A 105,005-nucleotide genomic window follows, 5' to 3' on the forward strand; every position below is an offset into this window, starting at 1 on the left:
GTGCTCATTTTTATTTATTTCTTAGATTTATATACTGCCCTTCATCAAAAGATTCACAAGCTAAAACACACAGAGGTGGATTTTTAAAGGGTTTTTTTGGTACAAAAAACACATGCATGTAAATAATAATGAATTTTATATATACCCCGCCCTCCCCAGCCAGAGCTGGGCTCAGGGCAGCTAACACCAATAAAATCACAGTAAAAACATAAGGGGGGAGAACCAATTTAAAATACAGGTTAAAATGCAATTTAAAATGCAGCCTCTTTTTGAAGTAGATGATAGATCAAGACCATAAGGGGAGAGCAACATAAGGGTCAGACTGAGTCCAAACCAAAGGCCAGGCGGAACAGCTGTCTTGCAGGCCCTGCAGAAAGATGTCAAGTCCCGCAGGGCCCTAGTCTCTTGGGACAGAGCGTTCCACCAAGTTGGGGCCAGTACTGAAAAGGCCCTGGCCCTAGTTGAGACCAATCTAACCATCTTGCGACATGGGACCTCCAAAATGTCATTTGTGGACCTTAAAGTCCTCCGCAGGGCATACCAGGAGAGACGGTCCCATAAGTACGTGGGTACTAGGCCGCATAGGGCTTTAAGGGTCAAAACCAGCACCTTAAAATAGGGTGGCATGGAGCCCTTTTTTTGCATATAGGATAAACTGACATGAGTTGGGCATAAACTGATTGGACCACTGCTACCTGGAGACGCTGCCTGGGTTTGAACCTGGGACCTTCTGTGTGCTTAGCTGACACACCTGTGCTTGCCCAAGGCCCTTCCTCATTCCCTGGTGAGAAACCTTGACTTGTGAAATAAAACTCTTCCTTGTCACTTTTTTCGGACACGTAGCGATCTCCGGCTATGCCAGTGGCGGCTGGAGCAAATGGGAATTGCAGTCAGAAACTTCCAGAGGTCACCTGCTTGGGGAAACTGGGTTAATGTTTGATTTTTATGAATACATTCCATCCAGTCCATGCTTTGTGACATCCTGTGTTTGAACCAACAAATAGAATCTCTCCCTTGTAAATATCTGCTCCATTCTCGTGTGACTTCAGAACTCAGTTGAGGCGGCTTCTGGAAGCAGCTTTCCTCCAAGACCAGCTGTGGGGAACCTTTGGCCCTCCAGAAATTGCTGAAATACAGCTCCCTTCAGCCACAGCAAGTGTGGCCAATAGACAGAGATGATGGGGTTGGGAACATCTGGAGGGCTGCATGCTCGCCACACATTGCCCTACACCAACAGGGCCTTTTCTTCCCCTGCCTATAAAGAGAATGGTTGGAACTTGTCCTAGGGTGGCATACATATTTGGTGTTCATTTGTTTCATAAAATTTATATACTGCTTGATCGTAAAAAAAAAAAAAGCGGTTTACAGAAATGATAAAGTAATAAAAATATAAAAACCTAAATTAACAATAGAGGACATTTGCAAAGTTAAAACAACAATAGACTAAAAACAGATTGAAACTCACACCAACTTTCTCAACATGTTTTTAGCAGGCAGCAAAAAGTTTGCAGTGAAGGCACCTGCCTAATAGCAAGAGGCAGGGAGTTCCAAAGGGCAGGTGATTCCGCACTAAAAGGCTGAGTTCCCAAATGTGGAATGGGCGTTACATGGAACGTAGTGCTGGTCTTGGAGATGGGGATACAGGGAAGAGAAATCCTGCCTTCTCCACTCCTAGTCCTCCCTAAAAGCGATCCTTAAGGAGATTGCAATGCATTTTTTTCGGGGGGGGGGGGAGTGTATGTTGTAGAGCAGACAATGGCACACTGCTGCCACATACACCCGGACAACACCATTACTGGCTCCAACAACATCACACATACCATCTCGGGACTATTTAATTGCTCATCGTCTAACATTGTGTATGCCATCAAATGCCAACAGTGTCCTTCACCTCTCTATATTGGACAAACAGGCCAAACCTTACGCCAAAGAATAAACGGACATAAATCGGACATCAAGAATCACAAAACAGAGAAACCAGTAAGAGAACACTTCAATCTCCCAGGACATTCTATACAAGATCTCAAAGTAGCTGTTTTACTACAAAGGAATTTCAGAAATAGACTGGAAAGAGAAGCTGCTGAATTGCAACTCATTACCAAACTTAAAACCATGGAGAGACCTGGTCTGAACAGAGACATTGGATTCTTATCTCATTATACATGACTAAGCCATTTCTCACCTTCTCACCCCTTGTCTTTTCCTGTAAGACCTATTACAGTCGTTAAGAGTCGTCAACAGGCTCATCTCAGCTATCTGTCAATCTCCCATTCCCACCACCCTTCTGAGTAATACCCCTCCCCACCTTCTCACTATATAGAAGGATCTGGCAACTTCTGTTTCAGTGTATCTGAAGAAGTGTGCATGCACACGAAAGCTAACTTAGTTGGTCTTTAAGGTGCTACTGGAAGGAATTTTTTTATTTTCATTTACATAAGCCACTTTTCGCCCACTGGGCACCCTCCAAATTTTTGGGACTACAACTCCCAGCAGCCCCAACCCCCAGGCTTATTGGTGACAGCTGACAATTACATGGCTGGATACAGTTGGGTGACAACGGCAGGGCAAAGACATCCTGCAGAGAGCGCGGCATTCTTACAAAACGAAGCAAACCCTGGAATGCTGTTGGCTGAACAGGCGCTTCAGTACAAAGCCTCTGCTCCTTCCTCGATTGCAGAGGGATTTTTCAGCCCTGTTTCGGGAAGTTTTTAATATTTAATGCTGTAATGCTGTACTATTTTTAACATTTGATTGGGAGCCGCCCAATATTATTATTATTATTATTATTATTATTATTATTATTATTATTATTATTATTATTATTATCAGTTGGGCAGGCCGAAGCCAGGGACTACATTTCCCAGGGTGCTCCAGGAGGAGCTGGTGGCAGACGCAAGGGCCACTAACCCGCTGTTGCATCTGCCAAGTGCTGTGCCTTGCTGGGCGCAACAGAGCCTTTCTCCACTCCTTGCCGCCTCTGCCTGCCGGAGAGGGAGTGCCGGGCTGGGAAGGCAGAGCAGGGGGCTGGCTCAGCAACCCTCCTGGGGGCCTTCTTCAGGGCCCCCCTTCTTTGAACCCGGTCTCCGCCCCGCCCCGCCGCTCCCTCCGGCGCCGGCAGCCGCCCTGGGCCGAAGCGCTCTGTGCGCACCCGGAGGCTGGCGCGCCGGCAGGCAGGCAGGGGCGGGGCTTCCCCGGAGAGGCCTTAGTCCCGCCCCTCCCCCGGCCCCCGGCCTATGGCTGCAGCGCACGGGGCCGCGCGCGCTCCTCCGCCCTCCCTGCCCGCGCGCTCCCGCCGGCCCTTCCCCAGGCGCTGCCGGCGACGGGCGGTTGGAAGGAGCTGCCCAGGCGCCCCCGATGGCGGGCCCGGTGCTGGGCGCCTTGCTACTGGTCCTGCTGGTGCTACTGGGCGGCTTCTGCCTGGGGAGGTAAGGGAGATTGCAGCACTCCTTTTTTTCCAGGGGGGCATCGGTTTAGGGGGCGCCTTCCCCGTCCCCATTAAGGCCCGAGACCCTCCTCTGCCACCCCCAGTTTGCCATGACCAGGTGGCACTGCCAACCTCCCTTCCCTGCTCCCCCAGCCCCTAAAACTGGGCACCCCCTGCTGTTCACTTCTCTGCAGTTGGGCTGGCACTGCCACCCTGGCCTAGTCTTCTGCCCCCCCCCCAGCCACTCTGCCCACTCTGGATGCCAGGGGGCACTGCCAGTTTCACTAGCCCCCTCCCTCTCCCAAATAATTCTGTGTGCCGCCCACCCTCCCTCCCTCCCTCATGCCAACTGGTCCCCCACCCTGGGTAAACGTTGTCACTTTTATCTGCCATGGCACAGATTGCCACCTTTCGTCAGCCTGGCACTGCTCAGATTCCAGGTAGTGTCGCCAGCTCAGGCCTCTGAAAGCCCCTTCCTGAAGTTCTGGGCTTGCGCTAACCACTACACCACCCTGGCTCTCCAAGGGCGAGGGGCGGAATTGGGGAAGTCCTTTTGCAGTGGGGTGGCGTGTCTGGCTTCCGTGGTGTAGTGTTGGAAAGAAGAGGCAGGGGTTCAAAGCGCCTGTTTTTCCCCCTCACCCAAAATACCACCCACAGGCTCCCCAACTGCCCTGTGAGGTGTGGGCACCTCCACAAGTCGGGGCTGCCTTACACCCACTCTGCGTGGCATCATGGCTGGCAAAGCTGCCAGTGGCTGTGCTGTTTGTTTTGCCTTTATCTGTGCCAGCCTCTCATTCACCCCTTGCCTGGCATTGCCTGTCCCACTTTGCCGTCTTAGGACACCACCGGCCCAGTCTTCAACCCCTTCGCTCCCCCAAATCTGAGCCCCTGGGGTCTCCTGTCCCTGGACTGCTGCCCACCCAGATGCCCACTGCTGACACTGCCCTTCCTTCTTTGCCCCCTTGCTGGCATTGCTCCCAACCAGTGCCCACAACACTGCAAAGCTTTGCGCCTCTTTTTGGGGTTTGTTCTGTTCCCCCGATTCCAGGGTCTGATGGTCCCAGCTTCTTTCGAACTCAAGATCCTGCACATGGTTCTCCTCGCTTAATTTCCACCACTACCCGGCGAGGTAGACTAGGCTGAGAGGTAGTGCCTGGCAACTCACTTTTGAGTTCCCCTTGGCCAAACTTGGCCCTCCAGTTATTTGGGGACTACAATTCCCATCATCCCTGCCTACGGGTCCTGTTAGCTAGGGATGGGGGGAGTTGTAGTCCCAAAACATCTGGAGGGCCGAGTTTGGGGGTACCTGCTCTAACCACTACACCACATCATCCAGATATACCACCCCACCGCTTTCGCTCATTTTGCCCCACACAGCCTGGGGTGGGTGTGAGACGACGTCACAAGGTGCTCGCGAGAGGCAGTGTGGTGGAGTGGCTAGAGTGCCTCGCAGCTTAATGAACCTTACAGGGCTGTTGTGGGGATTAAATGAGGGCGGGGACACGCATGCCACCTTGAAAGGGGAAAGATCGGGACAGAAATGCATTAATACTGATTGCAATTAATAATACTCCTGATGACAGGAGTGCCCCTGAGCTCGTGCAGGGTGCTTTTCCTTTGCCAGTAAGCAACAGCAGCTCACGTTTGTATCTGCCTGCGCCCAAGTTTGGGGCCTGGTCACAGATAGGAAGAGCCTTGTCCCCCTGGGTCGTGCCGGCTGGGGGCTGATGGGAGTTGTAGTCCAAAACACCTGCCAGGCTCCAGGTATCCAAAGGCTGACTTAGAACGTAAATAACGGTGTCTCGAGTGTTCACTAGGAGATGTTGGTTGCAAAGGGCGGGGAGACCCCTTTTGTCGGGGTTCAGTTTGGGAACTACAGCACCCTTAAAGGATTGCGGGTGCCCCTTTGGGCTCCTCGCACTTCCGATCCCGTAGGCCTTGTCTGGGTCCTGGGTGCGAGTCTTGCTTTCAGCCATGGTGGCGGATCAGGGTTATTTATGGCTTTGGAGTGATACAATCAGTTTCAAAAGGAGGCAGGTTGGTGGTGTTTCAAGTCCAATCCTTTTAGGGGGGGAAAGAGTTGAATTTCAGCAGAGCAAAATCTTCCTGTTCCGTCGCGAGTCACTCTGTGTTTGGCTGTGAGCATTTTGGATGGTTGTGGGGACAGCAAAGGCCGTGATATAAAGCAGGGACCTGTGTCCCTGGTCCTGAATTGAATAGCCATGAGGACTGCAGCCTTGCTTTACTTTCTCTAGGCAAAGAGGCATAGCTCAGTGGCAGAGCCCCTACTTTGCCGGCAGAAGGTCCTAGGTCCAGTCCCCGATTTCTTCAGATGGGGTTGCAGGTTTCCTCTGCCTGAAACCCTGGAAGACACTGCCGGTCAGTGTTGAGAACACTGAGCTAGACAGAGCAGTGGTCTTACTCTGTGCAAGGTAGCTTCCCATGTTCCTATTTAAGCCAGCTAATTATTAACATCATGAGGACTAGCGTTTTAATTCATTTTAAGGGAGGAGGTGGGGGGGACATCTGCTCAATCCCCAATGGCATCTTCAAGCAGAGCTGGGAATATCCCCTGCCTGCAACTTTGGAGAGCTGCTGCCAGTCAGTGTAAGGAATACTGAACTGGGTGGATCAATAGTCTGGTTTCGACATTCTGAAAAAATGAGCACTCTAGATTTCATGGAATTGTAGAGGTGGAAGGGACCCCGAGGGTCATCTAGTCCAACCCCCTACACGATGTCCCCATTGTGAGGGGAATGGCGAGGGGCCTAGCTGTTGCAGCATAGATATTTTGCTCCGGTAGTGATGCTGCCCCAGTGCAGAACTTAGCACCGTTGGGTGCAGAATTAAAGCTTCTAGTCCTTATTGGCTACTGAGAGATGGGACTGAGATGGGAGTGGGGAAGAAGGAGGAAAAACCTCCCTATCGTGAAAGGAAACGGAATCAAATTCTGTGCAAAATAAACCGACAGGTTTAAATGTTGGAGTTTAATTCAGCTTGCAGAATTCTACCTGCCGTGTGGAATTTTGGAGTTAACTTTTTGGTGTGGGGTCCTGTCATTTTTTTGTTTGCTGTTTCCTTCCTTCTGTTGTTCGTAAAAATATATCTCACCAGTCTTACGCATCTAAAAAAAGATGCAGTTCATTAAAATCAAACGAGCTATCTCAGGCTAGAGTGGAAAGCCAGTGAATGATGGCATTTGGTGAGAATTGAGGTGGATTTGTTATAGCAAAAAATAATATACCGTCGCCCTCCTAAGATCCTCTTCAGCCATGTATGCTACTGGGAAGCGTGCAGGAGATCAGGGTGAGGAACTGTGTGAAGTAAGGTCAATAGTGTTTGAAGGCACACATTTGCAGATTTCTTTTTTCTTTTTAAAAAAACCTGTTCAGCCTGTCCCCTGAAAGCAACCAAATCCAGTTCTATGCAGCCTTCCAGGAATCACTTGCAAAAAAGGCAAAATTGGGTGGAGCAACCAAGGCACATTTCCCATTTTGGACGCTAGGCTCTACTCATCCGTTTCCATCCAAGCAAGCAATCTCCTTTCCTGCAATTTGAAGCCATCACTTCACGTCCTGCCCTCTGGAGCAGGGGAAAACGAGCTTCTTCGCTCTTCCATTTGGCAAGCTTTGAGATATTTGAAGATGGCTCTCCTGCCTGCTCTCGGTCTCCTCTTCCAGGCTCGACATCCCCAGCTCCTTCGACCGTTCCTCACCAGGCGCATGTGACGGACAGCAGAGCCCGAGTCTGGCGCTGCAGTCCCTCAGGATTCCACCAGAGGGCCGGAGCCTCTCTCCAATTGGCTGCTGAGAGGAGGGGGAGGAGCCAGCCATTTTGGCGGGAGAATAAAAGGCACTTTTTCTGAGGGAGAGAGTCAGTCAGGGCGTGGACTGAGGGAAAACTGGCTCTAAGAGCCGGTTGAGGGTCTGGGGAGGAAAATGGAGGGCCGAGGCAGGAGAGGCAGACACTGCAGGAATATTATTATTATTATTATTATTATTATTATTATTCCATACCACGCCCATCTGGCTGGGTTACCCCAGCTACTCTGGGCGGCTTCCAACAAAAGATTAAAAATATATTAAAATTAAAATTTTAAAAAGTCCACTCTTCCTCTTGGGAGAGATCTTCTGGAAAGAGGAGGCTCCCAAGCCAGTCACAAGGGCCGAGGGGATTCCCTGGGATCCGGTATCCCAAATAAAACGCCTCAGGAGGGGCATTGCTAAGAGAGAGGGCATCTGAGGGAAAGAGCTCCTCGCGGCAAAGGGAGATTTAGCTGCGTCCAAAATATTTCGCCGTAACTGACACCTGTCACAACTAAGTAAAGGAATGAGAGTACACAGAAGCTCAGAGGAACATCTCCTCGGGGCCAGATTTATGTATAAGCTAAACAAGCTATAGCTTAGGGCCTCACTCTCTTGGGGGCCCCCAAAAATGTAAATAAAAAAACCCTGGTTGTACATTTCCAAAATAGAAGATAAAAAACAAATAAGACAAAACCGACATACAGCAACAGTGTTTTGTGTTGTGTAGGCTCCTATGATGTAAGGAATGGGCCTCACCTGCTAGCCTGCTCCCTAAAATATCACTGGTTTGCTCATTTCTATATATCCAGTGGTCCCTTGGTTCTCAAACTTCATCCGTTCCGGAAGTCTGTTCCAAAACCAAAGCGTTCCAAAACCAGGGCGTGCTTTCCCTTAGAAAATAATGCAAAACAGATTAATCCGTTCCAGACTTTTAAAAACAACCCCTAAAACAGCAATTTTAACATGAATTTTACTATCTAACGAGACCATTGATCCATAAAATGAAAGCAATAATCAATGTACTGTGCTATAAAGTAAACTAAGCAGTATTGTAGATGATAAAAATGAAAATTAAAAAAAATTATTACCTGCACTGATGATAGTCATTGTTTGGATGGGGGGCTTTTATCCATTTCCGCAATCAAAGGACAGCTGGACATATAAAGGGCCCCATTACCTTCAGTAGCTTAGGGCCTCATCAAACCTAAATCCGACCCTGCATCTTACCACCTCGTCTTCCAAGTGAAGTGGAACAACTGATTTTGAGTCACTGAACTTCAAGAGAAGCTGCGCCTGTTGTGTTTCAGCCTGAAGCATAAGCCATAAGTTAACTTCTGCCTGAAAGAACGCCTCTCCTGACCCAACTTCTTATTTTGGCAAATGGAACTTTTCTTGTTGGGTCAGCTCCCACCTGAGACTTCAAGTCCCAGAGGGTTTGTTTGTTTTCCCCCAAAATGACCCCTGAATTTTTGAATTTAATTGATATTGATGCTGCATTTTATGTTGTGTTTTATGCTGTTTTTAAGTCGCATTTTAATCAATGTTTTATATTTGCTGTTAGCTGCCCTGAGCCTGGTTTTTAAACCAGGAAGGGTGGGTATAAATAATTTTTAAAATTATTATTATTCCCTCACGCAAGACGCACATAGCCTGTGGTAAATGGAAGACATTTGTGTCAATAGTGTACTGTGAGGTGCAATATTTAATGGGGGGGGGGAGTCAGTGGTGGGATCCGTGACTTTATTATTTGGTGGTCTGCGGGCTGAGTCTGCTACATCTTGGCTTCCAGACATCTTGGCTGCCTTCCTCTGCTGATTGTTGGGAGGTTCAGCGCAGATAAAAGAAGGCCCTTCTTTATCCAGGGCAGAGTTAAACTGTGGAACTCCCTGCCACAGGAGCCAGTGAGGGCCACCAACTTGGATGGCTTTGGAAGAGGATTAGACAAATCCATGGAAGAGAAGAGGGCTCTGCTCTGCCTCCAAAGTTGGAGGCGGCGATGCCTCCGAATACCAGTTTCTGGAAACCCCAGCAGGGGAGATTTCCTGCTTCTTATGTCCTTACAGTCACACATTTGATTCCCCCGGTAGAGTTTCCCCACCGCTGAGCTATACGCAGAAAACAGGTGCCGTGGGGAAGACTGCATTTTGCATGTGTGGGCGGCCACTGATTCGAATCCTGACGTTCCCTTAGGTGGCTCCTGTATATCCTGGTCACCAACTGGTGTCGCCGGCGGCTGCAGGCAGAGCTGAAGGTGGGCTCCTTTGGGTTCTTTTGGATTCAGAACCTCAGCCTGAAGTTCCAGGAGGAGCAACAGACAGTGGTAGGTACCGGGGGGTGTTTGTGTCTTTTACATCAACCCTGGTCTGGCGAGGCTTGCAAACCTTCCTGCTCACCTGTGGCGAGTCTTGCCCATTTGACTTACTTTCCTTCGTATAAAACAAGCCCAAAGGAGGTCCCCAACCCGCTCACAGATCCTTGTATGATCAGCGGGAACAGTTGGTCCTGGCAATTATTAACCACTCTCAATTCCACCCTGATCATTGCCACCTGCCCAGATTTTAACTTGTCTGACTTAATTTTAAGATGTATTTTAATTAATTGATGTCTGTTTTGCTTATTGTGTTGTTTTTATGATGTTAGCTGCTCTGAGCCCGGCCTCGGTCAGGGAGGGCGGGATACAAATAAAAATTATTATTATTATTATTATTATTATTATTATTATTATTATTATTATTATTGTTATTGTTATTAGGCAAACCACACACAAGAGGCAGTTTTGTGCAATTCTTCCCCTGCTTCAGCCGTACGAAGCTGGTGCTGCCCCTTGAACCTTGTCCCCCGGGGGGGGGGATAGCCGTGGGTGTGCCACACTGAATCTGTGGGGCAGAGGGCACATACCTGGGAGGTACATGCAGCCATCATGGGTGTCTCTTGGCTGTGCCGTTTTAGGAAATCGACAGCGTCTGGATCTCCAGCAAGCTCCTGAACCATGATGTCCCGTGAGTATTTATTGAAAGCATTCATATTCCACCTTTGCTCGAACGATATCAAGGTGGCGCACGTTGTCTTCGCCCTTCCCATTTCACCCTCACAACAACCCTGAGAGGAAGCAGCTGGGCTTAAGGTCAACCAGTGGGCTTGATGGCTCAGTGAGGATTTGAACCCTGGTCTCTCCTGGGTCCTAGTCCTTGAATCCCCACTCCAACCACTACACCACACTGCCTTTACTGCCTTGTAGTTTCCCCACCGGTCAATCCTTCAGGGAACGCTCTTTGCATCCACTCGTCTGGCATGGAACTCTGCAGAGCGGGCGGATATTGAACCCTGGTGGATTATGGGCCAAATCTGGGGAGGAAGGGTGGTGTTACAACCTCTGCTTGGCCCCAGAACACATTCGTAACATAAATTATGTTCTTTATGTTGCACATTGCCGTGGGATCTTCCGTTTAAAGGCAATATATAAATAAAAAAAATAAGAATAACCTCTGCTGGCTCATAGCATTTCCAGTTAGGGCTGGGAAACGGCTTGGTGGTGATGGTTGTGCCACCATCCTACAGCAGAAAGGAGCCTGTGGGCCTCCAGACACTGCTGAACTACAACTCCCAATGCCCTGTCCATTGGCTACTTTTCCTACTGGCTGTTTCTGCCAGTCAGTGTAGACAATACAGAGCTAGACGGACCAATGGCCTGATTCAGTGTAAGGCAGCATCCTGTGCCCCTGCTTAAAGCCGCCCTTCCTTGAGAACCACGAGGACTAGAATCTTGTTTTCAGTCTTAGAGGAGGAGCTGCAGCTTGCTGGGAGAAGGCCCCAGGCCGAATCCCTGATGGCATCTCCAAGAGGCACAGGGCAGGATCCTTTGGAGAGCCATTGCTGCCAGTCAGTGTGGACAGTGCTGAGCTAAACAGACCCAAATGTCGGAGGGGATGTCAGTTTCCTACGAATCCCCAAACTGCTTTTTAAACACCTTGAAAATTCCTCTTTAAGTCTTGATACTGAACTGGGCTAGCTCTGCTTGCATTGAAATCTTGTCTCTCGGTGGGAGAGTTGGCAGGGGGAAGACGGTTGCACCTCCAGCTGCACCCCCCTGCTCCTGACCCCATTTTCACCCCCCTTCCATCTGCAGGCGCTACCTGGCGCTCTGCTTCGGAGAGGTGCGCATCCGCGTGGACCTGCAGAAGGCGCCCAGGCTGCCATCCCCGGAGGCCCCAGCAGATGGTGGTGTGGAGCAAGGCAAGGTGCTCTCCCTTGGACCCTCACTGCTGCGGCTCCTCAGCCAGGTGAGAGGTGCTCAGGTCTGGGCAGGGAGCCTGGGTGGGTGGGTCTGGACCTCTGCCTCCTCACAGACACCCCCCCTCTGCGCCCTCCCCAGCTCTGCTCTGTCCATGTGGAGGCGGTCAACGTCATGGTCCTGCATGCAGCGGCCTCCGAGTCCCTGTGGCACGTGCAGGTGACCAGGACACAAATCCTGCTGGATGGTGACGGGAGACGGTGAGTCTATGGGGGTGGTTTGGCTGCCTGTAGCCCTGCCTTGCGGGAAGGGTCCGCAGCTCAGGACAGAGCGCCTGACTTCACATGCCAGAGGTTCTGGGTTCATTTCCCGGGGTCTCCAGATCCAGCTCTTCTTACTGAGGTCTGTTGGTACAGCAGAACCTCCATGCCCAGGGACAGTCTACCTCCAAAAACCAAGCAGTGGGGAACAACTGGAGAGCACTGCTGTGCTCAGATCCTGCTTGTGGGTTTTGGATTAAGGGCACCTGATTGTCCCCAGTGAGAACAGGAAGCTGGAGCTCATGGGCCACCGGCCTAATCCAGAAGGCTCTTCTTCGGTTCTTATGGAACCTCCAGGTCCAGAGGCAGTCTATCTAGATTCCTAGCCATTGTGAGAAGAGGGGACAGGACTAGACAGGCCACTGGCCTGCTCCAGCAGACAGCCTCTTCTTAAGGCAGTACTATTTCTTTAAAAATCTCTCAGTTGTGGGTGGGGGTCACTGCAGTGTTTTTCTTTGTTCTTTGATCACTCAGAGTTGGATTGCTCTTGTCCCCCACCCTTTTGCCTCCCCCAGCATGGCCTGCGAGGCGACCTTCTCCCAGGTGAACAGCAAAGTCCTGAAAAGCAGCCGACAGGTAAGGGGGGGGAGGTGAGAGAAACACCTGGTGGTTGGGAACTTGCTTCTGTCAATTTATTTGTAAAAGTGTTTCCGGACTGCCAGTCTGTAGGATAAGACACAGCAGTGTCCAGCACCAAGATATAAAAGAAAGTGATTTTCTTTAAAAGCATAATTAGAAGTAACTGCATAGGTCTGGGTCTTCTAGAGATGCCCAGAAGTTGAAAGTGAGAGGGTGCCTGTTGCATCCCTGATGGATGCGTGTCCCGCAGCCTAGGATCAAGGATGCTGAATGCCCAACTTCTGACCAATCACTAACAGCTGCAACCTTCCCTCTCCTCAAGGGCTCCTGCCTTTCTCAGACCTGCATGCCTTATTGATTCATGTACAGCACTTGGGTGTTAAAACAGCCACCAGCCTCAAAACGGTTTGCCAAAAAAAAAAAAAAGGTCAATAAGTAAAAGAAAAACAACAACCTAAGACTTTCCAAAAGTTAAAATAGCAGTCGAATAAAAACAGATTATAGTGGATGCTCGGGTTGCGAACATGATCCGTGCAGGATGCACATTTGCAACCCACAGTGGCGCATCTGCGCACGCGGGTTGCGATTTGGTGCTTCTGCGCATACACAAAGCGTGAGTTAGAGTTTCTGCGCATGTGCGACTGCCGAAACCCGGAAGTAACCTGTTCCAGTACTTCCGGGTTTCAGCGGTCCGTAACCCGAAAAAACGCTGAAGCGTCTGTAACCCGAGGTACGACTGTGCAATTTATACCAGCTTTTCAAGTTTCCAGGCTGAATTGTCTAAACAACACACATCATGAGTTGCGATATATTGCCAGGTCCAAAATTATGAAACCGAAACCATGGTACGGATTTCAAATCGGTTTTGGTCAATACACTGATCTATCGTCCAGCCCTAACAGGCAGAAATGCATCTCTGCCATGGCGGATTCCTCCTTCTCCCTCTCCCCTGCAGGCCGACGCCTGCCTGGCTGAGCTGTCACTGGCCCTCACCGTCTCCCTGGACTTGCGCCTGAGGAAGTGGCAGCTCTGTGGCCTGGAGGTGGGCGTCTGGAGCTTCCACGCTGAGCTGCACGAGGGACTCTTCCACAGTGAGCTGCTGCGGCGCGTCGGAGGCGGAGATACGGCAGGTCGAGAAGTGTGGGCTCCCAGGGGTGTTTGAGGGGGACCTCAAAGGGCTGAGGGTGGGCTCCTTCCTCCTCCTCCTGTTCTTTGGCTTCCCAGAGCTCAGGCACAATTTGCAACTCACCTGGGCCAAACACCCCACTCCTCCTAGTTGAGTGAAGCATACTCTCTTGCCCCGCCATTGGAAAGGGCGCCTGGTGTCCTGACCCCAAACCCTTGGTTTGCTGCTTCCGTTTTCAGCGGGTCGCTTCCGAATGAACGGTTGGTGTGAAGGAACCAGCTGCGGTGGGGAGGCGGTTTGGCACGGTGTGCAAGGGTCTGTAGTTCTCTAGCCTGAAACTGGCAAGTGCACGAGAGAGGGAGGGAGGGAGGGAGCTGGGAGAGGGGTCTGTCTCTCCTCCGTTCCTCAGGTGGGGTGCCCTCGAGCAAGTGTCTTGGGTTCGAGAGGCCCATGAGCCTCTCACGCATGGCTCTTTCCCCTCCTTCCAGACCCCGCCACGGCCGCTGAGCTGCGCCCCTCGATGCTGAGCCTGGCTAGCTTGAAGTACGTGCCCTGCCGGGTGAAGGTGGAGCTGCAGAACACCAGCCTGGTGCTCTCTATGAACAGCCAGAAGAGGTAACGGGGAGTGGGGGGTTTCAGGGAGCCCCTCTTCCTGGATGCAAAACCTTTAATTCAAAGCCATGAAGAGGGGAATCTTGCTTTCAACTTAGCTCAGAAGGTCCTGGGCTCAATCCTGGCTTCTGCATTTGGGGCTGGGAGAGAAACCCCCTTCCTGGAGTCATGGCAGAACTGCTGCCGGTCAGAGTAGGCACCACTGAGCTAGATGGGCAAAGAGTCCCACTTGGTATATTGAAGGGAGCTTCCATTCCATTGTCGTCTCCGTTGCAGGCATCTCACCTGGACCCTGAAGCTGCTGCAGTTTGCATACCAGTGTGACGGGGAGCAGATCCCTCTCCGCAGCTTCACGCCCACCTGCGACCTGCCCCAGATGAGCCTCGAACTCACGCTGGAAGGCAAGTGCTTGGAGGAAAGAAGTAAGAGGAGGGCAGAGGAAGGGCACATGGTGTGCACTTAGAGCCTCTTTCTCCGGCCCTCATGACACTTCCTAGGCTATGCCTCCTCCTCAGCCACACCCTCTTCCCAAGCCACACCCTCTCCTCAGGACACGCCTCCTCTTTAGCCACACCCTCTCTCCGTAGGCCACTCTGCTCACTGGCTACTCAGCTACATTGGCAAAGAAAAAGTGCTTTACAGTACAGGGTTGCACACAGGATCCGTTCCGGAGGTCCGGTCGGATCCTGATTTCTCCGTAACCTGAGGACTGCTTCTGCGCATGCGCGCACAGTGAACCCTGGTAAAACTTCTGGGTTTGCTGCGTGCGCATCCCGAGGTTTACGTAACTAGAGGGTTACATAAATGGAGGTACAGCGGACGCTCAGGTTGCGAACGTGATCCATGCGGGATGCACGTTCGCAATCCACAGCGTTCACAACTCACACGTGCGGGTTGTGATTCGGTGCTTCTATGCATGCGCAAAGCACAATTTAGCGCTTCTGCGCATGCGCGGCTGCCGAAACCCGGAAGTAACCTATTTCGGTACTTCCGGGTTTCGGCAGTCCTCAACCCGAAAAAAACACAACCTGAAGCAGACGCAACATGAGGTATGACTGTACGACTGTATGTGCGTTGTTTAAGTATTCTATCACTGTGACAGCAGATGGTGCTGTGGAGTTCTCTTTTTGCTCACCTGATTTCCCATACAATTTTTGCAACGCGTTTAGCTGAAACACTTCTTTGATGTGTCTCGATCCAGCTTGGCCCTTGCTTTCATTCTTTTTTTTTTAATCTACTGAATGTCTGCACTGCCATTTGTACTCCCTACTTTGGCGTCTCCTCAAGGGAGGAGACCAGCCAGCCTCAGGAAGGGGCGAAATGTCTCATCCCTTGCCCTGCCCCCCCCCCGGAGTGGAATGCGCCCCCTGCTCTCTAGGTGAGCTGCCTAGGAGGGCTCTTTCACAAGGAACGTAAATCTGATCACAGGAGGGCGCGGGAGACTCGGCCACCCACAACCCCGACGAAGCCCCTCTTCTTTTCTTTTCTCTCCCCGCAGATGGGCTCCTGCTCTCTCAGAGCCGCCAGCGGATCGTCTGCCTCAGCCTGCTGAAAGCCACCTTGCAGGCAAGTGCTTCTCTTGCTGTAGTTGGATGGGACCCCCAAAGGTCATCTAGCCCAACCCCCTGCAACACCGCGCTGCCAATGGCACTCCTCCTCTCTCACCCATCTGTAGGTCATGGCCATCGACATCTCGGTCGCCGTGGTGCTCAACACCTGCATTGTCCACTACCGCCACCAGGAGTTCTCCCACTGGCTGAGCATGCTGGCTCTGGCGCGGAAAGAGGAGGGGCCCCTGGCCCCCACCAGGAACAGCAACAGGAGGTCAGGGTCTCTCCCCCCCCCCTGCGCCCAAAGCCCTGCTACTTATTTACTATTGCAATTATTATTATTTATGAAATGTGTATGCCACCCTAAACCCGCAGGCCTCAGGGCAGTTCACAAAATCAGATTTATTTATTTATTTATTTATTTGGAGCATAGATTTGTTGTGTTGGAAGGGGCACCAGGGGGTCACCTAGCCCAACCCGCTGCCATACAGGAATTGCGGCCCAATAATCCCTGACAGATGGCCAGATGGCCTGTGTATAAAGCGAAGGAGGGCCCACCACTTTCCGAGGGAGTCCGTTCCACGGGCGAGCAGCTTTCACCGTCTGTTCTTCCAAAGATTTAGTTATAATCTCCTTCTCATTTTAATCCATCGGTCCCCCCCCCTCGGGAGCAGCAGAAAACAAGCTTGCTCCACCATCCACATGGCAGCACTCTGGATATTTGCACCCCCTCTTCAGCCGAAAAGTCTTCCTGAGTGGTCTGCATTCAGTCACATAAAGCAAGGCACTCCCTGCCTGCAGGCTTATGATATAAAATACATGACACAGGAAGGAAAAGGGCCAAGGAGGGTAGAGGAAAGAAGCAAGCTCAGGCACCAGTTTTTTTTTATAATGACAAGGTGGCACAGTTCAGGGGCAGGGGGTGCTTGAAGGAGCTGGGCTTTCATAGAATTGCAGAGTTGGAAGGGAGACCCAAGGGTCATCTAGCCCAACCCCCTGCTATTTCAGCAGAGCTGATGGAGTGCTTTTTGCCTTTCTCACCGAGGCAGCCTGGTGGGATGGCGGCCCCCAGGCGACAGTTGGGGGGAGAGGAGGAGGCCTGCTGCAGCAGAGCCAGCAGAGGAGCCTTGGGTCCATCACACCACCCTTCCTCAAATGTGGCATCTCTGGTGAGGATGCAGATCCAGTGCAGAGCGACATCCCTTTCTCCCCCATTTAGGATGCCGCAGATCCTGGCCACCATCATCCTCAGTGCCTCGGTCTCCAATGTCAGTGTCTCTGTGCAGCTGGGGGACACCCCGCCATTTGCCTTGGTCCTGAACTCCGTCTCCCTAGGTAAGGATTGTGTATTTTGCATTTTTGTATTGTGATTTAATCCTGCAAACCACCCTGAGACCTGCGTGTATAGGGTGTTATGTAAATTTAATAAACAACTACTACTACTACTATTGCAGGGGTTAGGCTATGATTCTAACTACTAGTACTCGTGGTAGTAGTAGTTAGAATCGTAGCCTAACCCCTGCAATTCACTGGGGACTGGCCTCTTTTTGAAAACAAAACAAAACTGGGATCGTCCCTTTGCAACGATAGATAGATAGATAGATAGATAGATAGATATTATTTTCAAAAATAATACTATAAATTTGGAAAACTGCATGCCTAGATATAAAGCATTAAAACAGTTGTTCAAAAGTTTTGACTGTTTCTAATTTATTGCTTTTGCAATGCATCTGAGAATGTAATCAATCTCAGACTTTTTTAATGGCAATTCTTTTAAGGGTTTTGATCTGCGTGAAAGGGCTTGTTTCATTTTCGTTCAAAACAACAAATCTGTCGGCTGCTCTGGAGCCTGAGATGATAATGCAATAAAATTCAGAACAGTCACAATTAATTGTGCATTGATTGCAAAACAAATTAAAACCACTTATTTTAATTGAGAGCCAGGGTGGAGCAGTTTTTGGAGCATCGGTCTAGGACTTGCGAGAGACCCGGGTTCGGATCCTCCCACTTGGCCATGGAGCTCTCCTGGGGTGTGACCTTGGGAGAGCCATTCACTTTTGGCCTGAGCTATCTTGCAGGGTTGTTGTGGGGGATTAAATGGGGGGGGGACCATGCGTGCCACCTTGAACTCCTTGGAGAAAAAAGGTGGGATATAAATGCAACAAATAGATCAAAAACCTGATCGAGTGATGCCAGCTTTCAAAGTTGGGTGGTCATTGACACCTGCAGCCGGCCCCCCGCCACCCCCTTGCCTCTTCGCATGCCCCCCAAGTAAACCCATGATACCGCCCACTTTGGGAGCTGTTGTTTAGGGGGTCTGCAAAGACCAACAATTTCCTGTAGCTTTGGGGAGAAAAAGTTGGGGAATTTTCCCAGCAGAGTTTGTGGACAATTTCCCTCCCTTCCTCCTTCTCTCTCTCTCTCTCTCCCTCTCTCCCTCTCTCCCTCTCTCCCTCTGCCTTCTAGATTACCAGCACCTGCGTCCACAGAGCGTCCACCAGCGAGCTGTCCTGGCAGTCGACCACCTCTGCTGGCGCGTGGGGGCTGACTCCCACATCCAGCGCGCCCCCCACCCGCCCAACATGCACGTCTGGGGAGAGGCCCTCATCCTCGACTCCTTCAATCTGCAAGTGAATGAGGGGACAGGGCTTGGGGCAGGGAGGGTGGGGTGGGGGGAAGGGGCTTGGTGCAGATTCTGGGAGGTTTCTGGCAGGGTCCGGCTTGGGTGCCAACCCCCCACCGTGCAGCTCAGGGCCTCCCCACCCTTGCATCCCGGGGCTGTCCCACCCCATTTTTCTGCAGCATCCTTGCCATCCCTGCTGCATCCCAGGGCACAGATAATCTTGCATCTCCTGTCCCATTTTTGTGTGGGGCAAAAGAGCTGAGAACAGATGGGTTTTTGGGGGGTGGGAGAGAGAAGCGAGCGAGCGAGAGAAAAGTGAAGGTGGTAATCTAAGTTGCTACCTCCATGAATATTCAGGGAGAGCATAGCTTTGATTTCCCCCTGCGAAGCAAAAGCTGTAGGAGGCAATGCAGGAGTCAGGCCAGTTCAGTATTGTCTACACTGACTGGCAGTAGCTCTCTGGCATCTTGGGGGCTCATCCATCCCTGGAAATTCTGGGGATTGAACCTGAGACCTCTGTGTGCACAGCAGGAGCTCTGCCACTGAGTTACGACTCCTCCCCCCCAAAAAGCAAGTTTTTGCCCTCGTTTCTAAATCTTTAAAGGAACATTAAGAAGCTGCCTTTAACCAAGCCCGTCTAGCTCAGTATTGTCTACACGGACTGGCAGCAGCTCTCCAGGGCTGCAGGTGGGGGACTCTCCCAGCCCTACCTGGAGACGGCGTTCGGGGAATTGAACCCAGGACCCTTCTGCATGCAGACCAGGCGCTCTGCCCTGAGCTGTCGCCCTTTCCTGAAGAGAAAATAAGATTCTGGACCTCACGATTCTAAAGCGGTATATACCCCCCAAAAAACGAAACCAAGATGCTCTTCCTCATGGCCGCTGCCTGGGATCACAATGTCCCAGTGACTCATTTCTGGCCTCTTCCGCAGGGCAGCTACAACCAGCCTCTGGGCACCTCCAGCACCCATGCTGACACCCTCTTCCTGGACTGCACCCTCCGCGGGCTGCAGGTGGAGTCTTCGGACACCTGCTCCGAGTGCCTCTCCAGGGTGCTGTCCCTCTGGCGCCCCCAGAGGATGGAGGAGACCCTGGGGTGCCCAGAGGAGGAGGAGGAGGAGGCAGCTCTTTCCATTGGGGAGGAGCTGGGGGTCCTCTGGAAGGTTGACCTGAAGGTGGAGGACGTCAACCTCTTCACTCTGTCCAGCCTGGCCGGTGAGTGTGGGGGGTGGGGGTGGGACAAGAGCCTTGGGGGGCAGCGGAGGCTGTTTCTGCCCCCAAAGTCAGACAGGACCGGGGGAAGCAGGAGATGGGTCTCCGTGAGCCATTGGGGCACCGTTCCTTAGGAGCACAAGTGAGTGAGTGCCAAATTTGAACTCAGTGCAGCATGAAGAAGGACTTCCTTTCATCCGTCCTGTTTGTCCCCAACATTCATCTTCCTTGGATGACTGAGTTCTAGTATTACAAGAGAGGGAGAAAAATCATTTTCAGTCATTTAGAGCTGCAGCACCCCCTTCCTTTGGAACTCGCTGCCTCTTGACCCCAGGAAGGCACCTGTGCAAAGCCTCTCCTGGCTATATGGAAAGCGACCTGTCTTTTAATCTGCTTTTTAGCTGATTTTAATCATTTCTTGCGACTTATTTTGAATGATTTTATTTTTTTTTAATTCATTTTATAAACTGCTTTGAGGTTTGTTTGGTGTTGTGGTTTTTTTTACAATCAAGAGGTCTGTAAATTATGAAATAAATAAGTAAGATAAATTTAAAGCACCCGCTCCCCAAAAAAAGAATCATGGGAGCTGTAGTTTGCCCTTCATGGAGCTACAATTCCCAGCACCAAGAACAAACTGCTGTTCCCAGAACACTCTTTTCATGAAACAAAACAAAACAAAACAAAAACTGATTGTGAGCTGTTTGCAACTGTTTTTAACATTGCTTGGACGGGTTGAAGGACGGGTTGTTATTAAAGATATTAATCCTAATAATACAATAAGGTAATCATATCATGAATAAATAAATGGAGCTTGACCGGCATGCCATCCATTCTCCCTCCCTCCCTCCCCCTTCTTCTCTCCCCCCCCACCAGGGGCCACAGAGGCCAGGCTGGACACCCTGACCATGCTGGGCAGTGCTGAAAGCTGTACCATCAGTGTCCAGGGGGTGGCGCTGGCCTTGGTGAAGAGCATCACGGAGAAGATGCAGCCCTGCTGCAAAGCCCCCGCCATTCCCAGCCCCCTGGCCGACCTCTCCAGCCTCTCCCTCACCTATCGGAGCAGCATCCGCTCCCTGGAGGTACCACCGCCCACCTTTGCCAAGCGGGGAGGGGGAGGCGGGCAGCAATTCCCTGCTCACCTGGGACCTTGGGAGAAGGGGCATCAACACGGGGGGGGGGCGGTTATTATGATTTAACTATTTATTTGTGCTTTTACCTGTACAGTCGTACCTTGGAAGTCGAACGGAATCCGTTCCGGAGGTCCGTCTGACTTCCAAAATGTTTGAAAACCAAAGCACGGCTTCTGATTGGCTGCAGGACCAATCGGAAGCCCCATCGGACGTTCGGCTTCCAAAAATAGTTCGCCAACCGGAACACTCACTTCCGGGTTTGTGGCGTTTGGGAGCCGAAATGTTCGAGAACTGAGCTGTTCGAAAACCAAGGTACAGCTGGATCTTTATTTTGTGGCCTGCCCTGAGATTTTTGGATGAAGGGCGGTATACAATTTTTATTTTGCTGTTATAATTATTATTGATGTGCATAAGGACGTAAGAGGAGCCCTCCTGGACTGGGCCAAAGGGGGCCTACCTTGCGCTGTGGTCAAATGCCCCCTCAGAACTTGGCAATCGAGATAGACTGCTTCTGGACCTGGAGGCTTCATAGAAACGTCAGCCGAGCCTGCTGGATCAGGCCAGGGGCCCATCCAGCCCAGCCTCCTGTTCTTACCATGGCCACCCATACGCCCCCATGCCAAGCTCCCAAGCAGGACCTGAGCGCAAGAGCCCTCTCCCCTCCCGCTGCCTCTCTTGAGGCAGAGCAGAGCCATTAATAGTTTGCTCCTCCTCTATGGAGTTGTCCAACCCTCCTTTAAAGCCATCCAGGTTGGGGGCCATCACTTCCTCCTGCAGCGGGGATTAACCCTCCCCTTCTGTGGTTTCCCTGTGTGCTGGGCCCGGGGATTAACCCCAGCAACGTGGTCCAGGTCTGGTCCCGAATCCAAGGATACCACGAGGAGTCAGTCCAACAGGGCCAAGGCAGGAAGCCAGGCCAGGCACAGGGTCTCAGGCAGGAAGCAGCAATGTTGCTTTTGCAACCTGGGGCGGGGTCTGACAACGGCAGGTCCTGATCCCCCAGTGACTCACCTCCCTGTCTCGCCCAAAGGCGAGCACTCCTCCTGCAAGTACTCAGGTTTCTCCTTCTCTCAGACCTTAGTCTCTGCAGCTCAAGAGATGTCGGTGGGTTACTAGATCCAGAGGCCGCCTCAGCCTCTCCTGACCCAACTGGTCGTGGAGCAGCTGTAAGGGATGGCCCAGCTGGAGGCAAGGAGGTCATCCCCGCACCTGGAGGCAGGGCAGGCTCAGGCCCCTGACTCGGCCCAGCTGGTGCTTGTTGCAGGGGAACCTGTGCAGACTGGGGCTCTTCAGAATCAGGCCCCAGACTAGGTTCAGATGCTGCCTGAGGCAGAGGATCTGGTGTGGACTGAGACTCCTCTGGCTCCGAGTCTGAGCCCAAGTCCCAGCCACCACACCCTGATACTATCAAGAGCACAAAAGAACCTCAGGAGAGCCTGCTGGATCAGGCCCATGGCCTACCTGGCGCAGCATCCTCTTCCCACAGTGCCCGACCAGATGCCCCCATGGGAAACCAGCAAGAGCCCTCTCCCCACCACAGCTTCCAGAGGCTAAGTCCTCTTCCTCCTCCATGAATTTGCCCAATCCTCTTAAATCCAGCCATACCAGTTGGTGATCCATCACCGCCTCCTGCAGCAGCGGTGAGTTCCACAGTTTCACTCCGCTCTGCATGAAGAAGTCCTTTCTCTTCTCTGTCCACTTCTTCCCCCGCATTTTGGGGGACGGGGTTGCCTTCTCTCTCTCCTCTTTCCTGCCTGACCCTTCTGCCCTTCTCCACCGCCAGGTCCAGTGCGGCGAGAGCCTGACCATCCTCTGGAGCCCCGCCAACCACATGTACCTCTTCCAGCACCTCCTGTCCACCTTGCACTCTTACGAGACCCTGCGGGACCTGCTGTCCCCGCCAAGGGCTGCCCTGCCCGCCGACGGCCACCCCGCCACCGCCGAGGGGGGTTCCCCTGAGGCCAGCTCCCCTCCTCGGCGCCTGCTGACCCTGACGCTGGAGCTCAGCTCCCTCAAGGCCACGGCCTTCGTCTCGGAGATGCACTACCTGAGCCTGGCGGCCGAGCGCCTCCTGCTCAACCGCCACGGCACGTCTCTCCATGCCTACTGCCCTGGGCTGGCGGCCGGCTTTGACGGCAACAGCATCTTCGTCTTGAAGGAGGTCGAGCTGCAAGCCGTCCCCGAGCTGGAGGAGATGATCCTGCACCGAGGGCCGTTCCCCTCCCTGAGCACGCTGCGCAACCGCGTCTGGGCCCTGTCGTGCGCCAGCGTGGCGGTGGAGTTCCCCTACCAGTACGACTTCTCAGCCGCCCTGGATGAAGCCCTGGGCATCCAGAAGTGGCTCAAGGGCCTCCATGGCAGAAGCGGCGCCGGAGAACTCCCCGGCTCCCGGCTCCCTCCAGACCTGCTGTTGAAAGTCCAGCAGTTCTCCTGGGTCTTCCTGGATGACGTCTTTGAGGTGAAGCTGCGCGACAACTACGAGCTGATGAAGGACGAGAGCAAGGAGAGCGCCAAGCGGCTGCACCTTCTCGATGCCAAGGTGGCCGCCCTGCGCAAGCAGCACGGGGAGCTGCTGCCGGCCCGCAAGATCGAGGAGCTGTACGCCTCACTGGAGAAGAAGAACATCGAGATCTACATCCAGCGCTCGCAGCGCCTCTACGGCAACACACCCATGCGCCGAGCCCTTCTCACCTGGACCGTGGCTGGCCTGGAGCTGGTGGCGCTGGCCGACGAGTCCTTCCACGGTGCCGAGAGGGTCCTACGGCAGATCCGCGAGCTGGACGCCACCAGCCCCTTCCCCGCTGACGGGCTGGACCTCATCACCCACTGGTGCCGCATGGTCAAGGGGAGCATCAACAGTTTCTTCGGTGAGGTCCTGGCGTTCCCAGCACGTGGGGGCTTTGCTGTCCTCATCCCAGGGCGTGTGGGGAGGATATTTGAGGGGCTGTGAAGGGAGGGAGCCCAGTAGGGCTGGGCAATATGTTGATATACAGTCATACCTTGGATCCTGAATGTCTTGGTACTCAGACGTTTTGGATCCGGAATGCCGCAAACCCGGAAGTGAGTCTTCCGGTATGCGAACATTCTTTGGTACCCAAACGTACAACACTGCTTCCGCTGCTTCCGATTGGCTGCAGGAACTTCCTGCAGCCAATCTGAAGCTGCGCTTTGGTTTACGAACATTTTGGAAGTCAAACAGACTTCCAGAACAGATTCCAAGGTACGATTGTCCAAAACTGGTTTGAAGTCCATATCATGATATTGGGTTCATAGTTTTTGACCTGGCAAGTGTATCACGAATCACGTTAGAGCTGGGCAATATATTGTCCCAAACCAGTTTCGAGTCCATATCACGATAATGGCTTTGAAATTTTTGACCTGGCGATATATTGTGAATCACGATGTCTGTATGTGCTTGCTATGCAAAAATCAAAATGTGGGGAAACTCCCCAATGCCTCTACATCGCTCCATCCTTATTGTGAAATATCCATATATCACGATGTTTAGCTGGTGATATATTGCGATGTTGATAACCAAATGTTGCCCAGCTCTAGAGCCCAGGGGGTCTCTAGCAGAAAGGTCTCTGCACTGTCCTCAGGTGACTGCAGGGCTTAGGGGGCAGCTGCAGCTAATTAATGGTTTGTTATCAAGCCTCATAAATCTTGAGGGAGAGCCAGAGTGTGGCTCTCCCTGGAGGAGCAGGGTTTGAATCCCCACTGACGTGCTCTGGGTGACCTTGGGGGCGCCAGTAACTGACTCTCAGCTTCAACTGCCTCATAGGGATTAAAAGAGAAGGGGGGAACCCATGAGCTCCTCAGGGGGAAAATTGTGGGACATTAATCCAATAAGCAAATAAATAAGTTGACCATTACTGATAAACCACCTGACGCTCTAAACATTATTATCATTCCATTTACACCCCACCTTTCTTCCCCAATAAGCTCAGGGTGTGTACACTGCACTCCTCCTCTCCATTTGTCTTAAGAATGCGGGATGGGTTGTGTAGGTACTTGTTGGGGGGGAATGCCCTCTGTACATGCTCAGAGGCACTATTAGGAACGTAAGAAGAGCTCTGCTGCATCATGTCAATGGCCAGTCTAGTCCAGCATCCTCTTCTCACAGAGGCCAGCCAGATGCTGCAATGGGAAGCAGGATTCATGAGAGCAATTTCCCCCTCCCCTTGTTTCCAGCAACTGGTATTCTGAATCATTGCTGCCTCCAGCTGTGAAGGTAGAGCAGAGCCACCATGGCTGGTAGACCTCGATAGCCACCGCCCCCTTTCATGAATGCACCTAATCCTCTTTTAAAGCCATCTAGCCTAGGGCTTGCCGATCAGAAGCTCAGTGGTTCAAATCCCCGCGACGGGGTGAGCTCCTGTTGCTCGGTCCCTGCTTCTGCCAACCTAGCAGTTCGAAAGCATGTCAAAGTACGAGTAGATAAATAGGTACCGCTCTGGCGAGAAGGTAAACGGCATTTCCGTGCGCTGCTCTGGTTTTCCAGAAGTGGCTTAGTCATGCTGGCCACATGACCCGGAAGCTGTACGCCGGCTCCCTCGGCCAGTAAAGCGAGATGAGCGCCGCAACCCCAGAGTCGTCCGCGACTGGACCTAACGGTCAGGGGTCCCTTTACCTTTACCTAGCTTGGTTGCCTTCACTGCCTCCTGTGGGAGGACGTAACACAGTTTAACCCTGCACAAGTCCTTTTTTTTTTTTACTTGTCCCGGATCTTCCAAAATTCAGCTACGTTGATGTCCACGACTTCCGGTGTTATGAGAGAAGGGAGGAAAGCTTTCCTCTCTCCAATTTCTCTGGGCTATGCATCATTTTATAAATTTCTGCCATTCTGCCTCTTCCTCGCTTTTTCTCCCAAAAGCCCCCAATGCTGCAGCCTCCCTCCGGGGGCTGTTGCTCCTACATCCCCTGGGTCACTTCACCTGCCCTTTCCTGACGCTTCACCTCTTGACTTTGCAGTGCGGATCCGCGATTACCCCCGCTACCTGTTTGAGATCCGGGACTGGCGGCTCTCGGGGCGTCTGGCCGGGGCAGAGCAGCGGGGCCAGCCTTGGTCCCGCCGGCGGCAAGTGCTGAAGCTGGGGCCGCCCTGGGGGGACGTCTCGGTGGAGAGGAACATGCCCCCCTTGAAGTTCTACCATGACTTCCACTGTGAGTCCCCGCGAGGGTTTCCAGGCTGGGAGGAAGGAGCAGGAGGCGGCAGCCTTAACGCCCCCAAGATCTCAGGCAGAGAGAAGGGTCCTTGCCCCAGTCCCACTTCTGTCACCTGGTCCTTTTTAAAGAATAGATCTTATTGAAATTTGGAAAAAGGAAAATATTAATTTCTTTTTCAAGACTAAAACAGAATAGAAACACAGAGCAGAAAGAGAGGGGGGATAAAAAATGGGGGGGGGAGAGGGAAAGAGAAAGAAAGAACGTCTGTTGTTTTTAAACTGGAGATGTTTCCAGGAATTGAACACGTGGCATGGTTCTTCCGTGCAGAGTGATTCTGTCTTAGACCCCCAGATGCTGTCAACTTCAACTCCCACCATCCACAGCCAATCTAACAGCCAGGAATGATGGGAGTTGTAGTCACGCAACATTCAGGCACCCAAAGGCAAAGAAGGCTGGGTTTAAGGGCTGGTCTCCAACCAGGAAGATGTGAACTAGCATTTCCTGTGAGCCATGAAGCCTGCTGGGTGACCTTGGGCCAGTCTCTCTGTCTCCTGGCCCAGCCCGCCTCGTAAGGGTGCTGGGAGGATAAAACAGGGCGCTAGGTGGGTGAGACCCACAATCGCTGGCCTCAGTTGTCAGAGAGGGAAGGTGGAGGGAAAAGTGCAATGATAAGGGAATGCTGGAAGCTGCCTTATTCTAAGTCTATTTAACTCAGTACTGCCAGCACGGACTGGCAGCAACTCCTCAGGACTTCAGGCAGGAAATCTTTCCCAGCTGTGCCAGAGGTGATGCCTCTGGGGACTGAACCTAGAGTTCAGAATAATAGTATTTTACAGCATTGTGTTTATTAAAATATTTACATGCCATTGTTCATTAAAAAAATCAGCAGGTTTACAGCAGCTAAATATAAAACAAAAGTTGCTGCTGTTATTGTTTCTTACCAGGGACCTTCTGCTTGCAGAGCAGGGGCTCTCCCATTGAGCTTTGATCACTTCCCTTGAAAGTTAAGTAAGGCTCCAGTCTTCATGGGGTGGAATAAACAGCTGACTTAAACAGGAAGCTGCTTTATCCCAAGCCCATTGAGCCTACACTGGCTGGCAGCATCTCTCCAGGGGTTCAGGCAGCGGGCCTTAACCCTACCTGGACATGCTGCAGCGGATGGAGCCAGGGACCTTCTGCAGGCGGAGCAGGGGCTCTGCCCACGAGCTACAGCTCACCCGGTAAAAACGACACAAGTTTCTGGCCCTCATGGTTCTGAACGGAGGCATGTGCTTTTCCGCGTCCTTCGCAGCCGAGGTCTTCCAGTACACCATCGTGTGGGGCCCGTGCTGGGACCCGGCCTGGACGCTGATTGGGCAGGCCATTGACCTTCTGACCAAGCCCTCCGAGGACCCCAGCGCCCCCCTGCCCTGGTGGGACAAGAGCCGCCTGCTTCTCCACGGCGACTGGCACATGGAGATTGAGCAGGCCAACCTGCACCAGGTGGCTACGGAGGTGAGGCCCGACAGGGCGGGGCGGGGCGTGGAGGGAGCCAGGCGGGGCGGGGGCTTGGGCGGCCACCAGCAAGGGGGGCAGCCTGCTCTCCGCTCCAACCTCGCCTTCTGCCGCAGGACCCCTACAACACCACGGAGAACATGCACTGGGAGTGGAGCCACCTCTCCTTCCACTGGCGCCCGGGGCAGTTCGTCTTCAAGGGGGACCTGGACGTCAACGTCCGGACAGCCTCCAAGTAAGTGGCCATATTGGCAGGGGGCAGCAGGGCTTCGAGGGCGAGAGCGTGTGAGAGAGAGAGGTGGTTCTTTAGGGGAGGGCGCTATTACGTTTGCCCAGGCGTTTGGTAGTGAAGCTTGCCTCTGTTGGCGTTTCTTCAATAACCAGAGAATCCTAGGAATGTAGCGTGGGAGGGGAGCCAGAGAGAGCAGTAATAACAGCAGATGGAAAGATGAGAAACGAAAGCATGAACCAGGCACGCAGAATACAGAGGGTTTTATGTGGGCTAAGTAAGTGAGTCTAACAAGCCACTGAAAGAAAGAAAAAACCAGGATAAGCGTTGTCCTTGCGTAAAGAAAAAATAGCATATAAGTTGCCTTATTATTACTATTATTACTATTATTCAGTGCTTTTTTTCTAAAAAAAATGTTTAGGGGTACACCATTTTATAGTTCAAATCGTGAAAAATAAATACAGTGGTACCTCGGATTACATACGCTTCAGGTTACAGACTCTGCTAACCCAGAAATATTACCTCGGGTTAAGAACTTTGCTTCAGGATGAGAACAGAAATCGTGCTCCAGCGGCGTGGTGGCAGCAGGAGGCCCCATTAGCTAAAGTGGTGCTTCAGGTTAAGAACAGTTTCAGGTTAAGAACGGACCTCCGGAACGAATTAAGTTCTTAACCCGAGGTACTACTGTACAGTAAATAGACAAAAGTATAAAGATTCACAAAATGTTTAGAGGTATGTGTACCCCTGTGTCCCGTCCCCCCCAGGAAAAAGCACTGCTATTATTTATGAATCACCCGCCTTTGACTCCTAGGTTACAACATCAACGCACAATATTATGCCTTTATTAATTATATTAAGATCAGGCCGAGATTGCCCTTAGTTGCTGGGCAGGATCAAGGTGCTCCCCTCCTGCCGTGGGTGTAATACCTGTTTGACCCTCCTCCTCCTGGGCAGGTATGACGACTGCTGCTTCCTGCACCTGCCGCAGCTGTGCATGACGCTGGACCTGACGTGGCTGTGCCACGGGAACCCCCACGACCACCACGGGGTGGTGCTGCGCTCCCCAGAGTTCCTTCCTGAGGTGCCCGTGGGCCAGGACTATGACTCCTACCGCGCCTTCCGCTCCGAGAACCTCAACCTCTGCATCTGCATGGACCTGACGCGGCCCAGCGGGGGTGAGTGTGGAATGGTAGAGGCCGCAAGGAACCCCAAGGCTCATCTAGTCCAACCCCCTGCAATGCTGAAATCTCTGCTCAAGCATCCAGGACAGAAGACAGGGTCGTGTGTTTTCCCCACTTTTTTTTCTAGGGTAGGGTAGGGTACAGGAGCCGGGCTGAGTCTGATTCCCTCAGGAGGAAATATTTTAATTTCCAACTAAATATCAGGAAGATCAAGTATTTTTAAAAGACAGGAGTAAATTCTTAATTCGTTTAAAAGACCACTGTAAACAGTTAAAATCATTGGCAGGGATGTAATGACACTTGTAATGTGGACTTATCTATGGTAACTATGGATATATAACAGATGGATAATGGTAAAAGATGCAGAAGATCTAATTTTAAATATGGAACCCAGGGAGGGAGGGAAGGAGGTCCGGAGGTTCAAAAGAACTTTTCGCTTAAATGTTTGAAATGGTTCTAGTTAAAATGTTTAAACTGTGTAAAACCAAAAAAAGTATTATTTAAAAAATGATTTCCAACTAAGTATCAGGAAGAGCTTTCTGAGTGCAAGAACTGTTTGACAGTGGAACGGTCTCCCTTGGTAGGTGGTGGACTCTCCTTTCCTGGAGGTTTTTAAGCAGAGGTTGGGTGGCCGTCTGCCAGGGATGCTTTGGCTGAGATTCCTGCATTGCAGCAGGGGGTCGGACTAGATGACTCCTGAGGTCCCTTCCAATAATGATAATAATAACAATAATAATAATAATAATAATTTTTATTTATACCCCGCCCTCCCCAGCCAAGGCCGGGCTCAGAGCGGCTTACAAGCAATAATAAAAACAAGTTGAATGATTACAACTTAAAAACAAAATTAAAATACAACATTAAAATATTGAAACATTAAAATATTAAAATGCAGCCTCATCGCAGGAGGAGAAGGAAAAGAAAAAAGAAAGAGAGGGAGGGAATCAAATTGGCTCCAAGCCAAAGGCCAGGCGGAACAACTCTGTCTTACAGGCCCTGCGGAAAGAAATCAGATCCTGCAGGGCCCTGGTCTCATGAGGCAGAGCATTCCACCAGGCTGGAGCCAGAGTTGAAAAGGCCCTGGCTCTGGTTGAAGCTAATCTAACTTCCTTAGGGCCCTGGACCACTAGGGTGTTGCTATTTATGGACCTTGAGGCTCTCTGTGGGGCATACCAGGAGAGGTGGTCCTGTAGGTACGAGGGTCCTAGGCCGTGAAAGGCTTTAAAGGTCAAAAGCAGCACCTTAAATCTGACCCTGTACTCCACCGGAAGCCAGTGTAGCTGGTAGAGCACTGGATGAATATGCTCCCATGGCAGAGACCCCGTGAGGAGCCTCGCTGCAGCATTCTGCACCCGCTGGAGTTTCTGGGACAGCTTCAAGGGCAGCCCCGTGTAGAGCGAATTACAGTAATCAAGCCTGGAGATGACCGTCGCATGGATCACTGTGGCCAGGTCGGGGCGGGAAAGGTAAGGGACCAACTGCTTGATGCGGCGAAGGTGGAAAAATGTCGCCTTGGCTGTTGCTGTAACCTGCGCCTCCATGGAAAGGATCATCAACTAGATGATCCCATTATTTCAGAGTGGCTGGGGCAACCCAGCCAGATGGGCAAGGTATAAATAAATAAATAAAAATTATTATTATTATTATTATTATTATTATTATTATTATTATTATTATTAAAAACCCCAACAAAAGAGAGCCCACCTTCTGAGGGCATCCTTATTGCTATGAATAAAGCGCAATTAAAAATCAAGTATCCCATTTAAAGTGGTTATAAATCCCGACCTGCCAAGGAAAATAAATATTTTTTTATGTATGCGACAACGGCGGCAAGAGTCTTAATAGCACAAGGATGGAAGAATGAGGAAACCCCGAAGAAAGAACAGTGGCAAGAGAAATTGATGGATTATGCAGAAATGGAGAAATTGACATACAAACTGCGAGACAAAGACAACTGTGACTTTAAAGAAGAATGGGAACTTTTTACAAACTATTTAAAAAAACAACAAAATGAATCGGACTCCTTGGCAGGCTTTGAATAAACATACACAAATTTATTGACTGTTAATACAATAGACAATTTAAGGATCTTTAAAATTTTACAATATGCAGAGGACAACATGTGCTGAAAAGACAGAGAGAGGAACTGAAGGAAGTCTTGGGGTGGGAGGGAGGGTTCTTTTTGGGGGAGGGGGAGGGGGAAATGGGGGTGAGGAAGATGATATGTTATGATAATTTGTTATATTGGAATTATTAATTATTTTAAAAATAAAATAAAGTGGTTATAAGTCCCTGCCCTGGGCGATGATGATCTGATCTTGACAACTGTTCTGTTCCACCCGCCCTCCGCAGAGCCCTCCCAGCCCCGGATCCTGCTCTACAGCAGCACCCTGCGCTGGATGCAGAACTTCTGGGCCACGTGGACCAGCGTCACGCGCCCCATCTGCCGAGGGAAACTCTTCGGGAACCTGAAGCCCATCAGGAAGAAGCTAGGCCAGCACTACCGGCAGCTCTCCTTCACAGCCCTCTTCCCAAAGCTCCAGGTGAGGTCAGGGTGGGGTCTCGTCTGGCTTTGGATTTGCACTTGGGAAGCCCATTTGCTCGAGTGGGGAGGGGTGTAAGGGGCAACCCTCAGGTTTATAACACTAGGGCTTGGGGATACCCAAGGAAGCTGCATGTTGCAGGGAAAGGTAAGAATTTATTCACACAGCACATAGGAGGCATCTGTGACCACCAATTTGGATGGCCTTTAAACAGGACTAGACAATAAATTAAAATAACTTTTAGAAATGATAATAATTATCATTTATTCTGGACTGATAATTATTTGACTAACCTTACTTGTAGATATTGTGAGCGTTAAAATATTGTACGTGCAAAAATTGGCAAGTGGATAGCTGATGGCTAAGGGCACCAAGTTTTAAAACAACAACAAACTATTGTAATATAAAGTTAATTTAAGGAATGGACTGTAAATTAGACGTAACTAGGGAAATACCGCAGCAACAAGAAGAAACTTTAGGCGCAGCAAGAACGGAGTGCGGGAAACCAATTTTTGCAAAATTTGTTGTGGCTGATTTGGTAAAAATTAGGAAAAACCAATAAAAATGATTTGGCCAAAAATATTTAATAAACAGGATTAGACAAATGCGTGGGCTATCAATGGCTCCTAGCCACAGTGGCTCGGCTTCCACAGTTGGACACAGCAATGCTTCTGAAAATCCGTTGCTGGAAACCCCAGGAGGTCTCCAGATGTTTTTGGACTGCAACTCCCATCATCCTTAACTGGCAGGACCATTGGTCAGGAATGATGGGGACTGTAGTCCGAAAATAGCTGGAGACCTGAGTTTGGGAAACCCAAGTTAGAATGATGTGGGAAGGAGATCTCCATTGTTGGGCCAGTTGGACCGGGTCTTCGCATTACTCAATTTGCATGGTTTCTGGAAAGAGTGGCGGCAGTGCTAGAGCAGCTGGCTCTGGGGAGAGTAATGTGCTGCACTGCGGAAGAGGGAGAGTGAAAAACCTCTGCCTCCCCCAATCCCGTGCACCTTGTTTGAGCGAACTTCAGCGAAGGCCGAGACGAAAGTAAACCCTGTTTCTCCTGCTTCCCCCCAGGTGCATTACTGGGCCTCCTTCGCTCAGCAGCGTGGCATCCAGCTGGAGTGTGGGCAGGGGCACATTTTCACGCGAGGCACACAGAGGCTCATCCCCCAGGGTGAGTGGGCACAAGGGGGGTGGGAACTGGGAGGGGATCTGACGTTGGCAGGTGGGGGAGGCTTCTCCCTTCCCTCTCTCTTTCTCACCCTGCAGCCGGGACGGTGATGCGCCGCCTCATCTCCGAGTGGAGCATCACGCAGATGATGAGCGACCTGAGCCTGGTCACAGTGCACCTGATGGCCTCCACCTGCGACGAGAATGCTGACCACCGCCTGGACTCCCTGGTCAAGAAGACCCACCTCCTCAGCCTCTCCTCCCTCGCCTACCAGCGCCACAGCGTCCGCACCGCCGAGGAGGTGGGCAGCAGCGCAGGGAGCATGCCTTCCCCCAGGTTCCAGGCAGGGGTTTTTCCCTCAGCCCCCAACTGGAGGTGCAAGCATTCTGCAAGCCCAGCAGGTGCTCTGTCCCAGAGATTCGGCTCTTCCCTTGAAAGACAAACTAAGTTTCTAGTCCCCATGATCTGGAAGATTTGTAGAACCAGTAGCTCCACATTAGCCACACTGACTGTTAGAAGCTCTCCAGGCGTGTGTGTGGGGGGGTGCATTCCCAGCCCTACCTGTGTGACAAGCAGTCGTTACGCGCTGCTCCTGGCACCATCATTCCCTTGCGCAGCCTCCTCCCCTGGGGCGCATGTCGTGCCTGACAGCCTCCCTTCCCCGCCAGGAGCTGCCTCTTCGCGACGGGGACGACGTCTTCCACACACACCAGCTGCACCTGGTGGACTTGCGGGCTTCCTGGACCACAACAAACCGGGACATCGCCTTTGGCCTCTATGACGGCTACAAGAAAGCGGCGGTCCTCAAGCGCAACCTCTCCACCGAGGCCCTGAAGGGGCTCAGGATCGACCCCCAGCTGCCGGCCAAGAAGCCCAAGAGGGGGCCTCCCCCCAGCTACCAGCCCCCGCTGAGGGTCATCGCCCCACCCAGCAGCAACCGGACAGAGCGCAGCCCCTCCGGAGGTGAGGGAGGGGGAAAGGGGTTGGCTGTAAAGTGGCCAGGGGGTGGGGGATGTCAAGAGCCTCTCCTTTCGCATGTGGGGGTAAAGCAGAGAGAGGAAGTGGGAAAGAATGTCACTTTTTTCAGCTTCCTCATTTTTTTATTCTGCTTGTTACATAAAAATTATACACCACTCCATTGTAAAGAAATCTCTGAACATTCAACGAGAAAGATAAAGCGATAAAAGAATCCCTGAGAAGAATTAGCAATAATTTGAGGCTTTCTAAAAGTTAACACAACAAGAGGCTGAAAATGGATTGAAACTCGCATCCACTTTCTGAACATCTGGACTGGCTTGTCTAAAGAAGAACGTCTTTAGCTGAAAAGAGTGCAGCAAAGGTGCCTGCCTGATATCAATAGCCAGGGAGTTCCCAAGTGTAGGCGCCGCCAGACTAAAATATTGTTTTCTTACAAATGCGGAACTGATATAACGTGGCGCTTGTAACAGGGCAAGTTCTGCCGATCAAAGTAGTCAAGCGGGTGCATGTGGGGTCAGGTGATATTGTAGGCAAATTGGTCCCAAGTTATTCAGGGCTTTATATACTGATAACATCTTGAAACTTGCGCGGTAACAAATTGGCAACCAGTGCGTATATTTGAGCACAGGAGTTCAATGCTGACAAGGCCTTGCTCCTGTCAGCAATCAGGCTGAGGCATCCCGTGGCAACTGCAGCTTCTGAATCACATGCAAGGAAAACCCCACACAGAGCACACTGCAGTAGTCCAGCCCTGAAGTCCCCAGCGCATGAACTACTGTGGACAAACTTTCCCTCTCACACCCAGACTGTAGAGCTCTTCCTACACCCACCTCTCACCCCAGCCTTTCGTCTTTCTCAGGGGTGCACTAGTTGGCCCTTGGGGTTCCCCCAACTCTTGAAATCTGTGATTCCCCCCAGGAGCCTACATGCTCAAGAAGCTGATCGAGGAGACGGACCGCTTTGTGGTCTTCACAGAGGAGGATTCCGGGGTGAGCGAGCAGCTGTGTGGGATTGCTGCCTGCCAGACGGACGACATCTTCAACCGAAACAGCCTTATCGAGCTGGTCAACTGTCAGGTATTTGCCACCTGCCGTGCCCCCCCTTCCTCCTTGCTGGGTGGGGAATGGGGGCTGCTGCCACCTCTCACCCAGCGGAGTGAGCAACCGGGGTTGCAGGGATTCTTTGCTTGGTTGGACAGCTTTTGGCAGGGGGGCTGACTGTTTTGAGGGTGTTAGCCTGCATCTTATCAAAGGAGATTCACTTGCAGGAACATCGTAGGCCATTCCCCAGGTCAGTGGGGCTCATTTGACAACAGCAAGGTGACTAGTCCTTAGTGTCAATGGCACAGCCCTGTGGAACTCCCTGCCACTGGAGGTTCAGCAGGTGCTTTCTGTTCCTACTTTTATATGCCTGCTGAAAACTTTCCTATTCGGCCCAGCCCATGCAGGCAATTAAGAATGGACCATTCCACAATAGTAAAATGGTGTCTGTTTTAAGCTTCTCTTATATGGATTTTGCTGTATGGTTTTATGTACTATTCATAGAATCAGAAGGGTCATCTAGTCCAACCTCCTGCAATGCAGGGATCATAGTTACAGAATCCCTCATAGATGGCCTCTGTTTTAAAAACCTCCTGTGAAGGCGCATCTGCCACCTTCAACTGCTGGTGGCTGAGACGGCAGCCTTGGATTGTATATTTGATGTCACTCCAGTCTTTTAGTGACTTTATTTATTCATCATAACAATAACAACAATAATAATAATTATTTATTACTTATATCCGGCTGCATCTCCTCAGCCACTCTGGGTGGCTTCCACCGAAGATTTAAAATACATTAAAAACACCAGTCATTTAAAAACTTTAGGTGTCTTCTAAACATCAGATAGTTGTTTATGCCTTTGACATCTGATGGGAGGGCGTTACATTCATGTGCCACCTTTTCCTCCAATGAGCTCAAGGCGGCCTCCCTGGTTCTTCACTCCCCATTTTATCCCCACAGCGACCCTGCCAGTAGGCTGGGTTGAGAATGACCATGAGTGGCCCACCAAGGTCACCCAGTGAGTGTCATGGACCAAGCAGGGATTTGAACCCTAGTCTCTCCCAGGTCCTGTTCCTCATTTAATCCCCACAACGACCCCTGTGAAGTTAAGCTGAGAGGTTGTCGCTGGCCCAGGGTGAGAGCTTCACGGCTGAGTGGGGATTTGAACCCTGGTCCCTAGCCCGGCATTCTAACCACTGCTCCACCCTGTCTCTTTGGAGTGAAACATTGCCTGTTGCCAACTCCTGCTCCTCCCTCCCCGTCCCCACCCCAGATGGTCCTCCGCGGGGCAGAGACGGAGGGCTGTGTGATTGTCTCGGCCGCCAAAGCTCAGCTGCTCCAGTGCCAGCACCACCCGGCCTGGTACGGGGACACCCTCAAACAGAAGACCTCCTGGACCTGCCTACTGGACGGGATGCAGTACTTCGCCACCACCGAGAGCAGCCCCTCCGAGCACGAAGACATGCAGCTCTGGCTAGAGGTGGGTGCTGTGTAGCCTTCCCAAAGCAAGGGAGGATTGGACTCTGATTAATAGAATACACACGAGGCTTGACCAGCAAGACTCTGGGAGGGGTGCCAATAATAATGATAATCCTCCCTCTCCACCCCTTGGCCCAGGTCATTTTATTCACAAAAGAACTTTTTACACAGTGTTCGTAAGAACCAATCAGATTTTCTCTGAGCATTTTTAAAAAAACCATGTGGGGACAACGTTAGATCAGAACAAATTCTTTTAACTACAAAGACTACTCTGAGCATGCATACATATCTGAGAGTAAATAAAACAGGACTAGAGGAGTGCTTTTAGGAAACTCCGGAGGTCATAAACAGAAGTAAACAGGAGAGGCAGGATTTACCATCTCCTTGTGAACTCTCTTCCTGGCCCTTAAAATCTATCTAAAGACTAAACTACAATCTTTATGTACTGAGGATGCCTGGTGAAGCAACTGGCCTGTGTATAGAATGCTTATACGTGCCTGTCAGGCGTAGAAAATGAACAATAGAGAAAATGGCCAGAGATGCAGAGGCTTGTGGGATTTGATCAGAAATTATTGTCAATGAATCAAACCCAGTCAACGTGATGCTTTCATCGTGGACACAATGGCTTGGTGCATATTTTATAATTCCTCATAGTAATCCCCCCTGACTCCCACACTCTGGATATTTGCACTCCTGCAGTGCTGCTCCCCACAACACACACCTTGCCAAAACAAGTGGTCTCAGGTGGCCGATAGCCAGGGGCAAAATGTGCCTGGTGCCTGGTGAATTCTGGACGACACTGCTTTCTCCCCGGAGGCTGCCCTCCCTCCCTCTCCCTCACCCCTGCTCCCTGCCTCCCTCACCCCCAGGTCAAGAACATCGAGGAGCACCGCCAGCGAAGCCTGGACTCCGTGCAGGAGCTGATGGAGAGCGGGCAGGCGGTGGGCGGCATGGTCAGCACCACCACAGGTCAGTGTGCCAAGAGAAGAGGAGGCAGGCCAGGCCAGAGAGCTGAGTGCCCACCTCCTTCGGCGGGGAGGGTGGCAGGGGTTTGGGAAGGGCGGGCGGGTGGGGGGCAATGTTCTCTCAGCCGCCTGGGAATCTGACCTGCGACTCTTTGGGTCCCCCCCCCATACGTATACATTTATCCAATTACACAATACACGTACATAACACACTACCTTATTTTTATAACATAAAACATACCTACATTACTCTATATAATACCTATCTATACTGTACGTATCAACATACCTACACACCTACCCCACACGTGACTTGACTTCCAGCTGTTCTTGTTACGCTACTTTATTTTTCCAACTAGCTTAAACGCACTTCATTATTTCTTTAATCTCTTCTTCTATCTTAACTTTACTCTCCTTTCACTCTAATCATTTTCTGGATTCACTCAACATCTGTCGGAAATTCTACTTTCCCCACATAAATTTTGATGTATTCCTTAAAGATAGCCCACTCCTTATTCACTTTTTGTACCATATCTGACCTGCCACTCTTTGCCTCCGCCCCCCACCCCCCCCACCAGACTGGAACCAGCCGCACGAGGTGCAGCCCACCCAGCAGGTCCAGCGCATCATCTCGCGGTGCAGCTGCCGCATGTACTACATCAGCTACAGCCACGACATCAACCCCGAGCTGGCCACCGAAATCAAGCCGCCTGAGCCGCCGGCCCACCCTGAGAAGGAGGACCTCCTCAAGAAGCAGGAAGGTGTGTGGGGAGGAGCCAGGAGAAGCAGAGGGACTGGCAGGGGGTGGCAGGTAGTGGGTGTGCCAGGGGCAGAGGAAGCTGCCTTATCCTGAGCCAAGCCGTTGCTCCACTCTGCTCAGTATTGCCAGCACTGACTGGCAGCCAAGGCTCTCCAGCCTTTCAGCCAGGAGGGACTTTCCCCAGCCCTCCCTAGAGATCCCACCAGGGGATCTGCCTTTGCGTCCCAGAGCTTTAAAACAGTACGTTTCTGAGCACAATTCAAAGTGTTGGTGCTGACCTTTAAAGCCCTAAATGGCCTCAGTCCGGTATATCTGAAAGAGCATTTCCACCCCCATCGTTCTACCCAGACACTGAGGTCCAGCTCCGAGGGCCTTCTGGCGGTTCCCTCCCTGAGAGAAGCCAAGTTACAGGGCCTTCTCGGTAGTGGCGCCCTCCCTGTGGAACACCCTCCCACTAGATGTCAAAGAGAAAATAGAACTTTTTGAAGACATCTGAATTAGGGAAGCTTTTAATGTTTGACAGACTACTGTATTTTAATATTTTGTTAGAAGCCGCCCAGAGTGGCTGGGGAAGCCCAGCCAGATGGGCAGGGTATAAATATTATTATTATTATTATTATTATTATTATTATTAAACAAAGCAAGGCTCCAGTCCTCATGGTTCTGAATGAAGGACTTTGGGGGCATCTTTCTGCCCTCTTCTTTTACCCCCCCCCTCCAGGGGCCGCGGACACCTTCACTCTCATCCACCACGACCTGGAGATTTCCACCAACCCGGCGCAGTACGCCATGATCCTCGACATTGTCAACAACCTCCTGCTCCACGTGGAGCCCAAGCGCAAGGTGGGAGGACATATTGGGGACTAGCTTTTTGTTGTTGTTAGCCTCAGAAATCCTAGCAGGCTGGAGTATGTAATGGTTACATTGCCTGCGTTTCTGCAGAGTGCTGAACTGTGGTTTGTCTGTAAGAACGTAAGAAAAGGCTGCTGGATCAGGCCATGGGGGCCCCATCTAGGCCAGCCTCCTGTCCTCCCAGAGCCCAGGTACCCAAAGGAATGTAGGTAGACTGCCTCTGGAGCGGGAGGCTCCAAAACTCCAGCCTCCTCCTCTCCCAGAGGCTGATCAGATGCCCCCAAAGGAAACTCACAAGCAGGATTCCAACACAAGAGCCATTTCCCATCCTGGGGTTTCCAGCAAATGTATTCAGAAGTGCACCTGCCTCTGACAGTGGAGGCAGAGGAGAGCCAGGGCAGCTAGTAGCCACTGATAGCTGCTTCCTCTTCCAGGAATTTGTCTACTCTTGTAAGGCCTTCCAATCTGGTGGCCATCACTGCCTCCTGTGGCAGAGAGTTCCAAAGTTCATTCACTGCGTGAACAAGTCTTTCCTTTTATCTGTCCCGAATCGTCCAGCATCCATCGCCATTCGATGCCCATAGTTTGCACTTACCACTGAACCACAGTTTGTTCTAACCATGCTTTGTCTGGTTACCCTGCAAGCCACCCCACAGCCAAGCAAACAAGCAAACCATGGTTTGTTATCCCCCCCCAAAAAAAATAAAACCCTGGCTTGTTTTGCATCTCAGGTGGGGTACCTGAACAAACCACAGCTAACCTAAGCTAAGCTTTTGGGTTCAGCAAGCTGTAGTTTTGTAAGCCAAGGACAAGAAACCATAGTTTTCCAGGGTCTCAGGCAAAGCAGGGTCCTTATCATCCACCTACTCCTCTGGATCGAGACCCCTGTACTTTCCATGTTGTCCCTGCCCAGGTCTTGAGGTTATGACTCGAGACCTCCCCCCTCCACGTTTCCATTTTCGCAGGAGCACAGCGAGAAAAAGCAGCGCGTCCGCTTCCAGCTGGAGATCTCCAGCAACCCCGAGGAGCAGCGCAGCAGCATCCTGCACCTGCAGGAGGCCGTCCGCCAGCATGTGGCCCAGATCCGCCACCTGGAGAAGCAGATGTACTCGGTCATGAAGGTGACTCGCGCTCCCCTTGACCCTCCAGGCCGACCTGCCCTGCGTGCCTCTCCAAGGTGGGATGGGCAGGCAGTGGGGGCAGCAGGTCAGCAGGAGCCCCAAGATCCCACGTCCCCATGCGCACCGTGACGGCTTGCTTGCTTGCTTGCTTCCTTCCTCCAGTCGCTGCAGGACGACGGCCGGAACGAGTCTCTCCTGGACCACAACCAGAAGCTGCAGGAGCAGCTGAGCCGGGAGAAAGCGGAACTGCAGCAGGAAAGCGAGGAGCTGAATATCCTCATCAGGTAGGGGGGGGGAGCTCCCTCTGGAGGCGCCCAGTCGCAGCCGTTATCCTGAGCAGGTAGACTGCCTCTAAACCTGGGAGCCCCATGTTGTTGTTGTTTTTAGAAAAAAATACTTATTGGCTTTTATTTTATTTATTTCTTCATTTATTAAATTTGTATATCGCCCTATACCCCTGGATCTCAGGGCAGTACAGAACATAACATTTTTAAACAAATACCAATGGAAGAACCATTAAACACTTACCTAGCAGTTCATCGAATTTGTCTGTCTTTCCATGGACTTCAGACATAATCCTACACATCCAACGTTCAAACATAACTTAACGCAACCTCTCCACTGAGAAGACTGAGCACTTGGCATAAGGAAGTCTTGATTTTGGGCATTAACATAGTTAAAGAAAGGGAAAATGGAGGCGCTACTTGCACAGCTGCGGTTCCACCTCTCACAATGTCCCTGGCAGCAGGCTGTGGGCCCTCCTTGCCCCCCAAGTCTCTCCCTGTGCCCCTATTCCTCCCCCATCTCCTCACCTTGCCCCCCTCCCTCCAGGTGCTTCAAGGACTTCCAGCTGCAGCGGGCCAACAAGATGGAGCTGCGGAAGCAGCCGGAGGACGTGGGGGTGGCCCGCCGGACAGAGTTCTACTTTGCCCAGGCCCGGTGGCGCCTGACCGAGGAGGACGGGCAGCTGGGCATTGCTGAGCTGGAGCTGCAGCGCTTCCTGTACAGCAAGGTGGGGTGGAAGAGTGGGGAGGGGACCCCCAGGGGTCATCTTTGCAGCTATGACACCAGGAGAATGAGAAATATTTTATTAATGAATTAAACTGAGCTTGTAGTGTCTGTTTAACTTCTGCCCTGAAAGCCACACTGCTTTGTCGGATGGCAGCTTCATTGGAAGGCAGCCCTGTTTAGGGACGCTTTTAATGTTTAATAGACTATTGTATTTTAATATTCTGTTGGAAGCCGCCCAGAGTGGCTGGGAAAACCCAGCCAGATGGCCGGGGTATAAATAATGAATTATTGTTATTATTATTATCTATCCAGTGCCCTGCAATGTAGGAATCCAAGGAGGAGAGTGGGGGTCACAGCAGATGCTGCCATGGTCAGCGTTCACCGTGCTGCCTCCTCTCTCTCTCTCCCTCTCTCAGGTGAATAAGTCGGACGACACGGCCGAACACCTCCTGGAGCTGGGATGGGTCACCATGAACAACCTCCTCCCCAACGCCGTCTACAAGGTCAGTGGCAGAGCCAGAACTCCCCCCCTGCCCCTTGGACTCCCCACTGCCCAACCTGGAAGGTGGAGAGTATTGGGGCCATTGCGTGGGCTCTGCCAATGAATGCTCTGGGCATACGCAGAGTGTTTTCCCCACTGCTCCTGAGCCTGCCAAGCCCCTATGACGAAGCCTCTTCTTTTGAGTGGGTGGGGTGTAACATTTGTGACCACAGCCACCTTGCCCTGTCTGCTCCTGCCTGCAGGTGGTCCTCCGCCCTCAGAGCACCTGCCAGTCCGGCCGCCAGCTGGCCCTGCGGATTTTCAGCAAAGTCCGGCCACCAGTGGGTGGCATCTCTATCAAAGAGCATTTCGAGGTGAGACGGCAGTGTGCATGCATGGGAGAGAGAGAGGTGATGGGATGCATGTGGCAGGAGCTGGAGTCGGTTAACTTCACTGGTGTCATTGAAGTTAACTCTTCAGTCAATGAAACCAGTGCAGGTCTAGTGATCATAGAATTGCAGAGTTGGAAGGGACCCTGAGGGTCATCCAGTCCAACCCCCTGCCATTCCGGAATTTCAGCTAAAGTATCCAGGACAGATGGTCATTCAACCTCTGCTTAAAAATCTCCAAGGATCACTTCCCTGTAGGTCTTGCCCCAAGGACTGAAGGTCCCTGCCTTCCACCGATCTTTACGTCCCCTTTCCCAGTTCCTTCCCCAGCAGCCTAAGGCTCTGCTGTCTTGTCTCTCTTTGCTCCTCCCTTTTCATCCCTCTTCTGGTTCTGGGAGACCAGAGGGGAAGGGAGCTGGTTGCAGCAAGAGGGCTTCCTCCCCTGCCTGCCTCCTGTCTCCTGGCCCCCTTCCTCTCCAGCCTCTGATTCTGCACTGCTCTCTGCTCCAGCCTCTTCCTGCTCACCAAACCCTGTCGCCTCTTCAGCTTCTCACACCTCCTCCTCCCAGTCTGCCCCCTCTTCTACCTCTGACCACTCATCGTTGTCCCACCCCAGATCTCCTGGCCTCCTTCCCCTGCTGGTTCCCCCCACCATTCCTCTGTGTCCAGGCAGTCTATGGAATCATGTGAGGGAGAATGGGGTGGGAGGGAGAGGGTGGCAAGGCTCCACATGTCGGGGATCCTGACCGCCCCTCCCGCCCCGGCCAGGTGAACGTGGTGCCCCTCACCATCCAGCTGACGCACCAGTTTTTCCACCGCATGATGGGCTTCTTCTTCCCGGGACGCAACGTGGAGGAGGAGGAGGTGGGCGACGAAGAGGACAAGTCCAAGCTGGTGACGACAGGTGAGCTCCTCCTGGCCTCCGCTGGCCTCCCATCAGTGCGCTTTTTTAAAAACAATATTTTTTATTAATTTTAACATATAAATTATAAAATGTACCACAAAACTTATCACTTATACAATCTTTTTAGACTTCCATCAGCCCTTCTGATGATCCACCGTTTTAACCACTTCTTATGCATTTCTTAACTTTATATTGCCTTTACATCTCTTAACAAATCATCCTCCCCCTTGTCCGTTTTTACAATACTTCTAATAATACTCCTCACAAAACTTCTTGCAACCCTACAAACGTCTGTTCTTCACAAATACTTTTCAAATAGTCCATAAATTTACTCCAGTCTTCCGTGAATTTCTGGTCTCGCCGGTTTTAAATCCTTCCTGTTAGTTTATCTAATTCTGCATAGTCCATTAACTTCATCCTCCATTCTTCAATCGTTGGTATCTCTTCTTGCTTCCATTTTTGGGCCAATAATATTCTTGCTGCTGTTACCCATCTGGTTTCACCCCATCAGTGCGCTTTTGCTATGACCTGGCACTTGTCCAAACACTGCGCCGGGCAGAAATAAATTTGTGACCAGCTCCTGTCCCCACAGAGGAGGCTGCCTGCCGCACCCCTGAGCGATTCCCTGTTCTCCCTCTACTCCGCTTTCACTGGGGAGGGACGGGGCTTTATGTGTGAGTGTGCTGTGGGGAGCGGGGAGCTGCTGGGAGCAGAACCCCACCCCTGCACCTCTTTCTGCCCTGTGTAGGCATGCCAGTGGTGAAGCCCCGACAGCTCATGGTCTCCGAAGACTCCCTGGGGACGGGGAAGGGCATGGCTCAGGGCCTCAACCGGACGTCAGGGGTCAGGCGCTCCTTCCGCAAAACGCCAGAGGTAACTTGCCCCTCTTGTGGGGTGTGGGGTGTGAGAGCACGTGGGGGCAGGGGGCGTTTGTGTTGCCCCAATGTGCTGGTTGCAACCTGACAGCCATGCACAGTGAATTTTATTATTAAAAAGAATAATAATCGTTGAGCTGGGTGTGGAGGAGCGTCATTATGTTATGTTAGGTATATGCATATGCCGCCCACTTGGCTGGCAGGATGGGGCCCCTTGGTGCTTTCTCCCAACACGGGCTCCCTTCCTCCGTCCCTATAGCGGAATGGACTCCTTTGGAAGGTAGACTGCTCTCCCCAGGGAGGCTCACTTTGCACCTTCATTACACACCTTTAGGCACCAGGCGAAAATGTTCCTCTTCAGCCAGGCCAACTTGGCTGATAACATCCAATACCCTTTTAAACGTGTTGTGGGGAAGGTATTGTTTTGTGTGGTTTTTTCTTGGTTTTATTATGTATTCTGTGCTTTATTCTCTTATTTTTATGAGATCTACGGATGAAGGACAGTATACAAGTTTAATAAATTAAAAAATAAAGGTGGTGGACTCTCTTTCCTTGGCGGTTTTTAAGCAGAGATTGGGTGGCCGCCTGCCCAGGAGTCTTTATCTGTGATTCCAACCCTTCAGTTCCATGATTCTGTGGTTCTAGTACCCAGTAGACGACATTGACAAGATGAAGGAAAGGGCAGCGATGAATAACTCGTTCATCTACATCAAGATCCCACAAGTGCCGCTCTGCGTGAGCTACAAGGTCAGCCAGTCGTCCTGGGTTTGGGGTTTGGGGGTGGACCATGAATGCAGCATGGCTTTTCCTTGCCGTCGTGGTCACTATCACATCATGTGGCAGAGAGTTCCATAAGTTAGCCATGAGCTGTGTGAAGAGCTCCCTTCTCTCTGTCCCCAAACGGGATGCTGTGGCATCCTGGGTGATGCCCACACAACCTCTTGGATCTGGCTTGCGTCTGCTGCCGCCTTAACCCCATCCAGAACCTTCAGATATGTGGGCGCTCCCGTTTCCTGGGGCTAGGGTGCGGGGAGCATGGTGGGGAGGAGGAGAAGGGTGTCCCTGTCCCCCTGCCCCCCGGGACATGGCCTGACCTGCTGCTTCTCCACCCTCTTCCCCAGGGGGAGAAGAACAGTGTGGACTGGGGCGAACTCAACCTGGTACTGCCCTGCCTGGAATACCACAACAACACCTGGACGTGGCTGGACTTTGCCATGGCGGTGAAGCGGGACAGCCGCAAGGCCTTGGTGGCGCAGGTAGAGTGGGTGCTGGCGGGGGGTGGGGTGGGGCATGGGATGGGCCAAAGACTGCAAGGGGGGGCAGTTTCTGGTTCACCCTCTGCCTGCCAGGCCTCTGCTCGAAAGATTGCCAGGGCTTAGGAAGGAGCCTTACAACAGGGTCCTCTGAGGGTGGCATACAGCCGTCGCAGCTAGTAGCCTTCGGTCGCCTTCTAGGGACGGAGGACTCGGCCGTCTGCTGAGTCCCTCTAGCCACCAGTATTGCCTACACTGTTCGGCAGAGCATAAGAACAGCCTGGTTGCTCGATCAGGCTTATCTAGTCCAGCCTCCTCTCCTCACAGTGGCCAAACACCCCATAGAACCTAGGAATCCCGATAGACTGTCTCTGGAGGTGGAGGCTTCATAAAAGCATCCAAAGAGCCCTTCAGCTATATTTTATCAGCATATTTTATCAGCTGCACAACCCACCTGCCACACCCCCTGACACCATTATGCCAGGCGATTGGCAGGCGCACCGTCCCACCCGCCTAGAATCGTCGGATTGTAGAGTTGGAAGGAACCCCCAGAGTCACGTAGCCTGACCTCCTGAAATGCAGGAAGCACAGCTAAAGGATCCCGGGATTGTAGGGTGGGGAGGGACCCCAAGGGTCATTTAGTCCAACCCAGTGCAATAATCGGGAATCAAACTTGACCAGCCGGCAGCAGCATGGGGAACTGACCCGAAAGTTCCCCCCACACCCTCTTTTAAGGAGCAGAGCAGACAAGCGCCCCCTTTCCCTCTCGTGCCCTTTTTTGCAGGTCATCAAGGAGAAGCTCCGGCTCAAGCCGGCCACGGGCGGCAACGATTCCCGGGGCAAGCAGGAGGGCAAGCTGGAGGGCCACGTTCAGCAGCAGGAGGAGGACGAGAAGGCCCGGCTCCTCATTGGCCTGAGCGTTGGAGAAAAGGTCCCCGGGAAGAAGTCCATTTTCAGCAGGCGCAAGTGAGGCCTCTGCTCCGCTGCCCCGCTGGCCGGGGAGAAGAGAGGAGGTGGCAGGGAGGACGTCTCCGCCACCAGGGACCAAATTTCCTGCGGCACATGGGATGTGCAGGCGCCCAGAGAGTCCGGCCACAGCCAGGGACCCAGCCCCGCCGGATGCCTTGTGGCCGGAGCGTCACCCCGCGGGAGCTGGGGGCCTGGTGCCACAGGACAATGACCAGGGCTGTCTGCGCTGGCCTTGGCGTGGTTGTTGGGTGGGGGGGGGGCGCCCTGCTGTCCACCTGCTGCTCTATGCATTGTTTGTTGGGAAACGGGAGGGGAACAGAGTTTAAATAAGAGAGTTTATCATTTGGAGCTGGGTGTGTGTCTGTCTTTACTCTCTCTGGGCAGCCAGCAGGGGAATTGGGGCCCTTCCTCAGCTGCACTGCGCCACCTTCCTTTTGCAGGGCCCTGCTGTGTCTGAGCATTGCAGGGGGTTGGACTAGATGAACCTTAGGGTTCCTTCCAACTCTACTCTCAAATTGTTCCGGCTGGCAAGGCTCGAATTTGAGCATTTGGGCTTTCACCAAAACCATTTATCCCAGACCAGGCGGACTCTACACTGCTACTCTCTGGGGCCCTTAAAATATCACTGGCATTTGCCACAGGGACTCTTTTCAAAACTAGAATCATAGAATCATAGAGTTGGAAGAGACCACAAGGGCCATCGAGTCCAACCCCCTGCCAAGCAGGAAACACCATCAGAGCACTCCTGACATATGGTTGTCAAGCCTCTGCTTAAAGACCTCCAAAAAAGGAGACTCCACCACACTCCTTGGCAGCAAATTCCACTGTCAAACAGCTCTTACTGTCAGGAAGTTCTTCCTAATGTTTAGGTGGAATCTTCTTTCTTGTAGTTTGGATCCATTGCTCCGTGTCCGCTTCTCTGGAGCAGCAGAAAACAACCTTTCTCCCTCCTCTATATGACATCCTTTTATATATTTGAACATGGCTATCATATCACCCCTTAACCTCCTCTTCTCCAGGCTAAACATGCCCAGCTCCCTTAGCCGTTCCTCATAAGGCATCGTTTCCAGGCCTTTGGCCATTTTGGTTGCCCTCCTCTGGACACGTTCCAGTTTGTCAGTGTCCTTCTTGAATTGTGGTGCCCAGAACTGGACACAGTACTCCAGGTGAGGTCTGACCAGAGCAGAATACAGTGGCACTATTACGTCCCTTGATCTAGATGCTATACTCCTATTGATGCATCCCAGAATTGCATTGGCTTTTTTAGCTGCCGCGTCACACTGTTGGCTCATGTCAAGTTTGTGGTCAACCAAGACTCCTAGATCCTTTTCACATGTACTGCTCTCAACCAGGTGTCCCCCATCTTGTATTTGTGCCTCTCATTTTTTTTGCCCAAGTGCAATACTTTACATTTCTCCCTGTTAAAATTCATCTTGTTTGTTTTTGCCCAGTTCTCTAATCTGTCAAGGTCATTTTGAAGTGTGATCCTGTCCTCTGGGGTGTTAGCCACCCCTCCCAGTTTGGTGTCATCTGCAAATTTGATCAGGATGCCCTTGAGTCCATCATCCAAGTCGTTGATAAAGATGTTGAATAAGACCGGGCCCAAGACAGAACCCTGTGGCACCCCACTAGTCACTCTTCTCCAGGATGAAGAGGAACCATTGATGAGCACCCTTTGGGTTCAGTCAGTCAGCCAGTTACAAATCCACTGAGTGGTAGCAGAGTCAAGACCGCACAAAACTGCCCCCCTCACAGCTTGAATGGGATGCAGTTTTAACTCTTACAGAGAGGAGACCTATTGAAATTCACAGCAATGGCTCACTTTGGCCTGTTAAATCCAGCAGACCTGAGCTGAACTTAATCGGAGTTGAACTTAGTCCTGGGGAACCTATTATCGAACCTAAGGGCCACAATCTTGTCTGGGCAATGTGTCAGGGGCCAGACTGGCAGCAACCTAGTGGTAGGTGGGGTCACAGGCCAGAGACGGTGAGGCAACAAATGCAAGTTTTACCTTTAGACAGCAGGCTAGTCTTTGCACACAAACAAACACAGTATCTGTCCTCCATCCCAGGCAGGCAGGAGTCATTACCGGAGTTTGACAAATTCCAGGCAGGCAGAAACACTTGAGGAGGGTCCGGAATGAGGCCAACAAAGCAGGTGACCTTGGGCGACTTCCAGGGGACTCAGTAGAAAGGCCTGGCAGAAACGAAGATGAGGAATTATTTTGGGTTCAGGCCCAGTGGGTTGCACTCATATGGAAAGCTCCTCTTAAAATCTTTCACTCCTGCTCACAGCAGCATTTTTGGGAAGACAAGCATCCATCGAAGGATCATCGGAACACAGAATGTTAAAAGCAGAGGCGGACAGGCAGGCAGCACCCAGAGCCAAATGCGTGCAAGTTCCTCTCTGCTGAGCAAAGCTTGATTTTAAGAATCACCCACCCACAGCCATGGAAGCACCCTTTGCATTGCGGGGGGTTGGACTAGATGGCCCTGTGGGTTCCCTCCAACTCTACGATTCTGACTTGCTCTGGTACATTATTTCATTAAGATTATACACCACTGGAATGTTAAAAAAACAACAACACACACACACAACCTCAAAGTGGTGCACAAAAGAAAATAAAAGTGTTTTTAGCAGGTGCCAAAAAAAAGTACAGTGAAGGTGCCTGCCTCATGTCAGGGAGTTCCAAAGTCAAGGTGCTGCCATGCCAGAAGACCAGGTTCTTACAAATGCAGAATAGGTATTACGTGACCCCTGTAGCCAGTTTTGCCAATGGAAAGAGTCGAGTGGGCACATAGTAGGTAAATATCAGGAGTGCTTTTTTTGCTTTGGGGAAGCTGAGCACCCTGATACGATTTGCACCCACAAGAGTCCAAATAGACACCTGTGTCTTGTCTGTGGTTTCCTTGCAGGAAGGTGTGGGTGAGTGTCAGGCTGTCACCCACCCCAGAAAACAATTTATCACCTGGTGCCATCAAACCAGCAGTGAAGAGGTTGCTGAAGGCCAAGTTTGAGTGCTGATTCATCCAGCTCAGTATTGTCTGGACAAGCCCAGCCCTTTCTGGGGACTGAACCCAGGAGCAAAACTGACCAGTCCCCCATGGCCAATCAGCCCCCCTCTTCAGATGCAAGGAGTATGTGGTCTGCAGAAAAGGGGCACCCTAAGCCACTCCAGCCCACTCTGGGGTCGCACCCCACTTATATCTATTCCCACCTGGGACCCTCTTAAGAAAGTTGAAGAGGCTCATACCAGGGCCTCTTTTGCGGCACTGGAAAAACAAATGTGTAAGGAGAGCTTTGTGTCTGGTGGAAGACACAAAAAAATGCATGGTAATACAGGGTCTCATCTGCCAGTGGGCACACTGCCCCTTCCTGCCACACAGATGCCACGGCAAGTTGCTATCGAAGAAAGATGCTCTGGGTACCAGTTTCTGGGAGGGAGAAGTCCCAGGTGTGCTTGATGCATTATGCAGGAGGGGGTGGGGCTCGGCGTACTGGGACCAATCAGATCCCTTCCCTAGGGCAGTTTGGGTGGAGCATAAAGCGTGTCAAGGGCCCACCCCATCGACGTGCATAATAAGAATCTCAGGCGGGGCTCTATTTTGCATAAAGGGCGTGGCCTGCATAATAAAGATAGTACAGGGAGGGGGGCGGAATAAAATATATACGGGGCGGGGAATAAGGAATTGAGGGTGGGCAACCCGAAAGACACATAGGGGTGAATATTATCATGCGTGGCTTGCATAATAATAAAGTCGGGGGGAGGGGAATCTGTTCTGCTCGAGGGGCGGGGCTTGGATGGCGGGGGCGTGGCTTCAATTTGCATCCTGAGAAGCGCGGGTCTTGCGTTTTGCATAAGGGGCGTGGCTTTGATAATGATAAGGCAGCTGGAGCGGTTTTGTTTTGCATGAGGGGCGTGGCTTGAATAATGATAGGACGGTTGGGGCGGACCTGTTTTGCATGAGGGGCGGGGCTGCGTTTTTCATCCTAAGGAGGGCGGTCCTTGTATTTGCCTACGGGGCGTGGCTTTGCGCGAGTGGGCGGGGCCGCGGTCCTGAGATTTGCATGGGCGGGGCCAGAGAGTCTCTATGCGCGATCCGGCTTAGCGGCGCTGCTTACGTAAGGCGGCTTAGCGCGGAGCGGGCGATGGGGCTGGCCACGGGGCGGGCGGGCTGAGGGGCCGAAGGCGCCAGCGGGGCCATGGGAGGCGCGGGGAGCAGCAGCTCCAGCCCCGAGGAGGACCGGGCGCAGGAGGAGGCGCCGCCTGCCGAGATGCTCAAGGTAAGGCTCCTGCCTCTGGGCATGTGCAGAGCGCCTCGCCTCGCCCCTCCTTCCATTGTCCTGGGCCTCTCCCCTGAGCATAGCTGTCAACTTTCAGATTTGAAAATAAGGGATCGGCAGCCTCACCTGTCCCGGGGAGCCCCGAAATAAGGGATCGGCAGCCCCCCCCCATTTCTCCTTCCCTCCCACCTATTATTTGCTGCCTGAAATGTGACGTAGGCCCCTCCGCTATCTCAGGACTATACCGCCTCATTCTGCCGTAGGCGCAGCCAGAGGATGCTCTGTATTCCTTCATCCTCCTCAAGACAGGGATTCCCCCGCCCAAAAGAAATATTTGGAACCCACCAGCCTCCGGCTTTGTAGCACTACTGCAGTGGTCCCCAAATGGGGTGGGGAGAGACACACAATAAATTCATCCCGGTGTCCCCTACCCTATAAAAAGCATCGTGCAAGCCACTATTCTGAACAATGCTTTTGTTCAGCCAAACAGCAACAGTCTGCTGCTCCTGCAGATTTATTCAAAATCCAAACGTATTAGATGGATGGACTTGATCCAGTGAGACCAGCTTTTGAAAGTCTGAGAGTTATTTGCACCTCCAGTGCCCGCCTGCCACCCCCTTGCCTCTTAGCGCCCCCTAGATAAACTCACCGCCCCCCCCCAGGTGTTTGCTACCACTCAGTTGGGGAGCTGCTGCTCTAAGGGTGGTGTTGCATTTCTTCCCCTCAACAAATCTAAATTAAATTCTACCAGTTTGGGACCTAAATTGGATCTATCTCCTTTTAGAGGGATTTTGTATGTAGTTTCAGCTTTTGCTCCAGCTGCAACACTTCTGGAAGAAGACAGGCTTGGCCACAGTTTGCCCAGGCTGGACTGCTGCAGTTCATTCTCTGTGGGGCTGCCTTGGGAGACTGTTTTGGAAACAGCTGCTGGCACAAACAGCTGCAGCCCCCTTGCGAAAATGGGACCTTGAGACTCCATTCGTAGTCAAACTGCAATGGACTCCAGTTTGCTTGAGAGGTTTTGATTTGTTTTTTAAACTGGTTACCACATTCAAGGGAAATGGAACCCAAGGTATTTTATGAGCTGCCTTCTCCCGCGGAGTCCTCCCTGCCTGTGAATATCTTCTTTGTCTTAGAAACAGCAAATGGGGATTATGGGGCAGGGTAGTCTCAAACACCCTTCCCCCCATTGCTGGGAGGCCCCTCTGCCCCGCTTGCTGTTAATTAATCAGTTCAGTACATTTATATCCCACCTTCCCTTCAAATAAATTGTGGTTATTGCCTTTGCACCCGACCACTTCTGTTTCTTCGGAAGAGTTGTTTGGTGCCTGCTGAGGGAACAGAAGGACCTTTGCTCCATCCTGTCCATTATTATCTACACTGACTGGCAGCAACCTTCTGCAGTTCCAGGGGGTGGGGTTCTCTCCCCGTCCTTCCAGGATTGAATCTGGGGCCTTCTGCAAGCATAGCAGGTGTCCTACCCCTGTCCTATATGTACCTTAAAAGCATTCCTTCCATAAAGCTCATACTTTAATGCTGATCTTTTTTATATTTATTTTTTACATATTGCTTGGTCAGAAAGCAAAAGACAGGCACACAGAAACCTCAAAGGGGCTCCAAGAAACCCTCAGAATTATCTACTTGGGTTGTTGTTTTTGTCATAGAATCCTAGAACTCTGGAGGTAGAAGGGACCCCAAGGGCCATCTAGTCCAACCCCCTGCTGTGCAGGATTCCCAGCTTTTAATATAAGAAGGGACTGCTGGATCAGGCCAAAAAGGGGCCCATCTAATCCAGCATCCTGTTCTCACTGATAGCCGTCTCCTCCATGAATTTGTCCAATCCTCTTTTCGAGCCATCCAAGTTGGTGGCCATCACTGCCTCCTGCAGCGGGGAGTTCCAGAGTTTAACAAGGCACTGTGTGGGCGTGGGCTAGCTCTGTGGGTCGGTCAGGGGTGCAAGGAGTCCTCGCAGCAGGAGCAGGAGCCCTTGTAAAGAGCACGCCATGGCAGGACAGGCATTAAAAAAAATTCTTCCCCTCTTCGACTGTGTATTGGTGGAAAGGTGTGCAGCTGAGACAGTAACTAAAGGAGGCATTATGATTCCAGAAAAATCACAAGGAAAAGTGTTACAAGCCACTGTTGTGGCAGTTGGAACAGGCTCTAAAAGCAAGGAGGGAGACTCTCTTCCAGTTAGTGTAAAAGTTGGTGAGAAGATTCTGCTACCGGAGTATGGTGGAACAAAAGTTGTACTGGATAACAAGGACTATTTCATATTTAGAGATGGAAATATTCCTGGAAAATATGTGGATTGAACAGTTCATCTTGCTGCGTTATCATTAAGTTTTCATTCCACAAAAAGTGCTCAAATGGTTCTGTTCCATCATGTAAATAATTTCTCTATTTTCTAATAAATGCAAATTCTCCCAAACTACCAAGTATCATGATGACTTCAAAATAAAACAATGTGTATAGCCAAAATACATTTCTTACTATCTTAAAACAAAACAAAACCAGGCACTGTGTGGAGAAGGGCTTCCTTCTACTTGCCACGAATCTTCTGACCTTCCGCTCCAATAAGTTCCCCGCTATTGCTGTGACTGAAGCCTGTCCCTTTTGTCTGCTCCTGCTTTCCTCGGGGCTTCGCCCCACGCCTGTCCTCCTCTGCAGGGTCGTGGGGCCAGTTTCCTGTCTGACGCCTCCTGGGCACGGGGCTGGAAGAACCTCATCTCCAGCTTTGGCGGCACACTCCTGGGCCTGGAGAGGGCCTTTGCGGGCAGGAACCCCCTGAAGCGAGAGTCGGGGTCTGTGGTGGAGAAGCTGCCCCAGCTGGCGAAGGAGGGGGCTGAGAGGACTCTGCCCCAGTGCATCTCCCTCTTCTTGCCCGAATTCCCAGTCCAGCCTCCAATGGGGCAGCGCCAGCTGAAGGTCAGTGCCCTCCTAAGGGGGGGGGGGACTAAAGCAAGTCTCAGGAAGCAGATTTGGGGGAAATTATTATTTTGCATTTTTATCCCACCTTTCCCCCTCGAAGACGTTCAAAGCGCCGTATGTGGTCCCCTCCCTACTCATTTAATCCCCACCACAACCCTGCGAGGCGGGCGAGGCTGAAAGGCAGCAACTGGCTCACATCAGTGAGCTTCATGGCCGAGTGGGAGAATTCGAACCCTGGTCTCTCCCAGGCCCTGGTCCAGCATTCTAACCACTTCACCACCCTGCCTCTCACTGGCACCCACACCGGGGACAGCAGAGGTGGCGCGTTCCCCCTTGGAGCATCGGAGGCTGCCATAGCCTGGCTCTACCCATTGGCCCACCCAGCCCAGCACTGTCAGTCTGACTGGCAGCCATTCTTCAGGGTCTCATGGACAGAGGCTTTGTCCCAGACCGCCCTGAGACGCTGTTGTCGAAAGAGCCGGAGTCCTTCTGCCTGAAAAGGGCTTCCTCTACCACTGGGCAGTGGCCCTTCCCTTAAAAACACAGCAAATTTCTAGTCCCCATAGTTCTGAATGGACGTCTGGTTTAAATAGGAATGGTGGAAGCTGCTTTAGGCAGACTATGGACCCATCTAGCTCCCCCAAGACCCATTTATACCTGGAGGAGCGTCTCCACCCCCATCGTTCTGCCCGGACACTGAGGTCCAGCTCCGAAGGCTTTCTGGCGGTTCCCTCCTTGCGAGAAGCCAAGTTACAGGGAACCAGGCAGAGGGCCTTCTTGGTGGTGGCGCCTGCCCTGTGGAACACCCATCAGATGTCAAGGAAATAAACAACTATTTGACTTTTAGAAGACGTATGAAGGCAGCCCTGTTTAGGGAAGTTTTTAATGTTTGATATTTCATGGTGTTTTTAATATTCTGTTGGAAGCCGCCCAGAGAGGCTGGGGAAACCCAGCCAGATGGGCGGGGTATAGATAATAATAATAATAAGAATTTTTTATATCCTGCCCTCCCCAGCCGAAGCCGGGCTCAGAGCGGCTAACAACATTATTATTATTATTATTATTATTATTATTATTATTATTATTATTATAAATTTATTTAGGAAGATAGGAAAGTGCCTTATTCCGAGGTCAGATCAGTATTGTCTGCACTGACTGGCAGCAATGGTTTCCAGGGCTCCAGGCAGAGAAGCTGGAGCTACTGGGGCTGGAACCTGGGATCTGCATGCACGTTGGTGCTCTGCCACTGAACCCCTGTCCCTTTTCATCCTTGCAGATCCTGGGCTTTGTGGCCAAGGGGTCCTTTGGGACAGTCTTGAAGGTCTTAGACTGTGGGCAAGAGAAGGTCTTTGCGGTCAAGGTGAGTGCCCTGCCTGACCCCCAAGACCCCCAGCCCTCTGCCTCGCTTTCTTGCTCAAAGTCCCGTTTCCTTTCAGGTGCTCCCCAAAGTGGAAGTTCTCCGCCGAGACACCCTCAAGCAGTGCAAGGAGGAGGTCAGCATTCAGGTGTGTCCTGAGCTCTGTGGGTGCAATATCTATTCTCATGGGGACAGGGTTTTTTTTTGGGGGGGGGTTTCCTGAACTCCTGGGGATGCCCTGCGGGACTTGAGATTCAAGGCCTTTGTTCATTTATTCAATTTATTGTATTTCTATGCTGCTTGCAAACAATGACATAACGGGACATCACAAACGCAGCATAAACCAAACAATGCAATAAACAAGTCACCAGTAAAACCATTAGTCTGCATATAGCAATATTCAGCCCAAACCAATACACTGTACACCAAACATTCATTTCTCCTGATATGGAAAAAGAGAACAAATGAGACCAAGTTGTTAACGAGACAGCCAAACACAGGTGGTCACTAAACAGTTACATACAAACACAGTGTATGCATAAGGATTATAAAGAAAAACACGAAACAGTAAATAAAACATACATTAAAAATCCCAGAATCTTAAATTGCAAGGGAGTCCACGTGACCTTGTCTAAGTTGAGCAGCCTTCACTGCGAATTTAGCTGTGTTAAACGTTGGGTGTTTAATGTTTGGGTACCATTGGACGCCATTTTGAATCAAGTTGGAAGACTGAGCCTTTCCAGACTGCTCTGATTTTCACCAAATTTGTGTGTTTGTGACTATATATATCAGGCCTTCCAAGTGTCCCTATTTTCCAGGGACAGCCCTGGATTTACAGAAGATGTCCCAGTTTCTGATTTGATCCCGGAATGTCCCACTTTTCCTATTTTCATCAGAGAAATATTGGAGGATAGGGAGTTACGTGACCCCCAACGTTTAGAAAACATCTGAGGGCAGCCCTGTGTAAGGAAGTTTTTTTTAATGTTTAATGCTCTATTATGTTTCTTATATATTGGAAGCCACCCAGAGTGGCTGGGGTAGAAATAATATCGTTATAATTATTATGCAATGGGACGTCTCTGTTTTCATCAGAGAAATGTTGGACGCTATAATATATATATTCTGATGTTGGACGCTATAATATATATATTCTGATGGTGGAGAGATGCACCATTGAGCATCATTTTGAATCAAAATCCAGAGGGAACATTCTAAGACCACACTCTGAAGACCAAATCTCTCTGTGTGTCCGTTATCTATATGCGTGTACAGTGGTACCTCTGGTTATGTACTTAATTCCTTCCGGAGGTCCATTCCTAACCTGAAACTGTTCTTAACCTGAGGTACCACTTTAGTTAATGGGGCCTCTTGCCGCCGCACGATTTCTGTTCTCATCCTGAAGCAAGGTACTATTTCTGGGTTAGCGGAGTCTGTAACCAGAAGCGTATGTAACCTGAGGTACCAATGTATTTCATTTTTAGTGAACGATAGATGGGCCTTTGGGTGGCATTTTGAATCGAGACGAAAGGCCGAACCTTTCAAGAGGGCATTTATTTCCACCAAATTGTGTGCGTCTATTGTCATGACGATGGAATGATGCTTATTTGTCCTGAATAGATTTCGGTCGTTTGCGATCTCCGGCTGCACCATTGACCCCTTTCCTCCGCAAAGAGGTTGATATGTCTTCCAAATCCAAGAAGCCCCTCTGCCCCCCGCCCCCCAAAAGCCCTCCCCTGCTGGGCTCCCTCCTTCACTCACCGCTCCCCTTTTCTCTTGTTCTCCAGAAGCAGGTCAGGCACCCTTTTGTGCATTGCCTGGGAGACAGCTGGCAAGGCCGCCGCCATCTCTTTATTAGTGAGTGACCATCTGCCCTGCGGGGCTCGGCTAGAGTAGAGATCTGCCCCCCCTCCCACCGTCCTTCTCTCCCCACCCTGTGCCCCCCACCCTTGTGCGTGTCCAGCCATGTGCCGCTGAGCCTTTGCCCACACATGTGACTCCTTGTTTACTCTTCCCGGAGCTCATTCTGCTTCTCCCCTGCCATAGGAATTGGCTCTCACGGCCTGTGCAGGGATCAACGGCTTCTCCTCTCTCTTCTTCCCCGCTTCCTGCCAACACACTGTTAAAAAAAATTGATTTGTTAACACAAAAAAGAGAGTGCAAAAAAAAGGGGGGGAAGACTAAAAAACCCAGACCGTTAAGCGTCACAGCCTGGGAGAGCAAAAGTGCAAAGATACAGGGATAATAAAGTATTAACTCGTGCAAAGATTCCCTTAGCAAATAATATTATTTGCAGTTAAAGGCATTGCTATTTCAAATAATATGATCTACAAAGGGACTGTTTGCCCGAGTTAATACTTTTACATGGTGCTGTTTGCAAAGGGGATCTTTCTATTTTAGTAATACTTTACTAAAATAGTTGAGCTACCTGGTATCTTTGTAAAAACAAAAGTATTCTCCACCTGTAAGTTCTGTTGTTATTGCGAAAAAATGGTTTTGGATACCCTTAAATGAGCCAGACATTTGCATATACTGATGGCACTGAATGACCACGTGCCTCAATATTTATATAAGGAATACCATATTTATGCGAATCTAATGCACCATTAAACTAATGCGCACCTTGGTTTTCAAAACCTCGAAGCAAAAAAACTGATCTGCTGGGGAATGTTAATGTGCACCCTAATTTTCACGGCGTAATTTGGCAAAAAAGTGCACATTGCATTTGAGTAAATACGGTAAAATAATGCCAGACACAACAACTCTGTGAGGTGCACCACCACTGGCTCTCTCTGTCTCTCTTGCTGGCCTCGGGTCCCCCTCTCCTCTGTCCCTCCTTGAACCCCACCTGGACCCTGAATTTCCTTCTGCCTTCACACCTGGGCAGCAGGTGGCTGCTTTCAAGGCTGTGTGCACAGCATCCAGCACCTCTTCCCTCGCTCCAAAGTATCCTGGGAACTTTAGTTTACCCCTTGCGGTGCTACGCTTCCCTGCACCCTGAACAAACGATAGTTCCTGGGCTGCTTTTGGAGGAAGCCACCTGCTGCACCATACATTTAAAGCGCATGGCTTCCCCCAAACCATCCTGGGAACTGTGGTTGGTTAAGGGTGCCTGGAACTATAGCACAGTAAGTAGGTAAATGACAGTCCCCAGGATATTTTGGAAGGGGGTGCGTGCTTTAAATGTGCTTTTGATATACGGGGCATATGCGTCGGAGGAAAAGGACATGCACTGCATGTACAAAAGGCGCAAAGTGGGGTCAGCAGGCTCTGTTCAGACTCTATAAGTAACACCCCCCTCTTTTCCCCACCCCCTCTTATCTCTCCCTGCCCACCAGTGTGCACATATTGCAGTACTGGGGATTTGTACACCCTTTGGAAGTCGGTGGGGCGTTTTGCCGAAGCCGTAATCCGCCTCTTTGCTACGGAGTTGGTCCTGGTGCTTGGTAAGGAAGTGCTGTGGGTTTGGGGACGGGGGTGGGGGTCAGTCTAGATGATGCCCTGAGTCCTTTCTAATTATTTGGGGGGTCCTGTACAAAGGGAGGGTTGAACTCTTAACAGTTGACTCCATTGCTGGCCAGACAAATCTCTTGGTAAGACAATGGCCGGAGCAGGCCTCTGGAGTGTCCTCATCAGCACCCGAAAGGACGATCCAGATTGCAAGAGCCCCCACTAAGTGAGGGGGTTCCCCCGGGCTAATGGGTGGGCCCTTCCTCTGAGCCTACGTTTTTTTGGAGTGTGTAAGCTCAGTTGGGAGCAGGAGACAAAGAGATCCGCTTGCTCTGTACTGGATCCAAACCAGCGACTGATGGAGAAGCAATATCTTCTGGGGTGCTCCTGCTGTGAGCCTCTTGCTCAAGTTGCATATACAGTGGTCCCTTGGTTCTCAAACTTTATCCATTCCAGAAGTGTGTTCCAAAACCAAAGCGTTCCAAAACCAAGGCGCCCTTTCCCATTGAAAGTCATGCAAAATGGATTAATCTGTTCCAGGCATTTAAAAACAACCCCCAAAATGGCAAGTTAACATGAATTTTACTATCTAACGAGACCATTGATCCATAAAATGAAAGCAATAATCAATGTAAAAGGTAAAGGTAAAGGGACCCCTGACCATTAAGTCCAGTCGTGGCCAACTCTGGGCTTGCGGCACTCATCTCACTTTACTGGCTGAGGGAGCCGGCGTACAGCTTCCGGGTCATGTGGCCAGCATGACTAAGCCGCTTCTGGCAAACCAGAGCAGCGCACGGAAATGCCGTTTACCTTCCCGCCGGAGCGGTACCTATTTATCTACTTGCACTTGGACGTGCTTTTGAACTGCTAGGTTGGCAGGAGCAGGGACTGAGCAATGGGACCTCACCCCGTCGCCGGGATTCAAACCGCTGACCTTCTGATAGGCAAGTCCTAGGCTCTGTGGTTTAACACACAGCGCCACCCGCGTCCCAATAATCAATGTATTGTACAGTAAAGGTAAAGGTAAAGGTACCCCTGCCCGAACGGGCCAGTCTTGCCAGACTCTGGGGTTTGTGCGCCCATCTCACATCTATTGGCCGGGGGCCAGCGCTGTCCGGAGACACTTCCGGGTCACGTGGCCAGCGTGACAACGCTGCTCTGGCGAGCCAGAGCCGCACACGGAACGCCGTTTACCTTCCCGCTGGTAAGCGGTACCTATTTATCTACTTGCACCCGGGGGTGCTTTCGAACTGCTAGGTTGGCAGGCGCTGGGACCGAGCAGCGGGAGCGCACCCCGCCGCGGGGATTCGAACCGCCGACCTTTCGATCGGCAAGCCCTAGGCGCTGAGGCTTTAGCCCACAGCGCCACCCGCGTCCCAAGCGCCACCCGCGTCCCATTGTACAGTACTATAAAATAAATAAGACAGTATTGTACACAATAAAAATTAAAATTAAACATTTTTCATACCTGCATCATACCTGATGATAGTCATTGTTTGGATGATGAGCAGTAGCTGAACAGGGTTCCATACAGTCACAAAAACAAATGAACCAAAAAAGCCTCAAAAATAAAAACGCAAAATAAATAGCAAAAACAAAAGCACCAAACTTAATCCGTTCCGGAAGTCCGTTTGACTTCCAAAATGTACAAAAACCAGGGCGCGGCTTCTGATTGGTGCAGGTGCCCTGGAAAAAATAGACAACAGCTGCATCGGACAAATTCCAAAAAAACGTTCAAAAACTGGAACACTTACTTCTGGGTTTTGGGTGTTTGGGAACCAAGGCGTTTGAGAACCAAGGCACCACTGTACGCACAAATAAGACCATGGACGCTCAAAGCCCCGTTATCTCCTCTGTCCCCCATTCCAAGGAAATCCTACTGGAATCTTTCTCCTCTGGGAGATTGGGGTGGGGCGTGGAAAAGGAGAAACTTCACCCAGGCCACCACTGACCTCTTTGCCCCACGCCAATGGGGCAAGCCCTAGAGAGTTCTTCACATACTTTGGAGCAATCACAGCCCTTAGTAATAATAATAATTTTTACCACTGATGGGAAATAAAATTGGAATGACGCTTCCTTCTCTTCCTTCTCCCAGGCTACCTCCACAATCTGGGCATCGTCCACCGCGATGTCAAGGTACAAGAGACACCGCCTCCCCCCTTTCATTGTGGGGCAGGGAAATGGGAAGCTGCCTTATCCCCAGTCAGATCCTGGGTCCATGATCTAGCCCAGTATTGTCTCCACGGACTGGCAGCAGTTCTTCTCCAGGGGTCTCTCTCCCAGCCCTGCTGAGAGATGCCTTTTCGCTATGGGCAAGGGCCCCCCACTCCAACCCCCAACCCTGGGATTGGCCCTTCTCAGGGGATTTGGCCCACCAGCCCGAACTTCTGGCGTAACTTCAGCCTGGCCCTTTCCCAGATCCCTGCCTCTTGCACTTGGCGAATCCTTGGTCCGAATTCGAGTGCCGCCAGAGGGGAGGGCACCTTCACACCCTCACTGGGCTGCTCTCTTCTCTTTACAGATGGAAAATATCCTTCTGGATGAACAAGGTGCGTCCCACTCGGGCTGGCAGGGGAGGGAGTTCCTGAATGTCCTGCGGAGAAACAACATATTATTCTTACCTTAATAAATTCGCCTTTTTATGTTGCTTTAATTCTACCAGAATTTAATTGCTTTTTAGTGGTTATCTTTCACATGTTTTTTATTTGTGGAAGCTGCCCTGAGTCCCAGTCGGGGGGGGGGGGGCAGGGGCAGGAAGGAAAGGCGGATAATAATAATAATAATAATAATAATAATAATAATAATAATAATAATGGCCACCCCAAATCCTGTAACCACTCAAACGACTTCCCTGCCTATTGCAACCATTGGAGTGCATGGTACTAGATGTTGTTTGGTCTGTAAATTTCATTTTAATTGCTGCTCTTTTTTGTTGTTCTAATTTAGTGCACCCTGTAGAATTTAAAACGGTTAACGCCATAAAGGACAATGTGAGAAATAAAAGAAGTAGTTAAAATGCAATTAAAAGTCAACATGCATGTCTAGTGTGATGGGTGCTCAATATCCTGTCTTCAAACCCCCCCAAAATCCACAGACCCTCCCATGAGCTTCCTGAGTGGCTCAGTGGTTAGAGTGTGGGACTAAGACTTGGGAGATCAGGGTTCGAATCCCAAGTCAGCTGTGTCTGGGTGTCTCTTAGCCTGGCCGACCGCACAGGGTTGCTGTGGGCAAATAACCGTGTGTGCCAGAGGTTCCTAATTAGTGGGGTGCTGCAGAGCTCCTGTTTTTCAAAAGTCAAGCCACGGACCCCCTACTTTTGATATCTCTGCCCCCCCCCCGGGAACTCCTGGTGCAGGACACCGTCAGCTCTGTGGAAGAAAAGGTGGGATGTAATTGCAAAACATATCAATAAATACGTCCCAACCAGAGAGGAATGGCAAACCAAGCTGATGGGACTATGCCAAAATGGCAAAACTGACCGGAAAGCTCAGGAACCAAGAAGACAAAAACTTTAAGAAAGAATGGGGGAAATTGATAATTTATTTGGGAGACCACTGTAAGCAGATGAAAACACTAGCAAGGTTTTAATAACACTTGGAATGTAACAATCACTATGGACAATATGGACAGATGCAAAATATGGATTATGAAACAGTATGCAGTCAAAATGGTTCACAATAAGACCCATGGATGGGGATGGTGGGAAGTCTGGAGATTGAGAGAAATCTCCAAATATTTACTTGGTGGCTCTGTGGTCTAAACCACTGAGCCTCTTGGGCTTGACGATCAGAAGGTCGGTGGTTGCCAACCTAGCAGTTCAAAAGCACACCAGTGCAAGTAGATAAATAGGTACTGCTGCGGGGGGAAGGTAAACGGCATTTCCGTGCGCTGCTCTGGTTTTGCCAGAAGCGGCTTAGTCATGCTGGCCACATGACCCGGAAAAACTGCAGACAAACGTCAGCTCCCTCGGCCAGTAAAGCGAGATGAGTGCCGCAACCCCAGAGTCAGCCACGACTGGACCTAATGGTGAGGGGTCCCTTTACCTTTTTATTGTTCTAACTCTATGCTTGTAAAATCAAATAAAAATCATTTTCAAATTATATGGGTCTCTCTCCGGACTGTAATGCCCTAATTTATTTATTTTTTCTCTCTCCCACTGCAGGTCATCTGAAGCTGACTGACTTTGGCCTCTCCCGCCACCTGCCCTGGGGCGAAAGGGCCTACACCATTTGTGGGACCCTCCAGTACATGGGTACGGATGGTTAAGGAGGCAAAGGGGACAGTGGCTAACTGGGACGGGGGCCGTCCTTGCAAGGCTCAATATCTCCTCACCTCTTCTTTCTTTGCAGCCCCGGAGGTCTTGAGTGGCGGGCCGTATGCCCATGCGGCAGATTGGTGGTCCATGGGGGTGCTGCTGTATGGCTTAGCCACTGGGAAGGTAAGGCTGTGAAGCAGCTTGGAGAGAGAGACTCCACTGCATGTTCCCCAGTTCTCTGTCTCCTGTGAAGGTAGACTACCTCCGGAGATGGAGGTTCCATAAAGAAGCAAAGACCTGATGAAGGGAGCACAGCAGAGGTCACATTTTCTGAGAATCCTCTGGAAAAACAATCTCTCAAAGGACCTGTTGATGGCATTTTACCATTGTACTGTGGAGAGTGTATTAACTTATGGTCCATGTGTGTGGTTTGGGAGCTGCACGGTCAGGGGAAAAACAATGCTGTCCAGGGTTGTAAAGACTGTGGGGAGCATAATCAGGTGCGCTCTTCCCACCTTGGATCAAATCTACGCTTCCAGGTGCCATAAGAAAGCTGCAGAGATAGCGCAGGATAGTGCACACCCCGGAAAGAATTTTTTTCAGCTTCTGCCTTCTGGAAGAAGGTACAGGGTTATAAGGGCCAGGACTAGCCGCCTGAGAAACAGTTTCTACCCAAATGTGATTTTGGTTTTAAATGCAGTGTAAGGGGTCTCTATGGGAGTATATTGTATTTAAAAATGGGGTATCAGAGTTTTTAGGGGGCTAACCATGTTGGGATAGCTGGGATAGCAGGCTTGTTGGGTTTTGAATGTTTTATGTAGATTTTTCAATTTTGTTGTTCTGTATGGAGCAGTGACAATAAAGAGTATTGTATAAGGCGAGCCTGAGGCGGAATCAGGCCAGCGTCCTGTTCTCAAAGGGCCCAAATGCCCCTGAGAGACTAGGAATCTCGATAGACTGCTTCTGGACATGGAGGTTCCATTGGAGCAGCCCGTTGCTGGATCCTACCTAGCCCAGCATCCCTGTTCTCACAGGGGCCAAAACATGCCCCAATGGGAAGCTTGCGAGCAGGATCCGGGCAGAAAAGCATTCTCCCCGCCTGCGGTTTCCGGCAACTGGGATTGAGAAGCATTTTTGCTAGAAGACATCTCCTCGAGGAATTCCTCCCGTCCTCCTCCTCCAGTCGACTCTGTGGCCCTCACAGCCTCCTGCAGCAGTGAGTTCCATGGATCAACTGTGTTCTAGCAGCGAAATTCTCTTTGTGGATAGCAAAGGAGGGCAACTTGCATGAGAGAGTAATTGCTGGGCAGGGATCCTAGGGCAACTCTGCGTTCCTGCATGAATGTGCAAGGAGGCAGAGAGGAATCCAGCTCTCCCACGTTCTTTTCAGTTCCCGGTGGCCCCTGAGAAAGACCACGTCAGCATGCTGGAGAGCGTCAAACGCTGCAGCTACGCCATCCCAGGCACCCTCAGCCTGGGCCTCCGCCTTCTCCTCAGCGAGGTGAGCTACAGTTTTTTTCTTAATAGTAAACTTTGGGCAAATCTAAAATGTGATATTGCACAGACCATAAACTTGATGGTGCAAGTGGTCAAAGGGTTCAGTCACTTACTGACTCCGGTCTCATTCCTTCATTTCAGGGGGTTGGGCTAGATGACCGCTGGGGGACCCTTCTGATTCTGGGATTCCCACTTCGGAAACCTTTAACGTGTATCTGAGCCGGCCTTCGCCAACCCAGTTGTTTTGGGCCACAATTCCATCAGCCCACAGCCAGCCTGCTGCCAGTTGGTGCAGAAGATATTGAGCTGGGTGGACCCAAATGGGTGCAAGGCACTTTTTAAAACCAGCCCTTCGTTTGAGATCATAAGGACTAGGATCTTATGGGCATAAGCAGTGCTTTTTCTATTAAAAAAATGTTTAGGGGTACTCTCATTTTCCTACTCACTTTAGAGGGGAATTTTCCACTGGTGGCAGATGACAGAGACTATGACTCCATGTAAAGGTAAAGGTAAAGGTACCCCTGCCCAAACGGGCCAGTCTTGCCAGACTCTGGGGTTTGTGCGCCCATCTCACATTTATTGGCCGGGGGCCAGCGCTGTCCGGAGACACTTCCGGGTCACGTGGCCAGCGTGACAACGCTGCTCTGGCGAGCCAGAGCCGCACACGGAACGCCGTTTACCTTCCCGCTGGTAAGCGGTACCTATTTATCTACTTGCCCCCGGGGGTGCTTTCGAACTGCTAGGTTGGCAGGCGCTGGGACCGAGCAGCGGGAGCGCACCCCGCCGCGGGGATTCGAACCGCCGACCTTTCGATCGGCAAGCCCTAGGCGCTGAGGCTTTAGCCCACAGCGCCACCCGCGTCCCATGACTCCATGAGACAGGTGTAAAACCAAATTAAATAAGGACTTTATTTTAAAACAACAAACAGCAAAGCTTGTGGGTGTTTTTCTGCAGGCAGGGTTCAAACTGCAGCTTTTTTCCTTTTGTAGCCACGGCCAGCTGCAACCAATTAGCCCAGGGCTCACAAAAACTGTTCTTAAAGGTACAAACATGTTTCTGTGCAGAATGTCTCCCAACAGTATTGCCCCTAAATGAGGCCAAACTTAGATTCACAGCCACTCTGGGCACAAGAATATAAACAGAGCCCTTCGTCTGGATCAGACAAAAAAGGGGCCGTGTCTGTTCCAGCATCCTGTTCTCCCAGTGGCCACGTGCCCCTAAGAACATGGGAAGTGAGATAGACTGCCTCTGCAGCTGGAGGCTCCGTAAGCAGAGCCTCGCTGGGAGATCGGGCAATGTGGGTCCCACCTAGTCCAGCCTCCTGCTCTCACAGTCGCCAGCCAGACGCCCCCCAAGGGAAGCCCACCAGATTCCCAGGGACTGGTTTCCAGTGACTGACAGCAGTGGGCAGAACACAGCCACCAGGGCTAGCAGCCGCCCTTCTCTTCTGCTCGGTGGTACAGCCCTGCTCTGGATGCAGAAGCCCTCGAGGCTCAGTCCTGTTCTTCCCAGGAAGGGCTGGTTCCCTGTCCCAGAGAGTTGCTGCTGGCCAGTGCAAACATCATCAGTAATAATAATAATAATAATAATAGTTTATTTATATCCTGCCCTCCCCAGCCAAAGCCGGGCTCAGAGCGGCTAACAACAATAAAAGTAACACAGCATTCTAAAATTCATTCTAAAATCAATTCAAAATCAAATTAATAGCAACCATTGGGCTAGAGTTCTACGAGGATCACCAAAGGAGGGGGTCAGGCTGTGCCTTGGCCAAAGGCCTGGGGGAACAGCTCTGTTGTCTCGCAGGCCCTGCGGAAAGATGTCAAGTCCCGCAGGGCCCTGGTCTCTTGGGACAGAGCGTTCCACCAGATCGGGGCCACAGCCGAAAAGGCCCTGGCTCTGGTTGAGGCCAGCCTAACCTCCCTGTGGCCTGGGACCTCCAAGATGTTTTTGTTTGAAGACCGTAAGGTCCTCCATGGGACATACCAGGAGAGGTGGTCCCATAGGTACGAGGGTCCTAGGCCGTATATTAATCATAATATCTGTCCCCCACCACCTTTAACAGGCCATAGACTATCTAATGGCCAAAGGCTTGGGTAAAGAGGAATGTTTTTGCCCATTTCCTCAGGATGATGATGGTACCAGTTGAGCCTCTCTTGGGAGGGAGCAGCCCACCGACAGGGAGCCACCACCGAGAAGGCCCTTGCCACTCTCCCAACCTTTTGGGGAGGGGACACATAGAGAAGGGGCACAGGATCCAGGGCGGTTCTGCATATGGTGGGCAAACAGTTTGTGCCAGGCAGCTTCTGTCGTCTCCTCTGACCGCTGACCGCTCTCTCCGTCCAGCTCCTGTGCCAGGACCCCCAGCGGCGCCTGCGCTACCTCCACCACTTCCGCGGCCACCTCTTTTTCCGCGGGATGACCTTTGATGCAGAGATGCTTCGGAAGAGGCCGGTGGATGTTGTTCTGGGCCTGCGGAGCTCCCGGGAAACCCCCCTGGACTCGGCCACCTTTTCGGATTTCGATTGCGACCTCGTGGCGTCCTCGAACCAGCCGTGGCCGGGCTGAGTGGCCCCTATCCTCCTGGGGGGCAGCAGTTCTTCCCAGGAGGCCCAAATCCGCCCCCGGGAGACCCCCGGGAATCACTGTTAGACCTTCTCAGGAAATGCTTCTTCCAGGCAGCTCTTTGGGCGAATGAAACCGCCAGGGATCTCAGGAAGCCCGGCCGAAAAAGCGCCGGCCCCTCTCCGGCAGGGAGGCTGGACCCCCACTTTGCCTGCCACCCCCCTGGCTACTGAGTTCTCCCACTATGCAAGACCGCCACCCAGAGATCGGGGAATACGAGCGCAGCGAATTTTCCTTCCCATGTAAGGCCAGCGTTGCACAGAATGGCAAAGATGGCTTGTCAGCTGGCTGCCTGCAACTTCCTGAGTGTGCAAGAGTCCTGTGGAATCCAGAAGCTTGCCTCTTTTCCCCACCAACCCTGACCCTGAGCTCAGCTAATCTAACAGGAGAGACTAATAACCGTAGAGAGATATATTCCTTCGCTATGCAAGAGGCAGATGGGCTGTGATGGGCTTGCTGCCCCTTCCTCTTCAGACGTGCCAACCCCTTTCCCCCTGTGAGAATGGATTCTGGCCTGGTTCCCCTCTGTTCAAGAAGAACAGGAACCTTCTCCTCCACCCTGGTTTCTAACCTTCTTCCTCGCCTCGCCTCCTCTGCTCCCGTCTCTGTGCTTTTTCTTAAACGAGCAATAAATCTGTCTTTTATGGGTCTCTGCGGTTGGAGGGCGAGTTCTCGTCTTTTGTGCAGGCCGCATTGCGGCACACCTGGGGCTGGAAGGTTAGCAACGGAGGGGAATAAATCTCAATTCCGGGAAGGCTGTGTCCTTTTTATTCCACCCCACCAATCTCTCCAGGGTTGCTGCTCGGCCCCTTACCTCCCAAAGGAGCCCAAAGGGGAAAAACACAAGCAAGAAAAAGCACATTCATGCATTTGGGGTGTTTGGCACCCAGAGCAGCTGGCGCACAATTAGGGCTGGCGTACGTCCGGAATTTCCAGGAACTTTGTCTGGGCTGGAATTCTATTAATGTTTGGATGTGTGGAAACCCTAAAAAGCCCCCCAACAGTTTTTTTGCAGAAAAGCTAAACAGCTTTTCTTCACACCCCCCCCCCCAAAAGAAAGAACACCACCTTTGTCTAGAAAAGCTAACACCTTTTCTGTCTGGATTTTCACTTTCTGAAATACAGTATGGCAACCCTAGATTAATTGGTTATACCCCGCCCATTAATTGATTGATTATACCCCGCCCCTCTTGGCTGGGTTTCCCCAGCCACTCTGAGTGGCTTCCAACACATGTAAAAACATAAAAGTCAAACACAGGGGTCAGCAAACTTTTTCAGCAGGGGGTCAGTCCACCATCCCTCAGATCTTGTGGGGGGCCAGACTATATTTTGGAGGGGGGAAATGAATGAATATATCTTGGAAAAGAAAAAAAAAAGAACAAATTCCTATGCCCCACAAATAACCCAGAGGTGCATTTTAAATAAAAGGACACATTTATCTCATGTAAAAACACGCTGATTCCTGGACGGTCCAGGAGCCGGCTATAGAAGGCGATTGGGCCGGATTCGGCTCCGGGCCTTAGTTTGCCTACCCCTGGTCAAACATCGAAAACTTCCAGCTACAGGGCTGCCTTTCAGATGTCTTCTGAAAGTTTGGTAGTTGTTTTTCTCTTTGACATCTGGTGTGAGGGCATTCCCCAGGGAGGGAATTGTTCTGTCTGTTTTCTATACATTCCGAAAATGAAAGTACTATTCTTCTTTCATGCAGATCGATTTGCATTTGTGCAAGAGCCGAATCGGCTTGGCTGGCAATTGCGCCCTGCAGAGCATCTTCCGCCGGCAGCAGCGGAGCTTGAAACGTTTTGCAGAAGCTCTTGCGCGCGGGGGGCGGGGCCGAGCTGGGGCCCCTCCCACTCACTCTCCCCTCATTGGCCCCGCCTCCTCCGGTGGCGTCACTCGGCGGTTTCATTCAAAAAAAGCGAGGGCGCTGGGTTTCCCCCGCGGGGCGCGCTCTTGGCCGGACCTCGGGGCGCCATGGAGCCGGTGAGTCCCGGGTTTTATTGGGGGGGTTTGCGCCCCCCCGCCCTCCTCCAGCTCATGCCAGCGCCCGGGAAGGGGGCTTGAGGCCAGACCCTCAACTTCCTTGGGTGGGGGGCGGGGAGAGGAGACTCAGCTCAGAGAGGGGGCGGCTCCGAGGGAGCTTCGTGGGGGGGCCGGGTGGGGATTTGAACCCAGGTCCCGTCCAGGACTCTAGCCACTGCGCCGCACTCTCCTCCCCTGCTCCCTCCCCCGCCTGCGGGACTTGACATCTTTCGGCAGGGCCTGCAAGACAGAGCTGTTCCGCCTGGCCTTTGGTTTGGACTCAGACTGACCCTTCTGTTCTTGATCTATTGGCTACTTTTAAAATGAAGCTGCATTTTAAATTGCATTTTAACCTGTATTTTAAATTGGTTCTCCCCCCGCCCCCCTTATGTTTTTACTGTGATTTTATTGGTGTTAGCTGCCCTGAACCCGGCTCTGGCCGGGGAGGGTGGGGTTTAAATAAAATGTATTATTTATTATTATTAAAAGAATCACTTCCAAGATTTCAGCAACAGGACTTCCACCCACCCCATAGAAGAAGCAGGAAGAAGCCCCAAACAAAAGGATTCTCTTACTTTTATATAAGTTTCCCCTTTCCCCCATAAACACCTCTGGGGAAGCATCATGCGTCCATCATCATACATGTGTCACAAAGAGGGAGGGGTTTTCTGGCGGAAACCGACTTGCCAGGTTTGCCCCAAACTCCCTTTCCCACCACTGTACACCCATCGAGGGATACAGTGGGGATATTGACAAGTTCCTGGGTTTCCTGGTGTTATAAGAAACAACTGCTCCTTTATCCTTCTCCAAGAGCCAGTATGGGGTCCTTATGTAGGTTTTCTATCGGTAGGAGAAAATAACAGAGGCCAACCAGAGAATATTGAGCAGCCAAGCCGCTAGTAATGGATGGAGGCATAGCTGTCAACTTTTCCATTTTTTAAAGGGAAAATTCCCTTATTCTGAATAGGATACCTCGCAAGAAAAGGGAAAAGTTGACAGCTACGGATGGAGGGCACCTCGGAAGAAGTCGTAGAGTTGAAAAGGACTCCCAAAGGTCATCCAGCCATAGGCATGTAGGCCTTACTCTTGGCTTCCTCTAAATCGGCCTTCCCAGAAGCTCCCCCACAGCACAGACATCCTGCAATAATAAGTCGAAACAAATGGCCTGGCCTGCCTTTCTCTCTTTGACAAGCCCCCCTGGCCAAGGCAGCTTACCAAGAGGACCAGTGGGGGGGGTAGGGGTTTGAGCATAGGGGGGGGAGACCAGGGTGTTCACTGGGTGTGGCCTTGGGCCAGTCTTTGCCTTCTCTCAGCCTAACCTGCCTCGCAGGGGGGTTGTGGGGATTAAATGAGGAGGGGGAGAACCAGGGACGCCACCTGGAGCTCCTGGAAGGAAAAGGCGCAATGCAAATGTAATGAATAAACGGAATTAGGGTTGCCATGTTTCAAAAAGTAAAAACCAGGACACCGCAAAAGTTGTTGAGCTTTTTTAAGGAAAACCCCAACATTACTGAGCTTTTTGAAAGGAAAACCCCTGGACGTCTATTCCACCTTTGAAATCCCAGTAGTGTCCAGGAAAATGGCAGCCCTAACGAAATAAAAGTCACTAAAAAACGAGTGAAATCAAGGCTGCTCTCTGAGGACTGTTTTCTCAATAGTGAAGAAACACAGAATCATAAAAATCAGTCCAAGAAGTTTAGCATTTTATCACCACCTCCTGGAATGGCATTGTGGTGGTGCCCCAGTCGAAAAGGACCTGTTTTATTTATTTTTATTGCATTTTGATCCCCCCCCACCGCAAACTATTTCAGCTTCACACAACCCTGTGTGGTAGGCAAGGCTGAGAGAGAGCAGTTGCCTCCGTTTCCCCTCTGCTGTGAACATCCTGGCTGAGTCAGGATTTGAACCCAGCTCTCACATTTCTGCAACCTCCTATGAGCCTGTGTTGGTTTTTTTGCTTCTGCAGCCCAGCCAGGAACGGCAGCCTGGCGACTCACTCCGAGACAGCCACCCACAGGAGATGGCCGAGCCTGACCTGGCTTTGGAAGCCCCCAAAAGAGAAAGTCTCCCCTTCCCTGCCTTGCAAGATGGGAAGAGCGTCGCCCCAGGCTCTGCAGGGACCGGGAGGTCCCCTCGGAGCCTCCTAGAGGCCGGCCCAAATGCATCCTGGGAGGACAAGGCTTCCATCCAGCCAGAGGAGAAGGGCAATGGCCTCACTCCAGTCTCCCCCTCGAGGCTCCTGGAGGTCAGACCAAATGCATGCTCAGAGGACAAGACTTCTGTCCACAAGCAGGAGAAGCATAATGGCATCATTTCCGTCTCTGTGGCTCCTGAAATGACTCTGGCGTCCCCCTCGAGGCTCCCGGATGCCAGACCAAATGCATCTTTGCAGGACAAGTGTTCTGAGCTGCATCCCCAACTGAGTCTCCCAGAGGCTGGACCAAATGCATCCTGGGAGGAGAAGGCTTCTGTCCAGGAAAAAGAGAAAGACAATGGCCTCACTTCAGTTTCTGTGATGCCTGAAGGGACCTGGACGTCCCCCTCGAGGCTCCTGGGGGCCGGCCCAAATGCACGCTCACAGGATGAGGGCTCAGACCTGCATCCTGAGAAAGACAACAGCCTCATTTCAGTCTCTCCCTTGAGTCTCCTGGAGGTCAGACCAAATGCATCTTTGCAGGACAAGGCTTCTGCACAAGAACAGGAGGAGGACAACAGCCTCACTCCAGTTTCTGTGGTTCCTGAAATGACTTGGGCGTCCCCCTCTTGGCTCCTAGAGGCCGGCCCAAATGCATGCTCAGAGGACAAGGGTTCCATCCTGCATCCTGAGAAAGACAGTGGTCTTATTTCAGTCCCCCAACTGAGTCTCCCAGAGGCTGGACCAAATGCATCTTTGCAGGACAACGCTTCCATCCAGCAAGAGGAGGACAACAGCCTCACTTCAGTCTCTCGCTTGAGTCTCCTGGAGGTCAGACCAAATGCATGCTCAGAGGACAAGACTTCTGTCCACGAACAGGAGAGGGATAATGGCATTATTTCAGTCTCTGTGGCTCCTGAAATGACTTGGGCGTCCCCCTCGAGGCTCCTGGAGGCCGACTCAAATGTGTCTTCAGAGGACAAGGGTTCCATCCTGCATCCTGAGAAGGACAATGGTCTTATTTCAGTCCCCCAGCTGAGTCTCCCGGAGGCTGGACCAAATGCATCTTTGCAGGACAAGGCTTCTGTCCAAGAACAGGAGGAGGACAACAGCTTCACTTCAGTCTCTCCTTTGAGGCTCCTGGAGGCTGGACCAAATGTATCCTCGGAGGACCAGGAACAAGAGAGGGATAATGGCATCGTTTCGGCCTTTGTGTCGCCTGCAGCTTCCCAGATCCTCCCTCTGAACATCCTGGAGACAGGACTCAACACATCCCCCATGAATGCGGCTTCTGTCCTGTGGCAGCAGAGGAAGGCGGCTGTTTCTCTGGTTTCGGCGGCAACCTGGATGTCGCCTCTGAGCCTCCTGGAGACGGGTGTCAACACCTCCCTGGAGGAGAGGACTTTGACCAAGGACAGCACAGCAGAAACAGACTCCCTGCTGTGGCAGTAAGTAGAGCACCTAAGACCCAGGTCTTCTCTGGGGACTGAGACCCTCCGTTGGTGTCTGTCTGCTCCATCCAGCCGCTGCGTCCAGGTCTCGAAGGTCTGGCTTGGGGGGGCAGAAAGAGCACCTGTGAAGGGGACCCCTTAGCCCCTCCTCTTTGCAAAGAGAGAGGCTAGGCACTAATTATTATCATTATTATTATTATTATTATTTATACCCCACCCATCTGGCTGGGTTTCCCCAGCCACTCTCGGCAGCTTTCAACAAAACACTAAAATGCAATAACCTATTAAACGTTAAAAGCTTCCCTACACAGGGCTGCCTTCAGATGTCTTCTAAAATTTTGTTAGTTATTTTTCTCTTTGACATCTGCTAGGAGGGCGTTCCACAGGGTGGGCGCCACTACCGAGAAGGCCCTCTGCCTGGTTCCCTGTAACCTCGCTTCTTGCAGTGAAGCCAAAAAAAACCTCGGCACTGGACCTCAGTGTCTGGGCAGAAAGATGGAGGTGGAGACACTCCTTCAGGTCTACTGGTCCAAGGCCATTTAGGGCTTTAAAGGTCAGCACCAACACTTTGACTTGTGCTCAGAAACGTACTGGGAGCCAATGTAGGTCTTTCAAGACCGGTGTTATGTGGTCTCGGCGGCCGCTCCCAGTCACTGGTCTAGCTGCCGCATTCTGGATTAGTTGCAGTTTGCGGGTCACCTTCAAAGGTAGCCCCACAGAGAGCGCATTGCAGTAGTCCAAGCGGGAGATAACCAGAGCATGCACCACTCTGGCGAGACAGTCTGCAGGCAGGGAGGGTCTCAGCCTGCATACCAGGTGGAGCTGATAAACAGCTGCCCTGGGATTGGGCCTTGAAGGGGATGGAAGAGGTCCACAGAGTCGTCACTTCTGCCTCTGGGGGCAGAGATAGGGACACATGTATTTTTTTCTTAAAAGCAGGACGGGGTAAAGACAGAAGTCTTTTAAAAATGTATGAAATATTTTTTTTTCCGACTGCTTGAATATAAAAACAACAACTACCACCCTCAAAGCAGTTTACGAAAAGATGAAACAATAAAATTATTGGGGGAAATCAGCAAAACTAAAAAAATCCTAAAACAGGTTAAAGTTCACCTTGACTTTTCTCAGCGTTTAGCCAGCCTCATCTTACCACAAATGCCTTAAGAGGCATTGAAGAGTACGGTGAAGTCACCTGCTTAATACCAGTAGGCAGGGAGGTTCTGCCACACGAAACTGTCAGGTCCGTACAAATGCGGAAGGGGGATTATGTGGCATATGTTGGAAGCTGCCATAAATGCCAGGCTGCGTTAGTCCGCCGAGCTCAGCATGGCCTGCTCTGACCGGCAGCAGCTCCCCCGGATCTCGGACACCTTCCAAGCGGGAGGACCAAGCCCAGTGCCCTTCTGCATGCCAAGCAGGTGTTCAGCCACCTGGCTGCACCTCTTCCCCAGCACACATGAGGCTGTTGTGGTTTTTATTCCCCCCACGCCACCCCGACTTGGGCTGTTCCCCCAGCTAGCCCTGGCAATGTCGGGATTTGAACCCAGGGCCTGCATGCAAAGCAGGGACTCCAAATCCTAGAGTTGGAAGGGCCCTTGAGGGTCCTCTAGTCCAGCCCCCTGCAATGCGGCAAACCACAGGTGGCCTCTTTGCTGTTTCCTCCTAGCTTGTCTCCGGACCAGCTGCGCAGCCTGTCTCGGGCAGAGCTAGAGGAGCACCTGGCCAGCTCCCAGATCGTCGTGGAAGCCCTTTCCCGGGAGATCCGGGACTGCCTGAATTCCCAGAGGTTGCCTGCCTGCGTGGGACCGGCGGATCAAAGGGACGCAGCCACCCAGACCCCCATCTCTGAGCCCAGCCAGGTAAGCAGGGAACAGGGTTCGAAATTAGCAGGGCACCAGGCGCATTTGGCGCCGAAGGATTCTCCATTTGTGAGCGCCTCGTTTTCTGACGCACACCCACCAAACACCCACACTCCTTGTTTTCTGACGCACACCCACCAAACCCGAAAGTCAGTTGCCCTGTTGTTTTCATCTTTTCATTCAGCAGCCTAACAGCCAGTGGATAGAAGCTGTTCTTTACCCTGTTGGTGCGACTAATCAGGCTTCTATATCTTCTGCCCGAGGACAGGAGATCAAGAAAGTGCCGGCCAGGGTGTGAATCATCCCTGAGAATTTTCCTTATTTTAATATAGCTTTGTGGCCGAGTGGGAGGATTTGAACCCTGGTCTCTCCCAGGTCCTAGTCCGGCACTCTAACCACTGTACCACGCTGCTTCCAGCGTTGCACAAAGATGGTCCAGCCGTTCAGGGCTGAAACCAGCTGGCCGGCCAGGTCATCCTCACGCCACTGGGTTCCTCACGTGGCCAAGCCACGTGTTTTCTCTCTCTCGGCAGCGGATTCCTGCAGCGTGCCAGCGGGCATTAAGCCTTGCACGGCTGCACATGGACAGCAGGGGCTGACCCCAGCTTTGTCTCTCTGCCGGGGACAGGGTATGTGTGCGTGTGTGTTTTGTGGGCAGCGCCTGTGTTTGGGGGATCTGACGAGCGAGGGAAAGGGAAATCCACGCTGGGAGAGTGGTCTTTGAGGTCTGAAGAGCTGCACTCTCTTCTAGAACTCCTAAAATTAGTACCATACAGTGGAACCGTAGTTTTTGAGCGTCTCAGAAGCCAAACGTTTTGGTTTTTGAACGCCAAAAGCCCAGAAGTACAGTGGTACCTCAGGTTAAGTACTTAATTCGTTCCGGAGGTCCATTCTTAACCTGAAACTGTACTTAACCTGAAGCACCACTTTAGCTAATGGGGCCTCCCACTGCCGCCGCACAATTTCTGTTCTCATCCTGAAGCAAAGTTCTTAACCCAAGGTACTATTTCTGGGTTAGCGGAGTCTGTAACCTGAAGCATATGTAACCTGAAGCGTATGTAACCCAAGGTACCACTGTAATTGCTTCCACTTTCGATACGATACGATAATCTTTATTGTCATTGTCCCATACAGAACAACGAAACTGAAAAATTTACACCAGACATTGACAACCCAACAAGCCTGCTGTCCCAACTATCCCAGCCTGGTCAGCCCCTAAAAACTCTGATACCCCATAATTGAATTCAATATACTGTACTCACATAGAGACTACCTACACTGCATTTCAAACCGAAATCGCATTTGGATAGAAACTGTTTCTCAAACGCGCCTTGGAAGTCAAACGGCTTCTCCATTTTCTCAATGGATTTTGCGGGGCTGTCCGTCGAGCCTCGGCTGTTAAACGTTTCGGAAGTCAAACAGTCTTCCGGAATGGATTATGTTCGGCTACCGAGGTTCCACTGCACAAAGAATAGTAGGCTTCGGAGGGACCCCCAGAGGAAATCTAGTCTGACCCTCCGCAATGCAGGAATTTCAGCTGAAGGATCTCCGACAACTGGCCATCTACTCCCTTGCTTAAAAAACTAGACATCAGGAAGAACTTTCTGGCAGTAAGAGCCGTTCGATGGTGGAGCGGTCTCCTTCTGAAGATGGTGGACTCTCCTTCCTTAGAGATTTTTAAGCAGAGGTTGGGTGGCCATCTGTCAGGGATGCATTAGTTGTGGTTCCTGCGTGGCAGCAGGGGTTGGTCTGGATGACCTTTGGGGTTCCCTTCCAGCTCTATGATTCTGTTTTTCTATTGGAAGCAGTTTGTGTGCTGCTGCTGCTACTATTAGTAATAATTGTTGCATTTCCCAGGAGGTGCAGTTGTACCGCGAGATGTACGAGGCCCTCTGGAAGAGACACGACCCCCTTCAAAAGACTCTGAAGAACCAGCGTGCTCTGGTGGAGAGGCTGGCCACAGCCACAGAGGAGATGGTGGGTTGGTTGGTTGCTGGGCATGCAAATAGGTGTGAGGGGAGGGTGAGGGGCGACAGAGTCCGGTGGTGTCCGGAGGGTTACAGGTGCCCCTCACCCCTGGCACCACCTTCGAGGTTGCTTTCCCACCCTGAAGTGCTGGAAATTTATCTTTGAGCGGTGATGCCGATGGCAACGAGGTCTTCCGCTTGAGGGCTTTGACTGCTGATTTATTCAACTTGTTGCATTTAAATCCCACCTTTTCCTCAAGGGGGGCAGGTGTGGTTCTCCTCGCCCTGCTCATTTTATCCCCACAACGGACCCTGTGAGGTAGTTGGGGCCAGGAGGAGGCAAGGAGGACTGGCCCAAGAACACCCAGGGAGAGCTGCATGGCCGAGTAATAATAATAGTAATAGTAATAATAATAATTATTATTTGTGGTTTCCCCAGCCACTCTGGGCGGCTTCCAACAGAATAATAAAATACAATAGTCTTTTAAGCATTAAAAGCTTCCCTAAACAGGGCTGCCTTCAGGTGTTTTCTAAAAGTCTGGTAGTTGTTGTTTGACATCTGGTGGGAGGGCATTCCACAAGGCTGGTGCCACCACCAAGAAGGCCCTCTGCCTGGTTCCTTGTAACTTGGCTTCTCGCAGTGAGGGAACCGCTCGAAGGAGTGCGGGGGATTTGAACCCTGCTCTCTCCCGGGTTCCAGTCCAATGCTCTAACCACTGCACCAGGCTGTTCCTTGTAAGCTGAGATAGCTTATAAAGAGCCTTTGGCGCCGTGTTTGTTGATCTGGCTCCCATTCTGCCTGCAGAGAGGATGCCTTTTGGATTCCACGTTTCTCCGAGAGACGGCCGAAGCCTCCTTCCAACGCCTTCAGGACGACCGTCGCTCCCTTAGCCAGCAGGTGAGGCCCAGGCGATGGGCTGGGTGGGGAGGAGGGGGCACAGAGTCTGTTTCTCCCTCCCATCCCCTGGCAGGAGGGTCCCTGACCTTCAAATTTTATTGTTATTCATGTTTTTATACTGTATTTTATGCTGCTTTTACGATTAAGTGTTTTAAATTTGTTGTTAGCCGCCCTGAGCCCGGTTTTTGAACCGGGAAGGGTGGGGTATAAATACAAAATTATTATTGTTGTTATTTATTATGATTTCTCTCTCTCTCTTGCAGCAAAAGCAGTTGGGCAACCTGATCTCTCGCATCCGGGAGAAGTGGAGCCGGATTGAGGACGAAAGGAAGAAGACCCTGAGAGACAAGGAGGCGGTGCGTAGAATCGCAGAACGATAGAGTTGGAACGAGAACCCCAGGGGTCATCTATTCTGACCCCTTACGATGCAGGAGTCCCGCCGGATGGATGATCCCTGACAGGGGGCCTGTCCAACCTTCGTTTATTTATTTTATTATACAAGAACACGTAGGCACCAGAAAACCGGGTAGCAAAGCAGTACAGTGGTACCTCAGGTTACATACGCTTCAGGTTACAGACTCCGCTAACCCAGAAATAGTACCTCGGGTTCAGAACTTTGCTTCAGTATGAGAACAGAAATCGTGCTCCAGCGGGAGGCCCCATTAGCTAAAGTGGTACTTCAGGTTAAGAACAGTTTCAGGTTAAGGACAGACCTCTGGAACGAATTAAGTACTTAACCCGAGGTCCCACTGTACAGAGTTGTAGGTTAAAATAACAACAGCAATATTTGCATAAGTGAAAATCCAAACCATTAAAAACTCCTTCAAGTTACCCCAAGGTCAGGTTCTTTCTGGGGAAAAATACTTGGGTGGGTATCATCATCAATTTTTTTATTTAATTTTTTAATTTCTATGCTGTCTTTCTATCTTAAAATACTCAAGGCGGTTTACAAGCTGAAGAAACGAAAAATTTACAACTTATGACAATCTAATGCAATACAAAAATGTGAGAATAAAACTTTAAAATAGGCAACCTACATCAAAAAAGTAACATTCAGCAATCATTAGAATAGTATTAAATAATAATAACATATAAAAGTTAAACAGAAATCCACTCAACAGTTACAATAAATAATTTCTAAACTACAGTCAATAAAACAACGGCAAGCCACAGTACATAAAATAATACAATACAAATTGAGAAGCAGAGACTGCAAGGTGGGGGAAGGCAGGTATGGTGATCCTAGAATTGCAGAGGTGGCCAGGATGCCTGAGGGTCTTGTCCAGCCCTCTGCAATGCAGAAATCAAAACATCCGTGACAGATGGCCATCCAAACTCTGCTTAAAAGCCCCCAGGTGAGGAGAGTCCCTTCCGCTGTCAAACACCTCTCAGGGACTGAAACAGGAACATAGGCTTGCAGAGTAATAGACCAGACATAGGCAAACTCGGCCCTCCAGATGTTTTGGGACTACAACTCCCACCATCCTTGACCACTGGTCTCGCTAGCTAGGGATGATGGGAGTTGTAGTCCCAAAACATCTGGAGGGCCGAGTTTGCCTATGCCTGTAAGAGATGCAAAATACAATTAGAGATCACACTAGACAAGAGTTTCAAAAAGCATGGGGAAAACGCAGAGAATACTTCGCAAAACAGTGCCCTAAAATACATACCTGGACTTGTTTCGATTAATGTCTGCAGGAGACTTTGTGGATATTTAAGTTATAACTAGAAAAATCTTAATAATTATTCATAAAGGAAACAGCTTATAAGAAGTAAATAAGGAGGCCAGATACAGGATAAAGGAAGTATTTTATTTGGTTGTTTGTATTGTTGTATGCTATGCTTATTGTATTTCTGTATTGGGGGGTGGGGGGTTTATGTTATGTTGTAAATAAAATTTACAATTTTTTTTAAAAAAAAACACCTTGTTTTTTAAAAGAGGTGTTACTCTTTTCTGTAAAGACTGCTTAGCTCAGGGTAGGTTAAAAAAAAAGAGGCAAGCTTTTTGATGTCACAGGTCTTTTGAGCACAGAGGAAGATGCAGGTGGGCGGATGAGCCCTGCCAGCTTTTCTGTTCTGTTTGTGGGGGAAACATGGGGCACCATAATTCCCTGATTATGGTTCAGACCATCAGTCCATCGAGCTCAGTATCGCCTGCACTGGCGGGCAGCAGCTCTCAGGCTACCCGGCCCTACCCGGAATCGCCGTGGAAGATTGAATTTGGGGTCTTCTGCATGCAGAGGGGGAAGGGTTAGTTGTGCAAATCCTCTGACAGAAAAGTTCCCTGTGTGATCCCTCTTCCCCCTCCGTTCGCTCCTTGCAGGCAGACCACGTTCTGGAGTTGTTCCAGAAACACGCCACCCAACGCATCGGGCAGCTGGAGCAGGACTGCAGGTCCTGGCGGCGTCTCCGCACCCTGCTGGTGGAGGCTAACACACTCCAGGTGAGCGGGGAAGGAGGCACCGGGGGCCTGGCCCCAACCTCTGGGGTCCAGGGTCTCAGATCTTTCCAATCGCCTGCAAACGGGTTTTAATTTTTAAGGTGGTGCGCTTTTGCGGAGTCTGCATGTGCCTTCTGCTGGTTTTGACAGGGACGGACATATAGGACACAGCTCAAAAAGAGCATCCATCCCTGCCCCTTGTGGCAAGGAGTTCCGTGGTTTAACCCTGTGCTGTGTGATGAAGAACTTTTTAAAATCTGTCCAGTGTTCAGCCTCATTGGATGCCCGTGACTCCCAGTGTTACGAGAGAGGGACAAAAACTTTTCCTTGTCCTCTCTTTCCACGCCATGCGTAATTGTAATAAACTACTTTTTTCATTTAAAAAATTTGACAATTTCAACATAACAAAATATCAAAACATCTCATATTCATCATTCTCCCCCACCTCCCCATCAAAACCCCAAGACTTCCCTCAGTTCCTCTCTCTGATTTCTCAACTTGTATTGATCTCTGCATACTGTAAAATTGTATAAATCCTTATATTATCTATCTACTATGTTAACAATAAAGTTGTGTGTGTTTATTCAAAACCTGCCAAGGAGTCCAATTCCTTTTGTCGTCTTTTTAAGTAATATGTGAAAAGTTCCCATTCTTCTTTAAAGTCACAGTTGTCCTTATCTCTCAATTTGTATGTCAATTTAGCCAGTTCTGCGTAGTTCATCCATTTCTCTTGCCGCTGAATTGTAATAAACTTCAGTCGTGTTGTCTTCTACTCTCCTCGAAACGCAAAAGCCCCTTTCTCCGTGGCGCTCTTTCCGGCTCTGCCGCGAGCCCCTGAAGGAAGCTCCTCTCTTTCATCCGCACACTTTTCCCGTTTTTCGTTTCTACAGTCTGATCTCTCGGGCGGCTACGCCAAACACCTGGCGGAGGAGGCCTGCCTCGCGACAGCCCTGCAGAGCAACTGGGCGAAGATGCGGCGCGACGTGAGTCCTGATTCACTCCTGGCCTCCCCAGCTCCCTTTAATAATAATAATAATAATTTATTATTTATTCCCTGCCCATCTGGCTGAGTTTCCCCAGCCACTCTGGGCGGCTTCCAATCGAGTATTAAAAACAATACAGCATTAAATATTTAAAACTTCCCTAAACAGGGCTGCCTTCAGATGTCTTTTAAGGAGAAGATAGCTGCTTATTTCCTTCACATCTGAAGGGAGGGTGTTCCACAGGGCGGGCGCCACTAATGAGAAGGCCCTCTGCCTGGTTCCCTGTAACCTCACTTCTTGCAATGAGGGAACCACCAGAAGGCCCTCTGTGGTGGATCTCAGTGTCCGGGCTGAACAATGTGGGTGGAGACGCTCCTTCAGGTATACTGGACCGAGGCCTTTGCCAGACATGTCCGACGGGGGGACTAAATCTCTCTCTCTTTCTATCCAGTATGAGGCCATGAGGACCCTGGCGGGCCGATTCCGAGTCACAATGGGGCAGATGGTCCAGAGGGTGAGGGCAGCCCAGCAGGAACTCGCCGAGCACCACGAGGCAAGTCTTCTCTTGGGGGTGGCCCTGAACCAGGGAGGAGGGTGTGTGTGTCTAAAATGGCTGGATCGGGCCCCCAGCCCCAAATCCAGTCTTGTTTCTCCCTTTGCGCCAAAGACTCTTGCTCTCTCCCTCCATTTCCCGGGTTCCCGGTGTTCTGGGGTAGACTGCCTCTGAACCTGGAGGTTCCACCATATCTCCATAATAACTCATTGTGTCGTTTCCCCCACTATAGCTCCGTTCCGGGGCGAGTGGTGTGAGATTTTGGGGCTGTTCTCCCCTCAGTCCCAACGCCTGTTTGAGATAAGACCAGTCCTTCTGACAATATTTCTATGTTGGTATTTGCGAACGTGTTCTGCCTCGCTGCCGTTCATGGACTTGTAATAAACGAAAATCTGCCCTTATTCCCTTATGGGGTATCCAAGAGCCCTTATAGAGTCCTTTGTAGGTTCCCCATTGGTAGGAGAAAATAACAGAGGCCAAACAGAAAATATTGAGAAGCAAAGCAGCTCATAAGCCTGATCTTTATTGATCTGTTGCAACAGGGTGCTCCCCTCACCCGCAGAAAAGGAGGAGGACCCAGAACAAAAGTGTGCCTGCCCTTATATACACATTTTTAATTGCCCGCCTTGGAGTCCAAGACCACCCCCAGAAACATCATACCTACTTCACAGAAAGGGGTGTAGCTCAAGAGAAATCTGAGTACGTTGTTTACCTCTTGTCATTGTTTATCTCCTGTCTGGCAGGTTACCTGTTAATGGTCACTTGATTGGATACCCTGGGGAGCCTGGCCAGTCTTTTGTAATGATAAATACTTAGTTCCTGAGCCAGGTCACAGGCTCACCCTGTTCATACACAGATATACCCTTAAGACAGGTTTTGTAAATGAAGAGACAATGGGGAGGCTTTTCCATTTTCCTTTGACCTCGCAGAGAAAACATTTGGTCAGTCTGGGAGCCAAAATGGCTCCAGGACTGCTTTCCTGTGCTGCTTCAGATATGTGGTTTATATGTTTATGTACGTGTTTGCGTGGTACATTTATGAACATTTATTATAAAAATATAAGACCTTAATTTATTTATTTCAGACTTAACCCTTCTTAATCCCTTGCTGCCTGCAGGTGTGCAGGAAGCTGGAGAACGCAACACAGGAGCTGGTCGAAGCCTTGGGACGGGGAAATGAGCTGACTGCAGCCAAGATTCACCTGCAGACAGGTGAATCGACCATGTATCTCTCGCCTGGGATGGGTGGGACTCTCAAGATCCTTTAGCCGTGGCGTAAAACAAAAGTTTTTAAATTTTAACTTTCCGTATGTTGCATAAAGCACCCGAAAAATTCTCCAAAGCCAAGGAAAGAGGAACTGAAATATTTGCGACTCTGAAGTTGGGTTTCCCCAGCCACTCTGGGCAGCTTCCAACAAAGATTAAAAATACATTAAAATGTCGCACATGAAAAACTTCCCTGTATCTGAGTTTCTAACCCAGTCTTGACCCTGCGCTCTTTCTGCAGAGCTGGAGGCTGCGAGGCAGAAGGGGACCGCAGCAGAGAGCCAGCGCGATCGGCTGCAGGAGGAGAAGGAGATCCTCTCCCGTCAGCTGTCAGAGAAGCAGGACATGATCCTGAAGCTGGAAGAGGAAGCAGCGCGGTGAGTCTTGATGCTCAGATTCGAGGCTCCTTCCCAGGGAACTCTGGGAAATGTAGTTCCATGTGAAACTTTGTTTCCTGGCCCTAAGATTAACAAACTACATCAAAGTTACCTACTATCTTATGGCCCAGGATGCCTGGTGAAGCAACTGGTCTGTGTTTTAGAACGCTGATGCGTGCCTGTCAGCTGTAGAGAAATGGGCAGTAGAGAAAATGGCAGAGATGCAGAGGCTTGTGGGACTTGATCAGGAATTATTGTCAAGCCCAGTCAACGCAATGCTTTCATTGCGGACACAATGGCTTGCTCCATATTTTCATAATTCCTCATAGTAATCCCACGTGACCACCACAGGCAATGTATAAATTTAGTGAATAGAAATTTTTAAAAAAGATATATCCAATATATAGTTCTGGCATGGCCTTTGCCAGATGAGTGGGGTATAAATAATAAATTATTATTATTTCTATTTATTTATTTATTTATTTATTTATTTAGCCGAGCTCAAGCTTGAAGCTGCTGAAATGTCAGCAAATGTAATAGTGGGGTGCAGATTTGAACCCGGGTCTCCCCGTTGCTGGTCCAACACCCTGACCCCCCAGAGCCACATTCACACCAGACGCCTGAAGCACTATGACTTCACTTTACGCAGTCATGCTGTCGTCCCTGAATCCTGGGAACTGTAGTTTAAAGGTGTCGAGCGTCCCCCTTCCAGAGCTACGGTCTCCAGAGAGGGACCAATGGTTAAGCCTCTCTGGAAATTGTAGCTCTGGGAGGTGGGAGCCTCCTAACGGCGCTCAGTTCCCAGGCTCCCGCTAACCCTGTTCCGTGTGCCGCAGGCTGTCCGTGGAGAAGGCGAGGGCAGAGCAGGAGCGCGACGAAGCCCAGCGGGAAGCTCGCGAGACGGCCGAGTGCCGGGAGGTACGGAGAGGGGCGGCTCCTGGAGCAGCGAGGGGCGCAGGTCTGGGGCGGGTGGGGAAGGGGAGCGGGGGCCCAGGTGCGAGAGCCACAGCTTGGCGGCAGGGTGCCTGCTCAGCGTGCCGAATGCCCCAGGTTTGGTCCCCTGACCTAGCCACTGATCCACGCGACGGTCACCTCCAGACTTGATTATTGTATTTTTTTCTAACATGATTTTTATTAAGTTTTCTATGTTTCATTACATTTTCATATCAGAAATCCATAACTGAAGACATTGCTTACATAAAGCACCGACCTCCTTCCCTCCCTCTAACTTCCGCACAACTTTACCAATTTCTTCACATTTCTGTTACCACGTTCTTACCTTATAGCTATCTTTTAACATTCACCTCCTTATATGTAAATCAGCTCCTTATTTTCACATTACCAAACATTTCAACTCAAACCTACAAACGTTTTCAACTGTTTACCATTTTCTTTCATATAGACTATAAATTTGCTCCAGTCCTTTTGAAACAGTTCATCACGCTGTTTCCAGATCTTCCCAGACTTGATTATTGTAACTCACTCTACGTGGGGCTGCCCTTGAGACTGACCCAGAAACTCCAGCGGGTGCAGAATGCCGCGACGAGACTTCTTACGGGGTCCTCGTCGCGGGATCACATTCACCCGGTGCTATACCAGCTGCACTGGCTCCCGGTGGAGTACAGGATCAGGTTTCAGGTGCTGGTTTTAACCTTTAAGGGACGCGGGTGGCGCTGTGGGTTAAACCGCAGAGCCTAGGGCTTACCGATCAGAAGGTTGGCGGTTTGAATCCCCACGACGGGGTGAGCTCCCATTGCTCGGTCCCTACTCCTGCCCACCTAGCAGTTCGAAAGCATGTCAAAGTGCAAGTAGATAAATAGGTACCGCTCCGGCTGGAAGGTTAGGGTTAGGGCGTTTCCATGCACTGCTCTGGTTCTCCAGAAGCGGCTTAGTCATGCTGGCCACATGACCCGGAAGCTGTACACCGGCTCCTTTGGCCAATAAAGTGAGATGAGCGCTGCAACCCCAGGGTCGGCCACGACTGGACCTAACGGTCAGGGGTCCCTTTACCATTACCTTTTAACCTTTAAAGTCCTATACAGCCTAGGACCCTCGTACCTACAGGACCGCCTCTCCTGGGATGTCCCACGGACGACCTTACGGTCTTCAAACAAAAACATCTTGGAGGTCCCGGCCACAGGGAGGTTAGGCTGGCCTCAACCAGAGCCAGGGTTTTTTCGGCTGTGGCCCCGATCTGGTGGAACGCTCTGTCCCAAGAGACCAGGGCCCTGTGGGACTTGACATCTTTCCGCAGGGCCTGCAAGACAGAGCTGTTCCACCAGGCCTTTGACCAGGGCACAGCCTGACCCCCTCCTTCTGTAATCCTCATAGAACTCTAGCCCATAGAATTGATTTTAGAATGAATGGATTTTAGAATGTATTTCAATTCATTGATTGTGATTTTATGTAAACTCTCTTATTTTTACTGTTGTTAGCCGCTCTGAGCCCGGCTTCGGATGGGGAGGGTGGGATCTAAATAAAAAATTATTATTATTATTATTATTATTAAGGGTATCTCCTCGGGGTAAGGCATCTTCCTGCTGAAAGTTGCAAGTTGCCTTTCATGAGGACTGGTATCTTTCTTCTCAGCAGAGGGGGACCTGCTTTGAATACCCGCTCTTTGTAGGGCTGGAAGAGGAGACTGCCTGCCTCTCAGTGGAGGCCGGTGGTTTGAAAACTTCTTTCTCCAGGCCACACTTTCAGAATAAAAGTTTGCCACACTGAATTTTTTTATTGATAAGATATTATTATTATTATTATTATTATTATTATTATTTATACCCCACCCATCTGGCTGGGTTTCCTCAGCCACTCTGACACTGGAAATCAAGAAGAAGCAACAGCTTGCGGTGCTTGAGTTATAACCCCAAACACAACTACTTGGTGATACGATTGTGGGGCATCCAGAAAGTGGACAATGCAGCCGCATAAGAACATGGATGAATGTTTCTTTGATGGCCCTTGAATCTTCCCGCCAGAGTTGGACCCCGTGGTCTGACTCTGCGTAAACCAGCTTTCTGTATCCCTCTTGAAATCGCATCTTTCTTCAGTTACATTTTATCTAGTTTGTAAAATCTATACACCGTTTGATGGGGGGGGGGAGAAACCCCTCAAAGCTGTTTACAAAATTCAGCAAAATCGAGAGAGATTGACAGAAGGTACAGAAGGTAAAATGCTAAAAACCGACTGAAAATATCTCAGCCTTCTAGGCGCCTGGGTAGACGTCTCTAAACAGGGGTGTTTTTTGCAGTGTAAGGTGACTCAGAACAGTATAACTATTCTATTTCAGAAACAATCTCAAATAACACCATCAACAAACGGATTTTTAAAATGTTGGTGTAAAGTAATACAAATCGGAGTAAAATAATGCAAATAAGCCAACCTAACCAAACTGCCGAAATGTTCAAAGTTTATAGATCTGGAAAACCAAATTGCCCGCCGCCAGCTCTCGGAGACGGAGTTGGAGCTGAAGGCTACCCTTGTGACTCTGTGGGAGCGCAGCGCCCAGCTGGAGGACCTCAAGGGTGCCCACAGCACCCTTCAGTAAGTGCCTGTTCCTCTCCGAGACCCCACCCAAAAGTGGGTCTGGGTTCGGGTGGGGTGGTCTCCCTTCTTTTGTGGCATAGGGAGCAGCATCGTCCTGACTTTCTCCTGTCCCCCATCCCACCCCAAAAGGCAGGAGCGAGAGGCTGTCGGCGAGGAGCTGGCGAGCGCAAAGGCGGAAATGGAGAGGACCCAATCCAGCATGGAGGCCTGCGCCTGCTCCTTGCAGGAGATGGACGGCGCTCAGGCGCAACTCCTGGAAATTGCCAGTTTCCTCGAACGGGTGCTGCAGGGAGAGGTGAGGCGGCCGTGTGCAGTGGGGTCCCTGCCATCTCTCTCCCCTGTGGGAAAGGGTCTTGGAATCACAGAATGGTAGAGTTGGCAAGGGACCCCCAAAGGTCATCCAGCTCAACCCGCTGCAATGCGGGAATCGCAGCTGAAGAACCCCTTCGGAGTCATATCGTGGCGGCGCTCCCAACGCTCTGCTCTTTTGCAGGTGGTCGACACGGCCCCCAGAAGGCGGCCCTGCACCCCCAGGCGACTCACCCCCCACCGCTTTGGGACTTCCTTTGTGGACAGCATCTTGCAGGCAGTGGCGGAGAGAGGTGGGGGTTTCTGTTCGCCCATCTCGGGGGGGGGGAGGGGCCCCGAACACAAACCCGGAGCGGAAAGCACTCCCCCTTGTCATGTTGCCAGCCCTCATGGGGGAAAGGGGTAATAATAATAATAATAATAATAATAATAATAATAATAATAATAATATTTATACCCCGCCCATATGGCTGTGTTTCCCCAGCCACTCTGGGCGGCTTCCAACAGAACACTAAAATACAATAACCTATTAAACATTAAAAGCTTCCCTAAACAGGGCTGCCTTCAGATGTCTTCTAAACGTCTGGTAGTTGTTCTCTTTGACATCTGGTGGGAGGGTGTTCCACAGGGCGGGTGCCACCACCGAGAAGGCCCTCAGAGCTGGACCTCAGTGTCCGGGCAGAACGATAGAGGTGGAGACGCTCCTTCAGGTATTCTGGACCGAGGCCGTTTAGGGCTTTAAAGGTCAGCACCAACACTTTGAACTGTGCTCGGAAATGTACTGGGAGCCAGTGTTTCAAGACCTGTGTTATGGGTTCTCAGCGGCTGCTCCCGGTCACCAGTCTAGCTGCCGCATTCTGGATTAGTTGCAATTTCCGGGTCGCCTTCAAAGGTAGCCCCACGTACAGCGCGTTGCAGTAGTCCAAGCACCGCCCCCAGGCCACTCAATTGCAGCCTCCCTCTTAATTCTGACTCAAGGGGGCATTGCAGGTTTTCACACACACACCTCCAAATTTTGTGCCTCCTGTTCTTTTTCAGACGTGGAAACTCCCGGGATTTGGAGCGAGAGCACCGCTTTCACGAAAGCCGTTCATGAAGGTCCGCCCAAGCCGGCAGGTAACTAGGACTCGGCCCTGAGAGGGGACCAGGGTTCGAATTCCCCGCTCGCCCACAAAGCTCCCCAGTGGGTGTGCCCTGGGGGTGGGCAGCCCCCTGCCTCTCTCAGCCTCGCCTACCGTGCAGGGTTGTTGGTGGGGATTAGACGGGGACGGGGAGGAAAGCCACGTCCGTCCCCTTGAGCTCCTGGGAGGGAAAAGGTGCGACAGGAACGCAATAAATGAACGAAACGAAGCCGTCTCACGGTCTGTCCCGTCCGCAGAGCTCCAGGATCACCTCTCCACCCACGTCCAAGACTTGCTGTCCGTTTCAGAACAGCTCCGCCTCCTGGCTTCGCAGCAGCAGAGGGCCGCCCAGGAGGAGAGGGAAACCCTGCAGGCGGAAATGTAAGTGGGTCTGGCGGCTTGCTTTGCGCTGGGGAAACCCAGAGGTGAAGATGCTCTACCTGAGGTTCCTGCATTGAAGGAGCTTGGGCTACAGGACCCTTCCAACTTCTCAATAGTGATGGAATGCACAGGTGGGGAACGCTTATTTTTTTGTGAGTCTTATATTACCTGTAAAGGGAGCCATTACATGGATTAATATATTATTATCCTGTTGAAGCTGCGCTGTGTCTTTTCTCCTCCCAGGCTGTGACACCTAATGGTCTGGCTTTTTTATTCTTTTACCTTTTTCATTAACAAATCACTTTGTTTTATTTTTAAAAAGAAGCAGCACCTCCAGTTTAAATAAAGGGAATCGGGTACAGCAGAGGAGCAGGAACTTGTTTCCAGCGGCCTTCTCTTCCGGGGGCCACAATCCATGCAGGCCCCGATCTCTTTCTCCTTCCTTCAGGCAAGGAAGAAGCTAAGGGCAAATTTCCAAAGCACTCGTAGAGAAGTCAAAGCGATTCTTTGAATATTTTCAAGGTGCAATCAGGATTCCCATGTGAAGCATTGGCGAGGGGGGGCCTCAGGCTCCGTGGGCTGAATGCGGCCCCCCAACCTCTCCGCCTGGCCCCTGGGACTCTCCCCGGACCATGGCCCTTGCTTTGCCCACTCTATGAGTGTTTTGGAAATGTGCCCTTAGCTTCTTCGTTGCCTAATAATAATAATAATAAATTTTATTTATACCCCACCCTCCCCGGCCAGAGCCAGTCTCAGGGCGGCTAACACCAGTAAAATGACAGTAAAAACATAATGGGGGGGAGGGGAAAACCCCCAATTTAAAATACAGGTTAAAATGTGATTTAAAATGCAGCCTCATTTTAAAAGTAGCCCATAGATCAAGAACAGAAGGGAGGGCAACATAAGGGTCAGACTGAGTCCAAACCAAAGGCCAGGCGGAACAGCTCTGTCTTGCAGGCCCTGCGGGAAGATGTCAAGTCCCACAGGGCCCTGGTCTCTTGGGCCAGAGCATTCCACCAAGTGAAAAAGAATAAAAAAATCAGACCATTAAGCGTCACAGCCTGGGAGGAGAAAAGACACAGCGCAGCTTCAACAGGATAATAATATATTAATCTGTGTAAAGGTTCCCTTTACAGGTAATATAAGGCTCACAAAAAAATGAGTGTTCCCCACCAGTGCATTCCATCACTATTGAGAAGAAACATTTTGCCTAGTCTTAAATGGGCCAGGCTTTTGCGAATACCGGAGGTGCTGGGTGACCTTGTGACGCAGTATTTGTACAAAAAATAAAACCATGCGTTGTATATATTGTTAAAAGGTCCTTTTTGCTCTGCCGTTTGGATGCTCTTAGATTATGAGATACATTTTCAAGAAGGGCAGTCCTAGAATCGTAGAACTGTCGAGTTGAAAGGCACCCCGGGGTCATCTAGCCCAACCCCTTGCCGTGCAGGATCAATCCAGATTATTCCCCCAGACTGGGCAACGCAGAGTTGAATTTGGGGGCCTCTCTCTCTTCTCCCCCCCCCCCCGCAGTTTGCGGCTCCAGGGCCTGGAGAGGGAGCTGGAGGCAGAGGTTGATTCCCGCGACGCCAGCATTGCCCAGCTGAGCAAGACTCTCCGCGACAGGATGCAGGTGAGGTTGCCAGGAGGAGGGGGATCTGGGTCAGGATGGGGCCGCAGGGCTCGGAGGATCTGGGGCATGGATCGGCTGGGGATCCGCTTCTAGGGCGCTGCAGCAACCAGGGAGCCAGCCTCCATCTCGATCAGCCTGCATGTCTCTGAAGATGCTGTGGAACAGATAGGTAGATAATTTATTACGGTCAAAGACCAGCTCACATAACATAACACAATAAAAACAGCGTTCATAAAGATAAAATATACAATCGGAGCAGATTGCAGCAATAACTCATGAGTTAAAACTGAGATATATGCATAAACTCGTACAGCTGAGATTTGGGCTACCATTAAAAAATTGACCCTGAGGCGCCCCAAAGGGAGACTTCAGCATTTCCCTAGCAGGCTATTTTATCCTGTGCCTACAAATCTGGACGCAGAATCTGGCTACCAGCCAGGTCGTCTTGTGATCTTTGCCTAAGAGGAGAGAATTAAGTTTAGACTTGTCCGAAGGTTCGGCAAGCCTCTTCAGCGAAGGATCAATGGTGTCTCTACGAATCTCAACATAAAAAGGACATCTGTTTGGGTCTTCCTATTTCCCCTAATGGGCAGGCGCAAAGTCTCTGTGTGTACAGGACTCTTCTACAGGAGCCTTCCAGAACCAGTGAGGGCAAGGCTGAGCTTCGAGCAAGAGTAAAAGCCCTTCTTGTGTTTCCGGATGTGAGGAAATAGAGATATGTCGCTGGAGTGGCCACGTATCTCCTGTTTTCTATGCGCTGTGGAATAAAAAAAAAGAGGATTGTAGAGTTGGAAGGGACCCCCAATTGTTATCCAGTCCAGCCCCCTGCAATGCAGGAATCACAGCTGCAGAATCTTTGGCAGATAGCCACCCGAGCTCTCTTTACAAGACAGGAAATTCCACCACCTTCCCAAGGACTGTCAAACAGCTTTTACTGTCAGAAAGTTCTTCCTAGGCTTCCGAAAGGAATCCCCTTTCTTCTTGTTTGAATCCTTCGCAAAAGAGATTCCAGGATAAGGGACATAGCCTGAAAATAAGGACCACTTATTTTAATCAGAAGGGACGCGGGTGGCGCTGTGGGTTAAACCGATCAGATTTGCCGATCAGAAGGTCGGCGGTTCAAATCCCCATGACGGAGTGAGCTCCCGTTGCTCGGTCCCTGCTCCTGCCAACCTAGCAGTTCGAAAGCACATCAAAGTGCAAGTAGATAAATAGGTACTGCTCCGGCGGGAAGGTAAACGGCATTTCCGTGCGCTGCTCTGGTTCACCAGAAGCGGCTCAGTCATGCTGGCCACATGACCCGGAAGCTGTCTGTGGACAAACGCTGGCTCCCTTGGCCAGTGAAGCGAGTTGAGCACTGCAACCCCAGAGTCGGTCACGACTGGACCTAATGGTCAGGGGTCCCTTTACCTTTACCTTTTATTTTAATCAGAAACCAAGAAGAGAAGAACAACTTTAAGAAAGAAATGGGGGAAATTTACAATGCATTTAAGAGAACATTGAAAACAACCAAAACTTTGGCAGGACTTGAGTAATGCTTGTAATGTACAAAAAACTGGGGTAAAAATGGATTATTATTATTTATTTAAAAAAACAGAGAAAATTAAGGGAAGCAATTGAAAAAAAGAATGATCAGGGTAACCATGGAAAGGCAGAGGAGAGTCGAAGGATTCAGGGAAATCCTAAATGATGATGTTGGTGTTTAATGCGTGAATTTAAATTTGCAATGTAAAAATATTTGGCAAAGAAAATAAGGAACGTATTAGGGGATGATTAGCTGCTTGTGCTTAAAATGGTGCCCCTTCAGAGTTTGTGCGGCCCCACAAACCTCTGTGTGTGACAGAGCTCCTCAGACATGTCTGCTCTAGTCACTGTTAGAGTCCGACAGTGGCTGTTTGTGGAAACGCCTCCAACAAAGAAGTTCCTTAACGGAAACACGTCTCCTGGACTCACGACGTGACAGCTTCCGACGAAGCATGGGTCTCCCTGCAATTGCTTCTGACACCTCCCCACTATTTTCACTGGACGTGTCTCTCACCCCTTTCTCCCCCCTGCTTCCTGCCTGCGCTGCTGCATCTCTCTCAGTATCCCTGAGATCCTCCTCCAGAGACCCCGCGCTCCCCCTGCTGGTCCCTGCCTTGGCTGTTGAGTCTCTCCCAGTCTCTGGGAGCCCTATCACCTCCTTTCCCTCTGATGTCAGTTCCCTGACATCCACCTCCCCTCCAGGGCCCCCTTCCCCCCCGCCCCCTCCCTCTCCTCTGGGCGGTGAGGAGCTGAAACCCCGAAACGAATCCTCTTCATCTTCCGACGTCTCGAACATCTCCCTCCATCGGTCTTTGTTCCGACTCGCTGAATCCTCCTCCACCTCGGAATCAGAGAACCCCTCCAACTCCTCTTCTTCGTCTGTGGTGGCGAAGTATTCCCTCCGGAACCTCGCCACTGGCTGGGGTTTTCGAGGGAATCTCTGATGAAAAGTTTCAATTAGAACCTCGTCATCTACATCCTCTGCTCTGACCCAGGTGTTTTCCGACTCCGGTTCCCCTTCCCACATTACCAAATACACTACTTGCTCTCCTTTCCACCTGGAATCTAGGATCTCCGCTGCATGGTAGCTGTGTTCTTTTTCCTCCATCGCTGGTCCCCTATTGACCCTCCCCTCTCTGTCCCCTATATACGGTGACAGCAACGATCTGTGGAACACTGGGTGCAACTTCATGTGGTTCGGTAACCGGAGTCTGAAAGCCACTGGGTTGACCTGTTGCGTGACTTCAAATGGGCCCAGTCTTTTGGGTCTTAACTTCTTACAACCTCCTTTAAATGGTAACCCTTGGGTGGACAGCCACACCTGGTCTCCCACCCTAAGGCTTTCCCCTTCCCTTCTGGTTTTGTCTGCCTGCCTCTTATATTCCTCCTTCGCCCGGTTTAAATTAAGTTGGAGTTGGCGATGGATCGCTTCCATTTCTTCAACGAACTGTTCTGCTGCTGGAACGCTCCAGTTCTCCCCCTCCCCCCCTGGGAAGGCTCGGGGATGACACCCGTGATTGGCCAAAAAAGGGCTCATTCCCGTGGACACGTTCTCTGCATTGTTGTAAGCAAATTCTGCCAACGCCAGCTTCTCCACCCAATCATTCTCTCTGTCATTAACATAACACCTCAAATATTGCTGGAGGACACCATTAGCTCTTTCCGCCTGCCCGTTGGTCTCTGGATGACGGGCAGTAGAGAAATTAACCTCTACATGCAGTAAGCTCATGAGCTTCCTCCAGAACCTGGAAGTAAATTGTTTCCCTCGGTCCGAAACCACCCTCAAGGGGGCGCCATGCAACCTAAACACATTTTCCACAAACAATTTGGCGGTTTCTTCTGCTGTGACCGCATGTGAGCAGGCTATAAAGTGTGCCATCTTGGTTAACAGATCTACCACCACCATAATGGCTGTTTTCCCTTTGGACCTGGGCAAATCAGTCATAAAATCTATTGCCACTGCCTCCCACGGTCTTTCCGGCGTGGGTAGTGGTTCTAATAAACCTGCCGGTGCCCGCCTCTCCCCCTTGGCTCGTTGGCAACGGTCACACCCTCTCACATATTCACGCACATCTTCCCTGACCTTGGGCCACCAGAATTCCCTGGTAACCAGCCACATGGTTTTGTGTTGCCCAAAATGCCCTGCTGTGGGGTTATCGTGCAGTTGCTTGAGTACCTTTTCCCTCAATTCCCCTTCAGGTATGTATAACGCTCCCTTGTAGTACAACGCCCCATTTCTCTCCTCAAAACCCCCGGGTTTGTCTCCCTCCCTCCTAAGACTCCTGAGTTTGTCCTGGGCGTATACATCCTGCTCCGTTCCCTCTACCAGTTCCCTTTGCCCCACCAATGCCGCCCCACACACCCAGCGGTCCTCGGGAATGACATGGGTCTCTTCGGGTACACCCTCTCCCTCCAAATATTCAGGTTTGCGTGAGAGAGCGTCCGCCCTAACGTTCTCCGGGCCTGGTACGTAACAAATCTCAAAGTTAAATTTGGAGAACTCCTGGGCCCATCTCAACTGCCGTTGGTTGAGCACTCGCGCAGTTCTCCAATACTCTAGATTCTTATGGTCCGTGCACACTTGCACCTTCTGTTGTGCACCAATTAGTAGGTGCCTCCATCTCCGGAAGGCCTCATAAATTGCAAGAAGTTCCCGGTCGTACACCGTGTAGTTCCTCTCAGACTTGTTCAGCTTCCGCGAAAAGAAGGCACACGGTCGCCACTCCGACCCCTCCTTCCCCGGCTGCAGAAGAAGCACCGCCCCTATGGCTCGGTCCGACGCGTCTGTTTCGACCCTCAGCTTTTTTTGTAAATCCACATGTAGAAGTTGTTCGCCAGAGGCGAAGGCCCTTTTCAGTTCCTCAAACGCTCGCTCCGCCTCCCCCGTCCAAACAAACTTCTTTTTGCTGCTGAGACAGTCCGTGATGGGCGCCGTCAGGTGGGCGAAGTTGCGGATGAACTTACGATAAAAGTTTCCAAACCCTAGGAACCTCTGCACATCCTTCTTGGTCTTGGGTGTTTTCCATTCCAGCACCGCTTGAACCTTGCCGGGGTCCATGGCCAACCCTTTGTCTGACAAGCGGTACCCCAGGAATTCCACCTCCTTGGTATGAAACTGACACTTCTCCAGTTTCACCCACAGTCGGTTGGCTTGCAGCCTGCTCAACACTTCTCTGACGTCTCTCACACGTCTCCTCATTCTCCGAATACACCAACACGTCATCTAAGAAGGCCACGCAATTCTTGTAGAGCAAAGGCCCCAGTACGTGGTTCATGAAAGCTTGAAAACACGCGGAGCCTGTTTGTAATCCAAAAGGCATAACTAAGTATTCAAATGCCCCCAAAGGGGTGAACATGGTGGTCTTCCATTCATCCCCTTTCCTTATACGTATCAGGTTGTACGCCCCCCTTAGGTCCAGCTTTGTAAAAATCTTTCCCTTCCGCACCCTGGTCAAAATATCATCAATCCTGGGCATGGGAAAAGCCGCCGGCTCTGTCACTGCATTTAAGGCCCGAAAGTCACATACCAGCCTCGGCTTGTCCGTGTTTTTTTTGTCCACAAAAAACACTGGGCTACCCCCCGCTGCCTTGGACTCTCTGATGAAGCCCCTCTTCAGGTTCTTGTCAATGAACGCTCGCAACTCCTGCATTTCCCTGTCTGACATGGCATACAACTTGCCTACAGGAAGCTGTGCTCCAGGGAGTAAATTGATCTGGCAATCAAAGGGTCTATGCGGAGGTAGTTGGTCAGCTTCCTTCTCGCTGAACACGTCGCTGAGATCAGCATACTGTGGTGGCACCTTCCCCTTCTCCACTACTTCAGTCCCTGCCAGGGTGGCTTGGGCCCCTGCTGACCCCTTTTCCCCCCTGCAGTGTTCTAAGCAATGTGCGGAACCGAAGGAAACCACTCTTTGATGCCAGCCCACCAGCGGATCATGTAGGGCTAGCCAGCTCATTCCCAAAATAATGGGAGCACCTCCCAAGGTGGCCACATTAAACGCTATCAGTTCTGTGTGCCTTGCCACCCTCATTATCATTGGGATGGTCTGCAAGCTGACTCCTCCTCCCAACAGTTCCCTGCCATCGATCGTGGTCACCTGCAGGGGGTTGCTTAAAGGGATAGTCTGTATCTGGTGTTCAGCAGCAAACTCCTTGCTCATAAAATTGCAGGAGCTGCCTGAGTCCAACAGTGCCTTTATTTTTAGGGGGTGTCCATTTTGCAGCTCTAGCGACACTTCAATCACTAGAGCCGGTCGAGGAGCTTCTGGTACTGGCACTTGGGGAAGGGGCACTTTCACTGCTCTTTGGCCTGGCTGCAGTGCCCTGATGGCAACCAGGCGTTGGCTTTTACCTGCTCCGTTTCTCCCTGCTCTTCCCCCTCAACAGTTCCCACCATCCCTTGCCATTCCTTCCTCTGGGGGCAGACTCTGGCAAAGTGGCCTGGCTGTTGGCAGAGATAGCATTTCCGGGCTCCCTTTCCCTCCTTCTTCGCCCCCTCACTGGGCTTTGAAACTGCGCGCGCGCGGGCTGTTCCGATTTCCATCGGCTCTGCCGGCGGGAAAGCTGGCTCAGGAATGTCTGGAATGCGTAACTCCTTCCAACGTTCCCCTCTCCCTTCCCGCCTCTCCAAGGCTCTTGCCTCCTGGCGCGCTCCAATGGTCAGCGCAGATTTGGTCAGCTGATCCATAGACACCGCCCTGGGGCTCCTGGCCAGCTCGTCTTTCACAGCTGAAGAAAGACCTTCTTCAAATAGCATCTGAATGGGTGCTGCCGATAAATCCCACCCCAATCTGTGAATCAGCATGGTAAATTCAGTCCAGTACTCACGGACAGATCTGCTTCCCTGCTTGCAAGCCATTAACTGTCTGCGCACCGCCCCTTCCTCAACGTCGCTGGAAAACATGATATCCATTGCACGAAAAAATTTCATAGTGTCCTTTAGGATATCGTTGTGCGTTGCCATCAGGGGTCGAACCCAGTCTCGCGCGCCCTTCTCAAGATGCCCAATTACAAAAGCAACTCGAGATTCCTCATCAGGGAACTCATCAAACTGGACATTCAGGGCATATTGCATTTCAGTCCTAAAGGCATGGTAATCCTTGGGGTCCCCCCCAAACTTCTGCACCAATCCTGGTACCTTTCTGGGGAACTGAGTGGTTCTCCCCTTCTTGTCTGCATCTTGAGCCCTCCTCTCCTCGAGCCTCGCCGTCTGCAGCGCCAGTTGGACCTCCAATGCTCGGCATCTTTCTTCCAAGCTTGGATCAGCTCCTCCCCCTGCTCCGGCTGGGTCGCTCATGATGCTTTCTCCTGCACAGGCAGCGTACAGAGACTGTCGGACTGCTATTAGGGGATGATTAGCTGCTTGTGCTTAAAATGGTGCCCCTTCAGAGTTTGTGCGGCCCCACAAACCTCTGTGTGTGACAGAGCTCCTCAGACATGTCTGCTCTAGTCACTGTTAGAGTCCGACAGTGGCTGTTTGCGGAAACGCCTCCAACAAAGAAGTTCCTTAACGGAAACACGTCTCCTGGACTCACGACGTGACAGCTTCCGACGAAGCATGGGTCTCCCTGCAATTGCTTCTGACACCTCCCCACTATTTTCACTGGACGTGTCTCTCACCCCTTTCTCCCCCCTGCTTCCTGCCTGCGCTGCTGCATCTCTCTCAGTATCCCTGAGATCCTCCTCCAGAGACCCCGCGCTCCCCCTGCTGGTCCCTGCCTTGGCTGTTGAGTCTCTCCCAGTCTCTGGGAGCCCTATCACCTCCTTTCCCTCTGATGTCAGTTCCCTGACAGAACGCTTGGAGCACGGAAGGTGGGACAGGTTGTCCGAACTCTTTCCTCTCCCTGGGCAGCATCTGCCACCCTGTTTCCCACCCCCAGGGTCCAAGGGACTAGAAACTTAGCCAGGCTTTGGCGAAACCACTGTGAAGCCTTTCTCCCTCCCCGCCCTCTTACGCTCTCTCTCTCTCACACAGGATGAAAAGGAGCTTCAGGAAGTTATCCGGCAGCAGGACAGGAAGCTCCAGCAGCTGGATGACCAGAGTGCGGACATCCGGGTAGGTCCAAGGGCCCCCTGCCCTCGGGAAGGAGAAGGTCCTGGAGCTCACAGGTGAAGCTGCCTTAATATGTGCATGGTCCATAGACTGCAATACCGCCTCCCCTGGCTGGCAGCAAACGCTCCCCGGGGTTTCAGGAAGAGGGTCTCCCCCAGGCCACCGGGGAATTGAACCTGCCGCCTTCTGCATGCCAAGCAGGTGCTCTGCCACTTAGCTGCAGCCACTTCTCTGAACCGTAAAGATTCTAGTCCTCATTGCCTGAAATAAGGGGCTGGTTTAAGTGGAAACGTGGGCAGCAGCCATGATGTTCTGTGCTGCCTTCATCCTCCGGCCTCCTGCAAAGGGGTGGGTTGCTGAACCCCGAGTGGCTGCTAAACGCCCCTTCCCCCATCTCTCTCTCCCTTCCCCAGATCCTAAAACTGGAGTTGGATCAGCTGAAATCTGACCTCCGGAGCTGCGAGATGGAGAGGTCAGCCCTGTGGGAAGAGCTCAGGGAGCAGAAGCCGTCCAGCGCGGATTGGGTCCAGGAGAAGATGTGTCTGCAGCGGCAGGTATGGGGCTGGGTGGCGTCACTGGGGTCAGGATCCGGGCAGCGGCAGTAGTCCATCCTCAAGGTTATCCACGTATGGACTGCGGCCGTCAGGCTATCCCCGCGTGGCCAGAGATTTATTTGTACTCAATGAATTTTCAAGTGGTTTTATTTGCACTGAGAAAAAAAATAATAATTTGGGTCTTTTGTGGGGTCTCTTGGAACAGATCCTGCAGAAACAGTAAAGGGTTTCAACTCTTCCCCCCTCCCCCAATCCCACGGTGACCCCAAACCACCGCCCTGTGGTTCAAGACGGAGCCTTCTTGTCCCCTTAGGTTGCCAAGCTGAGGGAACTTCTGGCTGGCCAGGACAGCGAGAACATGGACCTCGTGATGAGATACCAAGGCCGGGTGAGGAGCTGGGGTGAGGGATGCAGGGAAGAAGCCTTCCGGGGAGGGCTGGGAAATGGCCGCCCTTGCATGGACCAGCCCCCTAACTCCTCGCTCTTTTAGCCCCCTAACTCGTTCTTTCTGCTCCTGGCTTCCAGGTGAGGCATCTGGAGGAGCATCTTCTCCACACTCAACGGGAGGTGAAGGCACTCAAGAGGACGGAGGCAAAGATAAAGGAGGTGAGACCCAATTGGTCTTGGGATGTGAGACCCAATTGGTCTTGGGATGTGAGACCGTATCTGGGAGGCTTGGAAGGCCGGATCGGATCTTGGGGGGTCTCAGGAAGTGAGGCCCAATTTGGGGGTCTTGGGAAGCGAGACACAATCCCCTGGGGGTCTGGGGCACCTTCGATTTCCTTTGCCCACCTCCCTCGGGATTTTCCCCCTCCCCCTTTTTTTAAATATCCAAGGGACTCCGTCCTTCATCTTGGACAGGGAGGATGATGGGACTTATAGTCCAGGAAAATCTGGAGGGCCACAGATATCTACACCCCCCCCAACTTGGTTGCATTAGAGCAGGGGTCAGCAAACTTTTTCAGCAGGGGGCCGGTCCACTGTCCCTCAGACCTTGTGGGACTATATCCCTCAGACTATTTTTTTTTGGGGGGAGGAACGAATTCCTATGCCCCACAAATAAACCAGAGATGCATTTTAAATAAAAGGACACATTCTACTCATGTAAAAACACGCTGATTCCCGGACCGTCTGTGGGCTGGATTTAGAAGGCGATTGGGCCGGATCCAGCCCCCGGGCCTTCATTTGCCTACCCGTACAGATGGAAGATTTTCTCCGTCTCTGGCCCTTCCTTTCCCCCAAAAGTAACTCTTTATGACTTTTATGGAAAGAAAATCCTAACTTCCTAGCCCTCCTCCAGCGCAGGGAGGAAACACAACCCGCTGCTCAACTGACATGTGTAATACAATGGTATCTCGGGTTACATACGCTTCAAGTTACAGACTCCGCTAACCCAGATATATTACCTTGGATTAAGAACTTTGCTTCAGGATGAGAACAGAAATCGTGCTCCAGCGGCAGTGGGAGGCCCCATTAGCTAAAGTGGTGCTTCAGGTTAAGAACAGTTTCAGGTTAAGAACGGACATCCAGAACGAATTAAGCACTTAACCCAAGGTACCACTGTATTTATCCTGCACCGCGCATGCACTGCCACCACAGCAGAAATTGAATAAAAGGCGGAAGGGTATTGAGGCTTCGAGGTTAAAAAGGGCTCTGCTCGGGTGGAGGCTGGTCCACCCCTGGTGGGAGACAGAATGGTTTCCACAAGCAGCGCCCTTTCTTAGACCTAAGGGGCTAGTCCTCTTGATCTACGGCTTGGGCTGGGAAAGACCCCCCCTCCCCATCTCAAAAGGCGAGGAAGCTGCTGCCATCCCCCTCCGTTCCCCAATGCCTCTTTTTCCTCCAACTTCCAGGTGATGTCTTCGCTTCCCGCTGAAGCTTCCCACATCTCGGAAGTGCGCTTAATTCTCGACCTCCTCGGATGAAGCCGGCCGAGGGCTGGGGAGAATAGGACAGAGAAAGGGGCTGTTTGCCGGCCTGATCTGGCCGCCTGTGTGTATTTAAATAAATGTGTGTGTGTGTCTTTTGCAAGGATCGGTCTGTCTCCAAGTGTGACACTCATTTGGGCGGACGGGAGTATCGTGTTCTCTCAGCCGCACATGGGAGTTGTAGTCCTGATGCGCCCAAGAGGACCGGTGTGTGGCGTTTGGGTGTGTGTGTGCAAAAGCTGTCCAGAGTTGGGCACATCAGGACTACAACTCCTATGTGCGGCTGATGGGAGTTATAGTCCAAAGGCGCTGGCTGCTTGTCCGACTTATTTGTTTTATTTCTAATCCGCCTTGGTATGCCTGATTCTCCCCTTCATTTAAACTTCACAACAGCCCTGTGCGGTAGGCCACGTTCAGAGGCAGTGCCTGGCCCAAGGACCGCCCAGTGAGCTGGCGGCCGAGTGGGGGGAGATGGATCCTAGTCTCTCCCAGGGCCTAATACTCATCTAATTCCCACAGCACAACCCCCCTGCCAGGTAGGATAGGGTGAGAGGCCCAAGGACACTCAGTGAGAGCTTCAAGGCTTGACTGGTGGGGATTTGAATCCTGCTCTCTCCTAGGTAATGGCTGACACTGTAACCAACACACCACACTGCCAATGAAAAGTTGGGGTCCCCACCCCCAAATCACCCGCAACTGGTGCTTTTTCAAGTAGGGAGGCCAAGGATTGAACCAGCCACCTTCTGCATGCCAAGCAAGGGCTGCATCCACAACAACAAATACAATAATAAATTTATTATTTATACCCTGCCCATCTGGCTGGGCTTCCCCAGCCACTCCAACAAAATATTAAAATACAGTAATGCATCAAACATTAAAAGCTTCCCTAAACAGGGCTGCCTTCAGATGTCTTCTGAAAGTCTTGTAGTTGTTGTTCTCTTTGACATCTGGTGGGATGGCGTTCCACAGGGCGGGCGCCACCACCGAGAAGGCCCTCTTCCTGGTTCCCTGTAACTTGACTTCTCACAGGGAGGGAACCGCCAGAAGGCCCTCAGAGCTGGACCTCAGTGTCCGGGCAGAACGATGGGGGTGGAGACGCTCCTTCAGGTACACTGGGCAAATGCACAAAGGAGGAGAGGTCTCTCGATGGCTCCTAGCAACTGCGGCTTGGCTCTGCCACAATTCTTCCGAAACTAGTTGCTGGAAACTGCAGGAGGGGAGAAGATGCTTTTTCTCATCTGGCTGGCCCTTCTGATGTTCTGATGGAACCTCCAGTTCCAGAGGCTGTCTATCTGGGTTCCTCCTTCCATTGGGCCGCTGTGAGATCTGCTGGATGTGTGGAGCCGCAGGATCACCTTCGGTTCCACACGGACGTCTTGCGGCATTGGGGAGCCTCCAGCTGTAGCAAGGAAGGATTGGACTCTGATTAATAGAATACACACGAGGCTTGACCAGTAAGACTCTGGGAGGAGTGCATATAATAATCCTCCCTCTCCACCTCTAGTCCCAGGTTGTTTTTTCCACAAAAGAACTTTTTACACAGTGTTTGTAAGAACCAATCAGATTTCCCCTGAGCATTTCAAAAAAAAGTGGGACAAAGTAAAATCAGAGAAATTCTTTTAACTACAAAGAAACTATTTCCTACTTGAGCATGCATATGTAGTTCAGAGTAAATAAAAGAGGAAGCAAGGAGGAATGCTTTTAGGAAACCCAGGAGGTCATAAACAGGAATAAACAGGATGGCAGTATTTGCCATCTCCTTGTGAACTCTCTTCCTGGCCCTTAAGATCTATCTAAAGATTAACCAAATCAAAGTAACCTACTATCTTTAGGTACTTGAGGATGCCTGATGAAGCAACTGGCCTGTGTTTCTAGAATGCTTATAGGTGCCTGTCAGGCGTAGAGAAAGCAAATGGCAGAGGTGGGATTTGATCAGAAACCATTGTCAATGAATCAAACCCAGTCAACGCAGTGCTTTCATAGCGGACACAGTGGCGTGCTCCATATTTCATAATTCCTCATAGCAATTGCACCTGACCCCCACACTCTGGATATCTGCACCCCTACATCCAGCCCCCCTGGAAAGTGGGAGGTGTGATAGGAATTTTGAGGTCTTAAATATATGGTAATGTTCATAAGTGTACCAACCAAGCACGTACATAGATCAGCACAGGAAGACCGACCGGAAACCATTTTTGATTCCCAAACTGACCAAATGTTTTCTCTGCAAGGTCAAAGGAAAATGGAAAAGCCTCCCCATTGTTTTTTCCTTCACAAATCCTGTCTTAAGGATATGTCTGTGTTTGAATAGGGTAAGCCTGTGACCTGGCCCAGGAACTAAGTATTTATTATTACAAAAGATTGGCCACGCTCCCCAGGAAATCCAATCAAGTAACCTGCCAGACAGGAGATAAACAACAACAGGAGAAAAGCAACATTCAGATTTGTTATGTACTGAAGTTCTCACCCTGGGCCACCAGGGGGATACTGTAGATAGTTTTCACTCAGGTCCACATATGCAAATAAGGGATTGAAAATGATGTTCAGTGATTGGATAGTTACAGAAAGTGGTTACAGTTGCGTTGTAGTGGAACTCTATATAAGCAGGCTGGCTGAACCCTTCAGTTCAGTTCTGTTCTGGCCTGTGAATAAACAAGAGCTGTTTGAAGAATCGCTATGTCGACTGATATGTTCACCCACAGCTTAACACTGGCGACGAAGGTGGGATGGATGGACAACAGAGCACAGCCAGATGCAGCTACCCTCTGAGATAAGCTGAATCATGGAGCTGAAACACTGAGCGAAATCATGGAGCAGAACCAATTCAGAACCAATTCAGAGCTGACCGTTCTGGCTAGAGCACTGTGTTCCATCCATCGCCCTTCTCGCCAGCATCGGAATCATGGCTTCACTTGTGCCTCTACCGCTGTTTGCCTCAGCCTCTGAATCATGGGACTCCTACCTCGCTCAGTTCAACCGTTACCTCCAAGCCAACGAGCTGACAGAAGTATCACAGGAGCGTAAGCGGGGCCTATTCCTCAGCCTCTGTGGGCCTGAGGTGTTCGAGACAGCCTGAGCATTGGTTGCGCCTGTAGCAGTCCAGGCAACACCATGGGACACGATTCAAGAGAAGCTCCGCAACCACAACTTAACAAAATTTCTGTTTTAGACTGCCTTTTCTGTGATGTAGGTATGATGTATCTGAGGTTACACCCCTTATGTGATGTATGTATGATGTTTCTGGGGGTGGTCTTGATCTACAGGGTGGCAATTTCAAAAGTCTTTATAAGGCCTTGCGCGCCATTTTCCTGGGTTCCTCCTTCCTCCTGCGTGTGGTGAGTGAGGACCCTGTTGCAACAGATCAATAAAGATCAGGCTCACTAGCTGCTTTGCTTCTCAATATTCTCTGGTTGGCCTCTGTTGTTCTCTCCTACCAATAGGGAACTCTGTAAGGACTCTATATGTGCTCTTGGATACCCCATAAGGGAAAAGGGCAGTTTTTGTTTACAACAGAGGCCGGGGGCCAGAGTTGGCCTGCCCACCCCCTGTGAGACGAGAGCAAAAAGAAAGCAAAGAGTCTGCAATTGGTGGCCACTCTCAGCCTCCATCCTGTGACTTAGCCCAGCCCCTCGTTTTATTCCCAAGTCATTGACTGACTTAATTTCATTTCTCTCCCAGCTGCCATGCTCATCCTTTTTTCCCTGCCACCCACACATAGCCTGTAGCCAGTTCTGTCCCCGATTTAGCCCCACCTCAAGAAGGTGCTGGATCCGTCCCTCTGCCCTTGGGCGTCCTCCGTCACGGGTGACCTAGCTTCTCTGGGGCGGAGCATGGGGGGGTCCTCCTTCTTCCCCGCCGTGGCCTAGATTCCCCTTGTCCCAGCTCTCTGCTCAGAGTCATGTCTCTTTTCCGGGGGGTGGGTGGGGGCTATGGCCAAGAAGCATTTCTCTGCCTCTGTGGCTCCAGGACCACCTGCCTTCCTCCCCTCTTCAATAAAAAGCAGCAGCGTGCTTCCTTCTAGATTCCCACCCACCCTTCGTGGCCTTCTGCGTGCAAGCTCTCCCCGCTGAAAGCAGGCCACCAGAACAGGCCTTTCCCCACCCTGCTTAAAGTTCTTAAAATCTCTTTTAAAAAATAATAATTCTGCAACCTGTTATAGTTGTTGGAGGTTTGTGCATCTCTTCCCCCCATTTTTTTTTATTTCTAACAGCCTCTCTCTCGCCAGCAAGCATCCTGAGTCCCAGAGGATAGAATACAGAGGTTACAATATCCAAAATATAGAGAGGCCTCTATATTCATCATTTATGTTCCTCTATGCCAGAGGTTTCCCAGACTTTTAGGGACCCCTGCCCTATAAAAAGCAATATTCAGGATAGCTGTTTGAAGAAGAAGAAGAGGAGTTTGGATTTGATATCCCGCTTTATCACTACCCGAAGGAGTCTCAAAGAAGCTAACATTCTCCTTTCCCTTCTTCCCCACAACAAACACTCTGTGAGGTGAGTGGGGCTGAGAGACTTCAAAGAAGTGTGACTAGCCCAAGGTCACCCAGCAGCTGCATGTGGAGGAGCGGAGACGCGAACCCGGTGCACCAGATTACGAGTCTATCGCTCTTAACCACTACTCCACACTGGCTCTACACCACACTTGTGGGTTTGCACAACCCACTAAGGGAAATAATAGCACCAGACAGGAGGAAGAGATAATTGCACATTGATTCAAGGTCCAATTAAAACTATTTAATTCAATTAATTCAACAAAAGAGATGAATTTGAACCCAGTGTCAGTCTGGCAGTCTCTTCCACCTCCACCCCCCGCCACTGCCACCCCTTTAGTATCCCCACTAGGGAATCCCACCACCTCCAGGGGGCGCTACAACACACTTTGGCTCTATGCTGAGCACTAACACATGCATGTGGATGTCAAAGCTCCGTCATGCGGACACAAAATTAATACATTTAACCACACCAAACGCTGTGCGATGTTGGCCGTGCCTGTATTTGGGGTTAATCCTGGGTCCCTCTTAGGAAGGCCAAGGCGCAGCCCCCTGGAACATGGGGCTGGGAGATTCTTTTCCTGCTATCATCAGAATCATCCAGCCTCAGCCTCTTGACAGCTCTCTAAAAATATTATCTATATGCATCTTTTAATTTCGGAAGACGTTAATATCTGAGGGGTAAATGACTGGGGGGCAGGAATCAGAGGAAGGGAGAATCTCTCCCAGGTGGGAGCTGGAAGGATTGAAGATTAAGACAAAATACTGAGATGACAGACAGACAGACAGACAGACAGATAGATAGAGATAGATTAAAAAACCTATATACTTTTGTATTTTATTAGGTTCATTATTGTCGTTGCTATTTTATTTCACTTGTTTTCTTTCTCTTTTTTGGTTTTCTTTTTCCCCCCAGCTCTATTATTCCTTTTATATGATGCTGAAAAAATTAAAATGAGGTTATTTTTGTTAATCCAGCCTCTGTCCAGGTGACTTTTATAGCACATGAATCTCTTTCTCTCTTTTCCTCATCTATAATACATAGCGGTGAAGCTGCTGAGTCAGTGGCTGGGCTCCACGATGGACTGGAGCCAGCCCTAATGGGCCTGATGCTTGGTCCAGGGTTATCGCCAGAGGGGTAAACAGCCATTTACTCTTTCGGCAAAAAAAAGCAACACCACCAGCAGAGTCTTGTGCTTTCTGAAAAGCAAACAACTGTAGCGTGTGTGGCACCTTTAAATTATGTAACTTGATTATTGGGGTTTCAATTGAATATTAAGTGGTTTAGAGGTCTTTTGTGCCAGAACATGGGAAGAGTTTGGCCACTGGATCAGGCCAATGGCCTGCCTAGTCAAGCATCCCAGTGACTGAACAGTTGACTGTGGAAAACCCACACTCAGGATTTGACCTCCTCCCCACCTGTGGGATCGCAGAAACTGGTATTCCAAAGCATCACTGTCTCCATGGAGGCAGAGGAGATCATTCATGATCAATAGCCATTCATAGCTGTGGACAGACCATGAATTTGCTAGCAGGAAAGGATTCAGGGGTCTTGGTGGACCACAAGCTGAACAGGAGTCCACAGTGTGATGCAGCAGCAAAAAAAGCTAATGCTGTTCTAGGCTGCATCAAGAGAAGTCTAGTGTCAAGATCAA

The 105,005-nt window shown here is 51.0% G+C and overlaps 3 protein-coding genes and 1 pseudogene across 4 annotated transcripts; all 4 read left to right on the plus strand.

The window, feature by feature from the left end:
* The first annotated feature begins 3,284 nt into the window (after nt 1–3,284).
* Nucleotides 3,285–45,819, plus strand: BLTP2 (bridge-like lipid transfer protein family member 2). Its single transcript, XM_082201645.1, has 39 exons — nt 3,285–3,425; nt 9,421–9,550; nt 10,180–10,229; nt 11,357–11,510; nt 11,603–11,721; nt 12,297–12,357; nt 13,316–13,490; nt 13,975–14,101; nt 14,375–14,499; nt 15,597–15,664; nt 15,774–15,922; nt 16,868–16,983; nt 18,115–18,278; nt 19,203–19,485; nt 20,356–20,561; nt 22,396–23,479; nt 25,584–25,775; nt 27,070–27,272; nt 27,389–27,507; nt 28,456–28,676; nt 31,035–31,225; nt 32,298–32,397; nt 32,493–32,695; nt 33,063–33,357; nt 34,291–34,448; nt 35,686–35,892; nt 36,761–36,860; nt 37,435–37,617; nt 38,338–38,459; nt 39,434–39,589; nt 39,752–39,873; nt 40,421–40,601; nt 41,017–41,103; nt 41,345–41,455; nt 42,239–42,374; nt 43,123–43,247; nt 43,895–43,996; nt 44,371–44,505; nt 45,287–45,819. The coding sequence occupies exons 1-39, from the start codon at nt 3,355–3,357 to the stop codon at nt 45,470–45,472; spliced, it is 6,717 nt and encodes a 2,238-aa protein (XP_082057771.1). The 5' UTR covers nt 3,285–3,354; the 3' UTR covers nt 45,473–45,819.
* Nucleotides 45,820–49,631: 3,812 nt separating this feature from the next.
* Nucleotides 49,632–66,511, plus strand: RSKR (ribosomal protein S6 kinase related). Its single transcript, XM_082201890.1, has 12 exons — nt 49,632–49,755; nt 52,423–52,680; nt 53,960–54,043; nt 54,120–54,188; nt 55,825–55,894; nt 57,376–57,483; nt 59,583–59,623; nt 60,009–60,036; nt 61,650–61,739; nt 61,837–61,925; nt 63,133–63,243; nt 65,583–66,511. The coding sequence occupies exons 1-12, from the start codon at nt 49,675–49,677 to the stop codon at nt 65,802–65,804; spliced, it is 1,251 nt and encodes a 416-aa protein (XP_082058016.1). The 5' UTR covers nt 49,632–49,674; the 3' UTR covers nt 65,805–66,511.
* Nucleotides 51,670–52,183, plus strand: LOC309520323 (10 kDa heat shock protein, mitochondrial pseudogene; annotated as a pseudogene). The gene has a single exon. The product of its transcript is annotated as a 10 kDa heat shock protein, mitochondrial pseudogene (transcript).
* Nucleotides 66,512–67,733: 1,222 nt separating the features above from the next.
* Nucleotides 67,734–97,887, plus strand: SPAG5 (sperm associated antigen 5). Its single transcript, XM_082200898.1, has 23 exons — nt 67,734–67,844; nt 69,850–71,465; nt 73,135–73,327; nt 75,185–75,304; nt 76,100–76,192; nt 76,456–76,548; nt 78,516–78,635; nt 79,523–79,615; nt 80,067–80,310; nt 81,275–81,379; nt 81,675–81,810; nt 82,647–82,728; nt 85,220–85,353; nt 85,486–85,651; nt 85,850–85,958; nt 86,704–86,781; nt 87,044–87,167; nt 88,701–88,800; nt 96,299–96,379; nt 96,790–96,930; nt 97,244–97,318; nt 97,456–97,584; nt 97,640–97,887. The coding sequence occupies exons 1-23, from the start codon at nt 67,836–67,838 to the stop codon at nt 97,868–97,870; spliced, it is 4,272 nt and encodes a 1,423-aa protein (XP_082057024.1). The 5' UTR covers nt 67,734–67,835; the 3' UTR covers nt 97,871–97,887.
* Nucleotides 97,888–105,005: the final 7,118 nt, after the last annotated feature.

Source organism: Podarcis vaucheri (assembly GCF_965113315.1).
Source record: "Podarcis vaucheri genome assembly, chromosome: 15".
Taxonomy (NCBI): Eukaryota; Metazoa; Chordata; class Lepidosauria; order Squamata; family Lacertidae; genus Podarcis; species Podarcis vaucheri.

Bases quoted from the DNA above. Each gene is read 5' to 3' on its own strand.
- RSKR (XM_082201890.1), top strand. From the start codon at position 49,675: ATGGGAGGCGCGGGGAGCAGCAGCTCCAGCCCCGAGGAGGACCGGGCG. The intron at 60,037-61,649 runs GTGCGTCCCACT...CTCCCACTGCAG, and splicing joins TATCCTTCTGGATGAACAAG to GTCATCTGAAGCTGACTGAC. The intron at 61,926-63,132 runs GTAAGGCTGTGA...CGTTCTTTTCAG, and splicing joins ATGGCTTAGCCACTGGGAAG to TTCCCGGTGGCCCCTGAGAA.
- SPAG5 (XM_082200898.1), top strand. The intron at 85,354-85,485 runs GTAAGTGCCTGT...CCACCCCAAAAG, and splicing joins GGTGCCCACAGCACCCTTCA to GCAGGAGCGAGAGGCTGTCG. The intron at 97,319-97,455 runs GTGAGGAGCTGG...CCTGGCTTCCAG, and splicing joins TGATGAGATACCAAGGCCGG to GTGAGGCATCTGGAGGAGCA.
- BLTP2 (XM_082201645.1), top strand. From the start codon at position 3,355: ATGGCGGGCCCGGTGCTGGGCGCCTTGCTACTGGTCCTGCTGGTGCTA. The intron at 15,665-15,773 runs GCAAGTGCTTCT...ACCCATCTGTAG, and splicing joins TGCTGAAAGCCACCTTGCAG to GTCATGGCCATCGACATCTC. The intron at 39,590-39,751 runs GTGACTCGCGCT...TCCTTCCTCCAG, and splicing joins AGATGTACTCGGTCATGAAG to TCGCTGCAGGACGACGGCCG.